The sequence below is a fragment of the Dromaius novaehollandiae genome, chromosome 1 (assembly GCF_036370855.1).
Source record: "Dromaius novaehollandiae isolate bDroNov1 chromosome 1, bDroNov1.hap1, whole genome shotgun sequence".
Taxonomy (NCBI): domain Eukaryota; kingdom Metazoa; phylum Chordata; class Aves; order Casuariiformes; family Dromaiidae; genus Dromaius; species Dromaius novaehollandiae.
In genome coordinates, this window is record NC_088098.1 from 174228414 (window position 1) to 174372592 (window position 144179).

At 40.3% G+C, this 144179-nt stretch overlaps 1 protein-coding gene across 1 annotated transcript; it reads left to right on the forward strand.

The window, feature by feature from the left end:
• The first annotated feature begins 1388 nt into the window (after positions 1-1388).
• On the forward strand, positions 1389-112066 carry TBC1D4 (TBC1 domain family member 4). The gene is made up of 19 exons (XM_026120848.2): positions 1389-2051; positions 64193-64795; positions 66180-66269; positions 69913-70017; positions 72298-72430; positions 74317-74408; positions 75282-75392; positions 75981-76100; positions 79703-79777; positions 80789-81015; positions 92711-92871; positions 93741-93950; positions 97426-97584; positions 99160-99318; positions 99618-99862; positions 102765-102924; positions 105143-105312; positions 107912-108088; positions 109774-112066. Exons 1-19 carry the CDS (start codon positions 1593-1595, stop codon positions 109990-109992), a joined length of 3675 nt encoding a protein of 1224 aa, XP_025976633.2. The 5' UTR covers positions 1389-1592; the 3' UTR covers positions 109993-112066.
• Positions 112067-144179: the final 32113 nt, after the last annotated feature.

Sequence of the window (144179 nt, forward strand, 5' to 3'; positions counted from 1 at the left end):
AGGCTGCTCCTTTCTTGCACTGGTGCACGAAAATGAATTAGAGCATTGCTGTGGTTCCCAGTCTGTCTACCCTGGAGTTGTTTCATGGAATCATGTGATCTCAATTAGTGTTCTCAACTAAAGGGTTAATGTTAAGTGTGTGGACTGATGGACAAGATATTTTTAGGACTGATAGGCCTGTGATCCAGAAATTCTGGGAATTATTATTCTAACTAGCCCAGTTATAAAATCTACTATACAACAATGCAGTTCAGGTGGTCACGTACGAGGAAACAGTCAACTTAGGAAAGCAATTCCATTCTTGCTTGCTTGAACTTTCACCGTTTTAGCACACGTTAAGGCTAAAGCCGTGTCTACCAAGGACTTTTTCCATTAGCTGCCCTGTTACAAAAACTCATTTTAGGAGGGCTATGGGAAGAGATATGTTTGAGGTCTTTCCTGAGTTATAGGTCAGAATGTTCAAAGTGAAAAATGCAACCGATTATCCCTAAAACAAAATGGATTTACTAAATAAATAGTGGCAAAGTGACAAAACAGCGCAAACTATTTTGTTCTAGCAATTGGGCTAATTGTACTGCTACTAAAATACTCCTAGCACAACTTTTGTGTTGCTTCTGATTGTTCGGGTTATGTGACCTGCTGCGTTACCTGACCTTGCTCTGCCCAAATAATTTAGTGTGCAGCCTCTGAATGGCAAAGGAGCTCTTCAGCTTGGGCACCAGATTTGCTTCTAGAGGAGCCAGGCAGGGTTAAAATGGTTGTTGTAATACCATGCTACTGGGAATCATCACTGCTGCTACTACTAGCAACACAGTGACAGGCACTAAATTTTAAAATTACAAAACAGATGTGGATGCTGTAAGACTGGAAAAGCTTCGTGGCGACTTTTTCAGTTAAAGGAGGCCAGTTACTAACATTTACAGTAGGTGGCAGATTCTACATTACCAGACGAGATGATATCGCGATAGCGAGAAAAAAAAAACAAAACAAAAACAAACAAACCCTAAAAGCGCCAGCAGGAAAGAGAAACCTGGGGGAAAAAATATTGCAGAATTTAAGACTATTAACATCTGGCTCGGCAGGGACTCGATGGTGAGGCTCTGCTGAATGTAACCCCCAAGCGCCTAGCCGACGTTCTGCAGCTTCTTCTTTCTTTCTTTCTTCTTTCTTCTCTTGCTTCCTCGCTGCGGGAAGGCAAACGGCTCCCTGCGGCAGCGCGGAGCCGAAACAACACCCAGCTTGGAGGAGGCCGCGGCGGCGGGCGCGAGGCGGCGCGGCGCAGCTGGGACTTCCGCGGGGCTGCGCGGCGGGGGCGGCCCCTGCGCCCCTCCCCGGGGCGTTGCGGAGGCGGCGGCCGCCCCTTCCCCGTCCCGCCTCCCTGCGGGCCGGCCCCGCGCGGGCGGACTGGGGGAGGGAGGCGGCGGCTACCGCGGGCGGCCTCGGCGGAGCGGCGGCGGGGCGGGGCGGGGCTGGGCGGTGCGCGGCGCGATGCGCGCGTAGGGCGGCGGCGGCGGCGGCGGCGGCTGGGCAGCGCGGCCCCGGGGCCGGTCTGGGGGCAGCGGCGCTGCGGCAGCCGGTGCCGGGGCAGCGCCATGGAGCCGCGGGCGCGGGAGCAGCCGCTCTCGCACCCCTTGGAGCCGGCGCCGCCGCCGCCGGCGGAGAAGCGGTTCCGGCTGTGGTACGTGGGCTCGTCGTGCCTGGACCGGCGCACCACGCTGCCCATGCTGCCCTGGCTCATGGCCGAGATCCGCCGGCGCAGCCAGCGGCCAGAGCCCGGCGGCGCCCTGGGCAGCGCCGCGGCGGCCCGCGAGGTGCTGCTGCTGCTGGGCTCGCCCACGCTGCGCTGCGTGCCCGCCGGCCCCGCCAGCCCCGGCCGCCCCGCCAGTCCCGGGCCCGCCGTCTTCATCTTCGAGCACAAGGCGCAGCACATCGCCCGCTTCATCCACAACAGCCACGACCTCACCTACTTCGCCTACCTGATCAAGGCGCAGCCCGACAACCCCGACTCCCAGATGGCCTGCCATGTCTTCCGCGCCACCGACCCCAACCAGGCAAGCGGCCCCCTCGCCCTGACGGGCGCAGCACCCGCCAGCCGCTCGGGAAGGGTCTCGGCTGGGGGGAAGCAGCGCTGGTGCTGTGTGGCCCCCTGTCTCCGGTGGTCGTGGGGTGCCTGGGAGGCCATGGGATGCTCAGCAGCCCCCTGGCCCAGCTGGCCGTGGGGCCGCGAGTGGGTGATGGGGTGCTGTGTGGCTCCCTTGCGCTGGGTGGTCACGGTTTGCTGTGCAGCCCCTGTCCTGGTCGGCTATGGGGTGCCCAGGTGGCTGTCGGATGCTATGTGGCCCCCCGTCCCTGGTGGTTATGGGGTGCCTGGGAGGCTGTGGGATGCTCGGCAGCCCCCTGGCCCGTCTGGCCATGGGGCAGCGGGTGGCCGATGGGGTGCTGTGTGGCTCCCTTGCCCTGGGTGGTCATGGTTCACTGTACAGCCCCTGTCCCGGGGGCTATGGGGTGCCCAGGCGGCTCTGGGGCGCTGTGCAGCCCTCTTATCCCGGGTGGCCGTGAGGTGCTGTGCAGCCCTGCTGCCGCGGCTGCAGGGCGCACGTGCCTGCCAGGCCAGGTGTCCCAGCCCTTGTGCGTGTGGGGAGCCGCAGCCCCTTCCCTTGCCTCTGCTGTGGATCACTTCTCATCCCGCAACAGCTCAGTGGAAAGCTCACGATTTGCTTTGTGAACAAAATCCAGAATTTGTGTTAAACAGTCCTTACTGTGACAGTGACTCTTGGGAAGGAATCGAGTAGCCAGGATTATGCTTTCCATCGGGGCTCTGCAAACCACTGGTGGGGCAGGAGCCATTACTTGCAGCCGCTGGGCCATGTTTTGCTCACAGGTCATGCTAAGGACACCAGGCTGTGCTCTGGCACACTCGGTAGTGTTACAAACAACCATAGGTTTGGGTGGAGACATTGTTGATTAGGTGCCAACTGGAAAAAAAGACCTAGCAGTAAGGCTGTATTTTTCTGATTCCTCAACAGGCTTTGGCTTGTGCATCAAATGTATAGCAGGCTTCTCTCTCCTCCCTCTTTAGGCCAGGAGAGATGGAGGTTTTATACAAGTAGGTTTGAGCATTGGTTTAGTGTGCTTACAGCAAGGAAGAGGGCTTTCAAAAGGATTGCTTCAGTGGAGTGAGCTGAGACACCTTCCCTTAAGTTTTAGTGGACACATAAAGAGGGAGAATACATGTAATTAGAAACACTGGAGTGTATTGAAGACGCTTAGCTGACTTACTAAATTCACTGAATAGTGGGGTTTTGGTGGTGGTGGCTGTTTCTTTTTTTTCTGTGAAGGGGCTAGGAAGTATTAAACCCCAGAAGAGTATTTAGTGTATTAATTTGTATTTGAGCAAATATACTGCCAGAGGTTAACAGGCTGGCTTGAGCCAGCATTAAAAATAGAACAAGAGGTACCCCAAATGGAGGTAACTACATTTAACTCATTGGCAAGTGCTGCCACTGTTGTGCTCTGCCAGGAAAAGGGAATTGAGGGTCAGGAGACAGCATGCAGAAAGAGCTTGAAATGGAGGGGATTGTGTCTGGCAAGGGAGGAGCCAAAATGTCCTTTTATGAGTCTGACCATATGGCCTGAAGGGAACTGTTGGCAGTAGATGTTAAGTCAAATGTATTTCTTTGTTAGGTCTGGTCTGGTACCATCACTTGAAAGACAACTTCATGCTGTGAAATAGTGGATCCATAGTACTGGTGTCTGTAGTGCGTATAGTGTTTCTCACATTCACATTTATGTTTGGGATGCTGTTTCTGACTAAACCTTTTTTGCATGTGTCGTCCCCTCTTTCCCCACGGAGGAAAATGTCATTATATGGAGTTAAATCAAATGGATGCTATAGTTAAAGGTTTCTTATCGAAGGAAGTTATTAGTATGAACAAGTTCTCTGCTATAAACTTCTAACCTGTTCTGACAATGTAGTGTAAATTTTATCTGGAAAGATTTTTTAAACCATATTAATATATAATAATATATAAAATAGAAAATAGAAATATAATTAATAATTTAATTAATAAAGAATAAAAGGGCTTGGCATGAAGGTTACTTAGCGTAGGATCTTAAGATAAAGAACCAAATTAAGGATAGTAGATGCCCAGCCAGCCATATGATTCACAAGTATCTGACTATGGGTGATGGTTTTAAAGGATCAGAAAGAAAAGAAGGCAGATTTTTTTTTTCCTCCTACTAAGTTTTGTTGCCAATTGGAGAAGCTTGGTTGGCTAAGTCTGTGCTGGTCTCTGGCTATTGATCTATGTTCAACCCTAGTTCTGAGTGGATGAAATCGAGCCACAGGTTGCTAGCTCTGAAAGTCTTCTTTTGAAGCTCTTAATTGTTTGTTATACAACACATGCTGTTCTTGCACTCTTTCAAGACCTCCAAGTGCATGGTGCTGATTCATACTGGTTATGTGAGCTTCATGGTGCATGTTAACTTAGAAAGTTATTTCCCGCAGTTGTTATTTTAAGACGACCTCATTTTCGATCTTGGGGTGTAGTTGCTTCCAGCCAACAGAAGCTGGCAAGGCTACTGAGCGAAGCAAACCTGTCCTCTTCCAGCCTCAGCCCCTCGTTCCTTCTTGCCTGCCTCATCCATGTGTCAGCACAACCACATTTGCCTGGCAAACAGGATCACGGAACTGACTGGAGTTAAAAACTCACTTTTGCCCTCCTTTTGCCAGATTGGTTCCAATCCAGTTCACTTCCCTGATGAGCTTTACTATGAAGCCCTAATATTGCTTCTGTCGGCGCAAGGCAGGAATGAGTGGCCAAGAAGGGGAAGAGTGGGGTCGGCCTTTTCAGTGGTTGTACTGGCTTCGGACCGGCATAAGGTGACTGACCACGTATCCATGGTGTTATCAGTATTGGTATTATTACGTTCAACAGCACGGTAAGTCGCTCTGGAGTGGAAGAAGGATATTCAAGCTGTAGTGAAGCTTCGAGTTATAAGACAGCTAGCCATAATTTTAATGGTGGATAGAAATTAGGAAAGTAAGATGGTAATAATTGACTTCCAAGAGATTAGTGCAAGTGCAGTAATTGAAGAAACAGCATAGTTGAGAACTAAAATTTTTGGCTTCAAGCCTGTTGCTTTGCCCACTCGACACATTGCATGGTGTCTCGGATGCACGTGCTCTCACCATTACCCTGAAATGGGCTGTTATTCACAGAAGAAAGAAGAAAATCTGTGAGAATTGGCAAGATGTTTTGCTATGGCACGTAATGGATAGAAAGACAATGCAATACGCATTCTAATAACATCAGTAGGAAGATAACATTTTTAATGTTAATTTATCATGACTGAAGAAAAACATGAGATTGAGGTGATAGAAAACATTTTTTGGGTTTCATTTGAAAACCTAGAAGTTTTCGATGGAGCTGAAAAATAGGAGTCAGTGGATCGACTCATGTTCTCGACCAGTGCTTTGGCACGGTGTCAAACCCAGAGCTCAGCTGTCAGTATGGAGGTGGAAGCGAAGATGCTTTTTTGGGAGGGGTGTCTCTTTCCTTTGCTCTTTGATTTCCAGGAGAGAGAGAACTTTTGGAACTCTGTGACTGACAGAGGTGGGAAGACAGGCTTTTGACTCTTCCCTCCTCGGAAGTACCGCTGCGTTTGCTGCCTCTCCTGCCTTTGCAAAGCACAGCCGGCTGCAGTGGACATGGGTGGTTGCCTGCTTTAGCGCTGGCTAGCAGCTTCTGAAGAGCAGCCAGAGATTTGTTAGTTTTGTATTGCTGTCACTAGAGAATTTTGTAGGATACACAGAGTCTGTCTGTAGACATGAGATGACAGCATTGTCTCATTTTATATTTGGCAGACTTTCTTCACAACCACAGGAACAGATCTATATCTATATATATTTATTTTTAAGCTGAAAGTTAGAGATTATAGCTATAGCTGGCATACCCTCCTCCCAGCCACCAAGAAAAGCCCTTTTGAGTAATATTTTCAAGCTCAACTTCAACTCATTTTTATCATGAAATACTGAATTTATTCTACAAACCAGATGAATACTGTTTGACGATTGCATTGAATTACCTTTTCTCTGGGGAAGGGGGTTAAGGTCTGATCTGCTTTTTTCACTTTCTTATTATGCTGACCTAGACTGTTCATTTTCTTGAAAAATGAGCAAGTCTCTCTTTTGTTTCTTTTTTTTTTTTTTTACCTGAACTAGCATCCTAAGTCTAATTGTACTCTAATTGATTCATATTAGTGAAGATAGTTGTGTAATCATAGGCTCCTCCAGTAAAGCAAGAACTTCCTCAATGCATTTTGTATTTCTTTTAGAAACCTTGTAAGAAGTGATCCAAGTCTGTGGTTACGGGGTTTCAAAGCTAGTCTGAATTATCTGGGAAAGTAAAAGGCTCCAAGGCGCAGACCTCAGTATGGTTTAGCTCTTGTGTGTGTAATCTGCAGCTGTGGATCCTGCTGTAACCCTGAGTTAGTGGGAACTAGACTGGCCCAGAGCAAAGCAGAAATAATGGAGCATTTTGCAGATAAAGTGAAGCTGTGATACGAGCTATGAGAGGTAGAGAGGCAGAGGCCAAAGCCGGAGGCAGCCTGCTGGTAACCCAGGTCCTTGCTCTGTAATCACTGTGTGGGCCAAAAGTCAGAAATGTTTGTCTATTCCAGATGTGTGATAACTGTCTGTTAGATAAATACATTGTAGTAAAACAAGGCCATAAGACAGCTTGTTCTGAAAGGTGGAGCAGCAGAACGAAATATTTAGCTATCTGAAGGAGGCTTTTATGCTATGATAGTGTAAATAGAATAACATTCCATAAAGCTGCTTATTGTAGAATGTAAGTTAGAAATACTTGTAGCAAAATATCAGTGAACTTTACATTCAAATTTCTTTTGTTTTCTTTTTGTGCTTAGATTTTTACATAGCACAGGAGCATGGGCTAAATCATAGCAAATTCTTGGCATATTAAGTACATATGTACAGCATTGTCTCAGTTCATATTAAAATTTGCACAGATTGAGTTGTCCTGTCAGCTGTATTTTGACTAGGTATAACAAACATGATAGAAAGATGGGCTCTGGCTTTTGAAGGGTTCTGCAGGAGATGAGATGCACAGTTTGGCTGTTAGGTAGACTGGAGTGCGCTGTGATTGCAGAGGGAAGAGGTGACACTGTTTTCCATGAGAAGGATATGTTTGCCCAGTTTTGTCAAGAAAATGAGTCTTGGCGAGACCAAAATAATGTTTTCTCAGGTTCCTGTGGGTCAGAATTTCATTTATGGCATGAGAAACTGAAAAGCAATGACTCAAAACATAGCGTGGATGCTAACGGCTTACAATAAATACATGATTGTTCTGTGAGCAGCCTCATTATCTCTGGTCTACATGGACTGTAGAGACTCAGATGAAAAGTCTACAATTGCTTTTTCTTTTTTGCTTGTTTAAACAGCATCTGAATTAAGCTTTTTGTAATTGGAACTGAAAGTTGAGGTCTTAAGGCTTCATTTTTGTGTTTTTTTTCAATTACAGACTTAGCATTTTTTTTGAAAATGAGAGCTTCTCATTTTAGGATTGTGCAGCTATCTTTAAATTCCAATTTTGAAAATCTAGTCCATGATAACTTTTCACTGAGTCTCAAATAGAAGAAATAATAAAAACATTAAAATTCTTCCCTAATGGCTGCTATGTAGCCTTTTCTCTACTGTAGTCATAGAAGGAATTCATTAATTTTTCCTTTTGCAGTTCCTGAAAACCACCTCATTATTTTGGGAATAGAAGGCACCTCACTGAAGATGGTATTTTCAGAAGGGCAAAATAAAGTACGAAATGATAAATAAATGAGATGATACATGCTCCTTTAAGAGGGGTTGTAGGTGATACAAGACCAGAAAATAAGGCTATCTGATCTAAAGAGAAGAGCTTGAATATTTTAAACTGTGCACACAAAATCAAGCCTCCTCTTCTGCGAATGAGGATTTGTTTGTACATTTTTCTTTCCTATTTTTCAAATGAGGAGGCAGTTCTTTTAAAAAAAGTAAACTAATCTTCCAAAAAGTTTGGCTAGTTTATGCATGTCTTAGTGCTGAGGAGAGTCTGATTTTTAGTGTTGATAAAAATCTCAGGCTAAAATGCCTGAAGTTAGTGTTCATAAAAGTGAATACTAAAAAAAAATTAATTTCTAAACAACCCTTGCTGCATAGTAGCGTGACTGACTGACTGACACCTATTTCTACCCTTTACTAGGGGTTGGTATAGCATTTGAGATATACAGATCACCCTTTGCATTTTTTCCATTCATTTTCCCAATTTGCCTGGAACTCCCTGGTCATCTTTGGTTTCTCTGAGGTAACGTGGTGAATTCTGCAATGAATTTTGGAGGTTGATCGCTGAGGTTGCTGTTTAGCCTGTAGGTCCTGCAGAATTTGCAGCACGTTGGCACAGTGCCCCCGTGGCACCAGCTCTGCTCTGCCACCTGCCTTTGTGTTCTTTGTGGTTTCAGCTAGTCTTTCAAGTTAGAGACAGGGGAAAAAAGAGAAGAATTTGTGTGATGGCTTTTTTCATTTGTCCCACGTGTAAATTGTGGCATCTGTCTTCGCTTTCTGTATTGTTCTGATGTGTCTTTAGAGACCATAAAGAAAACAGTGGATAAAAGAGCCAGACCTACAGGAAGTCTTTTATGGGTCATAAATAATGTAGTGTTTGAGGGCAGCCTGTCAACTAACTTACAGTAGGCAAAATGAGGCAAGTAACGTAATTCTTAAACAGGATCTATGCTTTTCTGTTCTGTATAGATACGACATTGCAGTCTATCACATTATGTGCTGACACAAATAGGTACATCAAGAGCATGTGCAATAACATGGGTTCCAGAATAAACTGGAATACCACTAATCCAAAAAAAAAAAAGCACATGCAAACACCCCCAAGGGACTTTGTAGCCCAAATTAGAGTATAATGTTGGGTCTTAACTCTTGTATCTTTGCATGTTTTCAGGGCTTGAAAAAACCAGCCAGGCTTCATTCCAAACAGACTCCTGCTTTCCCACCACAAAATTTATCAGCGTCCGAAGCTGTGCTCCCTCACCTGTACTTCTCTGCAGCTCAGATACTGCTTGAAAAGAAGCTTTATGTCCTGCTGTTTGAAGTGAAGCCTACTTAAAGCCATCCCACTCATAAGCAAAGTCAACTTCTTATTCCTCTCCCTCCCTTACAGCAGTAAGCTGATTACTGGGTACTTCTCTGGAGCACATGGTGCTGCTGCGGTTTCCTCTGCTCTCTGGCCAGTGTCTGTCCTGAGCAGGAGAAGAAAACTGTGGCAAATGGGGTCTATAGGTCTCCTTTCACCTACCTAAAGTGGAATGCTATACTTTGACTTTAGTTGCAGTATGTAAACGTAGTTTTTGTATACATGGCTTTAGTAACTAAAAACAGGTAGAAGAACAGAAAATCTAAGACGTGTGCTTCAAAACCCGTCGTACCCTGCAGGCTCTTCAGATGGGGTAGGTGACATATAGTAAGTGCATTTAAAACAGGTTTTAAATTTCTAGTTTTCTGTTCAGAGTTTCTGAAAGATGTCACAAATTAGGGAGCAATTACCTGGATACATTACAATTCTCTTCAATTTGAAGAGGTAAAATATTTCAGTTGAACCACTGCAAAAAGAGCAATGATTTTTTTTTTAATGGGCCGTTGGCCTCTTTATTCAATTTTGAAATTCTGAGTAGTGCTTTGGAGGAATTTTATATATTAAACAACGTTTCCTGACTATATAAGTTACTCATAATAGTGAGTTGTCTTCATTTCAGTCAAATCTGGTTGCTTTCTCACAGAATCAATAATTTCTTCTAAAAAGAAAAAGGGAGGAGGGCTTTTCATTTTATCTCATCTCAATTAGATAAACTTCTAAAATGATCTGGTTTTGGAAATTTGGAAGGGTAATACAGTAAGGTTTTTCTTGTTCTGCCTCTCCGAAACCATTGAGGATAAGTGAGATTCTACAGTACAAGGCATTTGGCACTTTTCTGAAGGATTAAATTAATTTGAAGTGCAAACATGAGAGAAGATCCTTGTTCTAAGGCCATGTAAAAAGACTTGTAGAGGCTATTAGATAAGATAAAACCAATACCAAACAAAAGTGTGCCTTTTCTCCTACTCCTCCATCCCTGACAGTGTGGTTTTTCCTCCCTCCCATTAAATAAAGTGTATTTCAGTCATGCAGTTAGTTTTTGCATGTTGATAAACCTTAACAAGCAGCTTGTTCGGTTAAAATGCCTAGGAGTATATTTTATTTCATTATTCTTCTTGGCAAGAATGTGTAGAGCTGCACAGTGCTGTTTAGAGATCTGTGATGCATTTCAAACATGTTGCGGGAAGTAGGAATATTATCCTCTGGGGCATAGCAGCGACTGCCTTTCAGATTGTTCACAACTTTGTTTTCCCTCGCAAGGCTAATAAATATTTATTTTATTTTTTAGAATGCTGATGTTAAATTTATTTCTTGTACTCTGTGACGCTGACATGGGTTTCCTGTTATGTTCAGTAAAAAAAGAAGTGCCCCAGGAACTTTGGGAATAGTTAGTGGTCTGTGGGTTCTTGACTATTTCTAAACTAGAATAAATATGCAGTAACAGAGCAGTAAAAGGCTAGATATGTAATGCTAAGTCATTGAAACATATTTTTAACATCTTCTCGTAGCTCACTTCTTGCTTTGGTTTGATTATGCTTACAACTTGCTCCCAAGTTATGGTAGAATTGCTAAATAAAAAACAAAGTCACAGTAGTACATATTTAACAGCTGCATTTGCTAGAGAGGAAACCACTTGCTTCCTTGAGGGCTGCTCTGTTGGAAGTGTAGAAACAAAACAGCACATACATTCAAGTTATACATCAACTTTCAGCATGGAGTAAGACCAACATGCAGGTGGATGGCTCAGACCTTGCAGTGGATCTGCAGGACAGATTGTGGTACACATAAAGCCCTGTACCGCCTGCCTGCCTTAGCTCTGTCACGGCATGCAGAGTTAGGGCTTCAGTAGCCTAAGGGGAAAAATTCATTACTACTAGTGTGAAGATTAGAAAGAAAAGGTAGTGTGTACATGGAGTGCTACCACTTGTGGCAATAGAAATAAATATCAAACTGCAGTCAGTGTCATGGTACTTCGGTGGCAGTCTGAGCAGTTTAGGATACAGATTCCCACACAAGGAAGTGAACCTGTGCTTGAAAAAACAAAACAGAAAACAGTAATTTAAGATAATGACATCTTGCTCTAAGGTGCAAATCCTGTGGGATCTTGCAGGAGAGCATTTGGGTGGAAAATACTGCCCTTTCTGTAAGATCTAAAACATTATCTTTTAATGCATAAGATTTGGTTCCCTGGTTTAGCTGTATGTACAATACTGTTTTCTAAAGGAGAAAGATTTTAAACAAGTCTGCCTTTTGCAGAAGATACTTTTGGCTTGACTTTGTGGTTATGCTCAATGAGAGTCACTTAGTTTTTTGTGCAGCAAGGCTGTAAGCTTGAGTACTACAAAATAGTTTGTAAAGAAGATCCACTTTTTATGTAAGCCAACTGCATTATAAATAGAGGCAAGAGCTTGGCTACTCTTCAGTAGCACTTCTTCGGGCGAAGCTTGCCAAAATATAAAATCAAGTGGGCCTTTCAGTAGGGGCAGCACATCATACTTTATCTGAATTATTCATGAAGAAGCACACCCAAATTATCCATGGTATATGTATGCAAATATTCAGATTTAGCTTTGAGGAAATTCGCTGACCTAAACATGACAGAGTGGGAGTAAGGCAAAGCGATTAAAGCCAGCTCAGAAGGAGTGGGTTTGCATCCTGGCACAAAGCCTCCCTGTGCCTCAGATTCCCTGTCTGTATAGTGCGAGGAAGAACTAAAAATAAGGTCTGCAGTTTGGAGGGGTGAGATTTACAGAATAAATGTGTTTCCTCTAAAGTGACCTTCTCTCTGCAAAACCACCACAGAATAACGAGATGTAGCAAATTATGAAGAACTTGTCAATAGAAGTGTATGAATATTAACTATTTTTTGCTTTGCTTAGTCTCCAGGTTGTTCTTAAAATATACAGCATCACAGTTGGGAGTGTGACAAATGTGGAGACCGGCCCTGAATGCTACATTAAGGAGCCTGGTATTTCTTTATATAACCATGTATTTTGTTTACATGTATTCAGCCACTGTTCTGCATTTCAACTCTTTTACTTAGTACCATACCCTTGCTGTTTTTTGCTGTTGTTATATTGGCATTTGAAAGGTACATAAGCATACCCCAGTGTAAGTTTTTGGAGGAAATTAGCGCATTAATATTAAAGTCCTTCAAAAGGTAATTATGGATTAAAACTTCAGTTCTTTTTAAGGATTTCTGGATTGGTATTTTTTCTATTTAACTTATTTTTTAATTACTGAATAGAAGTTTAGCCTTAGTGGCACATTATTTCTTATCCAAGTCTAAATTTTTCAGATGTGAGTAGTTATTTGATGTGCTGCTGTTTTGAGTTCTTACCTGACCACTGTAAAGAGGTCAGTCTTTGAGAAGATGATTAGTACTTGATTTCTGGAAGAGAAAGACTCTTTATGGTACAACAGAGTGGTTACTTCAGCTGAATTCTGTTACTTCTAGAAGCACCATGCCCACGCAAGCCAGAGATTTATAGGCTGATGTTAACTACATACCAGGCACCTGATGATGCATCTTGAAGAATCTCATTATAAAACTGGTAGAGCATAAACTTTTTCATCATGCTGAGTCTGAAGTTGAAGAAAAGTATCAGAGTAAAACATGGCAGTGCTGATGCTTTGTTTGCCACTGCACTGCAATCTGTAATATTTAAGGGTTTTTAGATACTTAGTATCTAAAATTTAATCCTGTTATGCTTTGCAGTTGTGTTACTAGATTTTATAGGCATAGTACATGATCACCTGAAAACCCACCTCTGAGGTCCACAGGCTTTGATACTCATTTTGCTGACTTTGATGTTCTTTCTGTAGCTCTGTGGGAAGCTCGGAATAACCTGCCGAATCTCGCAGATGGCTACCCTCCGTGTACAAGCACAGCACCCAGCTCACACATGCCTACGCAGCCATGTACTTATTAGTTTACACCTAATAATACAAAAACACATTGGCAAAAGTGCTTAGCTTTGCCACATATTTTAGCCTTCTAAGCAAGGATTTGAAGCACGCTCATGTCTATTTAATGCCTTTGAATTGGATTAGATAACTGACTGAAGTAATACCACATAAAGTAAGGTTTAAACTCAGGACCATCAAAGCTTCTTTACAGAACGTTCAGATTTTATTTTTGCCTGATCTTCTTCTTTCCATCATTTATAAAGTCAAGTCTGTTGCCTGTGTAATATATGGATGATATTTCCTTTCTACCCTACACTGGGCCAGTTTTATGGGAATAATGGTATCCTATTACAGAAGAAACTTAATTCACTGGAGCGTACTGTGGCCCCGTGGCCTCTCCAGCCATGTCATGGAGAACAGCATGCATAAATTGTAATGGATCATTGCCCCTGGAAAGGCTGGTGTTATGTACCCACACGAGCTCTGCATGAAGCTATGCAGGATACGCTTCATGCTTTCAGCCTGGGCTTAGCTGGTTTGTGTTTCTTTCAGAGCACTGTTTAGTCAACAGCTTAAGACCTTGGTCTAGAGAGTCCTGGTCTTGCATAAGAAACCATTTCTGGTTGTCATTCAGGCAAAATTGCAAAATGTTTTCTATTAGGGTCACCAGTTACTAGAAGTATGGGATCATAACTGTGTTTTATTGGTCTGGAACACCTTTCAGTTTTTATCCTGCTCTAAGTATTATCCTACCATCATGTGTAGTAAGCATTCTCTTACTATTGTTTTTTATAAAATGGATAGTCTGGAAGTTTCTTGTTTCTACTAGTGCTATTCCTATTAAAGTGTTGAAATATGAGCTCGATTTAATAAGCAGGTACATACTAAGGATGTGGGAGACTTCTAATTCAGATTTGGTACATGATGCTACTGTCATTAGGAGTCTTGCAGAGAGGTAAGAAAACATAACAGTTTTTGGTGGCATGTAGATTTGCTGGCCTTGTTTGCTGTATGCGCCAGGAGTGTACATCGAGGGAACACATTTGTTAATGGGATGCTTTCTGTAGTTGGTGCCTATAGATGAACACTGTGACATCAAGATTAGGAATGGTGACATAAAAATAATGAGGAATCTGGTACAGAAATTAGAACAACCCACAGAACAGTGAAAGCTAGGTTTGTGGTTGTATCTTCTAGAAGCTATCAGGATTATAAAAATTTTGGATTATTGCTTTTCTTATACTAGCTTCTTCTCTCTCTCTCTCTCTCTCTCTCTCTCTCTCCCCCCCCCGTCTCTCCCCCCCCCCCTTTTTTTTAAGTAGTAACCTACTTTTTATTCTATATTCTAATAACAGCTGTTTATGGAATAATAGTTTGAACAGTCAATTTTGTCTAAAAATGAAACAGGCATTCTTGAGGATTTTGTTTATAATAGAGCTGTTCTAATGTTCATACTTGCTCAAAGTTCCTTCGTCTTACACTGTCAGTACTGGGTGAAAGTTAGCTCCCTTCAAGCTCAGGCCAGCGGTATCGTGCTTCCAGGGGAAGGTATAGGTAATAACAAACCTTGCTATGGAGGAAAGGGATGTGGTGCCGCATGATAAAAGGCTCTACTGTTAGCAAAGTCCCTCCTGGAGCGTTACATGAGCAGCTGAGTCATTTATAGTTGCTCCCGAGACAAACTGCTGCTGAAGGATGCTTGTTACTGCACGGCTGCAACTACAGCTGGTAGATTGCCTGGGTAAGAGCAAAGTAAACTTGAGCCCAGTGAGAACTGCTGTGGAAAAAGTAAACTCCAGATAAGCGTATGTTAATCTTTAAAACATGTAATTGGTTCAGCAACATTCTCTAATGGCACAACCTTTTAAATGTGCAAACATATTCATGACATTGAGCTAATCAGCGGTTTCTAATTTAATCTTCCATATGAATCCGCCAAAAGTAGTACCAGAGGACGCTTTCTTTTTATTGTTAATTCAGTTATGGTTCATACATCAAACTATGAACATAACATCTATTCTTGAAAGTGTCTTGACTAGTATTTCTATGCATCTTAATGTAGTACAAAGCTATTATTGTAGGTCACTGTGCTGATCTTTTATGCATCTAATGAGGTTTAAATATGCTTAATATGGGCCTCAGAGTATGCTACCCCTACAACTATGTACGATTAATCCCTTCAAAAATTTATATAATTCAGTTTGTGGTCTTTGAACATCATCTCTATTAGAAGAAGCTTTTCATAGATTAGTTAAAGAACAGGTTTTAAAGCATATTTAACTCCTAATGATAGGCATTCTGGTAACTATCAATTCAATATTTTCATATTTAAGATGCTGTTTGAAGTCCGATTTGAAGAAGACTTGTACCTTCCTTGGTAATATCTGTGCATCCCAGCTCCCGAATGTATTTTCCAAGCCAGCAGACCCAAAACTCAGCATGAAGAATATCTCACAAGTTTCTACCCCAGTGCATTGCAGAAAAAGGTGACTGGGTAGAGTTTTTAATGAGCCCTCTCTTCTTTCACTGTTCTTAAAGAAATAGGCAAGTTCATAGGCAGCTGGAAGTGTGTGTCACAAAATTTTGGGGTGTCCCACTGCATTTTGGAGGTGGGTACAGCGATGTAGGTGAAGTTCAAGGCAGAGGGATGGAGCAAGTCCGCTGCTCTCCTCTCTCCCTCCCCATTAGGGAATGGCAGCAGTTACGTGGGAGTCCTTGTTCTCTGCTGGATGAACATTGGGCTGCAGCTTGGATGACGAGGAAGTTTCCAGCGTGTGCTGCACGGATGATCAAACTCCTGAGTAATTAGCCATTGACAATGACAAATATATTCCTTCCACTTCTTGAATCACAGTATTTCTAAAAGCAAACAGGGTCAGGTTGCTAGTTTGCTCACAGATGTAGCATGGCAACTTTACAAACTAAGTAACTACCTAAATACCTTCTTGGGCATTGTGCCTCATTAGCCTTGTAACCTCTTGTCTCTTACCCTTTTGTGCTAATTTTCCCCTATCACAGACAGTAGTTGACCAAAAGGGTTCCATGTCATGGTTATTCATTTGTTTTTCTACTTTACTGAAACATACGAATTTTGAACATAGTAACATGTAAATTAAAAAAAAAAAAAAGCTTAAGAGGCATAGTAATAGCTTATTCAATTAAGCTACTTCTAGATCCTCGCAGATTCAAGTACGATAGAGGTCCAGACCTTTGCCCACATTCAGTCTTTTGACTGGTGAGCTCAGAGTGCTACATGAATTCTTCACTCTTCCTACCTTTCAGCTAATAATCTCTTTCTGTCAAGCCAGCAACATGTCCATATGCAATCATTGAGTGTATGAGCATGTACATCAGTGCATACTTTTTATTCCAACCCGGGTAGTATAAGTTAAGAAATGGCATCAGTTGAGGAAAGAGAAGATAATAATTACATCCAAAAATCACATATTTTCTAAGGGTACCATTGCGTAAAAATATATTTGAATTCCTCAAGGATGGAAATTCTATTCATAGAAGTAATATTTCACTGTGCCATTGTGGTTTTCTGTATTTTTGGAAATAACTTTATCTAATTAGATGTAATCTTTTAGCGATGAGTACATTTAGAAACAAGGTCATGATCGTATGGGTAGGTTTTTGCCTTTATTTGCAGAATGCTTATTTGGAATAGAAAAAAGATTAGATATCTGGAGGAATAGGTTGAGTCATTAGTAATGTTTAAAAGTCCTGGTTAACAAAAATGCCTCTTCAGAATCTTTGGGAAGATTTAGTACTTTTATATTTCTCTAGCTTTTCTGTGAAAGATGGTATCATCTCAGTAAGATTTCTCTGCAGCTCCTACCATTCTTAAATTTTCTTAGGTATAAGTGACTTCTACTTTCCTCTTTCAAGTTCTGAATATCTAACTTTTATGTAAGAATTACACCCTGCCCTATCCGCACCCCAAGTCTTCCCCAACACAATATGGTAAAACAGAAACTTCCACACCTTGCAAAAACAAATACATTGGAACATCTAGACCTTGTAAAGCAATTTAAGTGTTATCAAGCATAACTTCACGTACAGGATTTTTCTGGCGTGTTCTGTAGCTTCATATGAATCTGCAAATGTGACACTGATGACTACTTAAAACAAAATGAGTCCCCTTTCGACAAACATAGTCGCACTGTTTGTGGGACAGATCTTCTTAAAATGTCTAGTTCTATATTATAAAAATAGTTTCTATCCTATAACCTAGCAATCTAAAATCTCTTGCAAAAAACATGCAGCAGTGATCATATGTGCCCTTTCAGGTATTTTACTTCATTTCACCCAACATTTAAGACTTGGTCAAAATTCAAGTTTGATATTTGATAGATGATCACTACAGCTCTTCCAAACTTGTTCCTACTGGAAATTGTAGCATAATGGTTTCCATCAAATGCAGCTGTGTTGTAGAATGGTTAGTGTGTACTAGGTAGCAAACAGGACCATTCACCTTACATTCTGCTGAGAAGCCAGATCCTTAGACTGTTCAAATATGTAGGTGAACAGTAAAGATATTACTGTTTGAGGCTGTAAGAGATTTAAATTTAAAAGCATAAAACTTGTATATCTAAAACTCCTATTACTATGTTTTATTGAACATAATATCAAAGAGAATTTCTGACTCTTGTCTCTTCAGCTTATACCTAACTATAATGCAATATAAAATGTCTATTAAATCACATGTGAAATAATCTTATTTTTGCCCTGACTGAATGCACTGGATGAGAACTTCAATTTGCATCTTAGGAATAACCTTCCTCTGTGACCTTGCCGTCATGCAGTCTGTTCTGAGCTTCAGTTTCTGATTTAATGTGGGACAAAGTCACCGTGTTACAGCTGTGCTGACACTAAAGATGCCAGTTATTGTGCAGAACTCTGTTATTTTGGTAATATTTATATGCTTATATACTTAGAAGTGACAGCTTTTTCAAAATTAATTTCTGAAGGCCCAGTCTCTCAAATGTTCTTGCATAAGTCTAGTTGACTTCGGTGAATTTGCTCATGTACATAAATTTTTCCAGAAATCAGCTGTAAGCCCAGAATTTGATTCAGAGGGTTAATCTGAAGAACCCTGTATTGAGGTCTCATTTCCATGTGAAAGCTAATAGACTTTTTAAGTGTTATCATCTATTTTAACTTTTACAGAGACTTTTAAAGTTGTTTTACTTATTTGTTAGCTGTTTTAGAACTTGCTTTAATAGGAATATATCTAGAATGTCACCTATGCTCTCCCTGCAGATGTTTTTCACTTCACTTAGCATCGACTAAAGTATCGACTTTAATTACAAAACTATTCAAAGAAAGAAATGCTGTTACTTGATTTACCAAAGACTTGGGTACTGAAGAGCCTAATGTTGTTCTTTTCACCTAAATCCTTTCTTCAGTAGATTACCATTTTCTTGGCATTTTAATAGCTTTGGGGGTCTGTTGAAAAAGTAGTTTTACTAGAGGTATGCCACTGACATTGATGGTGAGGGTAGCACTCTTTTACAAAGTCCTTTTTTTGATTGCAGGAGCCCCTGTGGATGACAGAAGACATAATGTGTAGAAATAACCTGGACACAGTTTCTTGTATGCTTATTATTTTTACCGAGTGTTGCAAACATATTACGCATTGATTTACTTTTCTTCAGAGGGTGTTTCAAGGTACATATCACCACAGCATCTGAATGTTTTATAAAGCATTATTAAATTTATTTTCACAGTTGCGAGAGAAGGGATGAGGTATTTTAATTTTACAGTGGGGAATTTTCAACAGGATAAAAATAGAAAATATCTATTGCTTCAATGCTTGATTGCAGGCATTTTGGAACCTGTTGAAATAATTTATATACCGAGAGCTTATACTGACTCCTGTTCCAGCTGTAATACCCAGTCTTCCAGCTAATCAAACCTCAGGATGTTAAATCAGACACTTGAAATCTGAGAAGCACACAAGTGTTGGACACTTAAGAAAAGTTTGATTTAAGTGTTTTTGTCTAGCACTGCAGAAGACCACTGTGATAGAGTGAGAATCTCATTTACCACAACTTATCTCCTGTAACTACAAAGTCATTTTCTGTTTCTGCTTTCCAGTCTTCAGGCCATTTACTACAAACATTGTCTGCTCCTGCAATTTCAGTTCATTCTCAGATCTTGCCTATCCTCTGATGTGAATGAGCCAGGAGTCTTGTGGAGAAAAAGTATCAGTTTTTAACTACTATCACAATCATAATACTTTTACACAAAGTCCAGTACAATTGCAGAAGCAGTGTACTGTCTTGAATACTGACTTCAGGAGCTAGATAGTTTTCTTTTTATACATATCTTTTTGTATACATCACTAATCCTTTGGAAACAGCAAACTAGGAAAAAAAAGAGGTACCAGAGTTTCATGAAAGAAGCAGCTGATACCTACACAAATTGTCAATGTTACCATATCCACCGCAAACCTCTATTCCTTTTGAGTTACTTGGCTAACTGATGGCAGTAGAAGACTCATCTTCCAGTGCCAATGAAAAAAGATGTTTTGATAATTTTTCCCAGATGTTTGCTGAAAGCATTTCAGATGCTGGAGGAAGAATTGTAGTGGTACAAAATTCTGCTCCTTCTCACATAACACCTTCTGCTTCCAGCTTATCTTTGCCTAATACTATTCCTTTGCCATCGCAACACCTTCCCAGTCTGCGGGCTTCTGCTGCTTGCGTTTCCTATGCTCATTTGCACTCAATATGACTCACTTCTTGGATCTTTTTCTGATCTCTCTGTTTTTGTCAGTCTTTTTGTACTGGCAGTCCCTGGTCCTCATCAATCTCTATTCCTTGCTTTTACCTCATCCCCTCTGTGGTGTGTTTGTCCACAGTCCCCATTCCTTCCTCAGCTCTCCCTGTGCTTCTCTTCCTTCGTGGTCCTCTCTGGTCTTGGTCTTTTCTTCCCTCCTCCCCTGTCCTTGGTCTTTTGCTTCCCATTCCTGAACTTGTGGACTTTCAGCCTCACTGTATAACTAATTTCAGTCTCTTTTTGTCTTTCCATCCCTGTCTCACACATCCCACATCTTTCCATTTCTTCCTCCTTGCTCACACCTCCTTTCTACCCTCTCTCTCTCTCTCTCTGCCTTTTTGGTTCAGATCTTGTCCCTGCAGCGCTCAAATCAGACACTTTCTCATAGACCCAACTGGAAAGTCACTCTTGGGACAGTAAGAGTATTTTCAGAGTCTGGTTAGCATCCAAGGAATCCAACAACTTAGATATATTTATTACTGAACACCTGTTAGCCAAGATTTTGCAGAGACATAATTTGGATAGATTTTGATAGAGACAAGAATTATGAACTGTACAGAAAAGCCAAATTGAAGAGTTTGAGTATTCAAATGCCTTGGAGGAGTCAGTTGCAGTGAGTTTCATCAGGAGCCAAAAAACAAAGGAAAGTACTTTTTTTTTTTTTCTTACCAATGACTGAACTATTTTGAAGATATCAGCCCAGGAAGCCTGACAAAGTAGTGATTGAAAACCAGAGCCTTATAGCATGAACTATTGGCTAACCTGAGCATCCTTTTATTTTTGTAAATGTAGGTAGTCTTTATTTTAAAACTGTTGATTGGGAAAAACAATCCAAGGTGATGCTCTTCTACAGAGGAGTATACACTACATTGACACAAAAAATAGATTAGGAATTCTCATAAGAGCCAAGTTGAAGAAAAGGTTCTCTTCCTCCCTGGAGTTCATTGGATTTACCTGCTTGAGTAAAGCTCACCAGGTGTGAAGTAGTTTGTTTGGGCAATATTGAGAACAATTTGCAGTGCACTTAAAGTACTTTAAATTATCAAGTGTGTTATCTAGTTCTTGGGGAACTAGATGGGAATGTGTTGTCTAGTTCTTGGGGGGAAAAGAAAGCCTTTTTCTGTAAAACATTTTCAGTTCAGAAGTGATGAGACTTTTCTCAAAAACATGAAAAAAGGAATGAAGCCAAATTTGTTATGAATTAATTTAGACTTAGACATGGCTATATGAAAATGAGCCTTTATGTATGTTAAAAACAATCAGATTTAACATAGTGAATGTTTTCATTTTGTGCTTGAGGTTATAATGGAAGAGACAGCATTTTGAAAGGGTTTAGAAATTAAAGTCCTGATATTTCCTGGTATTACTTGGAGTATTAGACAAAGATTTCCATCTCCAATTCCAATCCTAAGCAAATACTCATTAATAAGAGATCTCATCTTTCCCTTCTAGATGACTGGTGCTTACAAGTCTGTAATACAGAATGATAAATCAATATTTGAAATGCTGCTGATAAGGAAAAGTCATTCAAAGGCTATATTCTTTCATAGAGGGATGACCACCCTACGGACCCAGGTTAAATAGACAAGGATATAGTTTCAGCTCATTTAAAATATGAATGCTAAATGAAAGGGAGACCTACAGAAAGAGAGTTGGGTAAATTAGAAAACAGGTAACTTAACTTTTTAGCCTCTTATCAGAGCCCAGATTTTTGAAGCTGTTTTTCAGAGAGAGAGAGTAGACTGGCAGTTTACTGTGATCCAAGGCAAGAAGATTAAGCATACGTTCTCAGCTATGGGAAAGAGGCATATGCTCCCATTTCACTGACTGTCATCAGATATGGCAGGGTAGTGCCCAAATGTGAAAACAAGAAAGGCAAAAAAACACCGTTTTTTCGCTTAAAAGACAGTTTTTTAATACTGAAACCCATAGGTGCCTTTTGTATTTTGGAACTAACAAAGGGAAAACATACAAGTTATTTTTAAATGTAGGGGAGAGAGGCCATTTTCCCCTCATCTCACCAGGGCATGGCACCTTCATAACCTAACAGCACAGATTTGATGGACAAGTTATGTTTTGTTGCTTGGGTGTTAGTGCCTGACTTCTCAAACATTCAGCTTCCTGCAAGCAATGAAGTTCCAGTACTGCTCAAATTTGTCTCTTTAGAAGCATCATTTCCATTCATTTTTTAGGGCAAGAATTTTGTGATTTCTGACATTCTGAGCAACAACTGTATGCCTTGGTGTTTTAAGCACAGGAGCCTCATAGTCTCACGCCAAATGGCCTGAGAGACCAGCCAGAAGACTTAGGGAGCAACCCTTACCTTTGGAGGTAGGAGAGGCTCTAAAAATGGAGGTTTCTGTGTAAGCACATCTTCAAGAAGGACAGACGATGGTGGTGAAGTAGGTGATCCCTTCACACAGTGTCCCTGATCTTATTTTTGAACAAACAGCAGGTGACAAAACATCTTCTTGTCATAGCAGTGCTGAGGCTGCATTACAAAATAAGAGAGTCCTCATGAAGAGCTGTTTTTCAGGCCAGAGTTAAACTAGGAAGTAATTACATTTATTGGCTTAGCCATAAGCATCTGGATTCAGGAATGTAATATAAATTTCCCTGATGTCATGGAAAGGATAGTACTTTATAGTTCCAACTGAATTACATTTAAAATAATTAAAAACCTAGCCTAAATAGATGAAAACAAATGAAAAGTTTGGAAATAAGCTGAAACAACTCTCTCACAGAGATAGAATGAGTCTGACTTTTTTGACATAATGCTGTGAAGAGTGAGCACTATGAAAATGTGATAGAGGTGTGATGGAGGATGGTTCTTCAAATTTCTTCACTTTTTGAAAAATGTCAGAATTGTGCTATGGAATGCATACCGTTATGGCAAGATAGTGCGGCACGTTGTCTTGCATCCTGCCGGCATCCTACATTGCAAAAAACCCACATCCTCACCCGCTCAGCAAGAATCTTTCCATCAGCTGTGGACAAAATTGTCACAAGCCTCATTTGTGTCTTAGCCTAAGTATATATATATTTGGGTGTGTGTTTATATATGTGTGCCTGAACCATGGGATATGAAGATATGAAACATATTTAATCCATTAAGACTCCTACAGTGCTGATCAGGTTTAGAAACCTTTGGAATAGACAATATGATTGGAACAGTTGAGTGATCAGTAGTGATTTATCAGCACATCATTTGAATTAGGATTTCGGCAGGAGGAGAGCTATACCAGTAGACACCAGCGTCTGAAAGATTAGCTAGATTTGGACTTCAAAGGTCCTGTGAAATGAACCCACCTCACAGATTTGACTTAGCCACTATCATCTTGTTGCGTGTTTAAGGAAAAGAGTCAGGATCTGTCTTTGGAAACCAGGCATACCAAAATAAATCCGTTTTCCTCAGAAATTAGAACTGTTTTCTTATCAGAAGATTTTTTTTCTACTTTCTGCCTGTTTTTGAAAGCAGATGTTTGGCAACCAGCCACTCCCTGATTCCCAGCATGGAAAGATCCAAGCTAATTCCCAGATCTTTTAGTCAGCTGGAGCTGACGCTGGTCCCCCAAGCATTAGTCCTGTCTCAGGGCAGTGAGTCAGAATGAGAGAATTCATGACATGTATTTCCTTAGGCCATCATTTATATGTTGCAGTTGGTTACAAGAAAGTTATGTGTATTATCACTTTACTCAGTTGCATCTCCTCTGAAATACATCCAGCTGTCATCATCTTAGGTGCAGTGGTTCAAGGCTGACTGTATAGCACCTTCATTTTTAGGGTTCCTCTGTGAATACAGTACTTTAAGTATTATTTAAGAACATCACAACACTTTTATAGAACATAAGCTCCAGGCACCATGGACAAGTATTGTGCTATGCGAGAACTATTTCTAATTAATTAACGATTAACATCTTTCTACAAAGTTAATCAGGAATAAACATCCTGTATTGATAAGTCGCTTTTCCATTTTTGTACTTGGTGAGCACAGGTAATCATTCTGGCTGATGAAAATATTTATTAATCTAGAAAAAATTAATTAAACTTGAAAATATTTTTTTTAAATAAGTCATAAATTTGTCCCAGAGCTACTTCTAAGAAAATGTTTTTAGTAATACTTTTAGTTTTGAAGTTGATGCTTTAAGGCACAAGCTATGCACTCCTGATTTTCATTGCATTTAGCATACTTGATTTTAGACTAAATGTTCATTTCAGGCTAAGGCACAGTTTTAGATAATGAGGTTCAACACAGACACAGGTAACTCACTATGAAGTAGTAACTGTAGTATTAATGATTTAAGAATAAAAACCATAAGATTACACACATAGAATAGTTTGTTCTACCAGTGAGTTATCAAAAAATATGACATTGCTGTTTAGACTATGAAAATTTCAAAAAAATTATTTACAAAAATTAAAAAGAATAAACAAGAAAAAAATTGGACTAGGGAAAAAGCCTACTGTATTCATACAAGTGAATTCAGGCATCCAGTTGTTAGGAAAAAAAAGAACCCCAAATCCAAGGAAATGTTCATTCTGATGACTTTCTTTGATATCTGTGGCAAGCGTATAGACTGAGAAACAAAATCATTTTTCATTTTAAAACATTAATTTGCATTTTGAAGTTCCCATGAAGTAGGGTTCCAAAGTTAAGCTTACATTTGACATAAAATACAATGAATTAATGTCAATTAGGAAAGAAAAGTTAAGAGGGTGAACAAGAATGCCAGGAGCACCTTCTGAAGAGTTTTCTCTAAATGCAATTCAGAAGTATGATCATAAGATTTCCAGATGCGCGTTTAAAGTATTTTTGCAAGTGTCAAAGTTCTGAGATGCCACACAGGTCTTTAAAAAAAATTAATAAAAAGATTAAACATAATTAGAGAAAGCATGGTGCAAAAAGAGTTAAGGCTGCTGAACCTTTCTTTGGCTGGTTCAAACGCCTGACATTACAGAAGTCATAGGTATGCTTATTTATTTGCTCAAGTTGTCGATATCTTTGCTTATGATTAGCTATTACTGATAACCAGTTCTTTCATAGTCAAAATGAGTGTGAGACTCTCAGAAGTGGAATAGAAACTTGCCAGTTATTACCCCAGAGGTTTCTTTGAAGTGATTAACTGCAACTCTGCTCATCAACATACGTGAAAGCAGCCCAGAACAGAGAGGCTTGCTTTTTCTCACATTCAGCCTGCGTTAAAAGCCAGAAAATTGAGATCTTTCACTTTTTTGTTTACCTTCCTTCACAAATGATCCAGGTACTTCCAATGCCACCTTGTTCCCTACCATTTAGATTTAAACCAGTACAACAGCACTTTGTTTGCAGAAACACCTAAGTACTGTGCACTTAGAGGCAGTGGTTCCTTGGGATGTTTTTCCCATCCAATAACAGCAGTAGCGACTTAGGGGGAACTGTGGCAAGCATCTATTACGTTGCTTAGTATTTCTGCCTGTATTTGAATCTTTTCCTATCACAATGTACAAGCTACTCCTCCTTTGGAGGAGTTAGAAATATCCATAAGGATTTTACAAAAAAAATATCTTTGGAGAGGCATCACCTCTTTACCTTGGAAAGGAGGGAAACAAAAAAATCAAGTGTCATTGTGCTCTCTTCCCTTTGAACTCTCTTCCAGTGAAAATGCAGTCTGAAAGGCTATCCCTTTATTTTAAAGTACCTAATATTTCTAATTGTCAGTAGGCTGTTGGTTGGGCTGTTTCAATTTGTGTATAATTTAAGCTATCATATCTTGACTGAAGGGGAAGGATCCAATTATTTAAGCTTTTCTCCAAAGTTTTATCAGAGATTAAATCTGCTTTAACACTAATGTTAGTTGCACTAATACAACCTTGAGATCTAGGCCTTAAATAGCTAGTTTAGATATATTTCTCCAGCTGTTGCTCTCAGTTGCTCAACTTCATTTTATTTGTTTAAGGACAATCAGAAAGATTCTCAAGCAGGCTGAAGGCATCGCATCAGCTAAATACATTGAATGGTGGCTTGAAATTTTTAAAACTAAAGCTGTATAAAATAAAGATAATCCATGAAGATGTTTCTGCTACAGTCATTCAGTTGAAATTATTTATGCCCCGTCTGTTTCTATATTTAGTTATATTGCAATTTAAGTTCTAGTTGGAACACAACTGCAAGATGACACACGATGCTTTTAAGCAACAACATAGTGCTGTTATTTCCTGGAAAAGGTAGCGTATCAGGTAAATTATGCCACAGTTGATGGTTAGGCAGGATTAATTTTGACAGTAAGTATTAAAGCAGTGTGGTTAGAGAAAATGTTAGCAGATATGCAAATTTGTTGAAGAATCTGGATTTGCAGATTATTACATGTGGTATGAATTGCAAATTAAGACTTCTTGAAAGCTTCTCCACTTTCTATGACTGCAGATGTGTTCTTAGTCTCTGTGATCTAAAAAACGTTTATCAAAGCATTTCTCCTGCTAGATTAAAAAAGCTAAAACAGTAACTCTCAGATTAGCTAGCTAGTTTGTTTTATAATACAGTTTGATAGCCTTAACTGAATAATGGCAAAACTACAAAAGTATGCATTTTGCTAGTTACCACACAAAAAAAAACCCAGAAAAAGCAAGACAACGTTTCTGTGAGAAATGGAGAAAAATGCAAGACAAAAACAATCAGGAAATAGTATTATTCATTTCAGCTTTTGTTTTATGTCTATTATAATGCTTTTAAAATAATCTTTAGTGTTGCTCAGAGAGAGACTGAACTGTAGGGAGAGAAAGCGTGTGCTACAGAACAGCTAGAATAGCAGCAGCAAACACAAAAAACAGCTCTGGAACACGTAAAAAGGGGAGAACAGTGTAAGGGCTGGTCACGCCTCAGTTTAGGTATCCATTGACCTACGAGCTGAGCCTCTCCACAAGAAAGCAACAGATTAATAGAAATCCAGACATTTATCTATGAAAGATGGTGATGTTTCTTAACTTTAAATGAGCCAGAAGCTTTTATGGTGGCTTATAGTTTGCTGTATTTTACCGAATTACTTTACTGGAGTTCTCACATGTCTGTAAGATACTTACTGTCTGCAGTTTGCTTTAAAACCACTGAATGGGTAAGTGCCTTCTGTCCAAGTTTATTTTTCTGAAGAGTACATCATTTTAACATGTGCCTGTAGCCTTTCTGTTTTTGATGAAGAGTATGATTTTCTTACATCCTGGCCATTAGACACAGCTGCTGCAGTAGAACATTGCTAGGATCTGGGCTCAGATACTCTATTTTGTGCCCTAACTACAGCAGAGCTTCATCTCACCTTAAATTGAAGAGATCACAGCAGCTGCAAAACAAAAATAATCAGTTTGGTTCACCTTAACTAAGGGCTTCAACGCACAATTGATAAATATTGGAAAAGGCCGACTAGCAATTGGAGAGAACGGCAACTTTGGCATGGGTGTTTGCTTGGGAGACAGTGGCCGAGGAAATGACGCCTTCATCAGCTGATGTGTTCCTCGTGCACGGTCAAAGCTCTTGTATGTTTTGTCATTCACTAAGCATATTCACATATTTCTAATTTAGTTATCTGTGCATAGCCAGCAGGCCTCAGATCTGCTCTGCCTCACAGATCAGCAAGATTAAGTATATCCAACCTGCAGGTTCTGCCCTCAGTGGCTCTGATGAAACTCCAGGTAGAACTGGCAAATATAGGGCAATACTGTGCAGCTGAAGGCAGAAGTTTGTTGTTAGAATTTTCCTTTCCAGTAAAAAAGTAAATCCACAAAAACATATGCAGCTTGATTTTTAAATCTTAGATTGAGTTAACAGAACCACCAAGGGAGCTTGTTGTTGAAGTAACAGAAAGAAAACTCTCTCTGCTATTTTTACACTGCCATTATGTGGACTATATGGGTGTTTTTTTATTGCCAACAGCATGCAGTTTAAGGAAAATCACCTGACACTTGAGGTATACAGTCTGGCCTTGCAGACACTTATGTGAAAATGGTACAGTTTGAGAGACTGTTGCATTCAGATCTTGCATATAGTTGCTGCAGCGGCTGAAAAGCAATGAAATCCTTGAAAAGTAAAAATCTATAAGCTGAATATTCACAGTTGATCATCAAAAATCCAGAGCTTATTTAGAATAGCTTTTAAGGGCGCTGTTCTAAACAAGACCTCTTGTGAGAGCAAAGGGGGTGTTTATTTTATTTTTTAGGCTGGAGTTGCTTAGACTCAATAAAACAATATCTAGAAGGAGATGCAGAACTCATTGCAAGGTTGGGGCCTGAAATGTGAGATGTTTTGCAGTCAAGTACTTCTGGATATGGCGGAACAGTCAAACAGCAGTCCCTTCCTCCCCTACTCCCAATTGCAGGAGAGACAAATTTGAGGCTAACAGTAAAAGAAGCAAGCTAATAAACAAATTGCAGTATTTTTAAATTAAATGTCCGTATCAGTTTTCTTTCTTTAAAAAAAAAGATGATGATAGAATGAGAACTATTTTTGTTAAACATTAATATAAGATAAGGACATTTGAATTAGTATCAGAGCTGAGTTTGACCTTCTGTCACTTCAGTATCCAAAGTTATTTTTTCAATGTAAATTTCCTTTCCTCCAACTTTCCCAGTTGGTTTCTACTAATTCATCTTCAATTTTAAGTCTTTCTAGGCAAAGCTCTGTATATCAAGACTTTGATCATCTGTAGTCTCTTGCATAACAGCATTAGAATTAGTTTAAGAAAACAGTGTTTACTTTTGTAGGCTTGCATTTTTTTCTGTTATAACCTGTAAATTTGTCATTGTTGATAACTTTCAGAAGTTGACGCCAGTTTTTGTTTTTTACAGAAACAGCTCTTATCAAGTCATCATTTGTTGACCCATCATCTAAAAAATAAAAATATGCTAGTCATGTTTTAAAATTATTTATCTTTTCCAAGCTAGAGTTTTCTGTGCAGTGTTATCTGTGAATTCATAGTCAAATATATGGTTGTTCAGCCTGACATGCTTCTTCAGGTTTTGTATCTAAATTGAGACACCATAGCAGTACAGATCAGTGATCACGAAGTCCCAAAACAGCATGGGACAAGATTGCATACTACTTAGTGGGAAAAGATTAAGCAGCCATTTAAGTGATTATTAAAGTCTGATATTGTGGAGTAAAGAGAGAAGTTAAACAAGTTTTCCTAACAAGCACAGCACAACAATTTTTGTGAGTAATTAACCAGAAATATTCTAACTTGATAGGCAGATTTTTAGAAGGCATTGAGATTTCATCATTATGATTCACTGGTCTTTGTAGCACATTAACTTGGTGTTGTAGCACATGCATCAAACTGTGCAATAGAAATAGTAGGATTTTTTTTTACGCTAATGAACACTAAGGGTAACTCTGGGAGGAAAGCCTTCAGATTTGTGTCAGATACAAGTAAAAATTCATATCTTACTGCATAGAATCTCTTAGCTGCTCAGAAGACCAACTGAAGTAAAGCAGAGCTTAGTAAAACACAAATACAGAGTTTAACATTCTAGGTATTTTTCAGGAAGAATTAAAAAGCTAGTCAAGGTATCAGGTAGCATAAGAAGATGAGTCAAGCAAACTCATCAATCTGGAAAAAAAAATGAGGTCTGTTAGCATCACTCTAAACAACTGAGGCACAATAGGTCTTTCATAGCCAGATGCAGTTTACAGCTAGTACAGAGTAAGTCAGGAAGACCTGTGGGACCATAGCATAAAAATCAGCCTTTAAAAACATGCAAAGTGTTATTCAGATATAAACTTCCATTCTTAAAACTAGAAAGTAGTAGTATATATAATTTCATGATGACTTGAACCAGATTTTGGTTACTAATGTAAAGTTACTCCTGGCTCTATTTGGGGATGTAACAGTAGGTCCTATGTCAATACATTTTCACACATATTTAAGGAACATCACCTTTTGGCTATCTAATAACCACTAAACATTGAAAGGAATTTCACTTACAAAGACAAATAGTTATATTTTTTTTACAAAATTAAAACTGATCCATGAGTTTCTAGATCAGAGAACTGAAATATCACATGTTTTTGGAATGAATTCTGGTACCTAAAAAGAAACAAAAAGCCCCCATTCAAGGGGGGAAAAAAACAATGAAATAACCTCAAGTGTATCTGTTAAACAAGTATCACCTGTAGTAAATATTTTATACAAGCCTTTGAATGTGGTATCAGGTGTTTTCTGTGTAAGAACTTGACTCCACCTCCTTAATGCTCTTCTCAACTACTGGCATTTCTGAGGAGAACTAGGTTATGTGTTAGGCTTGTATAGTAATATACTTCTAAGAGCAGGAGTTTATTTGTGTTTATTTTCTAGGTATGTTTCAAATGGAAATTTATGGTGTCTTTCAGTGTATTAATAGGTACGAAAAAGCACCTTTTCTGAAAGTAAGTTTTTTGTACTTTTTTTTTTCTATCTTGTAGTTAAGTGCAGACTTTATAAAGCTGTGAAAAATAATGAAGAAAATCAAAGAAATTCTGTGGGTTTAGTAGCTATTTTTTAATTAAGTAGGTGTCCTATGTTAAAGATTTTACTAGTTAGCTAGAATGTTTCTGAAGTTGACTTGCAAGGTGTCTTACTTCTTTCTCTTCCCCACCTTTCCCAAAAGTTCTTTTGTTAATGATAATGCTTTAGTGTGGTATGTCTCTTACTCCCATCTGTGTAGTGTTTGTCTTTATACAAACTAACATTTTTTTCCATGTGAATAAGTAGCTAAACCCTGACTCTTTTTGTCAATTGTAAAAGCTCTTAGTGAAGAATAAATCCAAAAATATTAATGCTTAGGATTTTCTAGCTAAATCATTATTGGTCCAAAGGGGGACTGAAGCTGCAAAAAAAACTGTCCTAGAGTCATGGAAACTGCTTGTATCAGTTTGTTGTTTTAGAGCTCTAATGCAAAATCTGTACTCTGCCATAAAGCTATTATTTCTTGGGTTTTTTTGTAGTTGCCTATGTTTTTCTTCTAGTGCTATTACTAAACTTCTGTGGCATTGCTTTCCCAGTAAAACTGTTCAGGATCATAATGGTAGAATAGACTCTTCAGAACAGCTTGCTGTGTGGGTTGTACTTGCAAAATATTGTGGAGTAGCCCCTCTGGAGAGCAATTCTTAAGTACGCTATTCTTTTTTTAGGAAGCGTTGGCCAGAATAGCTATGTTGATGGGGCTCTACATTTACAACAACAAAGGAAAATTATTTTTTTGTTGAATTTTCTGTTGAGTAAAAGCATGGGTGGGGATAACTAAGAAAAAACAAAGCTGGATGCAGAAGTCAAGCAAACCTGTGTCTGTGTAGGTAAAGATTTGTGGGCTGCCTAAATCAGGAGTGGCTACGTGCCTTGTGCAGAAAGTAGTGTTGAGCTACCTGGAGCTGAGACACCCATACAGTGGAACTAGTACTTCAGAGAGCTATGAAGATAGAGGACATGGAGAAAAGGAGGACTGCAGTTCCCAAAATTTCCCAAACGTGTTTGGTCTAAGGAGAAGTGTAAAGAAGTTTAAACACGTTTAAAGACTGCCCACACTATAAAGTGAAATCTTGTAAATAGAGATCCGTCTCTCAATTCAGAAGTCCATGAAATGTTGACCCCTTGTCTAAAAGGCTTACTACTGCAATAACTGTTGGTACTGTAATGCTCTGGAAATATGATGGAGTTGTTAAGTATTATTGACCACCAACCTAAGGTCAGCAGGAAGGGAAAGGAGGGGGCTGGGAAATGGAAATTAAAGGAACATGGTTCTGTGTTCTTCTAATACTGGCAGATGACATAAGCTGACGCTAGAAAATACTCCACTGTACTTCAGAGATGTAGGTTTCAGTGGACCAAGTTACTGATCAGTTTGTTGCTGTCTTGGATCCAGAGAGCATCCACCTGGTATCCTTATGATAGCTGGTATTTTGGATTGAGGCGTGTGTGGGAGATTAACTGTGAAAATCATTCTACTGTGCATTGTAATTCACAAAGCACTACCTTTATGAAATGACACCTCAATCAATGGTAGAGGGTGCATCAGTTCATCAAAACAACATTTCAGTGTTCAGATAGCAGCAGAGCTTAGATCTCTTATGTACTCATTCCTATTAAATTCAGTGTGCTGCTTGTTGAGTCCGCCATTCTTTTGTTCTCATTCTTCAAGAACAGAAATGCCTAAACACTTCTGGAAATGGTGAGTGTTAAATGTATTGATATTGAGAAGCATATGAAGGCATCACTAGTATAACATTCTTAGAGAGTACACTTAAGGTTTCTCTTGCACAGCAAAACAGCTAGAGTCAGTGCTGCATTGCAGTGGGTTCTGTGCAAGCATAAATGCGTGATATTGTCCTTGAAGAGTTTCCAGTATGAACTGACATGCATACTGCTAAAGGCATCTGCTTTGGGATGTGGTTCTTGACTGAACCACCGAGCAGGCTACAGTCCTGTGTTCAAACTTGTCATGCTAGCTGCCTCCAGAGGGTACTGGCTGTGTCCTTGTTGCATGGTGTTTGTTAGAGGTTTGCTCCAGGTTTCTTGTGGAGCGTATGCCTATCTCCAAAGATAGGTGCTTTGTGCAGTTCAGAGTGCTTCAGACATAAGGTTGGGGTTGCCAGCCATGAGAGTGTCGTGATGGCATGGCGCTGAGGTGGTCGTAATGTCCTGAGACTTGGTAAAGGGACGGTAAGGGGTGATCAAAGGTGCAAAACCACAATTGATGGTTGCTATTGGAGATTTTAGGGGAGAAAGCATCAATTCTGATGCAGTCTTGCTGTTGTTCCTTACCATAAAGGGGCCATGCGGCAGATTATGCTTTGCTTAATCCCTCATGTTGTAGCAAGCCAACCAGCATTGCTTAGCACCAAGGAGGGGCTTGGAAATGAGTTTGTATGTACAACGTGGGTGAGCAAGGATGAGACTTTGGGCTAAAATTGGAAGCAAGTGACAAACTGAAAAGCATCAAACTGTTTTAAAGGGATTTTACTTTGATGGCCTTAAGAGCATGAAGAAATACCTCTCCTACTACTTACCACATTGGACGAAAGAAAGATGTTAAATGATGTGAAGGATGAGAAGAAGCAAACTACTGAAGGCATTCTTTAAGTACTTGCAAGAAGCTAGAAGGAGACTCTTTTGATTAACTGCTAAAGGAAATGAGAGACTGAATACTCTCGGAAGTGGGCAGCGTATGTGATGCACAGCAGGAGGGTCCTACTTCAGAGTCTTCTAACTGCCTTCAGTGTCTTTCATGGTTGACAAAATGCATTTTACCAAATCAAATTCACTGAGAGCCCATTCAGGGAGGGAGATGGTGAGGCTGACAGTCAAGAAACATGCACCCAGAGGGTGCTTTGGAGTAGTTGGTATCTGTGCTATATATGGAGGAGATTATTATAGAAAGATAATGAACACTTTCCAAAAAAATAATAACTGTTTCATTTTTTTTTATTATTATTAACTCTGTATTGTATCAACCCTATTTTTAGGTTTTGTGTTTGGACAACACTCCAGTTGTCTTGACTTTGGTAGCTTTTCCTCAGACTGAAACTGTAGTGATGTAAAATATCTTCTCTAAAGGTAGAATTTGTAGAAATAAAGAGTTTCCTTTGGAGAGAGAAGGCTAAAACCCATTATTTACTACTAAATGCGTAGTCTTTTCTAAGTCCTGTTTGATTAAAAATAACACTGATTCAGGCGGAGTTACTGCAGCATACAGTTTGCTCTGCCTCAAGGGCATCTAGATGTCATTACGTGCCACATTCTTCTAGCAGGTTTATGCCTTATTTCATAGATAGTCCTCTGATGAAGAAGTTCCTTGAAAGGTTGTTTCAGTTTCAGAGGCTCTGGTCAAATGAGTGAGTGAGTTTCTCGAGTGGAACTTGGAGGCAGCTGTAGCCATTTGGACTGACAGTGTGAGGAGCAAACAAGTGAATTAATCACGGCAAAGTTTCTAAGTGCTTAGGGAGAGCTCCAGATAAAGTTAGCTGTTGGGAAATGAGAGCTGGTCGCATCTAACAGCAGCAGAGTCTACATATGCATTTAAATGAAATGAGCAGTCTTACTGATGAAGAGGCAGTTTCCTCCTACATAAAGAGGGAGCTCCTGCAAGGGACAAATGGATGGTGTTGGACCATCTTCCCCAGTCTGTGATGAATGTGGGAGTTTCAGCATACACCTTTATGGCTTATTTCAGTTTATGCACAAAGTAGGACATTAAGAAATTGTTGGCATTATTGATGCAAAATAGAACATTTGTGAATCAATGTTTATACTTGGCAGAACACAGCTTTAGGACTATTCAGTCCATTTTACATAAAGAAAATGTATGTGTCCATTTATATTGCTCTCCTAGTTCATCCAGCATCTGACTTACAAATTTTCTTGGCATTTCTTAATAGTGTCTGCAGTCTTGATTACTTGGAACAGATTCTTAGGGCAAAAAAAGAGTTTTTCTATAAATTTATACCCTGCCATGGTATAAAGGGGAGACTTATACATGAAAATAATATGTCTGCCTCTTGGGGGCTATGCCATCTTTCTAGTACACATCTGAAGTGCCATGTCCAGTCTGTGCTCCCAACTACAAGAAAGAAATGGACATACTGGACAGAGTATGGCAAAGGGCCACGAAGATGATTAAAGGATGGGAGCATTTGTCATATGAGGAAAGGCTGAGAGAGCTGGGATTGTTAAGCTGGGATTGGAGAAGAGAAGGCTCAGGGGGATCTTACGTGTTTATAAACACCTGATTGGGGAGTGGAGGGGAGAGAAGGGGTGCAAAGATGATGGAGCTAGATTCTTTGCAGTGGTGCCTGGTCACAGGATGAGAGGCAGTGGGCGCAAACTGAAATACAAGAAATTCCATTTAAACATAAGAAAAAACTTTTTTACTGCAATGGTAATTGAACACTAGAACAGGCTGCCCAGAGAGGTTGTGGAGTCTGCATCCTTGGAGGTGCTCGAAACCTGTGTGGACATGGTCCTGGGCAACCTGCTGTAGGTGACCCTGCTTGAGCAGGGGTTTTGGACTAGGTGGTCACCAGAGGTGCCTTCCAACCTCAACTGTTCAGTGGTTCTGTGACTGACACCCAACAGTGAATAAGCTGGAGAGTTCTGTGATTATAGTATCCCCTTTGCAGGTAGAGGAGGAGTCAGGTGTTCCTTAAAGAGGCCTTGCTGGAGTCACTGAGCCTAGTGTTAAAACTCAGAAATGTCTCTGAGTCTTGTGGTGAAATGCAGAGTTCAGAAAGGGTGACAGTTTTGCCTGCTGCAAAGTATGACTAAAGATTATTCTGTAGCTAATACTTTTATGAAAGCTGTAGAGAAGCAAATCCCAGAACCCTGTGGTTATGAAAGCTTTTCTTTAATTCTTATAGGAGGTGGAATGAGTAAGACTTCATCTAATACTCCCGAGAAGGTAAACTTGCAGGATATAGCTCTCTGAGCAGCACTTCCAGTGTTCTCATGCAATTTTCATGCACCCAAATGCAATTTTCCTTTGTGCTGGAAAAACTGTCTGTAAGAGTTACTTAGCATTCTGCAGGTTCTTTTAGTTGATTCATGCAAGTAGATACTAATTTATGAGACTAATCATGTGAAATATGATGGCATTCTGTTACAGAAATGCTTCTTAATCTCTACCTAAAGTATAAGCAGACTATCTGTAGTTATTTGGTTTCAGTATTATGCAGGAGTCTGACAAATTACGTGCTTTATATTACTTGTGTTATCCTTTGTGTCAAATAAGGAGTTTGCCAGTGCTTCTCTTATTCAGGATTGAACACTTGTGCGAGACTCAACTACACTGCCTTTGTAATTAATTGATGAGGAAAACAAGAGTATTTTGTTTGTAGCATCAGGAAATTTTTCTGCAACAGGGCTATCAAATTTCCTCCTGATTAAGAGTGTCAAGATGAAAATGTGGTAATATTTTCTTCTGGGATGTATTACATCTCACATTGCAGTTTAATATTGCTAATGAAATCACTTGTATGCCAGACCAAAAAAAGTTTTAAACTATGGAATCGCAACCTGTCCTTGGTTAGGATTGTGGGATTTGATTGCTGACAGTGCTGACGTTCAGCTATAGGATGAGTACGTAGTAAAGCTTTTTAACTGTTAGTCTCTTTGATGTGAGGAAAGGTCGTTGTCCATCTGCAGCAAACGTACCATATGTGTGTGCTGCAGTTGTGCCAGGCGCTTGGCTTCTGGGTTCTCCGCTGCGGGTTTCTCACAGCCCGCAGGAGGCAATGCCTGCATTGCTGACAGTGAAATTGCAGCAACTGCAAAGTATTGGTATGAGATTTGTGGATCTTCAGAAGTAAAATGGTCTCTGATTAATTGTGGCACCTTATTATGCTTAGGATGTTTTCAAGGGGTTTTCTGATATGGTGTGTTGGTACTATGACTTTACTGGTTTATGAAAAATATAGGTGAGGCTCAGTGTGCTGAGTGAGTAACTTCAACATTAGTGGCCAGGTGTTGAATCCAAACTCTGGCTTAAGAGTCTCTTAGCAAATAGTGATGTAAACTGAGTTATGAGCTACCTGCATGGATTAGAAAAGTGGAGCAGTAATGGGGACTGGAGGGAAGAGTCTGAGGAAAACTTGCACAATCTCTTAAAACCCGTGCAAGAAAGATCCCCCTTTTTTTTTTGGTCTCTTTTTCTCTGTTATACAGCCATAAATGGCATGACTTGTCCCATTGATTATTTTTCTACTCAGTCGTACTGAGCAGCAGAGGTGGCTCATGTCACTCAGGTACTTAAGAGTTCACAGAATATTTGCACAAACTTCCTGGACACATGCTTCTGCTATCTGTAATCTGGTACACCAAAAATACAATGACCAGCTTTCTAAGGAGCAGATATCTTAACTTAAGCTGTGTTTGTTCTGTTGACTGCAATGATGGACTCCTTCCACTCTCTTCCTGCAAATCCCTTTTAAAGAAATGTAAATAGAAACTGTGAAGTGTTTCATTCACAGGCCTAAGGTTTAAAAGGTCCAGTAGCAAAACCTGTGATAAGGTGGTGGTACTACATGCACAAGAACAATACTGGAGAAGAGATTTGTTATTGCAGGAAGAGTTGAAAAGGTCTGAAAAAAATCTTGTATGCCTCTGCATCAGTGCATCTAAAGGATAATATTTGCATTCTTGCATATCATTCCTACAATCTTGAAGCTGTATTATAAAACTTCACTTAAAAAACAAGTCTTATTGCCCCCTGTCTTATAATCCTAGCAAGTTGATTAAAAAAAGAACACAATGAATTGACTCAGGATTATATCTCAAGTAAGGCAGGAAATGATTTTTTTTTTTTTTTAATATTTTCACTTGAAACAATTTTCTGTCTGTTTGTAAGATTCAGAGTGCCTTCAGCAATGTGCTTAAGAAATGGATACCAAAACTTTCATGTATTCCCTTTTTTAGTGCTAAAGTTTAAGTAACACTGAAATAGTGAGCATTCATATACAACTACTTTAGATGTAACTTGACTTCCTGTAACCTAAACTAACGCTGCTTTTGAATGTTGAAAATGACTCAAACTGAAGGGTTTCAACCTCCAGATATGCTAGAACAGTTAGTATTTCATTCATCAGAAATGATAAACTCCTAGTTACCTTAGCTGAAGTGTATCCTGTTCTTGTGCACCTCATGCTCTGTATCTGTTTTTGAGAAGTGGCTTGTATTTAGTATTTCACTGCTCAAGTGATATGTGCCTATACAACTGCTTACCACGTTAATGTTAAATGCAAATACTTCTATAGCCTGCATGTTTCTTCTCTCCTGCCTTCTCCCTCTCCCACCTTACTACTGATCATCCTTGTCCTGGTAAAGCAGTGGGGCAGTCCTGTGTCCTCTCCCACTGCCGTGTCCCAGCGCTGCTACCCTGTCCGGCCAGGGTGCCGAGGTGCTTCCCACGCTGGGTCAGAGGAGCCCGGAGCCGCCGCTTGCAGCTGCAGCTGGGTATCTGCCTGTGTAGCTGCTTTTAGAAAGCAATGCTTTGAAGTGCTTCAAATAACACGCTGGTATGTGCGCCTTTTGATATCAAGGATGTTCAGTACAAATGGGAGAATATACTGAAATATTAAGATAAGCAAATTTTGCGGTTACGAACAATGATTCCCAGGGGAGAGCTGATGGTGACCGGAGCTTACCTAAGGAAGACCGTATTCTCACCCAATTCATAATGGCTGGATAAACAAACAGCCTTGATTAAAAAGCAAGTCGACTAAAGCACACTAGTGACCGTTAGTATTACTGCCCCATACTAGCAGAGGCAAGTTCATGTGTAAAGCTCAAGTCTTCGTACTACTAAATTTTTCTAAACTTTAGACAAATGTGCAGGGGTTTACTTGTATAAGCGTTACTGTCAGTACCTAACAAATAATGGGGACTAGCTTAATCTTTTAAATGGATAACCTTCCTAACATAATGTCTTTTTTTTTTTTTTTTTTTTTTCCCCTAGAAAACGAGGTTAGGGTTTTGGCAGGGAGGAGCTGTCTATAATGTAGCAGAACTTAGTTCATCTCATGCCAAACACCAGCGCTTGATATCACAAATCTTAGACTCAAATATTGCTCTTGGGCACATTTATTATTCCCATTGTTCCACAACACAGTAGGAAAAACAGTCTTTAGCAATTGTCAGCAGAGAAAATCCGCAAACAGCGGGAGCTGAAACGCTTCTTGCAGTTGTATAACAAAAAAGAAAAATGCTGGCAGTGTTCGGGACCTAGAAGGGAATTTTTGTTGGTGAATGTTAGCAGTGGTTACCCGTCTGCTGTGCGTCACTCTTTGCGCACTAATCATCAAAGGAGGAGTGTGATGTGGTGATTCTCATCACCCCCCTCGCAAAATGGAGAAACTTATGGGGACCATGTGGCTAGTAACTTGTGACACTGTGGATGTGGATTTCCCTGTTGAATGACTGACACTCCGAACTTGGGTGATATACTTGCACTCTGTAATCAGATGGAGCTTGTGTAGTGTTCAGTGGGACTAGTCTCTGGTGTGGAGCAGGTGTCGGTTTTTAAGGGAGAAGAAAGATACAGGATATTTCCCTTCAGTTCCTTTCTGGAATATTTTCTTTCTTCCTGTTTTCTTTCCTCCCTTCCTCCCTCTTCCCATTGTTTGAATACCTACCATGCTTAGAAACAGCAAAATAACTTTTTAAGAAGAACGATTTTAATTAAACTTCAGCTGTAGATCCTTCTGATCTTAGAGGAAGAAGATAAGTTGAGAAGCTAAGGTATTTCTTGGGAAAGAACAGGGTGACGTCTCCTCTGCTCTCAGTTAGAGCAGCCTGTTTCTTTATATTTGGGAAGGTGAATTGAAGCTCTCTTGTGTTTAGCTACACTGTCATTGTCTTGACATTAAATGAAAGATGGTGCGACACCTCCTTCTCTTCTTTCCCCCTTTATGCTTGTTTCTGCTACCCAGTTTTCCACAAAAGAAGCTTGGCCAAGTGGCAGCTGTATTCCTAGTGTGGATGCCAGGCAGTGGGTGCCTAGGATCCTCAGAGCTAGTAAATGAGTCCTTTGGATATGTCTCTGTTAAACCTGAGCTCTCTTGCATTGAATAATGGCACCAGCATGGGAAGCCTTCAAGCGCACCCAGGGTCTCTCCCAGGTGCAGGCTGGAGCACGGGGCACGTTCCAACTTGTGTTCAGACCTGTCCGCTTGGCAGCAAAGGTGCCGAGAAAAGTACTGAAGTACTGACAGCTCTACAGAAACTTCACTATAGCAGGTTTTTACTCAAAGTAGCAATACAGAAGGCATACACTCCTTATCCCCATCGGCTAGCATAGGGTAGCTGTGTCAGCACACACAGCCATGGGCTTTGCTGCAGGCATGCACATGGTGCAGAAACACCGTGCAAGACCACTGTGTGGCTCTGCTTGGGTAGATTAATACGGCTGTTCATCTGTATCATCAAAGATGACAGTTGCCTGATAACAGTACAGTGAGAATGTATACTCTGACTTCTGTTTGATCTTTGAGCTACTTAAAAATTTTTAAGTCCCACTTCTGTTAAGATTTTTGAGCCTCTTTGGTAATACTCTTTGATTCAAAGGGGCAGGGGAAAGGACTAGAGAAGGATTTCTTTATTAGGACTTGATACGTAGCAAACCTTCTTGCCCCATAGGTGGTCAAGCTTTCTAATGTGATCTCCTGATTGGCTCAGGCATTTATTCTGAGTTAGTCATTTATTCCAAAAACTCCTTCCCTTCCTCTAGAGTGGCTGCATGTTTCCTTTCAGATACTTAGATCCATGTGTGGGTCATCTCAAAGGATTTTAAAAGGATCTACTGATTGGGTCATATTGGGTCAGAGCATACTGCTCTGACTTTATTGTTCCAAATGTTACAATTTAAGCAAGTTGTTGGACTCAGTCTTATGCCTGAGAATAAATGTTCCACCCACAGCAGTAAACTTGTCTTGCCTCAGTCTGTCTGAAAACACTTTTGTTTTGGGTACTTTAATCTAGTTTGTATTTTGTAATCAGAGCCAGGGTGTTTAATACCTTTATCATTCTTGCTGCCTTGCACAAGACCTCTTTGGTTTATGTTGATGGTTTTGGAAAGACTGCCAGTCTGAATCACTGATGTAGTAATAATATTTTATAATACAACAACATTGTTTTTTCCCTGGACTCATTATTGTTTTCAAGAACAAAGTCCAGGTAGGTAATTTTGTGCTGCCAGGTAGTGTCATTGCTGCAGCTGTTTCAGAAGTAGCAAAACTGTTCACATAGCAGAACAGTTGGTTTGTGACAGATCACAACTCCTTTTGGGAGACTTACTGCCTTTCAGTGATAACTGGCTACTGTGACTACAATAAAGGGATTTGCTGTTGTAGGAGGTGTAGGTGACTGGGTATATTCTTAGTCTGACTCTGTTTTATTGTGCCTTTAAATAAGAGTTGCAAAGAGCAATTTCTGCCCGCTTAGCATCAGAATGGGAGCTCCTGGAGAGCTGGTCTCCTTGCCATTCTTCCTCCACTGACAACCAGATCCCTTACTAAACTTTGCAGTACTTTGCAACAGCATCTTTTGACTCCTGCCCTAAGATTTACTGAAAGGCTGTCTTGTGAAAGGTCTGTATAACATGTATAAAGAATGCTTTTGGAGTTAAAACTGAGGGTAGTTGTTCATGGTTATGCCACTGGTTTCTCTTTGCAACAGAGCTGTAATAGGAAAATATCTTTTAGTTACGTTGATGGAGGACGGGGCAGGGGGGGAAGGGGCAAAAAGTCTATTAAAGTTACTACAGGTGGTGTTATACTTACTGACATACTTTGATAATGACACTTTGAGGCAGAGAGTCAACTGGTGTATTGTAGCTCTATCACCTAGGACCTTAACAATGTCTTGTTTCCCGGGTGATGGCACTGGAGGGTGTTTGGGTGGACTGCGTAATGTCACGTCACTTCCAGTAAAGGCGCTCTGTTCTGTCCTACAGGTTACTTTATGGTCATCACAGTAGATACCCCTCTCTGACCTCATTTGTATTATTTTTCCCTCTACCCCTATAATTTGTTCCGTTGTCAGTAGTGAAATTACTAAACACAATCTTTTTTACAAGTAACAAAAACTAAGTTGCTCTGACAACTTGAACCTATAGGATTTTTTTTCCTCTTTGGATCAAAATCTTTCCTTACCCTAACTGAAAAATAACTGCTGAATGAGTTGAGAGAGAGAGAGGTACCCGCATTTGGCAAGGTTTATCTTCTGCAGAACTCTTGAGTCTGAGTGTTTGGGTCTTACTTTCCTGGTCTGGTACACCCCACTGTGTCTAAAATAAAAAATGCAGAAGTGCTGAAAGAATAGATTTGAGATTCTTTGTATGTCTTCCTAAAGCAGAGGTGATGACTTGAAGAAATTAACTTTGGTGTACAAAAATGGCTTCTTCGTAGGCATAACTTTATTGTAGTTTTAAATTGAATCATAAAGTTGACTCATCCAAATTCATAGGATGGTAGGAGTAAGCTAGAAGGAAAGAGTTCTCTATACAACTGACAGTTGCGTACAGATGACTTTTTTCCTGTTTTGAACTTGCAAGATAATTAGTTGTGTAATAGACTATATCGTTTTTGTTAGATACTTAGTACTGTAAAATGAAAGGCAGAAATGAAGCTGTTTGAATTATTTGTATTCAAAGGGACTCTTGCCTAGGTCAGGATACTTGCTCAGTACTGATGCGGTTGGTATATGCAGAGATGATAAAAAGTTGAGCTCAGTGTTAGTGAATTCTCACTCTATTGCTTGAGTTTACTCACCCTCAGATACTTAGATCTGTGCTTAACAGATGCTCAAGTTACCATTACATTCAATGGCAATCTAGTAAACTCAGTCTGTGGAGTCTGGAGTGCTCCATGTCTGACTGAGTGTAGGCATCTACTTCAAGGTGAGGTGAACGGCACTCTGTGGCCTAACTGCATTTCCACTGTCTGTAGTGGGAGTTCAGATTCTTTCGATGTAGAAAGCTTTGTTTCAGAGGAGAGAAATGGAAAGCTCTTTGTGGGATGTGTGTGGTGGGAGGGAGCAGGGCAGGATTCAGTAAAGTTCTGTGTCCTGCATCAGATGATTACTATACCTGATTCACATGTTGTAATAAAACTCCTCTCCATCTTTTATTCACTACCCACTGAAATATTAATCCAGTCTCTGTTTACCTATGATAGTCTCATTGAAGGCATGAGAAGTCTCATTTAGACTGAGACACCCAGAAACATTGCATGCATGCATGAACTGTCCTAACTGGCTTCATCAAAAATAATCAATATGAGATCTTGACTAACTTATCTAAACATTAGAGCTCTCTAGAATTTGAAGACCACTGACTAAACAACCATGACTGTGAGTCCATCAGTGTCTTATGCGCTATTTGGAATAGTCCATCTTTCTGTGGAAAACAAATAAGCCAATAAGTCAACTTTTTTTTTTAATGTTGAACTTGATTGTAGCTTAAGTAGCTATGATGCTCTTTTTTTGTACAAGATACCTGTGGTCTCTGCCAAAGTTTAGGAATTGTTTGAATTCATGGGCGCTGTGTAACACTCCTTAAACTCAAATGCATATCAGTTGCTTAAAGACACACAGTAGATATTCCATCTTAGTAGTCTAATGCTTATTATCCTTGAAAGTACTCTGTGGAAGGAGGTGAGGGATAATTCTTGCATGGTCTGAAAGTGTGGAGTGTTTAAGCCTAGAAGCTCGCACACACAGCACAAGCCAAGCTAGCAGAGGTGTGTTGGGCTCACTGCTGTCCTTCTGTGGAAATGCTTCCATCTGGTTGCTCTTCAGAGTAAGCCTTTATTGGAAGGACCAACTGTAGCTGTTCAGACTGATCCGGCTTCAGCAGCAGTATCTGAGCTGGGGAAACGTGGTCAGATGACTTTAGTATTCTTAAGTAGTGGATGGTGTTGAATGACACACTATTAAGTGTAAGTAGGAACAGGTCAAGCTAAATACACTAAATTAGTGTGGTATTAGTGATGATGAATGTTTTGTAATTAATAGATAGCCAGTTGGGGAGCTGTGAAGAGTCCAAACATGGAAGAGTTGCTTCACTCAAGCTTCATGGTTTCTGAGCTCACTAGGGCACTGTGCAAGGTGTAGTATGCTTCCTCCTTGCTGGCCTGAGAACTGACTTCAGCTCGATATTTAGTTCCTCTAGGGTTTGGTAAGTCTGTCTGGAGAGATTTGAATTTTCTGTATGGCATTCACTCTCACATGTCTACAAGTGTTAGATTTGGGGACAGTGTTAGTTCCTTTTGTGCTTTTAGCTGGAAGCGACTTGTGTTTTACCATGAAAGCTACCTAGTAAATAGTGTATGAGAGAGGGGGAAAGAGAATACTTAGAATAGAAGAGCACTGCTATTTCTGTCACTTCGTTATCTTTCAGTTAACTCTACAGGGACTTGCTAAACCAGCTAACTCTACACAGTAATAGGTATCATAGTTGTGCAAAACTGAGGGAATCAAAAGCAAACAAATGGGTTCTTGCAAACAAGGCTTGTGTGTGCATGTTTTCTTTTTTTTTAATGGATCCAAATGGAACAGTTTAATTGTAATATTTGTGTGCTGGTCTTTCCAGTTGAATCATTTGGGTTACACTGCAGAGAGCTGTGAATGTAATCAGTTGAATATTATTATCTGTATAGGTCTGAAAGGGAGTAGGAAAGAGGTATTGAACTTGTGAAGCTAAGTGATCTTTGTCATGCCTGAAATGACTAATGCTGTGCTAGTGTTCACATGACATTGTAGTAAAAACAACTTCCCATTGAATAATGGGGAAGGTTTACAATTATATTGTTATCTGCTGGATAGCTCAGCAGAGACTACTGGCCGTTCAGCATTTCCTAGAAGGGAATGTAAAATCATCTAGTGAGATGAAGTAGAAATAAGAGGGAGGGGGAAAAGACACGAATAAAACATACAATAAGCCCTTCTTTCATATAAAGCATTGTAGAATAAAGTATTTTTTTCTGCTATTGTTTTTAAGTCTTCTAGTCTTTTAAGTTTTCTGTGTCCTCAGTTACTTTGCTGGGCAAGAAACAGTGCATTTCAGCTGGAGCTGGTGCTTGTTTTGCATTTATGTGCGTGTATTGGCCAGCTGAAGAGGACAGATGCTTTGGGTAAATGCTTGACTTATGCTGTGGGTAAATGCTCGACAGCTCTCTTTGATGTGGGTGTCTCTGCCTCACCCAGCTACTTTTTCTTCCCCCCTCTCAACGAAAGAACTAAAGGACACTCTTCAGACTGCTGCCTCACTGCCAAAGTTGGTGCGAGATTTGGGCCCTGGATGCTTATGGAGAAGGCATGATAATGCAGTTTCATAAATCTTGTTTATAGGAAATGAGGTTTAAGAGCTGCCTGCAAATGATTCTTGAAGTTTCACATGGAACCAGAAGGACTAATTGCAGGTCCCATGACTTAGGTATGTAACTCTCCAGTGTGAGGAACCAGCCAACACAATATGATCCCTGACAAAGGCAAGTGGGGCACTGCCGAAGTAGGTCGGGAGTTCCCAGTAAACTCTTTAGCTCTCTTCTAAATGAACAGGCATTTCCTTCCAAAAATTCTGTCCTCTTGCTTTGTGGGAACTGAGGAGCTCTAGGTTCCTCTGAGAGGATCAAATATGTGAAATGAGGAAGGAAGTTTAAGCACTATATCTCAGTACTTTCTAGCAAAAGAAGGCCACTGAATGTGTTTTTCTCTATCTGTGTTTGTGTGTGTCATTTCTCAATATTGTCCCTCATGATATTGGGGATGGGACAGAACTGCTTGTGTGCAAGGAACATTTTGTAAATTCCTAGCTGTCCTAAAGGGATCCCAGCAAATTACTTCAGACACTACCTGTTAGTAATAACTGAGACAAACACCTCTACGCGTGTAGTGCCAAGGGGTAGAGGTTGTCTAAAAGCAGGCAGTACTGGATTTGAGTCTTGGCTTTTGTAAGTCTTTGCTCTGTTTTCAAACACGAGTTTTATGAACAAAGGAAAAATGAGCATTGTTGTGTTCTGTTACACTGCACCTTTATTTCAATAGTTTCGCTCTATGAAACGGCAAATGAAAAATGAGAAGGCAGTATAAACACAAATCAGCCTTGCCTCTGCCTTGGAATTTAATAGGAACCTAAGGATATATTAAGAATGAATGTGTGAAGTCCTGGCTTACACTACAAGCATTTATTTCCTGGAATATGTGCAGTATGAACACCATTGTGAATGGTTAAATTGGCTATGCTTTCATCCAAAGTTAAGATGTGCAAATGCCAGCCCTCTGTTGAATCTCTTCCCAGGCTTATTGAGTTTAGTCTCTTCTTCTGTTGGACTGAAGAGTCGTAATTAGGCAAATAACTTTCTTCCTAACAGATGAGGACTACTTTTCTTTTTTTAACTTTCTTTTTTTCTTTTTGCTTTTCCTAAACAGAAGCCATGTAGAATTTATCTTGGCTCTGTAAACGCATTGGAGGGAGGCTTTGTTTTGGCTTTTTGTGAGACGAGATGAACAGACTTTCCTGGCATTCTACTCTGTATTACGAGAGACTGTTCCATTAAGTAGTAGCTTATATAAATGGGCTGATGTCCTGTTTATCACTCATCGACCGCTACAGATCAGATTGCGCTCTACATGCTACTTATCTGCTATGTAATATAAATCAACTTTAGCAGGGAATAGAGTATCTGAAATCTCATTTTTTAAAGTACAAAGAAACAGAACTTGAAGCCTAAAAATAAGCTTGGGTATAAATTGAGTCTGACTTCAGAAAACCAGCACTTTTAAATTATTTTTATGTGAGCATATATTCTCACCAAATCCTTGAAAGTGCTTGCCAGTCCTTTTGGGTGTTTCCAGGCAGAATTCACTGCAAAGCAATGGTGAATCTTATCTTTCCAAGTTCATCTTGAAGTTGCACAGTTGCAGTGTTTTCAGTTGCTTGGTGTATAAAGACTCAATTTGTTACTTAAAAAAGATGTGTTTGATGGTGTCCTTTCCATATTGCTGAAATCTGAGGGGTCTGATAACCCATATCAGACTTCTTGAAAAGGCAGGGAAATGACGCTAGCATAAGTCTAGACTTCAGAACTACCAGTGATACCATGTGGGAAGTCCTTGCTCACCTTGCCTGAGCTATTGTATTTTGGCTAGAACCTGGCTTCTGCAGGAAACATCACCATGCGGTTGAACATGTGAATAAAATAGGTGAAATGGAGGGAAAGCTTAGTCTTCCTCTTGGGAAAGGTGGACTTTGTTCTTTGGCTCAAGTTCTGGGAGGAGAGTGGAGGAACAGAAGGGAAAATGTGCAGGTTTAACTTAGTCATCATAGGCTACAAGACATAGTAGAGAGCAAATAAAGACTTAGGTTGCATTTTTTTTGTTTGTTTTTTAAACAAAAGTCAGATGGATGTAGCTAGAAAACTACAGTTTCGGAGATAGCAAACTCAAATACTTGCACTTCATTTGTCTGCCATATTGTAGCAAAGAATTTTTATTTAAATAATAAATTGCTAGAAGAGGGAGTTCAGCATTTGGGCAAACTGGTTTCTGCTTGCTCCTCCTTTCCACCTCTGCCATGTAAAATGTAAAGCATCTCCTCTCCAGTTTTGTAGTCAAACAGGTATGACAGAAGGACAGAAAAACTTACCTTTCTAAAGAACAAACAAGTTCCTTCAGCTGTCAGGGATTTGGTGAGAGAAAGTGACTTTTATTAAAAAAAATTCCAGTAGCTAAGCTGCTTTTGGTTTAAACATGATCTTGAACTACAACTTTACCTCCTTTATTATATTCTCAAGAAGAACATTCTTCAATCTTGTGACTCTTCCTTGCCTACTATGAAATTACTGCTATGATCTGGGAATATTCATAGTAGAAATATTTAAAGTAAATGCCTTGGAAGAAATAACATTCTGATACAGGCAGAGCTTTAACATTGGTAGTACTAACTAGTGCTGAAGGCATCTTTTTATTTATTTATTTATTTACTTATTTATTCCAACTGCATAGCCTTTGCAATTACTATATAGAAATCTTACTGCACATGTCACATCAGTTCAGATGAATTTATGTTGGCAGTTGCAATTGAATTTGAGAGGATGACCCTCTTGTTTCATAAAGACCTGTTGATTAGGAATGATTGGATTAGTCCCTCTGGATCTGGCCCTGAATCAGGATAGCTTAGAGCCTGCATCTTTACAGTGATGCAGAAACACTGCTGCAGGTCAGCAGGAGTTTGCTGCCAGAAAGGGCAGAGGTTTCCATTTCTCAGCTCCTTCTTCAGTGTCTCAGAAAAGCAAGTTATTCTTTTCCCCTACACAGCTAGACTCTAATGCGTTCAATATTGTAACCTTAACCTTTTATTGGCAAACCTCTTTGAGAGAACTGCCAAAGAAGTGAGCTTACACTTGTGAATATAATAAATACTGTCGTAAACAAGTTCCTTTTTTTGCTCTTCAGAATAAAATGAGGAATACTTTCTTAGTTTCTGCTCTTAAAATTAAAAGCACATGTAGAGGGTCCTTGCTGAACCCTCCGAATAGAGCAAAGCAGCAGCAATGAAGAGAGGCATTGCAGCCTCTCCATCATATGGCTGCTCCTTTTTGAAGCTTTCTGAAGCCCACCGTGCATGCTGCAAGGTTTATTTACTGCATCTTTGCATGTGTTTTGGGGGGGGTGTTTCTTGTTTAAAGAAATAAATGCTCTTGTTCCTTAAGCTGAAGATAAAATTGGAGAATGTATTTGACAGCATATGGATAGTAATGAAAATCATTATGTAACTCTGGTTGTTGGCTGTCTGGTTTTTAATTATCTGAAGAGGGCTTTCAGGCTACTAAAATGCCAGTGCGGCTTTTGGGGAGGGAAGACTAGCTACAAGCATCTCCTTTGAAAGGTAGACTTTCTTGACTTGACTCCTTTCCTTATATGTGGAATGTGGGGTTTCTTTCATTCCTGTATATTAATTTTGTAGGTCCTCTAATAACTACAGCTTACTGCAGCAGGCACTGGTCGCAGTAGTAAAATATGAAAGCTGAGGAATTGTAACCCTTTAGGGTTAAAACATCAAAGTTTTCATTCAGTCTGCAATTTTCATTCAAAAGAAAAAAGAAAAAAAGAAAAAGGAGAATTAAAAGACAACCAAGAATTGGATCCCTCATTTCTTTCAGGACTGTCTCTGTTATCCTCGTGTCTGTTTTGTCACTCCATATTGTCTTAGGCTATCAAAGTAATTGCATGTTTTAAGCACACTGTTTGCTTAACTCGGCATTAATACACCACACACAGCAGTATCCTTCTAAAATGTTCTGGCTCCTCAGATGGAGGTTCCTCCTTCAGATTGTAGGTGTGCAAAAGCTTTATTAGCTGGCTGATTAAATCCAAGCTGAGTGCATAAACTTAAAAACAATCAAATGTTTAATGCTGTCTGTGCTACCTACAGTGCTTGTAATAGGGTTCAGTAAATGTGTTCAAGTCCTGCTAGAAATGCAGGATTGCGTTAGTGCAGGGTGTATTATCACAAAAAAGCAGTATGTGTTTTGCTAGATAATGTAGGGTGGGGTTCAGATAAGCTATTGAATAATATAAATACAGCTCTGTTCTTAAAGAGACCTCCTCTGTTACAAAGAGCAGCTCCTTCCCTTATTCAGTCTATTAAATTAGCTAGGGGCCTCAGACCTGTGAAACCCTGTTTAAGCCAGTTCTTGCACAGTAGCTGCTACATAGAGTCTTATAGCTGCAGTTCTTAGTTTGTTTTCAGTGGAAGCCTGAATGAAGGCATGAAGCCTCTAAATGTTCTGGGTAAAGTTGGCATTGCAAAACTTACCGTTCATGTAAATGAGGATGTGGAATTCCTTACCTTGTATGGACACAAGCATCTAATTAAACTTTGTAAAAACATAGCAATGGCTGCAATCACATTTGTATACAGCTATAAAGATAAACTTATAGATGAACATTTTTGGTGGGATATCATGAGGAATTAATAATAGGGGTGTGGGGAAGGAAGCTCTTCTGTATCTCAACTTCCAGGTGAATCCCTTCCTTCCTGGCTGCACCTAAGGACCTTTTTAAGGACTAGTTCTTTAAGGGTGATGCCCTTCTGGCAGGGATTTTGCCTCTCCTCTTGCAACAACTCATGTAATTCTAATAAACTTGAGGCTTTTCAGTCTTGTTGCATGTAATCATGGCACAAAACGCTTACGCTATCTTGTCTGCTGCAGTTTTCATAGATGCCTGGAAGCTTCAGGCTTGACAGCAAGTGCAAATGCACTTTTAAGTGGCTGGAGTTGCTTGCTGCAGCCAGGCTGATAGGGGATCTTACTCCAAAGGGAAAAATGCTTGATTTGGGTTGGAAGGACCCTACTGTGTTAGTAATTATGTGCTTTTCCTGCTTATGCCAATATTGCCAAGCTGTTAGCTGCATGAACCATGAGTTTAGCTTCCAGTTAGGTGCCTTCTGAGAATTCGAATCCCAAGTGCTGTATGTGTCCACATGTTAACACAGGTGATTTGTATGGGTTTAACTAGAGTATGTGGTATTCTTATCAAAACATCAAGTCTCAGGATTGATACCTCCTATGGATGCTGGTCTTTTTCCCCCACGCCTTGCAAAGCATGGTAAATCAAAACCCTGACCAAAAAAACCCTCAAAATAAAATGGATAAAAACCAATGAGGTACTTGCTTCCTCCATCAGATATCTTTGTCTTTTGTCCAAATTCTTTTTTTCCATGTAAAGAATCCTGTAAGTTCTGAAGCTGACACATCATGACTAAAAAGAAAATAAAGGTGGCCTTTTTAAATCCTTGTATAGTGCATAACTACTGTTCCAAATGTCTATGTGACTTTTTTCCCCAGAATGAAACAGCAGAGTATTCTGTAAACTGGATTAAAGTATACAAAGCCCACCTTCTGCTTTTTTTTATTCTTGGTAGAATAAGTGACAGTTCTTTTAGTGTAAGTTTCTGTTTTATGAAATAAGGCATAACTTAAAGTTTGGGGAGGGGAATCCTTACTTCTGCATAGCAAATGTGCAGCTCTTAGGGTTTTTGGAGGTGAGGCTACTCAGGGAGCTTGTGCATTATGAGCAATTCTTAACTAATTGTGAATCTGCAGCAAGGAATTGCTGTAGCAATATATTAACAGGATTCTTGGAAAAAGTTGCCTGTGAGAGGACTCTGTTTTGCTTATTTCCACTAAAATATTTATCACAGTCAATGTGTCATCATAAAGTTTATATTGCAATAGCGTGACCTCAGTTTGGTCTCCATTCCCTAACTGTATTGATAGGTTCAGAAAAGCCAAATAATGTCCTGGCCTTGCCTACTGTTTGCCAGTATCTGAAATCTTACCAGGGTTCAGATATTTGCCATCAGAAATAAGTCTTGTATCTTTTTACATCCTGTATTTCACCTTCGTGTCAGTGTATAAGAACTCTCAGTATAATACCAGGATGTCATTACGTGGCACATATACGTTTATCTGTCATTACCTAATGTATCTCTTTGAGTTGTTCTTTATGCTATTTATTCACTTATCTCAGGTGTTAAGCACTCAACTCTGAAGCTTGGAGAGGTGTTTTTTAATTTTATTTTATTACTCGGAAGACTATCGTTCCTTGTCTGCTGCTGTACCTGAAAATTTCAGGTCTGTCGACCCAGCAATTTAGAACAAGTGTTTATTCTGTGTTCCTTTGGATGAATTTGAAGGTAACTCTTTTTCATAACCCCTTATTTCAGTGTGTCCTTAACATGGATTAATTTCTTGAGGCTGCCTGAAGTGTTTCCCACTTGTTCTCGTAATACAAAAAGAGGACAGAAGTTTTAAATTTGCTGGTCAAAAGCATTCTTTAATTGCATGTATGAAAAATGTTACCGAGCCTCTCTGAGTTTCCTTGCAGCGACTCTACTTCACATATTCTCCCAGCATCGCTGTCCACTATTGTCGGCCTCAGAGCAGGCATCATCTAAACAAAGTACGCTAGCAATAATTATGAAACTGCCACTGATGGAAAGCAGTTCAGTTTTTCAGATGTTACGTGGTGGTGTCCTTAACTGTTTAATTCCAAGACTGCTGATTATCTGTGATGTATTTTTCAAGCAGTGGAACAGGCTTGACAAGGATCATGGTAAACATAAGCATCTTGGCGTAAAATCAGCCCTCTTATGGTTGGGGGAAGGAAGCATGGTAGAAGCTCAGATTGCAGATCAGACGCAGAAAAATGGAAATCTCTGCTGTGAACTGCGTGAAACACAGGTTTGCTGTCTAACGTAGTAGAGTGGGTAGAAGCTCCTTTTACAATCGCCATGTAAATTTTTCAAAAGAGCTGTGGTAGTTTTAGTATGATTTAAAGTTGAACATCCAAATCTGAGCTAGTCGTTCTTAGTGTTCCTATAAAGGGAAATAGGATGTGAGAAATCCCTTTAAAGGGACTGGAGTCCAAGTGTGTATATAGAGCAGATTCAGGTAGGCAGGTTGCAGCTCTGCAGAAGGCTACTGTTGTATGCTGCTTTGAAATGATTTACGTGCCAGATACTGTATTTCCCAAAACAAACATGGCTGTTTTCTTATTTTCTGCTATTGCTGATAGTTTTGTCAGTGTTTGGTCAAATGTATCATAATCCTTTTACAGATCACTGTCTCTCCAGTAAAAAAAAAAAAAAAAAAAAATTGGGTAACTAATAAAAATGATCAACTTGATTTCTCTTCATGCAAAAAGTATGGAGGTGTTAACGTTTTGAGCTTTACTCATTTCCGTTTTGTTCATGTAACAACTGCAAATCCTTAAGAACTACATTCCATCTTGGTCTATGAATTTAATCGAGCTTCTTGAATCTTTTTTTTTTTTTTTTTTTTTTTTTTTTTTTTTTTTTTGCTGCTGCTCCTGAACTGCCTATATGCATTTCTAAATTAATAGTTCTAATAAAACTCTTTTGATACAATGCTATTAATTTGTACCTCTGCTTCATTGTATCCTGTCTGTGTTTTAAGTGAACTAGTATATGTAAATTTATATCTTCTTTTTCTGAGTGTGAAAATGCAGAAATATGCTTAGGGACTTGTATGCTAGGTTAGTTTCAGCTCTCTGAGAATTCATAAATAAGCAGATACTAGAGCCCCCATGACTATGCCAAATATGATAAAAGACTAGAGAATAATAAATAACTAAAGGGCTGCATGTTTCTGTCATGTTTGGGATAACCTTTGAAGCTGAGGTTTCTGTTGTTCCTCTCTAAAGGGCATCAGTATCCAATGTACAGAAATGGCAGGAATTGTTTTGAAAGTCCTTGCAAGAGTTGCAGTTAAAACTGGAAATCCCACCGCACAAAAGACCTAGGCTTGGAAGACGTATCTTGCCTTCCTAGATAGGTCTCTGGGAAGCACAAAACATGTATTATGAAATTTGCTCACTCTCTTTGAGTGAACCAACCTGTCTCCTCACTGGCTTTACAAAACAAGTTTCAGCCTTGACTTTGGTGAGAACAGGACATCCAGACGTGACCAAGAATAAAATCCTAATGTAGATAACTCCCAGCTTTTCTATGTGTCCGTATGTTAAGCTCCCTCCTTAGGAGCTTATAGTTTCATGTTTACTGCAGCTATCGCAGCAAAATGACTTTTGATTGCAGAAAGAAATATTTCATAATCTGGACTATTTTAAGTAAGTAAAAATTAGCTGCAGCTGTAGAATGATGAAACTGGATAAACTGCAGAGAAAACTCTTATGTTATTTTATAAGAGAACAGCTCACCTATTTCTGAAGCTTTGAGTTACTCGAAGCAATCTCTTGCTTTGATTACAGCTGAACATGAGAAATACTTTATTGCCAGGACATGATAAAGCCAGTGCCGCTAGTCTTGCTATTAATGTGGTTAGCAATGTTAGCACAACCTACCTCTTCTTTTTATCTGTGTAGGCACAAGCTGATTGCAAAAGCTGGTCCCCTGCATCTTTTATTTACCCCACAGCTACCAGATTGCCTGTATCATAGTGTTTGCAGTCAATCAACACTGTGCAACTATTGGCTCAGTAATAACTATCATGTATCACACGTAATAAATTGGAAAAATATTGATTAGCTAGAAGTATTGAAGCAAGTAGTATCTACCAGTAGCAATTAGTGAAGCGCTGCAAAAGCTATTTCCCCTGAGGTATATAAAAATATTCACTTAGGAAAAAAACAAAAAGAACCTCCATATATCTTTAGAAACAACTCCTTCCTTTACTTCATTGACTTATTTGTGTCAAAGCTCCCTGGGGAAGTGTTTCCTTTCCTATTACCCTGCGGTCTTGTGAGTTGGTCTTTTTTTTCCTTATTAACAGTAACACCGTAGCTATTTTGGAGTTTCTCAGCATGAGAAGGCAAAACAACCATGCGCTTAAACACTTTTGGCTATTAAATTTGAAATATTCACCTATTCGACCCTGTCTCTGTGGCCTTAATTTTGAACACCTTAACTATCTTAACTACTTAATTTTTTTTTTCCACAGTTCACTTAAGCAGCTGATGACATCTTCATATTTTAACAGTTGATGATTGACGTGGTTAGACTGTCATGCCTTCCAGGGAGACCAGTGCTTGCAGTCTGTTAGCTGTACCTTCAGGCACTGTATTTGTTATTCTTCTGCCTCCATCAGAGTGATTCAAGACTTACGTGCTGGGTGAGGTCTGATTAGGCTGAAAACTGCCTGCTCTGCCAAACCAGTCTCTCAGCTGTTGGGAACCGGGTACCTGGATCAATAGGGCTTCTTAATCCTCTTGCTGTGTTTATACTAGGGCTGTTGGCTGGTTATTGTTTGGGAAAAGTCAATTGTACTGCCCCTTGCTTAGGCATTTGTGATTGGAGGGAGATGATGCAGTTGCTCATGTGAACTGCAAGATTGCCAGGCAAGCTGGAATTTACCCAGGTGTGTGTTTCTGAAGTTGGCAGGGGCAGAGAAACTGTTGAAGGGTTATTAGGTTGCAGTCCCTTTTTTCTGCTCCATAAACACAGTTGGCTGACAAATAGCGTGTATCTGTATTCTGAGAGTTGCTTACTGGATGCCCTTTTTCCTAAAGGCCTCTTGAACCCAGTAGTATCTCTTTTTGTCTCTGTCACAGTGTCACCTTCTGCTTGACACTGTTTTAGATGTCCGCATTTCCTGGTGGACAGCAGAGCCTTTCCTGAGGAAGGCTTGGAGTCTGAAACCCCTCAGTAGACCTTCTCAGTCTAGACTTTCTGGGAATACATCAAGTGGAAAAAGACCTAATTCCTTGTTTTCATGTCATTAAGGAATTTCTAGGGTTTGAAAAATTGAGGGTTTTAGTTGCTGCTTCTGCAGTACCTGACTGGGTCCTGGACTAAGTGTCTATAGCCCTGCTAGATCCCTTAGGCTGAAGGGAGTCTCTGATTACTCTCTCGTCTCTTAGAGTCGGTCTTGAATTACCAGACACCTGCTAACTTCTCCCTCAGTGATAGTAAGGTTATTGCAGCAAACAACTTGTAAAGGTGTTGGCATTTGTGGAAATCAGACCCAGGTCTCCTTCAGCCTGATGTGAGTTGACAGTCACTTTAGGAGTTGTCATGGTCTGCCATGCAGGAGTCCTGAAACTTTAATCTCTTGACTAAGGAAAAAAAGACTTATCAGGGTATGTTTGTTGCATAGTGAAAAAACATGTTAGATCATCATCTTAAGTTAAAATCTCGAAAGTCCCTGTCTAAAATTACTGAATTAAAAAACCCTGTTCTTAAAGGTTGGTAGATAGAGCACTCATTTCAGTTAGTACTTATACCTTAAATCTGCTAAAAGGAAACTCACTCTTCTGATGTACGTTTGAGGAGTGGATAGTGGCCATAAATGGGCAAAATGCTTCAATGAGCTCTCCAACTGTAGCTTTTTTCTTTTTTTTTTTCCCAAAAGGAAATGAACGCAGAGAATGCATTAATTCTTTGGGAGGTCCACGTGACAGTCTTATCTTTTCAGGCAAGCCCTTTTAAAAATAGGGTATGTGTTGTTTTTTAGAGCTCTGTCATTTTTAACATGTACTTTATTAAATTTCTTGCTGAAAATTGAAGTACAAAATTCAGTTCAAAATGCCAAGTTTTCAGGAGTAGCTTCATAGTTGATATGTGAATTTGTGGTTTCATAGTTTTTAAAAAAAATGCATAAAACAGCTTGAAAGAGAACATGAATTGGCAATATGAGCAAGCTGTACTTTGCTAAATCTTTCACTGGGAACCATGTCCTGAACTTGGAAACAAACCTGAGAATACTTGCATGTGCTCAAAATATGTAACTGATAGGTGAATTGAGACGTACTATGCTACATATTCAAAGAACATAAGGATCTTCATGACAGCTGTGCCTTTCTGTACTGACGCTTCCATGGGCTGAAAAATTTTCGAGCAGCATGTGAGAGCTGCGTCTGAAAAGTAGAAAGACGTAAGTCTGACTGACCTAAACATAGGATCAAAATTACTGAATGCAAGAACCTTCCTGTGCGTATTATGCTCTGTTCTCTATTAAGTTCTTTGATATGCCACTGTAGAGTGCTGGTATAAAAAGTAAGTATAAAAAAAGGCATCTGTTGCCTGCTCAGGCATCCAAACAATCTTGTAACTCTTACACATTCTTTCCTGTTAAGCAACTTGATCTACCTTATATCATTATGCTGCTTATTTAAATTTGGATACTTGGCAAAGTAGGCTGTCTTGTGTGCCTGCGTAGTACACATGATGCGTTAGGTGATCCAGAAGTTTCCAAAAGAAAATTAGGTAACATCGTAGGTTCTCGAATTGTAAGCTGTGCAACTGCTGCAGACATTTCTGTCCAGCGATTGTATTGCAACTAAACTGCACAAATAATTCCTGAATTAATCTCAAGAAAGAATTATCTTGAGAGTTGAAATTTTTTATCTTACTTATCTAAAAATCCTTTTCACTTTAGGCTGGTCTAGTGGTGGTCTTCAGCTTTGCCTTCAACAAGAATACATGTTATCTCCAAACTGTGGCCTGAGGTTGAATATCAGAGTAAAATACATGCATTGCTCTGTAGCAGTTCCTCAGAAGCAAATCCAATTAGGTCTTAAACAGTCACCTGGAAAAAAATATAGACTGGGCAAATAAGAGTCAGACTATCTTCTGGAAGCCAAACTTAGCTATATACAATCCTTTCATGGGTTTTGGGTGTGTTCTTCATGAGCTTTCTGTTTTCGTAAGCTTCAGCTATACTCGTGACCTGTAAAGAACAGCTGAAACATGAAAGCTCTGGCTGCCAAGGGCGACTGTCAGCTTGAAGCTCCCAAAGCCTCTTTCACCACGTCTGCCTTGGCCAGCCCCAATGTGCCAGCTTACTTGCCACCGGGCTTGTTTTGCGTTAGTCCAGACTTGCAGCGCAGTGAATCAGGGTCAATGGCGGATGCTTATATGCTGCCTGCTAGGAACCTGACTTTGAGTTTTTAAAGTGTATTTTTAGAAGTATGCTGAGTGCAGGTGGGATATTTAAAAAAAAAAAAAAAATCCCTAAGTAATTCAGTTGTTCTTTTCCTTTGTGTTAGCGTTTCACTGGGCTACAAATCCTGCTCCTTTCAGCAAAGCGGAGGTGGTCAGTATTCCTTCAGCACCAAGTCAGCTGATGGAGACAGATTCTTCTTCTCTTCCGGTTTCTTCATATCTCTAGCATAAACAAAGTCAACAAATTGATGCATGGCTGCATAAATATAGTCACTCTGAGTAGGTCTCTTTATCAGCAAGGGTGCATTTTTAATAGTGAAAACTGATATGTGGAGTACTGTCGCCAGTCTGTGGAACAGCAGTCCACCATAGATTAAGAAGTCCGAAAGGTCTGGATAATCAGTACTGCAGTAACTGTGTGGCAGTAAAAACATTTATATCAGTGCTGCTAGCAGTTAACAGAAAGCGGGGGGGAGGGAGGGGTTCTCCTCCCACCTCTCTTTCTGGTTGAGAATAGTTATTGATATATGGACCTTAACTGGCATTTGGATGTGCTTTTATTCCAGATAAGAGTGTTGCCTCAAACTGTTTGAATGCCTGATATGTAGCACAATACTGTGTGCGGCATATTTTGTCTCTGTTAATGTTTCACTACTGTGGCTGGGTCCTCCCAGCTTGAGGATAATGCGGTTTAGCACTGACTCGAAAGGAGAGGCATAGTACAAAAGCTCCTAATTCTTTTTCTTACACTACGCTGGTTTCTAATCAATAGATGCCAATATTTTAAAATAATGAGCAGAACATGGAGTACTGAGTTCTGGATAGCATCTTGTTCCTCTCATTTTTTTCTTCTTTGTGTGTGTGTGTGTGTGTGTGTGTGTGTGTGTGTATGTGTACATATATATATATGTGTATATATATGGGTGTGTATATATGTAGTTTGGTCATTACTGGGATTGTAGTTATTCAAATCCTAGGCAGCACATGTGCTTCCAGTTCTAGGTCAGGAAATGCTTGGCTTTTGAAGCATAACGGTTGCTGTGCAGAGCGCAGCCTTATAACTGGCTGTGGTGTGATACTGTGCACAGAGTATGAGGAAATGCTGTGAAATCAGTGCCAGCCCTTTGTAAGGGGGATCTTTCTGCACTCGCTTATCGAAGATAAGAAATCTGTTCCTGAGTACTCGTGCTTGTTGCACCATAAGTCAAGTGACAGAGTTTTGCTTTAACATGCCTCTGCTTTTGAACTGGAACCCACGCCAGAAGGTATTGCTCTTGATGTGTGTGTGTGATGTCGATTCATCTCGTTTCTTTTTGTATGTCGAAAGGGATCTGGTCGTGCAGCTAGTGTGGTGATCGCGTGTGGGGAGCTGAGCTTCTTCCTTGCTTGAAAATAAACATCTTATGAGAACTGCTGTCATTAAGCAGCAGTTATTAGACATTTGTCAGGTTAGTACTTTGCAATCATGCTAATGGTTATAAGCCTTATGCAAAGGTCTTCTGCTTTATTGATAAATTCCAGACTGAAATTTGCCATGTAGAAGTGCAGAAACAAACTAAAAAGAGCTGCAGTTTCTCTGTCACATCCTCAGCTAGACAGAATTTCATTTCAACAATATGCAGCAAGTGAGTTTTGTTTTTATTGCAATATATAAAGCACTAAAGTTTTAACTTGTGGTTAAAATTGAAACCTCTGCTGGGCAATTATTGCTGGTTATGTTTGATTGTAATCCCTCCAGCAAAAAAGGGAGCCCCACCTGTGCTCAGTGAAGGCCATTGTAAATTGGGAGTATATATCGTTAATGCTTTGACTGCTGTTACTGCTATTCAAGAAAACATGCAGTATCACCTTGGAGATACTCTGCCCACTCTAGAGTTGTAACAAAGAAAAAGCACAGAAGAAAGCTGCTAAATACTGCAGTATGCCTGACTTTGAAAGCTTGATAGCCACTCTAATTTCGACTTTACCAACCCTGCCTTAAAAACAAAAAGGAACTTCAGTTTTAGGTGTTTATCAACAATATCTTGATGTTTCAAAACAATTTTTTACCAAATGTAATTGCATGACATAGTAGGACTTGCTAAGAAAGTTTTAACTTGGTGTTAAATTATTTTCCTGTGGTCTTCTTTTACTATCTTTGGTTTTAATCAAGTGGGACGAAAGAGCTCACATCAGTTAAGCTGGTTTAACTGATGCCTCTAACATGAAAATACAACTGTGCAGAACACGGTTGCACTTTGGGATATATAATAGAATGGTTCTTGGCAGTTTGGCATTTACGCACACTGGGTACAGTGTACTATTTATGCACAAGACAGGTGCTTGCTCTCTGTTATGTATTGACCCTGTTGTAAGTCTAGTCACAAGGGACAGAAATGGACTGAGCCCAAGAACTGTGGAGCTGGAATTAGCAGATCTAGAATATTAACTTACCTATTTTCTACCCAAGCTTAAGCACTGCAGCCCTAAACTGGCTGACCAAATGGATGATGCACTGCAGGGCTCCCCAGGTCCCTAACTAAGGACGAGATGGGAGAGACTGGAGTACCATTTGCCTCTTCCCAAAATTGATGCTGACGTTAGATTCAGCTTACCAAAACTCTACTGTCTATAGTTAACAGAGAGTTAGTGAGAGTTTAACACCTGGTACACATTAGTTCCTACCTTATATGTTTACAGCTGAATCTTACTGTAGGGGATGCAAAATCTGAGCAGTGACATCGATTCTGGATGGAGTGAAGCTAACGGTCCTTACTGAGTCACCATGTACTCAACCAGATCTAGCTGGGTGAAGAGTGGTCATAAAATGTTTTTAAGCTACTCAAATAAGCACAATAACCAATGTAATTTGAGTTCCCAAGTGTTGATTTCTTCCATCAGATTTATCAGATCTATCATGATTCGCTAGAATGAAATATGGCCATGTTAAGGTCTTTGTGTAACTCTTCATACTTGCCTCTTACCTTATAGTCATTCTTTTTTTATACATATATATTATTTTTGCTGAACCAAGCTTTTGTGCCCTCACTGAGGAGCACACACTTCAAGTGGGCATCATCAGAGCCCCTGTTTCAGTAGCTCATCCTCTGAACCTGTTAAGTGGGAAAGTTAATAGACTTTCATGATGCTCTGATCAATAAATACAAAATGTTGGATAAGTAGTGTTTAGAATGTCACTTTAAAGTGCTTATAACCTTAGTTTGTATAGACCAAGAATACTTCTAGCTTGAACAAACTTGTATTGCCTTACCACTCTATTTGTGTACCTTTTTTGTAGCTGCTTTTTTCCGCTTAATGTTACAGTCCCCTACTCCTCCATAATTTAGGCAAACTTCATGAGTAGTGATAATAGCATGGCCTGCATTACGCTTTTGACTTCTCTTTCTGGTTTGAGAACTGCTGTCCCGGTGCAGCTCCACCAGGGCCATTGGCTCCTACTTTTGTGCCTAGAAGTCCTCTGCATCTTCCTCAGGGAAGTAGTCTTCCTCTCCTCCTCTGCCCAGCAATAGTTGGAGAAATAAGATAGGGCCCTAGACTGTATGACATGAGCGAGAGGCAAAGCATGGAAAACTTAACTTTTTCTTACGCTGCTCCAGTACTAGCACCACTGGATTTGATAGGGATGAGATATGCCTCTTTTACCCCACAAATGCACTGCCTATCCCCCTCTACCCCAGTCTCCTGGTTTGAAATAACTATCTTCAAGGCTTGATAACTGAAATTATAATTAAATAGATTATTTAAATAGTTTAAATTTGTTTACAGTGTATATAGGTGAAGGGTGAGAAGCTATTTATGTGAAAACATAGTTAAACTATTGACAGCTATAGGAAATTAATAAAAAAAAGTTATGTCCAGGAGGATCTGCAATGGCTCTATGAAATTAAGGAATAATAATCCCATTTTTTCCCCTTTGACTGCTTAATTTCATGAGGCTGCTGCAGGGAAACATGGAAACTTGGAACTTTGTTAATAAAAGTTTTGAGTGTTTCGGGAGTCTGAATTCTTATATTAGCAAACTGACTTCTAAAAATAGTTTAAAAGTTATCCTGTTAATTCACTATTTTTTAAAATCTTCATTCTGCTTACTATGTTATCGAGCTTTGCCTGTAATTTTGACATTAATAGCTAATGAGCTAATATCTAATACAACAAGTTACACAACTTCAATGGTGAAACTCTTATGACTGGGGCTTCTTGATGCACAGAGAAGCAAAATGTCAAAAAAAAATGATATATGCTAAAGAAATGTGTAAAAAGCCACATTGGGGTGGTTGTTATGCTTGATAGTTGTGAAAGTTTTCCTGTATCTTGCACTTCAGTAAAATATAGATGCAAACTCTTGCTAAGACCCCGCTTGATCCCAGTTACGCTTTTTTCCCAAAACAACTCCAAACACTAAATGAAAATCTGTTAATCTGATCAGGTAGAAATCTTGGCAAATGGTGGTGGCATGAGGTTCTTCATGAGCAGCGATGAGGGTCACAGCTAATAAATCAAACCATTTTCGATCATTGGTTGCATCTTTATCAGTATACACCTATTCCTGTGCATTAAAGACGTGTAAAATCCATGTGTATGACTAAGTGCCTACCAATGTTAGTATCTGTCTTGCATCTTATGCTTTAAGTATGGTGCTTTCCACACCATACTATATAGAGAATCCATGAGACTATCAACAGGCATCTGAAACTGGTTCTGGCCCAGCTGATAGATTTATCTTATCCATTGTGGGATCCCTATATCTTCTTCTGTATGTAAGAAAGCTATCCCTAACTACAGAGACTGAACAGGCCTTGCCCCTTCAGCCTTGATTTCTCACTTTAAATCTGTGGATAGGAGGAAAAAATAGAAAAAAAAGTGACTATTAATGGAGGTGCCCTCTTCAAAAATAACATTGCTTATTAAACAGCTATCTAAACAAAGTAGGGAATAAGGAATGGTCAGGCAGCATCAGCTGAAACCTCTACCTAGTGCTAGGATTATGTATGCTGAAATGAAAGTAGTGTAGCTGTTGATGTGGTAGGTAGAAACAGAAGCTATAGAGGTAGGAGGCATTGTGAAATAGTAATTGTGACTCAAGTACCAGTAATTGAATAGTATGTATGATCTAAAAACATGAAAACTAAACCAAGCAGTAAATAGCAAGGTGGTAGGGTGGCATTTTGGGTTTCTTTTAATAGGATTGTAATTACATAAAACTCTGTCTGTGTGTGGGAAATGTGGGAAATCTCTGAGAGGGGATGGGGTTTAAAGTCTCTTGTAATCCCCAATGTATCTGGTCATTCACTGGCAGGTGACGAGGGATAGGATGTGTTAGGAGACTATTATGAATTCTTTGACAGACTTAAGAATTTCTCTGTATCTCAGAAATTATTGGCAAGTCACAGGACCCAGTTATTGCAGACGTGGTTGTCAGTACGTTTTTTAAAAATCCAAATTGCTGTATCAACTGCTGACGTGGTTTAAGCTAGTGATCGCATTGTAGAATTGAAGTGTCTTGAAGAGAATTCTCATTTGGCACTATGTATATAAAAATAAGTGAAATTGTCCTGTAACAGGTTCTGGATTTGGAAAGGAGAAATTTAATTAAAAGACAGGTAGCTAATGAAAGTTGCTCAAGTAGAGAGCTAAGGGATTTAAACTCTAGAGCTTCTTTAAGCACAGCCTATGGAGAAAATGAGAGGACCAGTGATCAGTGAAGAAAGCTCTGTCTTGAAAGATGAAACAGCATGGGGAAAGGGAGAATTGTCCGTGTCCAGCTGAGCTGGCCTGGTTGTGGAGTGGTGCCCCCTGGGCTGCGTAGGGCAGCCTGTTAGTGAGAATGAGTGAGGATTAAATACAGTCATTTAAAACTGAAACGATGATGTCTCTAAGGGACAAAAGCTAAATGGTTAGTAGATTTTAGGGTAATTGAACTTCATCTTGCAGCCAGTGAGGTGGAAGCACAGATGAGCTGAATGCCTGCCTGGGAAGGAGTGTGTAACGGGGGAGGGGAGTTAGACAAGGTAATTTTGCACCGTTACTTGCAAAATTATTGGTATACAAGATCATTACTGAATTAGCAAGTTTCAGATGATACCTGATGTGACTGGAAAAAAGATACTGCAGGGAGCATGGATTATATACTAGGCTGTGACTTCAGAGTTACATTTTTTAGAAAAAAATTTTTGGAACAAATTACCAGATATTATAGATGTGGTGGGAAGCTGTATAGAATACAGCGTGTGCTATTCAGCAATACATTGGATTAGCTTGACAGAGAGAACTAATTTCTTTAGTGACGAAGGTAGGCTAAGTAACCTCTCTTGATCTCACTGTAACTAGTAAGTTCCCAAATGCATGGAAACAATGTCATTCTCATCTTACCAGAGGTGATGAGGACTGGAGTGAGAAAGACTGAGCTGAGCAGAAGTGGGTAGTGCAGAAAGAGGAACTAGAATCACTCTGATCTGCAGCTAGTAGAGCTGGGTGAATTTTGATTTTTTCTTTAGTGAAGACAGGATGACAGAGAAGCTTGCTTATTAAATACACTGAAACTGAAGGCAGACATCCTCCAAGGTGATTGGGATATAACGGAGGAAGAACCAGGTGGCCTTGAAGGGCTGGGTGATACAGGGCTGAATTTGGCAGTTGCAACTATAGAGATGTGCAATTTGGCCTTGCAGGGTATGGTAGGGAACTGTGGGTAAGAATGATGAAGAAGAGAGATTTGGGTGTGCTTCTCAGATGTCGGATGGCTGAGACAGCACGGAAGCGCGACCTGAGAGTAAGCTATGTCTTAAGATGGACTGGGTAAGGTTTTTGTAGTAGTTAATAGAGGAGAGCTAATGCAATTGTGCATGTTACTTCTGTAACGTTTCCATTCCCCTCGCTGCCTGTATTCAAAAACTGTTGGTTGAAATTAACAGGAATTATTTGACTCTTTTCATTCTTAGAAGTCTGTTTCCACAACAGTCCTAAGAGTGGAATATCTGGCTCTGCAAAATAGAAGCGGGGGGGGAAAAAAAAAGACCAAGATGGCCCCGTACACAATACATCAGAGAGAAACACTGATGTGGGAAGAGGGTTGCAGAAAAGTATGTTAGTACAAGAACTAACAAGTGTGAACATTTGTCAGTAGACTTTCAGCTGATCACTCTAGTCATTTAAAACCTTATGTTCTGAAACATGTTCCAGTAAAAAATATTAGAAACAGTTTTCTTTGCTTACATTTCAGAAACTGTCTATACAGAATTTAGAAATTACTAGTCTTACATTGTCAGCCAAAAAGCTGGTAGCACTCTACTGAATAAGTAACTTGTGTAAATATGTATATTGCAAAGGTTTGACATATTACTGTCTACAATATTTTGTTTGTGGCTGCTAAAGAGACTTTTTAAACTGTCTTTTAGGTTCCTGATGTCATCAGCAGCATACGACAAGTCTCCAAAGTGGCACTGAAAGAAGATGCCAAGCCAAGTAAGGATAGTGAAGATGCCTTCTATAACTCTCAAAAATTTGAGGTCTTGTACTGTGGAAAGGTGACAGTGGCTCACAAGAAGGCTCCCTCCACACTCATCGACGATTGTATCGAGAAATTCAGCCTTCATGAGCGCCAGCGCCTGAAACTATTAAGCGAGCAGCGCAATACGGAGTCGAGTTTGGACTCACCCTTGTGCGAAGGAGATGCGCAAGCTTCTCCATCAGATAGCCCCTTTGAGGAGCCCGATGGCCCAAATACCACCATGGCGCAGGCTGGGTTGTTTACAGTTGGCAGCCAGACCAACTTGACCAACCTGGCCAGTGCTCGCAGCTCCTTTCCAGAGCGAATCTTAGAGGACTCTGGCTTTGACGAGCAGCAGGAATTTCGTTCCCGGTGCAGCAGCGTCACTGCGGTTATGCAAAGAAGGGTTCATGACACAAACCTGAAAATACAGCCGCGCAGAAGACACGCCAGTGCGCCTAGTCACGTTCAGCCCTCAGATTCGGAGAAGAACAGGACAATGTTGTTTCAGGTGTGTGCTAGGACTGGCAAGGTCATGAATGTGAGCAGAACTTGTCTCCATTTCAAAATGCACAGGGGAAGATACGGCACAAAAACAAGTTTTGTAAGATAAGTAGTAGGATTCAGTATGGTTTCATGCCCTGTTGTGAACATTGATGCATCTGTTCATAAATGATTGGAGCACAAGTAGCTGGACTTGCTTAAGGAAGTCAGCTCAAATCATGAGCTTAGGTGAACTTAAAAGAATTACACTTTGAGAACAGAAGCAGAATTTCTAGGGAAAGAATTGGGTATTTTGTATGTGAATGTGGTGTGTCTCTATTTGTGAGATGCAGGAGCTAGCTGAAAATGGTGGATATCTTTTTAGGCAGGTGATCCTGTGAGGCTTTTCGTGTGAACAAATCTTCCTTTCTGTGCATTTAGAAATAAGTTACTAGTCTCACAGCCTTATGTTTGAGCCAGCCCTTTTATAATTTGTACTGATGTTAAGCTTGCCTTTCCCAAGTGAGTAATCTGTCTGCAAAATCTCAAATGTTTCTACTTGCTGTGAAGGCTTCTGCCATCAGACCTCACAGTTCTTCCTTCCCTCTTCTCAACTGCATTGATGTCTTCAGAGCTAATACTGAGAAAAGAAAAAGGCACTTAAAGGAGGTGACCCACGAAAGGAAAGATCTTCGGACCTTAAAATAACAGGGAGCTAAATGCTTGGGTTTTGTCTTCCCATTTGCTTTAAAGATCAGTCTTGCGTTTTATTCTTTTGGGGAAATGCTGGACTGAAGTGGGGAAGTGCATTCTCCTTTAGAAAGCCACAGCTATCATAGTAACTAGTAAAAAGGATTTAGCTGAAAAACTCCTCAAGCTCCATGAAGTAAGTTCACACACTTGAGAAGCAGCTTGGAAAAGCTAATAGATAACTCACTGCATGACATACTCTTTTTCGGTCAGAATTGTTAAGAAAACTAAAGGTATCACCTTAAGATCAACTCTTAGTTAATCTGTGGTATAGTTTAAAAAAAGAGAAAACTATCCATGAATTCTGTAATTTCACTGTGTTTTACTGTAGCTTGTAATTTACCCACACTGTTTCTTCACTAAGGTTTTAAGTAGTATCTGTTAAATGTGGGATCTTTGGATCAAAATAACTTAAAAGGGGGGTGGGGGGAAGTCCTCATTTAAAATCTCCTTCCCAGTGAACTGTGAATGTTGTTCTTGCTGAAATATCTTTAACTCAACGCAAGCTAAATTATGGCACCCTTATTCCTGCTGAGTAAGTTGTTATGCTGAAGGTATTCCAGTGTGAACAAGAAAAGGCTAGATTTTGATGGGTTTTTTTGTTGCCATTAGCACTGTGACAATCACAAACTAGATTTTCCTATTTTTCATTTCTTTTCAAGGTTGGAAGGTTTGAAGTTAACCTCATCAGTCCAGACACCAAATCTGTCGTGCTTGAAAAGAATTTTAAAGATATCTCCTCATGTTCTCAGGTAAGCATTAATAAGAAGCAATATGTAGATCATCAGACAAAAAGGGATCAACTTGTTCTTCAGCTGGGCTGCCTTGCTAGCCTATAGGCAGCAGAAGAAAACAAATTTAGAGTTCTTTTTCAGTATTCTGTGCTGTTTTCCTTTTTTTGGTTTCCAAGGCCATTTTTTAAACAGTTTATCCTCTCTGGCTAAATTTGCATAAATGAAAATAGTCTGCTCCTTTACCCCATTTGCTACTTAATTTAAAAAGGGTGATCTTGAGTGTTTGTGATAAATGTGTGTATACACATCCACCGTGAAGTCTGACGCAAAAATATCACTGTGACTTCTTTGGGGACTACAGCTGAGTAAATTGTATGTTAAAGTGCAGTTGATTCACGAGCAGTTACAGCAGACTTGAAGTAGTGGTTTGCTTTTAAAATACTGAGAGGCTGTCGTTCAGATCAGGGATTTTTGTGTCACTTGTCTGGTAGCACTTGCAAGTAGATTCTGCACAAATAACATGATGTCATTCCCACAGAGTTTAAATGCAGAAAGGATGGGCACAAAATAATAAGCCAGAGTTGCAGTAGTGGCAGCTTTGATCATTGGTCAGAAAGGAAAGTGTAAGCTGTTCTGCTTTGGGAGAGCATTGGATTTAATTTTGGAAGTAATCCCCATTTAGGATGCTCTGAGAGCACTATCTCTGAGGGGCCTCTGGACTGTTGAGAGCATCCCATCAGGCCTCCAGACAGCAGTTCACCTGCATCATTTCTTCTGGAAAATACAGCAATTGATGAACCAACCTCTCTTCTAGCAGTAGATAAATATATCTTATAAAGTGAAATGTCTAGGCTGAGGAATACTGCTTTCTATCTTGCAGCTGTTCTTTACTTCTGGCACTTTCTGTTCTGAGGTCTTGTTTCATTTCCCTCTTCCATTCCCTGTTCACATGCATCTCTTCAGGCCACCTTAAACATTATTTTTCTAGTTTAAAGTATACTTCCTGGCATGCTCTAAACCAGGATTCCACCCTTAAGTGCTTTCATTTTTAATACTAATAACAAATCTCTTCTTGCATGACTGCTAATACAGATTAAGAACTGGTCAGTCCTTGTAACTCAAGTGGAGCCTGGAGCGACCCACTGTAGGTCCAGGCACTTCAGTAAAGTGTACTGCTAAACTATAATTCTTATTGCTGCTGATGGCGGGGGTGGGGGGAAAGGCATGTGCCTTTTAGAATGGGACAGTATAATCAAACAATGATGTATTAACAGCATTGTAATAAATAAAGATCAAAGTTTGGCAAAGATCTTAAAGCAATGGTATGAAAAGCTAAATTCGCAGATGGCTTGGATCTTCTCCCCTGTTGTGCATTTATTGAGCCGAATAAAAGTGACACGTAAGCTTTACATATTGGGCTTCTGAGTTCTGTAAAGATACTGGTAATAGTCAAGCAAAACAGTCCTAAGGTGGGACAACCTTTGTTCTGCTACTGGTAATGAATTTAAAGACCAATACAAGACCACTGCAGTCCTTTGAGGCCTGGCTTTCCTTCAGGAAAATAATTACACGCAGTAAATAGTATCAGGTAATGCTGAATGTTGGGCTTTGTCCTCTTCTTCACCTCTTCAGTCTCATTTGGAGCAAAATTTGTTATTTTACATGCTTGAATGACTTGAACGGACACTAACAATACTGGGTTTTTTTGTTTTTTGTTAATGCAACAGATACTTCAGAAAAGTCGGGGGGGGGTTCCTATGTTCAATACAAATGAAACTCTAATTTGTTCAAGACTAAGGATTTGGTTGCATAAGGCTCATCAGTATTTCTTTTAAAGAACTCAATGCTAGCCACAGGGCTTCTTTGTGGATTTATAGAGAAGTGATTTACTGCGTGTTGTGAGACTGTAGCTTAGTAATGTTTGGTCTTCTGAGCTTTAAAAGTGATGAAAAAGAGATGGTCTCGAGCTTGTGTTCTGGATTCTTTTAGTCTGGTGTAATAAAGGTATTTCTATTCTATAGCTTGAGTATGATTGATCTGCTGCAGTCAATTCATTATCTGTCCTCCACATAATTGACTAAACAGCAAGTGTAAGTGGTGATGAACTTATGTGCGTGCTGTCTAAGCTCAGGCGACAGGCAGCTGTAGCAGTTTTCTTGTTCCAGCCTTGCTGACCTTCACGTAGCTCAGGACAACAGTTGCATGTTCTTTTGTTGTGACAGGTCAAGCCACCTTGTTAAAGAAAACTGATGGAGGTACTGTTAATGGAAAAACGCTCTGTGCTATTTACGGCTTCAGTGGCATGAGTGTCATTTCCACCTCTGCCACGCATGCTCTCCTATGCAGAAATGAGAAACCAGACAGCAATAGACTTGTTCAGGCACTGTCAGCAGTGAGGGAACTGGCGTCTTACTGATCCACATTGAGGAAATACACTTTAATCACAAAATAGAGGGCAACACTTCACTGTTATATAAATCAACATGCGTATATATCACTTTTTTCCATTTTATGCTTTTGGAGACTTCAGGTATCACAGGAAAATGCTTTCATTTAAGTCAGTATTGGTGTGGACTATGGTAAAATAGTGGCATTTGTGCCATCTTAGATGGTCTCTGTTTGCACTTACATTAAGTTTTGCTCTTCCAGTAGCACAAATGTAACTTTTGAAATTCAATTTTTAGTTTTAAAAACTGCTGGCAGTAAAGACAGTATGTTCAGTCTGTCACGTAGTGTGTTACTAGTTTTGTCTAGAGTGTTTTCTGAAGGCACAAGTAAGTTGATTCATCTCCTCCCATCTTTTTATGATATAGGTGTTTTTTTTGGAGGTGGATCCAAGCAACTGAGTTCTGCTTTCTGTTGTATTTGAACTTGAGGGTTCAGGCTTTCTTTGGGAGAGAATCTGCTATTACCATATTTAGATGATAAAAACATTGGCAAAAGCTCTAACAATAGTGAGTCATGTTCCATGAATTGAAACTAGGAATATAGTGCTTCTTTGGAAGCAGGCCTCTTTGATCTTCTCATTGCCGATTTTAGCAAGGCAACATTCCTTGTCAAGCAGTTAAGACTAGGATCTTGAAATAAAATATCAGTAGTAACATGTAGCAAGTCTTGAAACCTCTGATATGTAATTCAATGTCAGTGCCATAATCAAGAATTTATTTAAGGATTCAGTTTTGATGTCCTCCCCTACATGTCCCTACTCATCCCCTGCTCTTTTTTGTGTAGTTCAAACTTGTATTATAGGAAAGAGAAGATGTGTCACTGCTTTGATGCTATCTCAGTCCCATGTTTTAGTGTGGGCTGATGGCATCAATGCTTTCACTACAGAGAGGCAATTCCGAATACAGTCTAGGACTGTTTTGTTGGCTTCCCTGGAAATCCAGTTATTCTAGTGGAAGAAACTCAGGCCCAGATATATTGCAATATAATTCTTTGTTTTGATTGTGTAAAGAGTTCTGTATAACTTTTTAATATAAAAAGCAATTTAAAGGATAAACTTGGGGTTGGATAAGAGATCATTAGGAAGATATGTTTATAGTATCTCAGATTTTTCTGTTGGCAAGTGTTGAGAGTCTGGTAACTATTTCTAGGACCAAGATGGAAACTCGACATGTTTAGAAAATAATCTATTAATGTTCTTTTAAAACTCTTTCAGGGTATAAAACATGTTGATCATTTTGGCTTCATTTGTCGGGAATCTGTTGACCCTGGGTTAAGCCAGTATGTTTGCTATGTGTTCCAGTGCGCAAGTGAATCTCTGGTAAGTAATTACAAATTATCATAACCTTTCCACTGGAGGATGATAAAGCATTTCCTAAATCCTAAAAATCTGCATTATTCAGTGCTAATAGCTGCTAACTCTTTCATCTAAACTTAGAAATCATTTCTCTAGCTGGCTGCAAACATTTGTTAATTCAGTAGCCAACTCAAGAACGGTTAGATTTCTGTCAATAAAACTTGAAGCAGTTAATAGCCCTAGGTGTCCTACGCTAGCTGAGGATCTGCACTTGCACCAAAATGAGGAGAAAATGGGAGCTTGTTAAGAGATCAATTGAATCTTTGTACTAACAGAAAATGTTACAGCTTACCTATTGATAAATCTGGCCACAGATAATGTAATTCAAAAACACTTAAAATGTGGTGTATTTACAAACCAAATATTTATGTATTCTAATACTGATATGTGGATATGTGCACATTGCAATAGGAAATGAGTGTTCCTGAGCTAATTTTGTATGCAATTACTTGGATGCTACTGGCAGTTCAATTGTAGCAGGGCAGAGCTGTAAGACCTAACGCTTTCTGGGTTCTGTGCTGCCAGCTGGGCTGTCTTAATAGTCCTGTGTATATTTGCATTGAACCTAGCTACAGTCCGTACTACAGTTCTCATGATTTCAGTGTAGTCAGTATCCATGTACCTAGCAGTGTTTCGTGTATCTTCTGTTTGAGAAACATCTGCGCTAACTTACTCTAAAAAAACGTGTACATGCAACAGGGATATTTGTAGTTCAATGGCTTGTCCTATTGCTAAGAGGAGAGAACACCAAGGAACTTCTAGCTTAAAGTGTTTATTTAAAAATAAACAAACAAACTGTAAAATATCAAGATACAAACTGATTCAGATTTCCACATTCAGGTGCCTTTTTCTTGTTACTGACAGACCTTCAGAATAATCTGTATATTTTGAATCTTAGACTGCATGTTTTTAGTCTTAAATATTTCAACTTTCTTCAGCCTGCTCATAAGAAAGCAAAAACCTGCTTCTCAAGAACAGTATTCCTTTCTGTTCAAAAACTGCCTTTAAGCTCTTTCCTTCTTTCCAGGGTAATACAAAGACATGGGCAAACAGCTTGTAAGAAGCATTGTATTCCCTTAAAATACAGATGGGGAAACTCCAAGTACTTTGTGTATAAAGCTGGGGAGTATATTTGAATAAGTGAGGAGAAACCCCATCACCTGACCTTTCTTGCACAAAAGCTGAGCTTTTCCAGTGGTGATGAGTGGGAACGTAGCAGCGTTGTATTTGCGGTAGCGGCAGAAAAAGGCTCAGGGCAGCCAGAAAGGCAGGCAGGCTAATGCTTCCAGATGTGGTGTTGGTTACAGTGAAGCCAGTAGCCAGTCTGCGAGATTTTTGATCCCAACAAAAGTGATCTGCTCCATGAAGCTCCTGTCTGCAGCAGGATGAACCTCTGATGTTTTGTGCTAAAACAATACAATGGTGGAAGGAAAATAGTTGACAGGGATTACATGCAGTTTACAAGAAAAACTTGAAGAAGTGAATGTTCTTTATTTAGCCAGCTTATATCCAAGCTAAAATGCTTGCTTGCAGCTACTGAAAAAGGTGACTGCCTTGCCCAGTAAGCTTGAGTAGCTGCAGTTAGATATTCAAAATTGCACTCTCTGGCTGGACTTAAAGACTGTGAGCATCCACACAACTCTTACTTCAGCAGAGACTGCAGAAATGCAGCATCTCAGAAAACTTTCTTTTAGGCCAAAGATGTGTTTGCAGTTTAGCACTTGAAACTTGGCTGCATAGTCTGAGATCCTGGCACAAAGGGTAAATGATAAATCATTTGATGATCATTTTACTAGTAGCAGAAACTTAGTATAAAGCTATAGAGCTCTTTCCAAGTGTACTGACAGATAAGTTTCTAGAAGTATTTAGATGCCTAAGCATCCAGATGCAACAGGAGCTAGATATCTAGGCCCTTCTGAATACTAACATTTCTCTTCCATTCTCATGTTTCCATTTACCCTTCTACCCATGGCTAGAACCTCTGTAAACATTTGGAGTTGGACGTTTCAGAAAACACCAATGCTTAAGTCCTGTTAACATACCACTGCCTTTGTCTTCAGGGAATTGGCAGAAAGCTGGGAATAGATCCAGACCTCTTTACCAGCAGACAATTGCATCTTCTTGCAGACAACAACAGGCTTCTTGATTATAAAGCACTTGGCTATGATGTGATTTGTAAATCTGATTTGATGCACATGGCATGCATTTCTGTTTATATACTGTCTTTTCTCTGTTCCCCGTTAGGTTGATGAGGTAATGCTTACCCTGAAACAGGCCTTTAGCACTGCTGCAGCTCTGCAGAATGCCAAGACGCAGGTCAAACTGTGCGAGGCCTGCCCTATGCATTCATTGCATAAACTGTGTGAAAGAATTGAAGGTAACAGCTGAGTCTATTTTCTAAATGAGTTTGTTGGTTTATTCTAGAAGAATCTCGTTGTGCCTGTTAATTTTAATTATGCCTTCCATATGCTTTTGGTTAATGAGATGTAAGAACAGAGGGAAAAGTGGCCCAATAAAGAATTGTTATCAACTCTTTCTAATCACTGCAGTCAAGTGGAGGTGATTGCAGTAATGATATTGTAACTAAATATAATACAGCTTGTATCGTAAATACTTATTATTTTATCATCATGCCTCTCAAGTGTTAAACAACAAAAAAACCAAATGCTTTTCTTCTTGTTTTTCTGAAAATTCATTATTTCAAAATGGGTCATAAAAAGACACTAGTGATTAGAAAGGGTCTTGCTTTCTCATGTGTTCATTCTTTCCTGTGTTGGGTTTTTTTCTTTCTTTGTGTTCATTTTTGTATGCGCTTCAAAATCTAGATCTGTTACAGGAAATAAATAATTAAGATAGAAGATTAATATCTAATAAAGAAAGTCAAGGCAACTCCCTGACTTGGAATATGTGCACACACAATTATTTTTGGTTTCTGTGGAAGTGCAGTATGCCAGAACACATGCAAAATGTCTTACTAGTTTGTTTTTAATCCTGCCTTGTATCAGGATCCTATTTTTACAGTCATTCTGATTTGCATCTTTGCAAAGTATTGTATGCAAAGAAGCAAATATGTTACCATGCTCTTGTCTCTTCTGGCCTGGTGGTTAAATCGCCTGATTTCCCACTGATTAAAAGTCATTATTGCTACTTACCTCCCTCTGGTGGAAGAAAAACAAAGTAAAAATTCTTGGTGGAGTAAAATTCCGTTAGGTAGTGAGAGGTGTATTCTGGGTTTAGCAACAGATATTCAGAAATCATAAACCTTAACCTGAAATTCTTCTCTCAGTGGAATACTATAGACGTTGCTGTATGTGACAGTGTAAGTATTTTGAATAAGGGTACTTGCAAGCCTGGTATAAGTATCCAGTATCAAAAGATCTCTTCTAATATGACAAGCTGAGTATGAAAATGGTAACTTCTTAAACTTTGTACTTAGAGGCATTACAGTAAGTATTTCAGTCATTTATTTATTTATTTTTATCATTCCGCTTTGTTTAGCGTCTACAAGATTCCTATAATTAAATCCAAGGCTTTATGACTTCTGACAGTCTTCATCTGTTCTGGTTGCAAAATTCTATGAATGATACCTAGCTTGGCTGCAAAAATGTTTTTTCACCTGACTTGGAGGGGTTTTAGTTTTCCCCCAGGGTTTTTTTAGCTTGTTAGAACAATGTTTGCAAGCAAATGTGGGGCTTAGCAAAGAGCAAAAATTCTTTCCTCTGTTTCTATGGCATTTGTGCCCCTCTTGCTTTTGAAGAGGGTCCGTTCAGTTCTGCAGTATGACCTGTACCCTGTCCTTTCCTTGTGTGAAAATGTGTCTAACTGTTTCAATTAAAAGCCTCCAAAAACTTTTGAGCACCTTGTGCATTGATTATCTTTCCAACTGTTTCCCTGCTGCACTCCCCTCTTCCTCCCCTCCCAGCATTGATGTCAGGCTTCCATCTTGTAGTGGTCTTTCGGTGCTCCGATGGCAAACATCAGTGGGGTAGAGAGCACAGCCTTTTACACAAGAGCCTGCAGCTTAGCTGTGGCTTGTTCTATTTTTACTGCCCATAAAATGAGACAAAACTGCATGGTTTAGCAAAATCTCAAGTATATTGTATCATGTATATCACATCCCTGGATATATAGCTGCCAGATGTTAGAGTATATGAACTCAAATACAAGTTTATATCTTTTAATATCTTTTTATCGGGAGTGTATCTTTTGTATCGGGAGATTGTTTGGGACACGAGAGGCTTTAATGTTCCCTTTTCTTCTCAGGACTCTACCCACCAAGAGCCAAACTTGTAATTCAGAGACACCTGTCATCACTAACTGATAATGAGCAAGCAGACATTTTTGAACGTGTTCAGGTAATAAGTTAGAAACTGTTGCCTCAGATTTGAAATAGAGCATATTTAAAATGAATTAAACATTTCTCCATTTGACCACTTTGCTGTGGTGCCATATAGTTTGTCTAGAATTTACTATAGTTCTACCAAGCATCATCATACTAAAATAGTATGCTCCAGCCTAATGTGATCTGTGGTATGCTGGTATCAGAAAAGTTTTGGTTCCCGACTCTGTTGGAACTTTTGTGCCTGTATGAAAAGTTTTTTTTTTTTTGTTTTTTTTTTCCTGAGCTTGGTTCTTCATCTGTAAATATACTTCCCTGTGTAAAAGTGATATTGGGAGGATGAGTTGAGAGCAGGTGAGACACGCAGGGCAGCAGGAGGTGGTTGGCATTTGCAGCAGGTCTGTTTCAGCTTGTACTGCAGGGCAAGATTCTTAGCGAACTTAAGTGTACTTAAGTGGATAAAGCATATAGTGTAAAAGTATGCTCATGATTATCTAGGTTGCTTAAAGGAAACATGAACTAGTTTAGGCTTCCAAAGGCTACGTTCCTCTCCATCTGCCTGGAAAAGCAAATGCCTGTGTGTTTTTGTGCACTCTTTATTCCACTTGTAAGACTAGAGAAGGGCAGATAACCTTTGAAACGAAAATATGCGGTCATAACGTTCCCTATCTTCATGGCCTGCAACGTTCCCCAAATGGACAGGTCTGGTGTATTTTGCCCAAGAATATGAAGACATACAAATGATAGTGTAATTGAATTTACTAATAGGGCACTGTGGCACCTGGAATATCAATACATTAACTTGAAAGCATATGTGGAAGTGAAACTAAGCAAATCGTGACCCAGAAGACAACTTTTTTTTTTTCCTTTTCTTTGCTGCTACTAACAGAAAATGAAGCCTGAAAATGACCAGGAAGAAAATGAACTTGTGATCTTACATCTCCGCCAGCTCTGTGAGGCTAAGCAGAAAACACATGTCCACATTGGTGAAGGACAATCGGTAAAGCTGAGTTTTGTATTATGCCTCTCCCTCCTCCCCCACGCTATTCAAACGCGACCTTGAATAGGAGCAGGGCCAACGCCGGGGTTCAGCGGGGTGGGGGGAGCTGAAGCTGGGTATTGTTATGAGTGAGGACTGAAAGAGAAGTGATTTGGTTTGATTTACTGCGGCGTGCTCAATTCTTTAAGTTTGGGTGGGAAGGGAGGAGGGAAAAAAGCCAACAAATTATTTTGATTTTGAGGTCGAGATTTCCTTACAGTGTGAGGAATACCTCTTCTATCCTTTCCCTCCCTCCCTCCCTAACAGTCTTTCTGTGGAGAATAGGGGCCAAGAGGGCACCGCTTAGGTTTAAACCACAAATTTATGTAGCGAATGGAACAGATAAGAGTGTTGTTTAATTGATGTTTTTTTCCCAAGATAGTCCTTAGGGGTGGAATGTTCTTTTAACTTTTTTTCTTTTTGTTTTCTTTAAATAAAGGCCAAGGGTACGTTGTTTATTATGTAACGTGGTTCAGTTTAGTCTTTGGAGGTCTGCAGTTGCGAAAAGCATTGCCAAAGCTGAATTGTGTCCTTGCCTTATTTCAACAGACCACTTCTAACAGTGCCATCCCAGAAAGCACAACCAGTGGTGGCAGGTTTAAACTTGACATTCTGAAAAACAAGGCCAAGAAATCCTTGACTAGCTCTCTGGAAAATATCTTCTCAAGGGTAAGATTAACAGCTCATTGTCAGCAGCTCTCCCAGATAGCCCTGACAGCAAAGTCCTGTCAGATTTTTTTTAGGCCTCAGTCTAATAAATACTTAATCAAGTTAAAGCCCTGTTTTGAAATCTGAGGGTTATGGCTGGGTTGACTGTGACTTAGCTATGGTGGAAAGTTTATGATAAGCCACATATACAGAGGAAAAAAGCAACTTTCTGAAAAATAAGCATTCACTGTTGGTGGCAAGCAAATTAGCTGAGCGTTATCAGATGTGTTGCTTTCAAATAATTTTTTTAATCAGAACTGCTGTATGAGCTCCCAAAGGGATACATTATCTTGTTTTGAAAGCTTGAATGAATGTCCCTGCATAAATTATGCTGGAGATTTTCTGTTCTGAGAAGTAACACCTTACCTTACATCTCATAGCTAAAAAGCTCATGTTGTCCACTAAGAAATTTTGGGAAGTAGTAGCAAAATGATCCTTATAGATAGATTTTTCTGTACATGTATTTTTAAAATGAATTTTTCCTCAGTTCAGTGCTGCTAGTCTGGTGCAACATGAAATTGCAGATAATTCCCTGGAGAATGTTTCGGAACTCTCTATATTTACTATCCTTTTAAAAAGAAGCCTGAAGTGCAGGTTTTGCTTGGGGTCTCCTGTTCAGTAAGTAGGGAAAGTCCTGAGAGCGGGGAAGAGGCATATAAAGGAGTAACTGAAGAACGCTGAGTGCCTGGGATCCGGTATATAGATAAACTGCCATGAGCTGTAATACTGGATGACACAGTCTAAATATAGTTTGGAGCAATGAAGTTAAGTTCCTTCTGCTAGTAATCTTAATTCATGTACCTTGCTGAATGAAAGCCCAAGTTTGTCCACTTGCCTGTAGCTTAAATGGGCATGTCATAAAGTAACCTGCAAACTTGAGATGCCACAGATGCTCCTTCTAAAGGAGGCAAAACATTATTTGCCAGGGAGAATCCGTAAAACTGCTTGCACTGGAAGTTAAGCATGGGCTTGACCTAGCACTGAAGCTAGCATTAAAACTTGCCTGTTCAAATCTGGCCTGTGCTATACAATAGCAAGTTTTATACTCTGAGAACTTTGTCAGAGTATGGGGAGAGCGTATAAAGGGAGTGATGATGCGCTAAGATCTGGATAGTTTCAGCAGTCTAAAATATTAAATGGTGACAGCTACAGTCATGTCTGCGCTGAGTCTGATTTATTTTCCATGTCTAAAGGACATGTGACTGGAACGTGATCTTGCACTGACTGTGGGGCACTAACCCTGCAGTGGCTGTGGCACAGACATGCATCACTGGGAATAACCCAGTAAAGCAGCATGCTATATACAGACATACTAGCACTTGGGTCATATAAAGGAAAAAATCATTTAAACAAATGCAGTGCTTAAATTGAAGCCTCTCGGAAGGGGGTATCACTTATCTATTGTTGGTTTTGATATAGCATGTTCCTTCTCAGCAGGACTGCTGTGATGTGCTGCGTGTTGTAGTACAAGAGCTGCTTACAGCCTGTGATTTAGGTTTAGCAGGAGTTGGCACCTGAGTCTGCGCTGGGGCCACTTGGAGTTTGCCTATGGACCAAGTGGACTTCCTCTTGTGATGAAGGTTTACTCCTCTTTTGCTTGTAACTGCAAGAGGTCAGGAACAGTAATATGTTGCAAGGAATCATGGTGCACATAGGGTTTCATCCTTGCAAATCCATTTGAAGGCTATGTAATACAAGAAATAATAATTTACAGTACAGATCAATCTCTATTTATTTAGAGTTGAAGCTGGTATATACAATGACTTTCTATACAGTGTCTGTGTGCCTACTGTATGTATGATGTGTGCATACACATGTTACACAGCAAAAGGTTCAGTAGTTCTTATTCTGCATCAGATTACTATTATAACAAACCCCTGGACCATCGTTAATTTGTAAAGGTATTTAGGCACCAAATTCCTATGGGTATGGGGTTGTTTTCCCGTAAACCAGCTGCAAGTCTCATGGTATTAATGTAATGGAATGCTAACTGTCCATGATTTATCATATTTATTTTAAGATATAGTTAGCAATAAAGAGACCAGGAAAGAAAATCTTTTTTTTTTTTTTTTTTTTTTTAAACTGTCATTCAGAATCGTATTGTAGATGCGAAGATTTAAGTAAAAAGAAAAAGTAAAAATCAGTCGATGTTGTGGGGAGACCTATGCAACCTTGATCTTAGCAAAATTAGAAATAAGTATGCAGTAACTGATTATCTAGGGACACTTTAAGTGGATGGCTTCTTAGCTGGATAAATGGTATCAAGTCCCATTTTAAGCTACCTGAGTGAGTTACTGTAGGTAAACCTTGGGTTGAGTTCTGTGCTCTGACTTTATTTAGAGCAACTCACAAAGGAATGTCACTTTTTCACTTGTTTGTTTTGCTAGAATGATCTTATTTTTGCTAGGTTTGAACTGAAAACAGGCTGTGGCTTCCTAGCTGTGTACCTCAGAAAAATAAATATAACCTCTCTTTGACCTCATGAACAGATTTATCCCAGCCTATGCCATACTAACCTTTTTGTTGTTTGATTTCTGAAACAAAAAGCCCTTCTTAGGATGTCAAAAGTATAACACTGAGTGTTTTTAAATCTAGTGAGAAACTTCCAAGTTATCCTTTGCTCTTGTTTTATTGTGAGGGTCAGTGAAGAGATGCTTCAGGCGGAGTATTCCTGGGTAGAAAGCTTAAATGGGGTAATGCACAGAAGGGGCATTCAAAACCTTGGAAATGAAAATAAACCCTACCAGGAAAAAGCAGGCTAAATAAATATTGCTGGTGTTGACAAAACTTCCCCTGTAGCTGCAAGCATACCAAGAAGAGCTGCCGTGCTCTCGATCTATCTATGGTTTTCCTAAAACCTGGATTTTTTTTCTCCTGTTTAAGTGCTGGAAGTAACTTACCCTAGAGGTTGGAAGTGTCCAACAGCACAGATAGTCACCCGTGTTTCATGGAAGTAAAAGTTAGAGGTAGAAGATAGTAGGTAGAAGATAGATAATTGCTGCTGTGTCTCCTCTGCCGGGGAAGCCAGGTGTTGTCACTGATTTCTAGCAATTCTGCCTTGGCACTTTTTGCTGTTACAGTTAAAGAGGCTTACTTGTGTCTAACCTTAGTTGGCTGCATTTGCAGCTGGAGAGCACTGGTCCCAGTTTTAGTGCTTTCGCTACCCTTGCCCAGATGGCCTTTATTTATCTGAAATATCTAGATATGGGGGTGAAGTATGTCGAGTGCATCCATTAGTTGCCCTGCATGCACAGGACTGAAGTCTGGAGCTTTTGGAATTGGCCCCTTAAGCCAACTGAGCTACTTTGCATCAAATAGATTAAGGTGTAGTCAGTTGCTTCAGAAAACAGAACTGCAGGGTTAAAACCCTTGGGGGAGAGGAGGAAAGCAATAACGTCTTTAGCTGGTGGAACCGTATATGAAGCAGTGCTTGGCTCATTATCTGTGGTCTAGCGCGTCACGTGTCCGAGCCATCCTCTGTTCACCTGCACAGCTGCTGCCGTCTCTGCTTAACCTTCAGACGGGGAAGAAGCCCGGATTAACTTATTCGCTTTTTCTTGCAGGGAGCCAACAGAATGCGAGGCCGCCTGGGAAGCGTGGACAGCTTCGAGCGCTGCAACAGCCTGGCCTCTGACAAAGTACGTGAGGAACTTGCTCACAGTCGGCACGTTTTGATGCGCTGCTGTTAATGAAGCATAAACGTGGCACTTTGCTTCAATTTGAAGGAAGTAGCGCAAAGCACATCAATTTACAAAACTCAAATAAGAGTTTCCACTGGGGGGCGGAGAGTGTAGGAAAGCTGAAATGTATGTTGACTTGGAGCTTCAGCTTTAATCTATTGTTTGATTACCAGTCTGTTTTTTTCTACGCTTCCCTTGCTTTTGTAAGAGCAGGCAATTTGTGGTCAGCTTCTGCCTTGCTGCTCTGCAGTAATTAAAAATGAGCATATCCCAACCAAATGAAATGCTCTGAAGGTGAAGAATCCTTATTTTGTAAGTAACAGTGGCTTTAGGGAAGTCAGAGTTTTGACCTAAAACTCACTGCTGGGGATGCTTTACTGGGGGGGGGGGGTGCAGATGGCATTCTGTTCACTTTCTTTTTGTTTCCTGTTTTTAATGGGTTTTTTTTCCCTCCTACCTCACGTGCGGGTTGGTCGCTGCCTTTTGCCCGGAGATGAAGATTCGGTTATGATTTTCCTGCTGCAGTTACTCATACGCTGTCTGTGCAATAACGGTCTCTCTTCCAGGATATCGCTTTGACGGCACAGGAAGTGTGCTTATGATATGTCGAGGAAACTAGCAAAGAGCAGTTTCCCTAATCTTTTTTGATTCCTTATTTTTCCGGAGAGAACCAGAAACCTGGTAGCTGGAATGCTGATCGCAGCGAGAGGATGCTTAGAGTAATTAGTATGTTGTTTGAATTGTATATAAACTTTTTTCCTCCCCCTGCTTTTTATTTAAAAGGACACTACTGTTTTAGAGTCGATTATCAAAGGTTTTGGTGGCCCAGCTGATAATTAGCATACAATAGGCCATGACCAAGACGGGGGGAGAGGCTCTGGTGGCCCGATGAGCAGTACCGCGGCGGGCTCCGTTAGCCACTGGCCGGCGCGGGGCGGCCGGCCTCATTGCTCTCGCACTTCCTTCCAGGACGCTTCGCCGGGGGATTCTCCTCCAGCTACTCCGCCAGCTTCCCCCGTGTCCTCGGCCTGGCAGCCATTTCCCGAGGAGGACTCGGACTCGCCGCAGTTCAGGAGGCGGGCGCACACCTTCAGCCACCCACCGTCCAGCGCCAAGCGGCGGATAACCTTCCAGAACGGCAGGTCCCAGAGCGTCAAGGCCCCCCTGCTGCGCCAGAGCTGCGTAGAGCCTGGGAGGTGAGTCAGCCCGGCACGAAACGCGTTCCCTGTCCATGTAGTAACGGCGCTGAAGTAAGCGTTATCAGCCGTTTTTGGTGCACGAGCCTCACCTGTGTTCCCTCTGTAAGCGGTTTGCACGGTGGCCTGGGTTTTCCCACGTTGGAGTGGTTTGGTGCTTTGCAGTAGCCCACTAAACCCCGAATCCTTGATTCGGAGATGGCAGCATCCAGTAAGTTGATCATCAGTCTGGATGTCGCTTCCACTCTTTCTATTTATTTTGCAACCTCTGAAAAATCGCTTAAGACTTTTTGGCTGTGGCAGACACTTGGGAAAGAAGATTCCCACTACTTTGAATGGCACAGATGGGAGCCTGGCAGTTTCTGCCAGGATGAAAAAGGCACTGACAGTTTCAAGTGTCTGCCACCATGTTAGCTGAGCTCCCTGAGACTGTGTCCAGAGTTAAAACTACTCAGGAGTCTCACAAAGCAGCTGCTGAAGGGTTAAGCACCTCCTCTGAACTATGAGACGTACCCGTTGCCCTGTTTGCCTTTCTTGGGAGCTTCCCTCTAAAACTTCTTTCCCCTTTCCCGTTTGGAGACTCTCCAACTAATTCGTGTGGGACGTTGCTTCTTTGGGAACCAAGCATAGTTCCTATGGTTGGTCAGAAGAGGTCCTCACAGATCGTTTTGGACCTTCTTGGAGGTAGCGCTTTCTCTGCGTCCCTACTAAGTGATCATGCAAATGTCAAAAATTCTCCAGGATTCAGGCCCACATGAGCTGATTCTTTTGTTCTGAAGAAGCACCTTCTCCAAACTACTCAGCTGTTGCAATGCATGGCTTGCAACTTACACTTCTTGCAGGCCCTTTCCAAAAATGGCATTGCATAATACTTTCTCACCCTTTTGGTGTCTGAATTAAACTGGCAATGTGAATGCCACACCAGCTTGCAGAGAAAGGCAAACAAGTTTGTTTTGTTTAAGCGAATGGAAGTGGATGAAGGGTAAGAAATAAGCCTTCAAATAGCCTTGCTATTTTATGTTTGTGAAGAGATAAATAATGTGTTTTTTACTGAGATAAACTGGTTATTTTTTTTCCACTGACCATGTCATATGCAAACAGGAAACCCTGACAGTTCGAACTGAAGGACTTGCTGACTTCACTTCTTTGTAATAACTTTCAAGAAGTCACTGATTAAGTTGCATGATCAGCAAATTTTCAGTCAAAACAGCTTTATAACAACTTGATTCTTTTCTTTTCTCCCTTCCTATTGAGGATTAGCCAGAAATGTTATGTGGGAGAAACTGAACTGGTTCTGATGTCCCTCCTAACATGTTTTACTGTTGTTAAGTAATGTTTAACTGTGCAGTAGGAGTATCCTTTTTAATTTAAATACTTAACAAAAATTTCAAAAAATTACCCCAAAGTTTGCATTTAAATAATCTGTATTTTATAACATGTTCTAGCAATGCACTTAAGTTATTTATAAAAATGAGACAACTGAAGGGAAAAAAACAAGGTGGCTTATGTTACGGGAAGCAAGTTTGAAAGGATATTTTCTGACATTTCAGAGCATTTTTTTTTTTCTGGATTGTTTTGAAAATAAATAACACCAAAGAAATAAGATCTTCTGCCTGCTCTTCAGTGTCATTTTAATGTTTCTTAAAAGAAATCAAGTATAACAGTAGAGTCAATGTTATCAGGGAAACTGCGCAGAAATGCACTTGGTACAATTTGTCTTCTGGAAAACAAAGTTACTGTAAGCCAAAATGAGGTACTTGACCAATATCTTTAATATGGGTATTTCGTTTCTGTATCCAGTCCCATTCTGATACATCTGCTGTGTTCTCTTCTTGCCTGCACAGTCCTGTTTTCGGGGTTCGGCGCGCTCGCAATGAGGGTGAATCTGCGCCGCCCGGTCTCCCTTCCTCTCTCTCTACCCCATCTTTCCTGAAAAGCTTTTACCCAGGCTCGGGAAAGTTGCTCCAGCTCTCAGAAAATGACCTTTCCAAGAGGTGAGAGCGGCATCTGCCACCTGGTTCTGCGGTGCCGCTGCCTTGTGACTCGGGATCCCTGGTGCAGCGCGGCACACGTGATCTCTCCCACACTGCCTTGCGCTGCTGCCTTTCTAACAGACTTCACGTACATGATGCAAATGAGCAAGCAGGCTTTTGGCCAAAAAAAAAAAAAGCCTGTTAAAAATAGCGGCATGTCTGCTGACACCTAATAGCTGTGTCCTTTTGCTGTTGCAGTGTTGCAAAACTGCTGCATAGTTTTGTCACTTAAAATGCTTTTTGAGTGTTACACAAATTTAACACTTTCTGTGCTGAATGTAAACCAGCATGTGTTGCTGTGATCACTGGTGTGTGAAAGTGAGAAAACTGCAATGTGAAGCGAGTACAGTGCTAACATGGGATGTCTGTGCATGGGGAAGGGGAAACACCCACTTAGCAGGCTGACACTAACAGTCAGTTGTGTAGAATCACCAAATAACTTAATTAAAAGGGGAGTGGGGAAGAAGCGAAGGTGCAAGAAGGGTTTTCCAGCATCAGTATGAAAGGCTCCAAGTATTTGGATGGAAGTCACACTTCTTTTTAATATAAGCATAGGCCCTACCTCAGATACTGAGCTTATAGGGGTTTTTGTGGTTTTTTTTTTTTTTTTTTTTGCTTTTTTCCCCTGAAGTAGGCCTATAATGAATAAGGTGTGTCCATACTTTTGAACTTTGATTTTTTTTTTTTTTTTTTTTTTTGCCAGTTGCCAGCCTTTTTATATCTCTTCTTTCAATGACAGCTCCTTTTCCCATCTCCAGTCTGTCTTTGTGGGCTGAATTGTTCTCTGGTTTCTAGTGCTCTTCATCTCTGAATGTGGCTCTCCCCAAATCATTCTCAAGAAGATGCCAGGGAGTGCTTTTGTGACTGCTTCTCCTATCCTTCCCTGAAAAAGTAACAATAGATTGCGTTCTTAACACATACAAATGTTGATGAAATGTGGGTTTTGGACCTGTCAGGACTGTAATACCTGGGGATTTCTGTTGTATGAGGTGGGTGTGGAAGTTATTCTAGGAGTGCCTTAAGAAATGTTTCCACCTGGTGGAATGCAGTTTAATTAAACATGCTCAGATTAGCTTGTAATCTCCATTTTAGGATAGACTGTAAAGAAATACGTAAATACATAAACTAATATGAGAGGCAGCTGAGCTAAAGGTGGTGTTAATATAGTTTGGGTTAGTCATATCTAATAATATATAATTAGAACAAGATATGAAGTATGTATCATCTCTAAGTATCCTATCTTGATTTCATTGACATTTTAAATGTCTCTAGCCTCTAATCTGTAAATGATGTACAGCATGCAGCAAAAACTGTAATGAAGAGACAACTATAAAATTGCTAGCCGGAAGGACTCTACAGTTCAAGTTCTTCTAGCAGAATAAATTTGTGTGTATGTGGAATAAGCTAACTCACTTATAGGAGGTTGACTGCATAGCCTTACTGGCAGGACCCCTTAACCTCACAGGTTTTTAAAAGTAGTTGGCCAATTGTCTAGTTTCCCATCCTGGTAGAGGGATAATGTAACCCAATCATTATTTGCTTAATTTTAGGAGGTCTTTCCAAAACCACTCTTAGAAATGATTAACAATTTTGAAGATGGAGTCATTTTCTGGCTTGCCCTACTTTTGTACTCAAACACAGGGGAATAGGCAATAAGCAGTGTTTGCATTTGCAATCTGAGAAGAGAGATTGACATCTCATTCAGTGTGGAAGTAAGCTTTTAATATCACCTCTTCTAAAGCTTCTGTCTGATGATAGTCACTATATAAGGGCAGCGATGCCTGGATTTGTTAGCCCATGCTAGATTGCAATAACACTAGAGTAAGGAGCAGGCAAGTGGCTTCTTATTAGAGTGGAAATTTCAGAAATTGCTGACTGGATTTAGGGGTGTGCAGAGAAATGGGGAAAAATAGCCTGTCTCTTGCAAACTACCTCTTATGTGGGTTTCACTACAACTTTGTGTTCCCTTCAGTTAGCAGATGGCAAGTTGAACCAACTCCCAGGTCAGTTTGTACAAGAAACTGGATTCTATTAAACTTTCTGGAACTGGGAGTGTAGGTGCTGAGCGTTGTACTAAAACTGTGCTGTAACGCCAGCTAATTCCACACTGAAATGTCTGAGGTGTTACTCTTCTTGGTTGCGTGCACTACTCAAGGGTTTCATTATAATGGTGTTTTGAACTGTAGGGTGGGAAAAATCTGCAAATTAGGAGCAATTCCCAGAAGGAAAAACATATTGCTTTTTAGATTCCATAGTATGCGGGTTTCTGATGCTATTTAATCTTGAATTTGTGAAAAACATTTTGTTTCTCTTTTTTCAATTGCTTTTCTTTTTTATATAGAGAGTGTATTTGTGAAAATGGGGTCTCATTAGTTATGAATTTTACTGGGAACTACTGAGCCTAAACTGTCACGATGGGTGAATTCTAGTAGCCAAGGGTGAAGTGTTGGCAACTAGTTGGGTTCAAATTAGCTAAGTGAATATAGCACGTGTGGTCAGAAAGAAGTGATAAATGAATAATGTTGATATGCTGGCAAGAGTCACTCAGGTGATCCAACTGGCATTTGAACTAGCTAATGAGGAAGAAAGTATATTGCCTGACTGATGGTTGTTTCGTAAGTTGAACTCTTTAAAACTTCCCCTGACTGAGCTCGCAAATGTGTCAATGAAAGTACCTTGTCATGCCATCAGGTTTAGGAATAGGAGGAAGTTCAAATCTTTTGTGGTGGTGTTTTTCTTTGTCTCCTCTTCCCTGAGAGGACCCTGTTCTACCCCGGTAGGCTTGATGTGAGGTGTCCTTAGTATTCTTGTGTAAGTGTCAAGTAAGTTGAAATTGAGTGCAGTATGGCAGTCTGTTGAAAGATGAATGACTGTAAACTGTGTAACTGTTAGGGCGTGTTAACTTAATTAAAACTTAGTTAAAATTAAATGTTAACTCAAATAAAACTTCAGTGCATTTTCCTCTTTGAGAAGAATCATAGTGCCTATGCCTCCATGAAGTGTCCTCTAGCTTGCAACATTACCCACATCATGCTGAGGTGAAGTTCTTGGTGGTCTGACTTCCCATATCCCATAGCTTTGAGACTACATATTTTAAAAAAAGGCAACTTTTCTTGGAGTTCTGGTGATGTGCAGGAGCAGAGCCAGTTTCAGTCAGAATTTGTTTTAGAAAGATGTTTTATTTGTAGCAGTTGGGTGGGCTTATGCGAATACCATCATCTCAGGGTCAGGTTGGGGAGTAGTGCATTAAAAAGCAGCTCTGCTTATTACAAATTTGTCTTTCCGTATTAACCTCTCTATATATGATAACTCAATACTGCATTTGCATCAAACTTACCATACAGTCACAAACTCAGAAATGGCTCGTAGGGAGTTTTCGGGTGCAATGGCTCTTACCTGGTCACAGAGGTCTTCATCTCACCCAGTTAATGGAGAAAAGTAGGCATTTCTAGGGTACAGTTGCTCTCATCTTAAGGTGAGTCTCTTTTATTGCTCTGACATTTACAGAGCTGGTCCTGCCTGTTCATCTGCCTTTTTCGTGAATGCTAATATAGCCTGTTGTGCCAGTCAGTGGGAACATCTCCATTTAGAAAGGACGAATCACACCTTAAAAGTCTCTTGACCTTCATTAAACAAGGAGCTTCGTTTGACTAGCTAGGATTTAAATGTTCGTCACAGATATCTAAAGACAGGAGAAAAAATTACTCTCCAGATAACTTCACTATGGGAAAGACATATCTTTCTTTTTCCTAATGTGTGTGGGGAGGCTGGGTTTGTTTGTTTTTCAAGCACTTTAGCAGTGATAATTAGAATTATCTGGAAGAGGGAAAAGGTTGATGTGTTTTCTGATCTAAGGAGTGAACAGTATAGCAAAACCGACTATCAACATGCTATTAACAGATGCCTTCAGAACCTGCCTGGAGGAAGTTTTACTGCAGTGATAATTCATTGGTCTAAAGAAGACTCTAGAGTGGAAAAGGTGCATGTGATCTGATTTTTGACAAGTGTCATATGAAATTTTCAATACTGAATACAAACACTCAGAAGGATTAGAAAAAAAAATTGCCAACGTTGAAGTAAACGATCGGGAACTGGAAAGCTGATTTTTAAACTTGATTTGTTAGCTGAAGGAATTACTGGCTTTTGTTCTGCAGTTGCTCTTGAAAGCTAGGCCATTGGAAGAGTCTCATTTTATTTAAAAATAACTACATCACTTTTAAAAATGGTGTTACCTGCAGGATAGGTTTGACCAGCTGTCTCTGTTCATTGCATCATTATGCACTGATAGTTTAAGTTATCAGCACTTAAATTTGAGCAGGTAACCTTTTCAAAACAGTTCCCTTTCTCATGCAGAAGATAGAATAGTTGAGAAAAGTCTTTAAGCAAAATAGCAGAAAGTAGTCATTCAGAATAAAGATAAATGGCAGGAGTGAGAACCAATGGGAAATGTAAACTGATAAGAACTACATTTTCTTCCTCCCTGAGGGGAGGAATACTTCATGTGTTAGGCTTACATATTTAGGCTTCTGCCAGCTGAAGTCCTGGGAACTGAAATACTAGCTGTCTTTCTGTACTGGTATCTGGGAGACTTTGTACCATCTTAGCCTCCAAATTACAAAATAGGTTGAGTTGTTTAAACTGCTGCTTAGAGCCATCAAAAGAAGAAGCTGAAATGAAAGCAAACTGAAAAGAAGTGCAAATCTTGGCATGAGCAGCGACGTTTATTCTTGGGTCAGTTTGCTTGCATGGATTCAAGTGCAGAATAATTCAGATAAGTGTTGTGTAATGAGTTCATGTGTAACCTGGTCCCTTTGTATTTCTTGGAATAGCAGTCTTTGGGGAGCATTTTGAAGGATAGGTTTGGAAAGAAATTTAGGTAAATGAAATGAAGCAATAAGCATGTCTGTAATATGAAGAAGTTTAACTAGCTGTCTCGTCTTCGTCTTCATAGTATGCGTTATCCAATAGAATAACAAATGTGGTGATGTTTTGGTGACTTGAATTGTAGTTATCTGAGATAAAAAGTTTGAACGATCAGTACTCCATACTCCTTAGTATTTGGGTTATTGGTCATAACTGCTTAAGGTTGAAAATGCAAACTGAAATGTTTGAGGCAGCATGTCGAATTTCTAGGTTTTCATTTTGTATTGCTTGCAAGCTGATTGAAGCATTCTGGTTTCTTTATTTGGTCAGGAGTGTACGCTAGGTAGCTTTATGGAGAAACACTGTTCTTCAAAACTGAACTGGAATGCGTTTGTTTTAAATGGAGAGTACTACACTTACTATTTTCCAGAGCTGCATGGGAGATATGTGAAGTGATTAAAACAGGGACAATATGTTAGCAAAAGATAAATGATAAAAGATAAATTCTTTAACTTTGGAGGCAGAAATACTTTACTTTCAGGAATTCCTCTCCTGAACTACTTGTTTATACCCTTTCATATTCTTGCAATAATGTCCTAGTTTGCAGATCAGTTCTTTAATCTCTTCTGTACTTCTTTAAGACTTTACATATTATCATCTCTTTACATATTATCATCTCTTTATTTGTAGTGCTTTGACTATGGTGCATTTAATCTTGCTCCATTACTGGTAGATTGCAGTAGGACAATAACTTGTAGTATAGTTGCTTTTTTTTTTTTTTTTTTTTTTTGTTATTGATGCTTATGTCACTGTATAACCAAAGAAATACTCATTCTCTGCCTTGCCTGGTATCTAGGTTGTATAATCCATAGATTATAGGTCAGTTTTATAATCTCTTGAATTTGAGATAGCAACTTTTTCATGAAGAGAAAAATGCCATTACAAACTAGAATTAAAGCTTGGACTACTTCTATTAGTTGACCTTGCAAAGCTTTTCCCATGTAGAAATTTAGGCCTGCGTGTTGTCAGAACAGGGCCTTTGTGGACTCTTCTTAAGAATTTTCCCCTTGAATATTTGAGGTTTGGTATCAGTTTCCTGAGAGGAAAGTTGTGAAAGTCCCCCTGTTTCCCCAGTTTGGGGGGCAGTGAAAACTCTGTTCTGCTTTCCAGTGGCAATGAATGAACTCCGCGTAATTTTTTGTTGTCATTTTGGAGCAGCTCTTGTAGTCTCCCTGCTTACGTTAATAAACTTCATCCTTTTGGGGGACAGCTGGGAACTAATGCTCAGATGTAAATCCTTTCTCTCCTGCCCCTCCAGAGGAACTGTCTGAGGTGTCACTGGCCTGTTAGTCTGAGAAAAGTGCCTGCCTAGGCCAGGTGTTAACATCCATGGCTAGCTTAAAACCTGAAGTAATCTGATTTCTTGCAAGTATAATCAAGACCAGAAGCCAGACAGTTAAGCTTAGGTACGAGAAATAGTTAGGTCTACTTAGGAATATGCAATTGAGTTAGCTCATATTTTTGCACCAAGCTTCTGAACCCATTGCATCATAGGATAGGCAACACTAGAATTTTACTGCTTTCTTCCTGCTCTTACTCTGTAGTGCATTTTTGTACCTTCAGATCTGATTTTAAGCTAGGGCTCTTTTTTATAAATTGGAATTAGAATGGGAGCAAAGCAAGTTTCCTATCGTACCTTTCCTGAATCTGTTTTCACAGTTGCCCTTGTCTTCTATTGAGTATGGCAAGCTGTGTGCGTAAGGCTTAGAAGAAGTTTATTCACTCATCAGTCAGCTCTTTGAAAGAGGAAGTGATTAATGGTGGTTGCTCAAAAGGCTGGGGAATTTTGGTAGGGAAGGTGTAACAGCAGAAATAGAGGCCCGCAGAATTGTGTGCTTTATATGCTTCACAAAGTAGCACATATGACTAACCCATCCCACTGTAAATTCTGGGACTTGAATGACCTAAACAGCTTAGTTCCGTAGCCTAAAATAACCATCTTACTCTGATTTTCCTGCAAGTTTTATTACTGTAAATTGAACACTCTTCCTAGGATTGTCTGCCTGTTTTAAGGGTACACTAGCTGAATGTGGGGTTTTGTACAAAGCAATAGAAACAAAGCTTTCATTCCCTTGTTATGTAGCTTCTATTTTTTTAAGCCCTAGAATGATTTAGTTTTTTTGTGCTAACATGTGATGTGTAAGACTTGAAATATATTGAGTAGTAGCTTCATTACAGTTGTTTATAGAAACATGAATTATGATTAACATATCCAAACTCAATACCTTATTCCTAAAAGTTGTTGTACTAAAAACCTTTAGAAAAGAGCAGTTCTAGATTCAAAATTAGTTTTGCAGTCTATATTTACCTAGCACAAGCAATGATTTTTGGTTCTGTTTTTCTTCTCCCACAGAATGCGTAAGAGTTAGCCAAAGAAGATCAGCACAGGGTTTGCTGTCACTATTTTGGCCAGTGAAACATGGGGCTCTATTCAGGCCACCTACTAATAGTATCAAGGGGTAGTGAAACACTGCAGAAACTAAATCAAGAGTAGTGAAAAGTTCAGATTATCTGTTATGCAGGACTCGCAGCCCATAGTCCTATTCCTGGAGGAAAGCAGGTGAGGTGCTCACCTGCTTCTGGGGAGGTGAACTTGGGGGCATGGTAATTCCTCTGCCTGGATGTGGAAGCGGGGTCTGATACCTGTGTGTAACAGCTGGCACAGTTTGCTCACTGGGCTTACAGATATTAGGAGCTATTGTAGATCGTTAGAATATTGACAACTTTGGTCACTGAAAAGGTCAGTTCTAGCTTTCCAAGGGGGTAATCACTCAGTGCACCAGTATTGGATGTGAAAGGTGCTGCTTGGGACAAGGTGGCTGGTAAAGTGGTGTGGCTGAAACTTCACTAGGATGTAGTCCAGCTCCCTTGCAGGTCTGTCCTTTTGTGTGAGCTGAGTGCGGGGAGCATGAGTGCAGCTGGCAGACTGTGATTCTCTGTGTCAGCTTTGCCACTAAAAGCATAGGGAACACTTGGCATTCTGGGCTTTCCTTTCGTCTGACTCTCTGCAGAGATGTTGTTCTGTACCATGGAAGTTCTTCACAGTATGAAGTTTTGAGTGTAGTTGCTGCTGTGTTGATACAGTAGTTCTGCATGTGGTGAAAATGAAGCTGCGGACACAGTTCCCCATATTTGATGCTGTCTTCCGAGGAAGCCCTTAGTTGTGTGTAATAGTGATAGGTTCCTTGCTGGCTTTGCATATCTTAAAGTGCACTCCTTTAATCCTCAACTTGCTGCAGTCTGGGAGAAAACATTGCAAAAAGGCTGCAGGCTTCCCAAGTGTGTCGAATCACAGTTATAGATTAAAAAAAAATCTTCAGGGAAGGATGTTGAATTTTGCTGAGATATTATTGTAGTACTTTAATGAAGCATCTAGTCTGCTAGACTTTGCTTCAGTTTGAGTACTGCAAATGACAGTGATACCTTGGGCCTCCCTTCTCAAAGGCCTTCCCTATCAAATAGACACACCTTCAGGTGTGCCTGTGGTGGAATATATTTGCACATAACATGTATATTCTTCTTTTGTCACTTCCTGAAGTCTGTCCTAGCTGAGTAATTGCACTTCTGAGGTGAAAGCTTGTCCGGGTCTTGTTGGGGGTGAAGTGGTCTCTAGCTGTCTCAGGCTGCTGCTGCCACAGGCAATGTCTGGGTTTCTTTTGTCTGACTGCTTGATCAAAAAAGCAGCTTGTAACTGTTTTGGACAACTTGAAATTACCCGAGTGTGTCATGCTGTGGATGTTGCAGGGGGGGAATTTGTGGCAGATAATGAAGGTAGCCATTGCTATACTGGATTGGTGCACTACTTCTCTGCTACAAATACAGAATACAGAAATGTCTTTGAAAGTAGTGCAATTACTTATGAAAGATGAGTGTCCTTACACCGGCAATAGGCAGTAGAGAGGTGTGCTTGAGGTGACCTCTTAAAGTGACTTTTTAGCCAAGCTTCCCTGTGACTTCCTATCAAAGCTTCTCTGTAACGTCTCTTTGCTTTTTCCAACAATGTAAGTTACTACTACAGTTACTGTGTAAACTTACTTCTACTTGGCAACTGGAGATGAGATGAGTTTCTTGCAGCTTGTTGTGGTAGGGACCGGGCCTCCATTCGTTTGCAAAGGCTTTGTTCCTTCATCTGGAAATGCTGCTGGAACTTGAGGACATTTGGTCCCATTTGCACAAGGGAAGTGCCAGCTTCTTGAAGCATAGCAAAGAGGCTGCACGAGAAGGTGAGAACACTGTCTCCAATGAAATATTCACCTGTGAGCTCATCATGCCATTTAAAATGCCACTAAATTGAATGTTGTGCTCCGATCAAGCAACATCTGTGCTTTTAGAGGTATTACCTCAGATCACCCCTGTAAGACTGACATATAGCAAAGCAAAGCCCATTGCTGTCTATTTTAGAGACTAAACAATAGCTTGTTTTTCTGTGCTTGAACATCTCTTAGCTTTTTAAAAAAGCTTAGCTTTTATTCTGAGCTTCCAGCTGAGCACTGTATGAATGCTTTAATTCTTCCCAATAGCATATAGTGCAAACTTCATAGCACTGTATTATGTGAAAATAGTTAGGCACTTCTGTATTCAAGGTGAAGCTCGCACACAGCACTCTTTGCCTTCTAAAGCTTTCCAGCAAATGCTCCTGCAAGTTTTATTGTACAGTAGACAGGTTTAATAAAGATCTCTTTTTTTCCTCCGAAGGAGGACTTGTATTGATCACCCCGTCTGCTTTTTATTTCCTTCAGTGATGGGGAGGGAAAGAAAAGAACATCAACTGTCTGCAGCAGTGAGTCTCTAAATGCTGTGGGGGCCACGCTCACACCACGCCGCATCTCCTGGCGGCAGAGAATATTCCTGCGGGTAGCTTCACCTATGAATAAATCTCCTTCCAAGATGCAGCATCCAGGTCTGTGTGTGCTTTTAAAGAAAATAAACAAGCAGATGTTATTGAATAGTTATTGCTGAAATGAACTGTTACATGTAAAAATATGGAAGGAAAAAGGGGGTCAGATATATATAATGTTCTTGCTAAAACCTCGCTGTAGGTATATTCTGGTCAGTTGGCTTTAGGTCTTTGTTGCTTTGAACAGATAATTCAGTCATCAAAATCAAATAAATTGCACTCTGCTGTGGCCACACTGATAGCAAAGAAACTGAAAACTGCCTTTTGCTAACAAAAATATCCTCGTTACCAGATAACAAATTTTTGCTCTAGCTGCTTATGTACTAGCAGTGTTTGCAGCAAACAGGGTCATTTCTCTGCCTTGTCCTTGCACTGTACGTAGTGCCTCTTGAATGGGTTGTTAATTCTTACAGCTTTAGGTCACATAAGCTGGAAACCTCTAAATATCTGAAATTATGATATAGTGAATATAGTGCCGTTAGTAGAACTGACAACCCTAGATTGATGGCAAACTCTATATTTAGTGACCATAAAGTGCTCTATCCCTATCCTGCAGCTTAGCAGATGGAGAAAGTTGCTTTTTGTATACAGCCTGTGGTAAATCACAACAATAAACAAGCTCAACTGTAGAGGAGACTATGGATAAATGCCTGTTTGTAATTAAGAAGTTAGCAGGGGAAAGTGTCAAAATATTGGGTGACCCTAACACTTTAATAAAAAAAATTCTCCACTGTTGAACTTTGTTTTTTGGCTTTGAACTGAGTGCCTCACTGCTGAATGTGAAAGACAGCTATTTCCATTCTGCCGTGACACAGATATTTGTGATATGTCAAACGGTCTGTTTCCTGTAATAGTTCTTTGATTCTTTGCAGATGGTCATGAGGGAAGAGAGTTGTTACCATTATCACCTCTTGCTCCACCGTTGGAGGAGGACCCTCTTGTTTTAGTATTGCAAAACGAGGATGCCCCAGATAAAGCTGGAGAGAAGAAGAACTCGGAAGAACTACAAAGTCTATGGAGAAAAGCCATCCATCAACAAATTCTGTTGCTTCGAATGGAAAAAGAAAACCAGAAGTTGGAAGGTTAGCTATTTAAAAAATTCCCCTGAAAACCATTACAAATTCTGCTGTCAGACACTGAAAATCGTACTGATGTTAGGCACCTCAAAGAATGGTTCTATAACTTCCTGGTTAATGCTGCTAGAAAATATTACCAAATATTCTTTTTTTTCTTTTTCTTCCCTGCATAGACCTACCTTAGTTTATTATATTCCCCTTCCACATGCTAGCTTGTTAAAAGTAATCTTAGTTAAAGGAGAAAATGTTGTTAGGCGTAAGTCACTACAGTATGCGTATATGTTCTAGCTGACTAAATCCAGGAATTCTAATACGAAGTGGAGTGAGGGGAATGGGTTCTGTGTGAACGTTTAAGAATAGTGGACCTTACCTTCTGTGTTTCTTTGCAGTCCTTTACTGTCCAGCCACAATCAAATATCACACATTGTAAAAGCACATGGCAATTCTAACCAGGCTTCTTCTTTTGTCCCTCATCAACCACATCACAATCATAAGTTACAAATAATTCAATCCAAGTAAGATTTTTGGGTTACTGACTATAGGTATGTTGAAAAAGTCCCCTTTTTTCCAGATGAGCACTGTACACTGAAAACAGAGTCCATGTTACAGAGACATGCTAATCTGTCAGCTATCAGAACTTTTGGCTAAGCCATTTTATTACGGCTAGTCAAGGCTCATACAAATGAAAGATTAGATGTAGCATCTGTCAGTATGTAAAAGTTTTTGAGTACAGTAGACTAATTGCTTTCAATGCAAGTTAAAATTGTAAATGTCTTTTTTGCAAATGCTACCCTCATCTTCTCCTGTATGGTGTATAACCACATTATATGGTAATCTGATTCTTCAAACAAAATATCATGGGCTTGTAGAGGTCAGTCAACTCTTTCTCCTTTTTTACTGGTACTTACCGAGAAGGCAGAGGGAGGAAGGAAAAATAGCATAACATGTCTTTTCATGTGCCTGCAAGCGTACATCCTTGAATGTATTTCCTGCATATGTAGCGTGTTGCTCTGTCCACTTTTTCCGCAGTGTCTCCCTGTTAAGACATACTTCCTTGGAAACCCCTGAGAATCATTGAGAACATATACAGAAAAGCCTTTTGCTTCAGCCAAAATCTTGGGTTTTTTTTTTTTAGCAAATGGTAGTCTGTATTGTGGGGTGGGGAGGCTGGACTTCTGCTGTAGTGACTAATCTCTTTAATAGTATGAGCTGTTGAGGGACAAACTCTTTTCCATACCTTCCCCACGTGGCTGGAGGTACTGAAAGCTAAAGTCATTCTCGTTCCTCAGCTGGAAGTTTTTTACTTCTGTAACTGATTTGAAGGAAAGAAGTTCAGCGTGCTTGGTCACTTGTGACGAAAACGAGTGTGTCAGCAGTGCAGGCTCAGAACTGCCAGCCATGGTTTTCATCTACTAGCCCACATCTTCATTTGTGCTCCCAGAAGCACATCTGCATTCTTGCACACTTAAGCACTGCTAGTAAAACTGGTGCTCTCTTAATCTGCTCTTGCTGCCCAGAATTCATCATCTTATTTTCTAAGGGTGAGAAATAAACCTTCTTAACACCTGTCTCTAGGCTTCCTCCCTGAGGGCTGTTGTAATGCTGACATGGGTCTTTGTATGGACAGCACATCTTCAGAGTTGATGTGCACTGAGCAAGTCCTTGGATTCAGGCAGTGACTGGTGTCCTAACCTGCAGTTAAACACAGACCTCAGGAATGGCCACTGTAATAACAGAAATGGCTGAAGTCGCAGCTTGAAGCCTCATTCCTAGCTGTGTATTTATTCAGGTATATATGACGGATTTAAGACTAGAATTGCTGTGGAATGGTTTTCAATGGTTTTAGGTAAATGTTTTGTTGGTTTTATTTATAAAATATTAATAGAACCTCTTTTCCTGTTCCTTTTGCTGTCGAGGAGACTTGAATACTATTAGTTCTTTGTTTTACAGAAGGTAAGTTTTGTGACTCACATACACCTTGCTTAATCCTTTCCGAGCAGCTAAAACCTACTTTTTACAGAAGATCACCTAGAACTGTAATCGCTATAAAGCATTTCAGGCCACTTAGAAGTGGCTAGGCGAAGCATTAACAGGGATGGCTGCAAGCAACTGAAGTTGGCATAGTAGTAGTAGGAAAAGCATGCTCAACAGGGCTTTTATGGAAGTGTACAGCACCTTGCATAATACTTGCATCTGGAAAACAAGGCCTCCTGTAGCCTTCAATAAGTAGTGTCTCGCTGGTGTAACATAACTGGTGTAGTGTCTTGGAAGTACTTTATCACCTATATTTTTGCAACAGGTTAGGCAATGAGCTTACTGATTCATTCAGTATTGGCTATATCCAAAGTAAGATGATTAGGTGAGGAGCTGATTGTCTGTTCTCGCAGGTTGTGTAATAATATGAGTGTGCATGAGTGAGAGGGAGAATTAGCTTTAATCCAGAGGTGTTAGGGGGTGTGCTCTTGTACAAAGAGGAGGAAGTTTTCTTCAAGGACTGAGTGACTCTCACAGATCATGGCAAATGGGAGATGAACTCAATGCAGCTTTCAGAGATCATACTGTGAAATACACAGTTCAGTCCAATGATTATTAGACCTTTCTCTGACAATTAATACGCATTCATGTCTTGATTTGAGTTTTTATACACCAGTAGTACAAGGAAGTGAAGTGTTTTACTATGTGCATATCATGTATAATAAAATAACTACGACAGCTCATTTCTCAGTAATAGAAATGAAAGCTGCTCCTCCATGAAATTTTAAAGTAACCCCTTGGTTCTGCTTCAGAAATAATGAGTCCTCTGGAATAAATTACTTGCCTCAGGTAGTTTTATACAGCAGACCTCTAAAGTGCACAGCAACATGTGTTCTGTGCTAAGCACAGATGTACCTTTTTGCATGTGGTTCATGTTGGCTATTTCATTCTGTATTGCTAGTCTGCCTGATGATGCCAAGCACTTGTGCCAACAGTTCTTACAAACTCTTAAGGGGCATCCAAAATGAAGCCTGTCACACAGGCCATCATTTTTACAAGACTTGCCTAGATTACTTGCCTAAATGTCTAATGTAAACATTCATATGTTTGAGACTTTCCATACTAAAGCCGTTGTAATGTTCAGTATAAACAAGAGAAAAATTATCAAAGGTGTGTTTTTGCAGTTGAAGGAAGCAGCAGATGTCATGAAGTTGGCTGTGTAGAGTGTTTCTCTTCTTGCCTCAAACCTTAAAAAAATGTTCTCATGTACTTCATGAATTCCTAATGTTCATAGCTCAGCAATACAGGTCAGATTGCTCCCTGCAGCATCTTACAACAGAAGACTAGCCCCATCTCAGTTATCAAGTGATGAATTGTAGGTGTATTTATGCCTAGTCAGCTTATGAGATGGATGTATCTAACATGAGTGGTTTTTGCATGCCTGATGTCTCTTGTAATTTTCTGTTTTAGTTTCCCATGTACTCTTCCCTTATTTTCTGTGCCCTAGCAAGCAGAGATGAACTCCAATCAAGAAAAGTCAAACTGGACTATGATGAAGTTGGTACATGTCAGAAAGACGCCATCAATGTTTGGGATAAGAAATTACTAAACTGCAGAGCCAAAATCCGATGTGACATGGAAGATATTCATGCCACTTTGAAAGACGGTATTTATGTAGGATGACTTAACTAGGAAATCTGAAGATTTTATGCTGCCCATTGATACCGAGGGAAATCAACCAGCAGTATTTTTTTTTCCAATAGCACAAAATCACTAAAAAATTGCCTTTTTGTGTGTGCATCTATCTCCTAGTGCCAAATAGCAATTAGATTCTACTGTATCTAGAACTTGCAGTCTATGATGTAGAAGCATAACTAGAGGTTGACTCCTGAAAGTAACATCTTATCCCAATGTCTATTACACTGAGGACTGAACTAGTAGGTTCTGCAGCTAAAACTGTGATTTTTCTGGTCTCTGCTCTGTGGAGATCCCTTTTACTGTGAATTTGAGGTCCTCTGTCTTACTGGTTCGCTGAAAAGGCAGGGCCATGTTATCTAACACAGACTGTATACAAATACTTGGAGGAGTCTCAACCATGCTTTAAAGAATCAGAAGTGCCACAACTTGCTGAGTCCAGGCTGTGATCTTTAACTATTTTGTGTCCATGGGTGAAAGACCAGGACCTTTTGGCTGGAAGTAGATCTTCCTGTGGTCTAGCCCTAAGAAGGGGAGCCAAAGGGCTCGGTTAGCATGACATGGATGTATATTCTGCTTGCCCCACTGTGCCCTCCTCTCTAGAATCTCCTGTCCATATTACAGGTGCTGAAAAATGATAATGTATCAGTGTAATTTGGCTATGGCACAGTAGAGAAGTTTAAAACATTACCAAAAAAAGAAATAGGTGATTCCCCTCAGTGACCTGTAGGAGAGTACCAGTGAGCTACTTACCTTGCTGTTGTATCTTCTGCCAGACTGCCATTTGGCATTGGGAGCAAGGAGATGCTTTTCCTAACTTGTGCTTTTGTTGCTTTCTAGTTGCAAATTATTATTTATTAGTAGAGTCAACAATTTCTTTTGTATTTTGAAAATCAGTTTAGAGAATCAGATATTGAAGGGAGGATGTATGTGAAAGTTCAAAAAATGTATTTTAATCTAGGTGATACTTTCACAAGTGCTTGCATGACTAGAGAAATGCTTGGTTTCAGTATGAATGGTTCTGTGTCCTTCCTTTGGTACAGAGCCTTAATGCTTTGAATTGAGCATTTTTATTCTGTACCTCTCTCTCCAAGTGTAAACACTCCTATTGGTAGCCCTTCAGGAAGGGGAAGAGGAGGTGGCCCTCCCTATATTTTTACACTTGTGAATTTAGTTTGGCCGTTCTGTGCTCTGCCTATAATCATGTGTCGTTTGTTGCTGGAAGCTAACAGTTCAGAGGTGGCAAAACAAATAGTGTCTGTACCTCAGCTGCACAGTGTATTGCTTAGTTTAATTATGTTAAATTTTAGTTAATACTTAGTTCTGAGCTGGGTTCAGTTCTAATGTTTAGACTGAACTGTGGCTGCTTAATGAACACGCTGCGACGTGATCAGCATCTGAAGCTGACTATCTGTAAGGGATCTGCCAGGCTGGTTATGCCAAATTGTGACAGGCTTGTAAGGGACTTCACAAAGCAAGTTCTTGTGTGTTAGAGTTGTAAAAATATACCCCTGCTTAGGCCTCTTGTTTTCTGCCTGTCCTGCAGGTGTACCAAAAAGTCGTCGGGGAGAAATTTGGCAATTTTTGGCTGTGCAGCATCGAGTCAGACACAGGCTGCCAAACAAACAACAGCCTCCTGACCTCTCTTACAAAGAGCTGCTGAAACAACTGACGGCTCAACAGCATGCCATCCTCGTGGATCTAGGTACGTGTGTCTGTGGCTGAGAGGTTTTTCTAACATGTTTCACGTGTCTCTGGGTGGAAACATCGCTATCTAAATTGAATCTGCTGCTGGAGACGAATGCTGCTGTATCAACAGCAGTTTCTATACTGTGAGCATATGTTCTGCCTATGCCACGTAGTGTCCTCTGAACAGATGATTGGTCTGACTAACGTCAACCTGCATGTGAAAGGTCTGTGGGAAGAGAGAAAATCTGGTTGTCTGGTGAGGTAATTTCCTCCTCTGAGGAGACCTAGATATCAACTACTCTCTCTTTACACCAGGACGGACATTCCCTACCCATCCTTACTTTTCTACCCAACTGGGAGCAGGGCAGCTCTCACTCTTCAATCTCCTGAAAGCGTATTCTTTGCTGGACAAGGAAGTGGGTTATTGCCAAGGTATCAGCTTCGTAGCTGGAGTGCTGCTTCTACATATGAGTGAAGAACAAGCCTTTGAAATGCTGAAATTCCTCATGTATGACCTTGGCTTCCGTAAGCAGTACAGGCCAGACATGATGTCGCTACAGGTAAGTCAGTCTTGCAAAGCAATCCAAAATTTTAAGTTGAGATTTAAGCTCTTGGTGATCACTCATGTTCCTCAGGGGCTTATGAAGCTTCTTGTGCTATTTCGGAGGTTGTGACATATGCTCAAGCTTTTTTGCAAGTTCAGAGTCAGAGAGGGGTTTGACAAGCAAATTAAAGAAGTTTAGAAGTTGCAGACTTTCCTGTCACACGTCCCCATGATATTCAGTTTGGAAACTCTGCTTTCTCTGCTGTTTTGCTCTTCCTTTTCTCTTCCTTGCTACTCCCTCTTCCTTATTCCACAAAACCCTGTCTGCTTGCATCTATATAGGCAGCGTTTAAAAATAAATTTGTTTTTGTTTTTCTTCAGTCCATAAACACTTGGATGTAGAAGATTTTTAAATCGTTTGTCCTGTAACTCCAGGTCAAATCAATAGTGCCACCCAGTGGCCAGTCAATAAACTCCACAGGTCATTTCTGGTTATGCCTCTGCCTTAAATGATCAATATTAGCCTGTGGATAGCTAGCTCTACATACTCAAGGCCTCTTAGAAGAGAGACAGAAACTCTTTCAAGTCTGTGTAAACTGTGGGGTTTCAAGTTTGAGGAATCTTGCACCTTGAGCTGCAACTGTCTACTGAGTTACAGAACTGTATGCTCTAAGCCTCTAATGTTTTTGAAGGGATGTACCATTGCTGAATTGAGGCTTGTAATTCACAGTGGAGAAAGAGGATATTAAGAGGTAGATACAAAAGTCTCAATTTTTGTCGTGCTGCCTACATAGCAAACACTTATAATTAGGTAAAAAAATTGTGAGGAGAGTGTTCAATTCACTTTGCTGGATAATCATCAATACTTTGACCAGTAATTTAGGTACTTATTTGGCAAATGTCCAGCATAGTAGAATAGAATTTAGGTAAAGAAATTGTACGTAGTGCTCTTCAAAATGATTAAGAGGAGTATTTCACCAAGCACTAGGTATTTAGTCATGCCATGACTGCTTTGTTGTGATGAATTAAAGATGAAAAGCCATAAAGAGCGTTGTTCCATCTCTTTCCTGTGTCCTTGCCCCACAAACTACACTCTGAACCAGTGGGGGTCCAAATGTACTAAATGCACAGGTGTGTGGTTTTTCCCCCAAGGAACTGCCCATTTGTATGTTATACTGCAGTTGTAGACTCAGTAATTCATGATGCTTCGAGGGCATTCAGATATTCAGGATTTCCCCCTTGTGACTTAAACGAGTCTGAAACATTCCTTATCAGATGCTCTTAGGAAGAAAGTGGGTTTTTTAATGTTTGTGAAGGTTTAAAACTTGTAACACTGTTTTTGCTTTAAATGAGGTGACCCCTCTTCCCCCATGTTTGGCTCCTAGGCAGTTACCGTGTTCTAGACAACAGTACAGATTTTGTCTGCTAAGGACAAGCTAGACTATTTATGATGACTTAGCCAGAGGATCTAGTTTAAAAACAAATCCTTTGTTTTGTTTTGTTTTTTGACAGGATTAGAGCACTTGTAAATTCTTTGCACTTACAGCACGAAAACATGAGCAAACCCATACACAGAATTAACTTCTGTCCCACAGAAGAACAGTGTGAATATTTATTTAGGATTAAGACAACTTCTTACCTTTTTAAATTCTTACCTTTTTAAATGCCAAGTTGTCTGGAGAAAAAAAAATAGTAATCTAGATCCTTAGTTCATAATGAACTTGCCTAATAACTGGTTTGACGAACCCATCCAATAACTGGTTTACTGCCTCCATGGTGGTATTCTAGTTTCCCATGTAAATGTGGGTCATAGCAATACTGTCCAAACTGTGCTTAACTGGTAGTTTTGCCAGTTAAACCAAGGACTCAAATGCATGTGCAAATTTATCTAACTTGCTTGAAAGAGAAGTGATCAGTCTGTTTGTGGATGCTCAGTCTGATAGATGAACAGTTTCAAGTACTGTCAACCTGCGGTAGGGAAAAATCATGACCACTAAAAGTAGGAAGGTAACGAAATCCTGTAAGTCATTTTATCATTGAGAAATGAATTCATGTTAAGCAGAAGGCACTATTGGCAGCAAAATTGGGCCTGGCAGGTAATCAATATATTCCTGCTTCTCAGTTTCTGCTTTCTGAGAGAAACGTCACTCTGTGCTACAAGTGACTTACTGTGGAGTGTAAACCATCAAAATTACAAGGGAATAATTTGCCACAGAATGGTATTTTTAGCCATGAATATCAACTTGTCACCACTTTGTTTTGCAGCCTTTGACAGGCTGTGTAGCAGTGTACTTACTGCATCAGTATCTTAAATTCCCCTGGCCTGCTGGCATGTGGGAGGTGTTCTGGGAAATGCATATGTGGTACATGACCCACTGCATCTAATGCATGATGTGTGTGCAGCAGTAGTCTAAAGTGATGATTGCAGCAGAGGAGTCATAAATATGGCAGAAATATGGCCAGCACTCAAAGGGTGAAAGCTGAAGTGTGTAAACTTAGCTGAGAAATAGTTCAGCTCTAACTGAGAATTTTGGCATCTTGAAGATGTATGTTAGTTGGAAAGAGTGCTTTTACTTTCACTGCTGCAAGACTAAGGTCTGGTTTGTCAGCCAGGTTAGATCAACATATTCCCTTCTTGTCTTAAGCTCATGAATCTGAACTTAAAGAATACTTCATTAATTAATGATCAGGTTCAAACTGTTCTTTATTATTCACTAGTGTGTTGGTTTTAATTCATTAGAGGTGGGATGTTTATATGTGGATAGATACTGCCCAAGGCCCTAGGCAGCAATTAAGCTTCATTTTACAGTGCCATCTGTACTGAAGTTAATTTCCCTGGAGTAAAATGTGAATGGTTTGGAAAACTGAGTAAAGCTGAACTTTTCTTTCTCCTCTCACCTTTCCCCAATGTATTGTAGATTCAGATGTATCAGCTGTCAAGGCTTCTTCATGATTATCACAGAGACCTCTATAATCATCTTGAAGAGAATGAAATCAGTCCCAGTCTTTATGCTGCACCATGGTTTCTTACACTGTTTGCATCTCAGTTTCCGTTAGGATTTGTAGCCAGAGTATTTGGTAAGAAAGACTACTTTATGGCGGTAATAAGCAGAACAATGTCTTCTGTTGTATTTTCAAACTCTAAGGGAATAGTTTTCCACATCCTAATGCCATTTGGGGGACTGTTGTGGGTGGCAGGTAGAACCACTCCTTATGGTGGGATGTCAACTCCTTTTCAGAGAGGAAGGCAGGAAGACGGTGAAATATATTCCTTGAAACGTTGAATTTGAGCAATTAAGTATGTCTGTTGTTAGCCAAGATTTGACTTCTGAAGTGTGAACAGCAAGAACTTTGTCACAAATGTATTTAACATCTCAAGCATTCAGTCTATGCCTATAGACAATTTCATCTTGCTGAACTTGCGAACTGAACTTTAACATAGTGGGGAAAAAACTAGAATGTGCTGGTTTTCAAGAAACTGTAATAATAATTTTATTTTTTTCCTAACAAAAATTCAAGTAAACTTGGACTTACAGGCTGTTTCAGGTATTCGTGTATATTGAATGGTTTCCTAGTCTTAGCATGCTACATGTTCCATTTAAATAATTTTCTTTACTATTCTGCTCTTCACATAACATCTAGTACAGAAGTTTAAATATGGTGAAGAGGTTTAAATAGTACAAGCCACTACTGTGCCTTGTAGTGTTTGCAGTATCATGATGACAGCTACTTGGTTTTGTATTCTTTATTGGGAATAAGAACTGCAAACTTAATCAAATCACTGTAAATGCAGCACTTGCTTGTTGGGGGAAATTTAAAACTCACTACATTCAGACATGCATCTAGGAGGTAGGAGCATATATCATGTACTTCCTCTTAAATCAGTTTTTTTTTCCACTTTTTTTTGTTTTTGTAAAGCACTTGCATTTTTGTAAGAAATTCAGCCTGACATTTATTGTATGTTTTATTACAGAAGGGATGTTTTGTTTTGATTCCCCCCCCCCCCACTTAGAGATTTTTCCATTCCAGAGTTTTTTGTTTTACATAAAACATTTTCTGATTGTTTTTGGATGAACAAATGATTTCTGTGTCTGTTTCTCAGCGGGATTATTGAATTCTGAACCCATTTGGGGTTTTATTCTTTGTGTCCCTCCTCTCCCTTTCCTCCCCTCCTCCCCCCGCCCCGCAAGGCTAAAGTACTTTTCTTACCTTTTTGGCTTTGTTTCTTGCTTCAGTGAACTTTGAATTTGGAATATTCATTTTTGAGGGTGGGGAGGGTCAATGTTCACTTCTCTGTAAATGACCAGAGTAAGGTGTATTTTCATTTTAAAACTGCAATATTAACAGGTTGTCTTAGAGCGTAATGCTTTGGAGTCCTGTATCTTCAGTGTCTTGTGAGCAGCTCGCGTACCAGTAAGAGGTGGCTAACATCTACCAATCTCAAAATATATATTTAAAATATACATTTTACATATATACATGTATTTGTGTGCACACAAAATATGTATATTTGTGTTGCTCAAAAGTGCATCGTATAGTTGAGAAGGGATGACCGAGCCAACAGCAGAGGAGCCGTGATGACTTGCTCACATGCTGCCTTCATCTCAGTAGCTGCAAGGCCATCACCACTGCCGCGACTAATTTTCCAGTTCCTGTGACCAAATTTCCACTTTTCGTGCAGCCGTGTGGACTGACTTCAGCAAGGCCTGGACTTTAACCTCATGTGGATGTAATTGTACTTCCAAGTATAGGTTTGGGACTTAAATTTTAGCCAATATGATCACTATTATGGATTGCAAAAAGAATATGATTGGTATTGGAAGTTACCAATGATTGGAAGCTGGAAGTTGGCAATGGAAGTTAAATGATCATTTCTACAGGCAGAAGTCAGTCCTTTAAAAAAAAAAAACAACAAACAACAACAAAAAACTCAGTGAAATGACGGTATGTTGGGCTGTGATCCACTTCTCAACAGTCATAGATGAATTTAAAAACAGTTGGCAGTTAGTCTATAATCTACAGTAGACAGTAATGAAATGCTTATTGCAGATAACTGTTACAGGCATAATGGTACTTTCAGCATACAGTACTTTCTTGTGATGCACTCCTACATCTATAAGATGACAGAAAATGTTTTCTTTGCTTTAATCTCATGCTATAATAAGATCTATTGCACTTCTGAATTGAATGAATCTGCAGTATGTTTGCTTAAAAAGAAAAACATCCCAGCAAATGTATATTTATTGAATTACTTTAGCTCTTATTTTCAAGGTATTTTAATGTTTTTCTTTTTTAGACATTATTTTTCTTCAAGGAACGGAAGTCATATTTAAAGTAGCATTGAGCCTACTTAGCAGTCAAGAAACAGCTATAATGGGATGCGAGAGTTTTGAGAATATTGTTGATTTTCTTAAAAGCACTATTCCAGACATGACTCAGCCTCAGATGGAAAAAATTGTTACCCAGGTGAGGTTGTTTTTTCTCCTTTTCTTTGTTTTTCATTTAGTTTGTTTTTAAGAGATTGTGCGTAAGGTAAATATAAAAGGTCCTTCCAGTATGTTCCTTTCTCAGTTGCTGAGGTGTGAAGTACAGAGGAGTCATCTTCCCAGTAACTTGCATAAAAATAGGGTATGCTTCAATTTCAATGGTTTTTGAACTGTGGTTCTATCAGGAATATAGTTGCTACTTCAGTGTTAGTAGAGAAGATCTTTTTAAGGTTATTCTCTGCCTGGCTGTTGGAAAATCATGACTTTGCTTATAAATTTCATATCATCAGCAGCAGGGTAAAAGTAGCCTGTCTTACAATCCTAAACCCTGCTCAAGCTCCTTGTTAGTGAGTAGGGAACAAAACCCATCACGATGGGACAAGCCAGCATTATAGCAATGTCTCCTTTTGATACCTAGGCTCCTGGCTGCCCAGGGCCAGTTGCCCCATGCTAACTTTTTTTTAACTCCTCCAGCTTAAAATCCCACGAGTTAGGATTGTGAGGCCCAGTTTTCATGATTTGTATTCATACTGAAAGTCAAGGTCAAGCAGACCTCACTGTTCTGTCACATGCATGCCTCTGTCCTCCTGGAGATCACCTTAGGGTGCCCTGATCCAACTTCCCTTTCTCACCCCAAGACTGTCCATGGAGCGGGTCGTGTTTGGCAGGTGCTCGGTGGTGTCAGAAATAAGTTCCTTGCGAGTGACCTTGCCTTCCTTGGATAAGGGATGGGAGGGCTGGAGTAGTAATACTTCATCAGTGTCATTGCAACTTCGTGGCAAAGGACAAGAATGAAAGAGAAACAAAGATGCTGATACTGATGTAGGAAAAGTGTCTGTTAAAGCTTGCTGTATAACATCTTTCAAAGTACTGTCAGTGCCTTGGATCTTCTTTTCCATGCCTCCCCTTCCTCTGCATTCATGTTGCAAATTATGCATGAGTCTCAATCTTAACTTCAGTCTTAACCTTAACTGTGAGCTTGTGGGCTGTTTATCCCCTTCGAGCAGCAACTCGGAGTTAACAGAAGATCTCTAGAGAACAATCTCTATATGCAGGAGCTCAGTTAATACTGCTGCGCTCCTAGGTCCCAGTTAACCTCTGAATGTTTGAAGGGCTGTCGTTTAACAGTCCTTTTGCAGGAAGCTGCCATGAGCACCTTCCTGTATTATCAATTTTAAATTCCTCACTGCATTGATTGTGATAGCCATGCTAAAGCTGTGCCTCTTTAGAGGCACTTTAAATATGCATCTTCACAACTCACGGACTCCGACAATGACAGAGATGGTAGCTCAATATTTTAGAGGCTGTTAGAAATTAAATCTCTGTCATATGGTCTGTGTGAGTTGCAGATCAATCATGCTGTGACAAACATGATAGAACCAGCTCTGTGTAGAGTCAGATCTGTTTGAGTAAAAGGTGGGTTTTGTCACCGGAGCAAAGGTGGATGTGGCTGTGTTGGGCAGCTCAGCTCTGAGAGGAGGACAGCCCACTTGGCTGTGGTGTGGTCCCACACTGAACAGCCTGGGTCTGCAGGAGCATGCAGACCGCCTGTGTCCTGTTACTGCTACCTGGGTTGGCTGTAGGTGGAGTCATCTGGGTAAATCAGTGCTATAGTTCCCAGGACCTTCATTATGCCAGATAATGAAAGAAAAACAGAGATATTATGCAGGACTATAACACTCAGAAAAGAACTGATGGGGTAGTTGCATCAGAAGAAAATGGCACATTGTATGCCTGGCTGGAACACCGTACATAACTTAGCTGTGAAATATAAATTTAAATTATCTGAAGAATGGTGAATGTAAAGCAGAACTTGTTATGTGTGTGTCTTTTGTTGTTGATTTTTATAATAAGAAACAGAATTAACATCACTGTAGACATCCTTCCCTTAGTTCTCTAAACTATTTGGTAACTTTTTGGAAGCTGACAGGCTGCGGCTAGATCTATGTACAGATAAGGGTCATATGGTTTCATCACTGTAGGACTGAGCACATTGTAGTCTTTATTCAAGATGTTTAGGGGTTTATCAGTAGGAAAGTCATGTATTATCATGCCAGAGATGGAGCACAGAGAAGCTGTGTAACCATGTACAGTGTTTCATAAAAATTTATAAATGGAGACTTGGAGTCAAGAGATGCAGGTAGTGGTCTGATTCCTGGTTTATTTTTCCTCATTGCGAGACTCTGCTGCCATCAGAGGCTTTCTTCTTGAACTTATTTATATTCCTGAGTAATATAATAAGACTTGGCCTGATTATTAAATTCTTGGATGAAATAAGACTTCTGCTATGTCATTATCATGATTTCTGTTAGAGGTATCAATATCTATTATTATCATTAGAGGCAGTATTTGGCAATTGTAAAAGTGGTGATCCAGTTTACTCAAAAATCTGTAACTTCTTATGGCTACAATTAAGAACTCTGTATGCTAAAATGCTCTTACTGCAGGCTTGCACATAAAATGCTTTATTAAAAGGAACGGGAAATGAAGTTCATCGAGCAGAGTTGTCTTTTAACTGAGCTTTCATATGGAATAAATGCTCCCTATGCACGTAAAAAATAATCTTTATGTTTTGGCAGGTGTTTGAGATGGATATATCAAAACAGCTTCACGCCTATGAAGTAGAGTATCATGTGCTGCAGGATGAACTGCAGGAAAACGTGAATCCCTGTGATGAAGGTGAATCTCTGGAGAAGCTGGAGAGGGTGAACAGCCACCTAAAGAGACAAAACATGGATTTGTTAGAGAAGCTACAGGTAAATGACTAAAGATCACTAACTCATGGAGAGGTTATTTCTATGATGTAGCCAGTAGGAATGTGCATGAGAGGTCTCCTGACTGCAACATTTTATGCAGCTGAACAGTTCTCTCTATTACAATAATTTGTTTCTATGTCAGGCATATTTTTAAACCTTGTGTCATTCCTTGTACTATTCCTTCTTGCTTTAGATATTTATTTTCTCAAAAGATCTCTAGGTTTATCTCCCATAACATAGTCTGTTGGATAAATTTTTGTGTATCTGGCCTAAAAATCAATCTTCTGACCCTTTATCATTTTGTTTCACTGTTGGAAATTTCTAAGAAATAAGCTATAGTGATCTTGCTTTCTCCATACATGTGTAGGCAGCGTCTTTCTGTTCCTTTCTGTGGAAGCTCATAATCATACTTTGTTTTCAAAGGTGGTCTCTCCTAGCAGTCTTGAATACAGCCGAGTTTCCATCACATCTTGTCTGATTTGGTCACACTTAAATAAATAAATAAGTAAAGCCTTTTCTTCCTCCTTCACTATTTACCCTTTCTCTCACAGCCAGGCCAGGACTTGTTTCAGGTTTCCCTATATGTATTGTCTTGCATTTTCCTGAAAGACCAGTTTGTGTCACCAAGCTGTTTCTATATTTACTTGTTCATTTTAACCACCATTGAGAAGATCCTAGAGAGCACCTTCAGCTTCTGAAACCTGAAAATGGAAGCAAAAAAAAATTAAGGATTGTATCATGTCCTTGTTATTTTGATGTTTATGGGCTACAGGTGCTGTGCTGTGCTCTTGTGATGTTATGGAGAATGGGAATTACTTGGGTATTATTATTATTGGTTACTAGCTGGGTTTTTATCTCTGTTCTGAAACTGTATGAAGGGAATAAAAAAATTATGATTCGAAAGTCTCCATGAAGCTCTTCTGTTCTTCCAGACTGCTGTATTCTAATACATCTTCCTCAGTTATATCTTAACTGCTTTATCTTTTTGTTTGTATGGACTTCTTTCCCTTTTCTAATAACACTTGATCAGAGTTTCTCCACTTCCTGCAGAGAGAGATTTGCTGCTGCTGAGGTCCAAGGTTTCTGTTTACTGGTCAGGCTCCTTTCTGGAGGAGGCTGTAGGTTTTTTGTTGGAGAGTGGGGAGCACTGTTTCCAGACTGAACTATTTAGGTTTGTTTTCCCCCTCTCTATCCTGCTACTTTACTTTTTTCCATAGGTTTTCCATTGTTTTGTCACTGTTGGGCAAGTCATCTCTTCCCGTGCTGCTTCAGCTGCTGTGATTTCCCCCCCCCCCCCCCCCCCCCCCGTGGAAGAGTCTTTTGCAACTCCAGTCCTGCGTTACTGCCAGCTGTTTTTCACTCTCTGCAACTTGCACGTCTTATTCCCTCTGTAACACTTTCAGAAATCCTTCAGATTAATCTGGCCACTATATAAAAAAGAAAGTCGAGAAGTAAAGAGCTCATCTCAGAGAGGATTTCCTATTTTCCAAGTAGCCCTGCATGTAAGGAGATTGTGTGATGCACAGTAGGTGCTCATTGCATCATCTGCCTACACAGATGTCTTTTAGAAGTATCTGTGTAGCTATATTGTGTCCTTACCAAATAGTATACCATAATAATAATAACAAAAAAACCCTAAATCAGAATATCTCAATGTAATATAAAGATAATGTTATTGTTTACAGGTTGCTCATGCTAAAATTCAGAGTCTGGAATCCAGCCTGGAGACTATTTTGACTCGAGAGAACAAAATGAAGACTGTAATTCAGTCCCTGGAACAGGAGAAGATAACGTATCACAAGACCCTTGAGCAGATAATGAAGTATTTGCCAACAGAAGCATTGTCTGACTGTGAAATGCTCCTGAAGGAAGTAAACTATAATCCAAATAATAAAACAAAATAAGGAAATAAGCCATAAATCAGGGTTTTCTAAGCAGCAGAACTTCAAATATTAAGGGAAAGAATAGATGAGTGTGCTGCTTTCAGTGAACTTAGAAAGCAATAGGCAATGGTATTATCCAAAACTAGTGCTGGGACACTCATAGCTACAGATGGGCCTTCAAATCTCAGTATGCAAATTCAGACTATTAATTTTTTTATGGTTGTGTAAATAAATCACAAGGGGGAAGTAAAGGATTCTCACATGTAATTATGATGAGTAGATGTATATTTAGAGTTGACCTAACGGAAAAGATGATAAAATATCAGTAGTCAAAGCCAAGATAATGATGAACTACAATTTCACTCTGGATGTGCTTGTCTTGAAGTGAAATGAGGATAATGTGTCTTTTTTTTATATATATGCTGAATAATATTTGGAAAAAGAAAAAAAAAAAAAAGTAATTTTCCCGCCAAAGAGCAGCACGTGTCACATCTTCTATGGAAAATCTATGTGAACTCATGCGTGCCTGTCGTTTAACTCTACTGACATTGTGTACATAGACCAGTATCTGCAGAATCACAGAATGAAGTATCACTCCTGGCTCGTACCAGGAGAGTTTAGTGCCATACACTGGCTGGGCTGTACCAGTCAGCAACGTAACTCCACATGCATGTTGGAACTGAAAAAAAGCATCATGTCACAGCTAAGCCTAAGTAACTTGGACTTAAATACATATCTATACACATGCACTCAGAACTTGTAAATGCAGGAGGTAATCGTAACTTACTTTCTTCCCGTCCTGTTTGCTTCCACCCGTCCTGCGGTTTGTCAGGGATGGTAGGTGGAAGGAAGTAAGGCTGTGGAGTGGTATTTATTCTGGTGTTAACTACCTTTAGGAGACTTGCTGTGATAATAGTTAGGCGTGGAAGAGGTTCTCATTTAACCAAAGAAATCTTGCAAGAAGCCTTGTCTTACCATGGTGGGAGCCAGAGAACTGGGTTTGGTTTTCATCTGACGAGGGAATCAAGGCAGGTTGCAGGAAGTACAGCAAAAGTGCGTTGGGAGAGGACCAAGCAAGTTTCAAGTATTACATACCTTTCAGTTTCCACACATCTAGTGGCTATACATTTCAAAGAGGATTCTGAAGTACAGGAGCAGTTTCATGCTTTTCAGGTTATTCCTGTTTTAATACTGCTTTGTGTTGGTATTTTTAAAACAAAACAAAAATAAATCATGAATGTGTGTGTTCTGGGGAGTGGGAAAGGTAAGCTCTGGTCATTTCAAGACAGAAAATAGGTTTATAAAGGTGTGATAAGATGAATATAGATTTGAAAATGTTTTCAAGTGGAAATTTTAAAGAGGCTTGGATGAATATGTAATAGATACGTATTTTGGGATGCATGTCTGAACTGTTAAATTGAGTGTCACAGTGGCTCATGTTATCTCTTACTGTTTATACTGTATTTCAAGAAACACTTATTCTTTTTAGTAAGAAAAACAATTAAGCAAAGTGCCAAATCCAGCAGTGTCTTTATGCATAAGATTGTCCAATTTAGAAAGCAAGTGCTTTATAAGTGTCATGCTTTATGTTGACATAAAACTGAGGAACAACCATGCTGACTTACTGCACGCTGCTGCGGAACTGAGGGGCTGGGGGTGTCTTGATTTCTGTTGTTGTTTACTTCTGTAGTGGGTTTTTTTGATTAAAAATATTGATTTACTTAACAATCTTTCTTATTACAGTTGGGGTGCAAGGTCTTAACACTGTGTATAAAAACTGTGTGGACTCCGTCTAGATATTTCAGTAATATTGTATTGTACCAGGTGGAAAAATGCCAAGTGAAAAGGCAGTTCTTTTCAGTTTTGTTCAAAGTAAGTTTTATCTGATATGTACATACAAAACCAATCCTGGGGAACTGCAGTAGAGTGTATTACAAAGAATAAAGGTTATCCAGATATATATCATCATCTTTTTTTCTTTCTTTTTTTTTTTTTTTTTTTTAAGATGCACGGGATGTGCTTTATTCTGTTTCACTTATCAAATTTTTCATGTAATGCCTGGAGAAATTCCAATAAATGTCATTGTTGCATTTCCCATGGCCTCTGGCTAGTTATATTTTTCTACACTTTGAACACCAGTCTTATTCTTAAAAATACTGTTTTCCTGGAAGATTAAAAAAAATCTCTTTATAGTTTTTAGTTGTGGAAAAAAAAGGATTTGTAGAAAGACACAGGTATGATAGAAATTCTTATTGGTGAAAATAGTTTTGCATGTTCAAGGTATTTTTCTTCTGTAGCTGTTTGTTCAGTATGTAAGTGTGTTGAGAATAGTAATTAGATGAGCTCCTAAGGATGCTGTGCATCTACTTTGGAAGGCAGAGGAGGACACTCTGTTAACAAATAGAAATAAACAATAGAAGTAAAACTACAATGAGACAAGTGCCTCATGACACTGAGGACTTTTATCATAGAATTTGTTTTTGAACACGTGTGGCTTGTAACCAGGGTATTTCTAGGGCATCTAGCTTGAAATCTACGCTGAAGTAGATAGGCTGCAGACCTTCTTCAGGTCAAAAAGCAAAATTATTTGCTGCTTTCAGCAAATATATACTTGAAGGTGATGGACAGGATATTTGTGTCCATCTGTCTTTCTCTCCCTCTACATCTTGCAGTTTTACAGGAGCAGTGTCTGTTTGGGTTTTGATTATGCTACTGTGAAAAGGGAAGTCTAAGGTGCAATGAGCCAGGGATCGAGTGGCAAGGATATTTGCTTGGGAGAAGGGATGATTCTTGGGTTTGGTCAAATTGCCCTGTTTTTCCTGTATCTTGCTTTTATCTGATGTTGGAGAAAAAGTTTTCGGAAAAAAACTAGTGTTCTGCCTGACCTAAACATAATAACTCTCACAGCTATTTCATGCTAATGAGGAAAAAGTATCTGCCGTGTCCAGGAGCAGCTAACTTAGACTAGTTTCTGCTGGCAGGGGGCTTTCTTGAAAGGTCTGGGAAGAAATTCGTAATTTTAGCTAGCAAACAAGCTTGTAACTGAGAAGTACTGCTTGCCAGGAATACAGCTGAAATAGGTCAGGCTGCTAGGAAGGGCTAACATAAGGAACTCTGTTTATGGTATTCACGTCTCTTACGAATGGCAAATTTGGTCAGAAAGGTCGGGGTTTTTTCCCTCTTTTTCTCCTCCTTCCCATCTTCTAAAAGAGGAATATTTATTTAATGTGTCTTTAGGTTTGTATTTTGTTCACTTTTCCATGAAAGTCCATTAGATTTTACTGGAAATGATTCTACTAATAAAAGACATGTTCCAGCTGAAGCCCCAAATTGAAAACACAGACTGATCTATTATGTCTGGGTAATCTTAAGTGAGTTGATTATCCCTTCTTCAATGTGACGCTGCTTTGCTTAATATCATCACTGTAAGAAGACAGTGATTTGCAGTAAAGGAAGGAGTTTGCGCAAGCAATGCCAGTGGTTTGTGCAAGAATTTGATGTGATTCTCACAGTCCAGAGGCTCTGACCTTTGGATACTTAATCTAAAATTGAAACTAGATAGGTGTTAGTTTGAATACCCTATTGTGCATTGAGGCAACTAATGCCAGGCAGTGTTAATATCTGTGAATATCTACTCTATGTAGTCATCACAGATGGCTGTAACATTTTAAACTTTATCCCAGGCTTTGCCGTCAGTTCGAAGGATTGTAATTGATTCTGTATTTCCTTTGTTTAGCTTTTATTGTAAATGTTAGCTATTAAATGCATTCAGTGTAGGCTTCACCTTCTCCAAACCTTCTTTCTAGTGACTAGAAAGAACAAGATTTAACTTTCTTTTCCAAAGAGGAATATCGAATGCTTAGCTATGTCCCTCCTTCAGATATTTGGTGTGCAAGGGATAGAGTTTACATGCTTGAAGTTTAATATATTAGCTCACTCTGACTGAAAGCATATTAAACTGAGGAGCAACAGTCAAAAGTTGGGGAGTAAAGTAGCGATTACTGTGCGCTTTGAACAGCATGTGTGCCAGCTGGCTTGCAACAAAGTGGAATCCAGCCGGATTGGTGCTTGGTGTGTTGTTTGACTGCAATATTAAATTTAATTCTGGACCAAGCTGGAAACTACAACAAAATGTGTTTCTCTTGAGTTGAGAAGGTTTTCCACTCATTAATACTGTTCTCTTCAAAACCCTTGTTCAGCATCTACTTTTTCTATAAGAAAATTGGAAATTGTTGGTGTTCTTGGTCTTATTAGGAAAACTTTTCTCTGAATGTATCCAAGCTATTTCTGTATACAAATTGCAACTTAATCAAATCTTCACTATGATAAAAGAAAGTTAGATGTTTTAAATGTATTGGTTCTAATACCTAGTTCCTTACTAGAGGGTATGGTGTGCATGCTGAGGGTTGCCATACATGGGTGGTTTAATGCTCTGCCGGAACGAAGGTTGGAAGAAATCCTGAGTGAGCTTGTGTTTGTAAGATGCTGTACTGTAACATACTGAAAGAGATGCTGCTTCTTAGTGGGGGAAATAGTCTATGGAAACTTAGAGACCTAATTGCACTGATTGTGTGCTTTTGTCTCTCTGAACAATTACTTTAACCACCTGTGTGAGCTTAGTATTTGGAGTTGCAAATGTCTAGATGTGTGCAGCTGTTTTTATCTAAAAGGTTTAAACTGCTTGTATGATCCAATCCTGAGGTTTAAAAAAAAAAAACAAAAAAACAAGCATTCTGTATAGTATAACCTTTCCCTTCCCTTCTAGAGTAGCCATCTGGCTGAAAACCTTGTTTCAGAGCAGAAGAAACAGTGTGGAAAGGCTTACCTGAAATAATGGCAGTCTGGGAAAATATAGCTACTAAGGGGTACAGTGTGAAGTGAGGAGTAGATCTGGGCTAGGTGGAGCCTAGAAGCAGCTGCAATGACGCCATGTGAAGCCTGGACTAGTAAATATTCAGAAGCAGAGCTGGCCCTTTGCACAGCTCGGGGAGGGCTGAGGTCCGCCATCCCCGTGGTACTGCATCTCACAGCTTTTTTACATCAGATTAGGCCAAGTCTGGTCCTGTGGGCTGAGCACCTGTTTGCCCCCCGTGGTCTGCATGCTTCTGGAAGATGTCTTCCAGGTTAATTTTATGAGCTGAGACGGTGCCGTGGTTCAAACCAAATTGGTAAGTGGGGATGAGTGGGAGACTGCATTGAGAAGGGTATACCTGATGCTAACTAAAACCCCGCTGTAGGGCCATGGCATGCAACTGCACTCATAGTCCTGTGCTACGCTCCCAGGCAAAGCCAGCAAGCATCTGCTCAGCGCTCCTCTGGTAGGAAGCAAGGCTAATTTAGTGTGAAGCTGCTGGGCTGTATGCACTGTGTTCTCCAGTGCCCAGCGAAGGGCAGTTTTCCAGTGTGACAAACAGGTTTGCCTTAATTTTTCAGTGATTGCACAGTCTACTGACTTTGACACTTCTGATGAAATAACTTCATTATTAAATTTGTATGTTGTCCGCGAGGTGTCGCTGTTGCTTTTATATGTGCAGCTCTTACGTGTCTGGAGGTTTTACGGTTCCCCTCTTTCTGTGCGATGTGAAGAGAACACTCTGGCTCTTGTTTTAGAGAAGAAAATCAATTTATTCTCCTGCCTGATGAAGCATGTTGTTCTATTTGCACACTATTTGTAACAAAAAGTGATGGTCATGGTCAAAGAATTACTGTAATAAGAGGACTTAATAAATGACGGATATGGCCTTCTTGGAAACGGATGCCTCACTTGCAGTGTTTAGCCTCTTCTCTTGTGCGAGAGGACTATGGCACCACTTTTACACACTACAATAAACATATTGTACCCCAGCAATCTGATGCTGCGTGTCTCCTTTTGTACTGTTCTTGCTGAGCAGTATTTATTTTTGTCTCTTGCAACCAGCATGGAGCTGATCCAACCGCACTATGATTCTCCACTTTTTTTTTTAATAACTTCTTGCAATGACCTTCCAGTGTCCCTTAAATCTCAAAGAACTGGTCTTTCTTCTCACATCTTATTTTAATTAATCTTACAGTGGTTTCAGTGATCAGAGCAAAAAATGAAGAATTTGCTCTTATTACTTTTTCCTGGCAGTACAGAGAAAACATTATTTACTACTTTCACTTTACAGTTAATGTTTTTCCTTCCAACAGCATTGCTCTTGAATGTCATGCTTGTTTTAAAATGCAGAGGACACATTCAAGATAATATGCTGTTCCAACCACTGTAAGAATAAAGACACAGCTGTTACCAAGTGTCTGGATGACATGTGTGAGGCATGTTTACCTACCAACCAGAGCCTAATGTTCAAACCATACTCAGGTAATTATGGCATCAGCGTTTCCCTGGGGAGTCTGGGCATAAACAAAGAGACCACATCTCTTCTACAATGTGTTTGCATTTCTAAAAGCACCAAATTATAGATAGGCCTAATGGGCTGAAGGTGCTTAAAACAGGGCCAGTTCACTTCACGTGCAATATACCATCATTTGAAAAGCTATCACATTGTGGAAACATCATTCAGGTGCTAATTTAAATAATGCTAACATCTAAAATGAAGGCATGTTCTGACGTTTATAGGTTTAATGTCTATTTCTGCACTCTACCAAAATAGATTGGCTGTGGGTGGATCTATGATTATTGCTGTGCATTAGCGAGATAAAAATTGCGTAGGCAGCTGGTATTATGTCTGGGTAAATATAGATGAGGGAGAATCTACAGTATAATTTTTTGATGTCACATGTTTATTTAAGAAACAATTAGAACCAGTATGTTAACTTAATGCACTAGACAAGTGGTGCCTAGGGCTTTAGAGAAGGGGAGAGGATCTTAACAAGTTTGGTGGCCAGATGCATGTATGTCCTGCAAGGATGTGGTCCCAGAGCCAGCAATGGAGTTGCGTGGCCCAGGGAGCAGGTGATTCCCCACGGGCAGTTGCCTGCTTGAATGATCACCGCTGTTGTGGCTGGATGTATCGCCAAGGGCATCATTCTGACTACAACTTGTGATGTTTTGGGTCCTCCACCTTTGTGAAAACTTGTAAGAGGGCTTTGTTGGGCTGAAGTGGATATTCTTAGCCTGCTCCTGGTCTTGCATATTGTGAAAAGAGCAATGGTAGCAGTCTCTTTGCAGTGTTGGAAGAGTGCCAATTTACCACTTTATGGCTAAACCAGTTAAAAGGTATGTAGTCCTTCCTACTCCAAATGGACAGGTAAAGGGAAGTGAGTACCATAGCTCAGAGCAGCATGACTGCTTTAATGGTGGCTTTTGCTTATGTATAACTGTATGAATAAGTCAACCGGGGGAGTCGCTTACAGTTTTCTAATGGAGACCAACAGGTAATGTCCATGACTTCTAAGAATAATAATGAATCTCTCACTTCTTCCTCTCCTTTTGGCTGAAAAAATAAACTAAATATGATGACCTGCATGCTGGTGAGACCCTATGTTCAAAACCTTGAATGTAAATGTGCAAAACTTGACAATATTCTTGAATGGCAAAAAAAACATTCCTGTTCCTGTCTCTACAAGGAGTTAAGCAGGGCAGCTGCAGGAGAACAACCTCTGCCTTGGGCAGTTGTCTCTGTCTTCCTTTCTCCTGACTTTGAACTAATCCACTCCACAAAGATTTTTGGCTCCTCTTTCTCTGTAAGAATAAACTTGATATGGTGCTGCAATCAACTTCTACGCTTTGCGTGTGAATAGGTTGTGTGATTTGGTTATGTCATTGGGCGGAGAGAAATGTAATGATGCAGTGGATGATAGCCCAACTGAGATGCTTGGTATCGACTCTTTTAGAGCCTGATGTATGCTACAGATCCCCAATGACTTACTCCTCAGAAAAAAATGTGCACACTAGTATTAAGCTTTTTTTCCCTCTAGTATCCCCTATTCTCCCACCTTTTTGTCTTGTACATTTCTTTCTTTTAAAATTATTGCTTTATTAATATTTTTCTTCTTGATAATCAATTGCCCATCACCACATCTTTTTACTGAATGGTCTATTCCCAAATGTCCATGCCTTTTTCCATGTTGCTTTGTGTATTTTCCCTAATGTCTTGCATCCCAGCCAACCCCCAGTCTCTTGAATGTTTGCTCTTAAGTGCTCTCCTGTCTCTGCTGCCTGTGCATGCAGATGGGATGCTGTTGAGTACCTTTTTTCCTTTCAGGACAGCTGTTCCCCATGTGTGTAGCCTTTCCTCTCCTGCTCACATTTTTTTAGAAAGGACGAGAAAAAGACAGCTTTGGAATAACTGAGCTACTTCAGCTGTTTCCTTGGTTTGTGTGGGAGGAGGTGGTTTTTTGATTTTATTTGTTTGTTTTTTAACACAGAATCACAGAACAGTTAAGGTTGGAAGGCATCTCTGGAGATCATCTGGTCCAACTCCCCTGCTCAAGCAGGGTCACCTACAGCAGGTTGCGCAGGACCATGTCCAATCAGGTTTTGAATATCTCCATGGATGGAGATGCCACAACCCCTCTGGGCAACCTGCTCCAGTGTTCAACCGTCCTCACAGTAAAGAAGTGTTTTCTTACGTTCAGATGGAACTTCCTGTGTTTCAGTTTGTGCCTGTTGCCACTTGTCCTGCCACTGGGCAACACTGAGAAGAGTCTGGCCACGTCCTCTTTACACCCTCCCATCAGATATTTATACGCATTGATAAGATCCCCCCTAAGTCTTCTCCAGGCTAAACAGGCCCAGCTCTCTCAGCCTTTCCTCATAGGAGAGATGCTCCAGTCTTCTAATCATTTTAGTAGCCCTCCATTGGACTTGTATTGGAGAAACCAGAACAGGATCCAGCACTCCAGGTCTGGCCTCACCTGTGCTGACTAAGGAGTCCAGGATGGTGTTGACCTTCTTTGCCACAAGGGCACATTGCCAGTTCACATTCAGCTTGGTGTCCACCAGGACATCTGAAAAGCTGCTCTCCAGCTGGTCAGCCCCCAGCCTATACTGGTGCATGGGGTTATTCCTCCCCAGGTGCAGGACTTGGCATTCCCCTCTGTCAAGCTTCATGAAGTTCCTCTCTGTCCACTTCTCCAGCCTGTTGAGGTCCCTCTGACTAGTAGCACAGCCCTCTGATGTATCAGCCACTCCTTCCAGTTTTGTGTCATCTGCAGACCCAAGTTGTTAATGAAGACGTTAAACAGCACTGGCCCCAGGATCAAGCCCTGAGGGACACCACTAGTTACTGGTCTCCACCTATAATCAAGGCAGCTTAAAAAAAGATACAAAAAGAACCAAAGCATTACAATGATCCTAAGTTGCTAAGTGGTGAACCTGCATTTTGGAAGCACAATTTATTATTTTGTAGTATGACAGGACCCAGAGAGATGCTGCAAAGTGGATGTAGTAAGAGAGCAAAAGACATAGTGTCCCAAGAAATTTACCATTAAATCAGAGAAGTGAGAAGGAGGATGAGGGCAAGCTGGTAAGAAGAGCAGTATCAGCCCAAGGCAGTTATGATTAATTTAGGCACAGATACAGATATGTTAGAGATGCTTCGTTTCAGGAGTGGGAAGGATTGATCTAGTCTTCCTCAAGCTTGGCTCACCACTGACTTCATGGAGACAGTAACGGCTAGCAAAGCTAGTTGATCTAATTTTAATATCTACCTCTCTGTGGTGTGTACTAAGATGTTTGCCAGTTTCCTCCTCCCAACCCCAAATACCAGCAATGAGAGCAGAGGTGTGGTACCTTGTATCTCTCCCTCTACATAGCAGCTTAATGGTTAGAACAATTGTTAAGTGAAAGACCTGGTTTCTGGTGGGAAAGGCATCCTGGAAAAGTGCAAGTAAAGTGGAGTTATGTAATGCTGACAGCTTCCACTGCTTTTTTATTTATTCTTGGAGCATCAAATAATGAGTGTGATGAGACCCTCAAAGTATCTCAATTACTGACTATCCCTGTTTATGGCACGCTTTGAGGGAAATTATAATGAACATGCTATTAAACAAAACATGAACCCTCAGGCTATCTGGGCTGCAGAGATCCCCTCTCTGCTCCTTGGAGCATGCTTACATCTCTCTCCCTGCTCCCTGCCATGAACCAGCTTCCCAGTGAGCCTCTGGCCCTTCCTTGCTCCTGGCTACCGGTAAGGAGATCTCTACTGGCCACAGAAAGCTGGGCACGAAGGGGAGAGGAGGGGAGAGTGATGCTCTCTGTGTTCCTCCATGTATACCAGGGCCCAAATAGCTGTTGTTCTCCAGCTGCAGTGTCATGCAAGCTAGTTTCTTTCTTTTTTTTTTCTTTCTCCTCTTCTCATGGGAGTTGGAGTCTGAAGAGAGCCTCAGCATAAGTCTCTGAAAACAGAAAAAAACTACAGTCCATCCTGTGTGTGATAGGAAAATGAACAGCAAAGCAGCTTTGCTTGGAGCTGCAGGCAGTGGGGGAGGAGAGGATGGGGGAGGAGAAAGATTAGCTGCTGCAGGTGACCTGAGTAGATAGAAAATATATTGGAATATGTGGCCTGGTTCAATATAGCTATCATAAAATAAATGTGCGCTCTACCAGCATTCGTAATGTGTGCGCAGCAGCAAGCCACTCCAGACAGCTAAAAGCATAATGATCCAAAGAATGGGAAGGTAGAGGGGAAGCAGAAAGAAAGAAACGACTATGTATTGCAGGAAAGAACAAGGACTGGGGTAGCACTGGACATGCAGGGAGAAATGGGTGCCAGTTTTCTTTTACATGCCAAAGGTCCCTGTTGCCATGAGCTCTAGAGACACAAATCAGGTCAGTGATACCTCTCTGGGGCTCTGCCAGCAAGTCTAAGCTGTAAACATTTCAAGATATAACCATTGCTCCCCCTTTTACTATAACAAGACACAGAGGGGAAGCACCTACAGCCACCTCCTTGGTGGCCACAGAAACGTCCTGACTGCCAACACAGCCACAGCTTCCCACAAACGGTGTTCATTTTTGTGTGTGAGACAAGCCATATGCTAGGTTTTACTGTGAAAAGAAAGACACTTCAGCACTGAAGTGAGCAAAGCTTTGCCCCTTTCCAAAATAACAAGTTCAGCAGAATTTAAATTTCTGAAATCCAGGAATGGAAGAGGTGAGCTACAACCACCCATCATCTTCTTGGCCTTTCTTTGAGCTAAGGTCCAGTGCACTAACAATCCCCATCTATTTTCTTGGCCTCTGAACTGCAGGTGAAGAAGTATCCTTTTCAGAAAAAAACAAACACCAAGCCATGCCATTAAAAAACACGGCCTCCTTGTAGTGCATTTATGGGTTTTTGCAGGACCGACAAATCTTGAGCACTGGGAGTGGCTTCCTTTGTGCATCTTTTCACAGAAGCTTCTAATACTTCCCTCCACATGAAAAGCCACACAAAGTCATGGCTATTATACTATGTAGTATTAACTTAATGTACAGCACTGAGCTTGCAAAGGTTTTTGTTGTTGAGCTTTCTGCAGAGTCTGCCACCTAAGTATTTAAGCACTCTTCTTATTTGCATAATTAATTGTTACCTTTGTTAATAGTTCTTTCTTCTAAATCCTACATCTAATCTCCACTAGGCAAATTTTATCAGAGCCATTAAATAGAAATGCATTAGACATAGACTGAGAGAAAAGGCAAAAAGATGCTCACCAGTTTCTTGCAGAGCTTGCAAATCTTTAACCACTGTGCAGAGCTGATTTGGTTGCTGATTCCACCTCCTGATTCAGTTTTGTCCCTAATAGCTGTTGAAACAAAGAAGTGTCAGTAAAAGTGACTGTTACACTGAGCTTGCTCCTTTCTGACCACAGTCTGCACTAGAAGCTTCATTATTTGCTCTCTGCTGTTTTGTGTGCCGGAGGGAAAGGAAGGAGAAAGAAAAGTATCTTGAGCAGGGGAAGGAACGATGACGACTTAGTGGTGAGGGATGGAGCAGCAGAGCACCAAGCTGGGATAGTGATGACCTAGGTGGTTGAGAGGTGGTTCAGTCTTCAGAGAAAACAGGACCACCCCACTGGCACTCGGTCCCCTCCTTGACTGTCTCCTGCCCCTGATCCTTACGTTTCAGCCTGGAAATGTAAAATAGGAGGCAGGCTTAGGTGGTGGAGCAACTCAGAGGGAGCAAAGAGAGCCCCACGGAGGAGTCCTGGCAGCAAAGGGTGAGGGGGCCTCCTTTGTGGCTGAGAAACAGCCCCAGCTTTTCCTGGCTCTCTTGCCAGCCTTTTGACAACCCTGATAAGGGCTGAGATAGGGCTGGGAAACAGGAGCAGGATATGCTAAGTAGAAAGAGCATATGGACCATGAGAGCTGATGGAGGGCAAAAGGGAAGAGAAGACTTGGGGAGATCAGTTGTCATCACTGCAAGACATAGGCAGAGCATCAAGCTGTGAGAAAGGCACAGAACAACATTTGTTTAAGGAAATGGATGATGGAGGCAGAAAACAGAGCTAGTGAAGTGCGTGTGTGGGCAGCGCCTTCTCCTTCAAACAGGACAACACAGGGCTTCCCAGAAAAAGGTGGTACATTGGCCTAATTGGAGAGTGATGTTCAGCACTAATAAATAAAAAAATGCAGTCTTGGAAACCTCTAAGTGAACATGCAAGTTATTAACCCAGCAGATGGTGATAGCTGATAGCTATTAGTGGTGTCAGGTTATGAATAGGAGTACTTGAAGGTACAGATATCTTCTGCTCTTTTTTGCAAAAACCTCAACTGTGAGGGAAGTCAGTGAAAAAATAGTATGAACTGTTAGTCATTTTCTATTTCGTTTCTATCACCCAAACGCATAAATAGCACCAACACCTCAATCCACAGAATATAGCTGCTGTTGTCTTTAGTATTTAATTGTTATCATCTTGGTTTCAAGAGAAGTTCTTTCCAAAGACTCCCACTGTATTGAGATATTCAGGCACGTCTGGCTCTGCCATACGTAGTCAAGAGCTGCCACCTTAGTAGTGCCACCTGGGATGTTCTGTAGAAAATGATGAAAGGGAGCTAATGTTGATGAGGTTTATTTTAGAATATCGAGTCCCGACTCATAGCTTTCTTAGATTGAAAGGAGACTAGGTATATGTGAAAAGTGATTGCTGTTGGAAGCACTATTCAGAAGGGAAGTTTTACTATAATTGTATTAAATATATTTAAAGTACATACCAGAAGAGAATAGTCTCACCCGGGATGGTTAGGCAGAGCTAGAAACCTTGGCTGTGTCTTGGGTGTCCTTCAAGTCACTGCAAAAGAGAAAGTCTCCTCTCAAAGCTAACAAAATATGATAAGTTGGAGAGGAGTTATTGTCCAAATTTATTCCACAACGTGAAGCACTTATTTGAGTGTTTCTATGCCCTCTGTGCAGGAGGAAGGAAAGAGAGATCTCCAGAAGACAATCCAGATGTTGTTATGTTATCTTGAGAGTAATTCAGCCTATCTAAGATCAGGATTGCTCTCTAGACATGACATTCTTGCTTCAGTGATTATTGAGGAAGCCTTAAGTTAACTGTGTGCCTAATTTAATTGCACCAATCTAGTCCTAAATGATGGGACCTGCCTTTTGTTGAAATGATAATCTCATTTAAAGCTGTGTCCTGGCTGGTGAACCATCTAGTGTCACATAGTTCCCAAAGGATTAAGTGTCTGCTTATAACCCACCTTCCATGGACTTGCCAGTAGAGCACAAGCATGCAGCAGAGGCATGAGGCCGGGGACCCCCTGCTCTTTATCGCGGGCCCTGAGCAATAACCCCTTGATTGCTCCAGGGACTGCCACTCACATGGCCAGATGGCAGCGGGTTGGTGATGGCCAGCCCAGCACTGGTGTTACAGGTTGCTTCAGTATGAAATCCTACTGCAGACATGAAGATCTTCCCCCAGCCAGGTGTGACACTGGTAAGGCAGCTGCATTTGGAAATGGTGATGTAAAACACCTAACCTATGCATGTGTCTGTGGCAGGTGGCAGCAGTAGAAGTCTGAGCTACTGTAACTAGTCAGTGGTGGTTGTGTTGATGTAGATTTTGGGAATGTATGGATGCCATTGGGCCAGATGTGGTGAAAATTTTACCAGTCCATTTCACAATGCTGGTTGTGCCTGATGCCCCTGTAATAAAAGCCCTCTGGAGTTCTTGACTCTTTTCGTTTTCCCTTGGTGATGGCAGGTTTTGATTTTGAGTTGTTTTTCTCCAGGGGAAATTAACAATTTTCACCAAACTTCTCTTTAGGTTTCTAGTGAGAGGATATGAATGACAGGTGGAATAAGTATTAGCAAAACCCCATTCATCAGAATTAAATCTCTGTTTCTATTGCAGAATTACTGTTCTACTGCATGGTTCTAAATAGCAGTACTTACCTGTACCGTCCAACTGAAGTGGAGGTGGCAGAGTAAATATTGCAATAAGATGAACACCAATATGTTACACATGCATTTTTAAAGGCATTTGCTGTATTACCATAGGTTGTTTAAACATGATTTTCTTGTTCCAGAGCCTGAAAACAGCATAGCAAAATGCTAATGTGATATTACTGGGTTTTTTTCTTTTTTTCTTTTCTTTTTTTTTTCTTTTTTTTTTGAAACTTTAATCATCTTTCTGTATTTCAGGGCTGGAATGTAATCATAAAAGTTAACATGGCTCTTCAGATTGTTCTTCTTTCTGTAAGCATGGCTTCATAATGGAGATTTAGTGGGCTGTAAACAGGATGTCGTATGGTGCTCCCTGTCAAAAATTAATGATGGCAATGAAGATTAAATTATTCTTCCGTGAAAATACAGCATATATACAGGGAGATGTTTGCAAGCAGGCTTAAAATAGGCCATTCCCTCGGGACAGCCTGCAGAGTTTACTGTCTGCCCCCTATTTCTGGTGAAATCTCAGTCTGCCACAAAGGGGAGCTGTGTTTAATTCCCGCAAAAACATGTAATACAAAAGGAGGCTTTTGTTTCCCTCCCTTCCAGGTGGGAGCTATGCATATCCCTCATAGGTTGTGATACCTGTATAATCCAATATTTAGCTACCTGCAGTGTACTCCCATTGCTCTGGTTTGCACTGCTGGCCTACTTTAACTGCCCTTCGCTGCCAGAGCTCAGAGCATTTCAGTCTGTAGGGATTTATTGTGAATTCAACTGTGCGCGTTTGGGGGGGGGGGGGGGGAGGGAAAGGGAGAAGGGCTTTTCCACAGACGGAAACCAAAAACCTTCAGCGTAGCTCTATGTAAAAGGCTTCCACTTCATCATCTGCTTCTGATTTTTTTTCCCCTAGATGCAGCACGAACATGTCAGTGGGAGAAAAAAATATTGTGTTTTCTGAGACAGGTTTGTTCTGATGCTGGCTAGTATGGATTGCCTGGTGTGCCAAGCAAAGCTGTTTCATGTAAGGCATGGTTTTCTGTAATGCAGCTCTCAGGAAGTCTGTGTGGCTGCTTCTAGTTCGTTTTTTTGGCAGTAGGTGGCTGTCTGCCTCTGCAGAGGCTCAGCTCAGGGCAGAGTATTCCCCAAGCTGCTTGCTTCTGCATTCCCCAAATCTGTTTTCCATATTACTGCTTGGTAGAGATGTAAATATTAAGCAGAAGATTTCACGTCTTCCGCAAGGGCATGGCTTTCTGTGTGAATCCATTCTTGGTATCGGAGGGAAAATTAAGAAACTACGTCTTGTAGGGAAGACGTCATCATGAACTTTTATCACCTTATAATAAACTAATACCAAAATTCCAGCTCAATCATCTTTGTTTTCTCCCAGCTTTAGCAGTTACTGGTTAGGATGCTGAAAAGCATCATGTTTGGAGATTTTTGTTTAATTTTTGAACCCCCTCTTTGTTCATAGTCTAGTGAGCAGACCTGATTTTTTTTTATCATCATATCCTATGTTTCCTCTAATGTGGATCCTCTTGTGGATAGATCTTTGTAGCTGTATAATCCTTTGAGGGGTCTAGATCTGGAAAAAACACATCTCCCCTTGTTTTTGAAGCCTGATGTCTGAGAAGTTAGAGCGTTTGTGTACAGTTAGAATATATGCGCTCCTAGAAACTAAAGCAGAAAAGAGGTGACTATGGTACTGCCTCCATCCCTTGCAAGTGGCTTACAGACCTTTGATAGAGACAGTAGCTCGTTTCAAACAGGTAGTGCACTGGATCTTTGACACATGTGGATGTATAAAGTCAGGACACCTAAAGTTTTAACTTTTGCTGGGAAAGTTTGAAGCTCCATCACTATAGTGAAGCTACAATGTATCCCTTAAGTAAAAATTGAGAATTCTCGTCTCTTTACAAAGATCTCTGCTCCTTCAATTACTTGTTTCTTTCACGGGGAATTCCTTCCTTGATACATTTACTTTTTCAGTGAGCTGTAAATATTGTTGCTATTGCTCATCTCAGAAATTAACCGAGTAACATGTATTATTCCAACCAGTACTGTGTGCAAGCATGTCTTTCTGTTTTGACTTGTCAGGTGGGCATTGCCAGCACTGGCTCCTGTGTTGGGGCAGAGATGAGCTCTGCTGTCCTGGGCTAGGGAACCTCTCAGGGCTCCCCAGTTTTGTGTTTCAAATGTGCATTCCAACTCTATATCCAGACAGGCACCAATCTGACCTCAGTCCTGGTTTCCCCAGGGAGAAAACCCCAGTTGGCTGGGATAGGCACCAAACTTCATGGAGCCCAGGACCCTGGTGGGCTGCAGCAAACAAACCTAGGTGAGACTGTGACTCTCAACCTCCAGAGCATTAGCTATGCTGTTGCTACAAAAAATACTAGTGTTTTTCTTCTAAGCATAGTCATGATTTTGTCCCCTGCTTGTTTCCTTTCCCTGTGGGCATAGACAAATGATCAACACAGAAATTACTTTGCAGTGTTGTTGGGCCTCTCTTGTCTGTTGCTGAGTTTGCTCTGGTAGTGGCAAATCTCTCCTAGCCTCATGCTGGACATGGCATTTTTGAAGTTGTTGTCCTTGACATGAGGAAAGGTGTCTTTAATGAAATTTTTTTCTGAAAGATAGTTGGTTTTATTTTAAATACTAAGTAATGATCCCTGGTCTTCCAGTTGTCTTGGGGAGAAGTAACTGGGAATTAGCCACTAGCATGGATTTACTAGAGGATAGAGTGAAGGCAAAATAGCATCCCCCTTTCCCCGGTACCTCTGTGAGCATCGTCTGATACACTGTGTGTTCCTCTACTACATGATGGGGATCTGCCTGCACAGACCTGCCTCCTCCACCACATTCACACACACTCACATTTCCCAATGCTAGCCGCCATGTTGTGATCTTGAACATTGCTTCAAAATATGTATTTTGCTTCTTTGGATTCAGTGCAGCAGGTCTGATTAAGTTCTGTAACTTTGAGTTACAGTAACTCATTCATCTTTGAGGATGAATGCAGCTGGGGTGTAAAACACCTTCACGGTGGAGGCGTCTCAGCCTGGCCCAGACGGAGGATCTGTTCTGTGTGTCCAAGAGATCCGCAGCTGCTGTCACAGCCCAGGGATGAGTATCTGTGGGAGTGGGACAGAGACCAGACTGGTGGGTGGCCTGTGGAGACACGAGAACAACATGCTCCAAACGGCAGAGTGAGTTGGAGAAGTCTGCCATGGGCTTCCCCAACGCTGCCTCCATATTTTGCTGTCATCTGGTGTGGGGAGAGGAAAAGAGGTGAAGAATGGCGTCATCTGTGGATCATACCTCCTATCCACACCTCCTGTTTCCAGCCTTGCTACATCCCATTTCAAAAAAAAGACTTCTGTACGTGGATGCTTGTGGGGGTCTGGGAGATTCTTTTGGTAGAGATCCAACCGCAGGTAAGTCCCTCTCCAAGCATACTGTTACCTCAACTATCTACTTTTGAATAAAAGTGCCAACTTGATTGCACCGTTTGAGTAATGTCTGGGCACTTCTTGTAATATGTCACTCGTATTCGGTGCAGATAGTGACAGCAACAGATAGGGAATACTTGCATTTTTCAGACCACTTCGTCTGTATTTGTTCACCCATTTGCTGAATTAAATTGAGTTAAGGATTCTTGCCACTTGTATCCCCCAAAATGGCCCTTAAGTCTCAAAGAATACGACCACCTGAGCTTTCATAAATACTTCTTAGTTTTCATACACCTGCAAACTGTTTAAGATGCACAAATCAAGTGGTAGTTTAACCATTGCACACAAAGGCCTCAGGATGTGGGTATTTTCATTTCCTCCTGCATTTTCCAGATCATCAATGGAGAAGTCAGTTCTGAAACATTATTAAATCAAATAACGTTTTATTTAATAAGCCATCCTCCTTCTGGGATAAGTCAATTAAATGGTCATGTCCAGACTTGCAATAAAATCCCTCCGGAATTCGGCCAAGGAAGGGTATTAGCCATACTGAAAGGCAAAGACTTTGCATGTAAGCAATGTGTAATTCAGCTGAATATGCAAAAAGAGTTGTAGACTCCTTAACTGAAAAGGCAAAGGTATTATTTTCAAATAAACCATGTTCATTCTTTGAACATGGCCATCAGCAAAACAGAACCCTAACTACTGCTTCAAACTGGACCTACCCTGAAGGGAGAGTAGTAGAAAATATGAAATTAGTTGCAAGTAACTTTACAATTTGGTTTTCAACAGAGGCAGCTCTAGAGAGACTGCTATCATTCACCTACCATGTGGTAAACCAGAGGTGAACATTTCTTAAAAAAAAAAGGGGAGGAATCTGTAATTGTAACAATGAGCATAAATAAAGAATAAGGACTACTCACTATACAGAGTCTGGCCAGACATGAGCGAACTCTGTGATCTGAAGTGACAGGGCAAGAATGAGTCTTGAAATTATTAGGCTTTTTTTGTATATATTTCAGATATATTTCAGATATTTTTGTATATATTTCAGATAAGGCAGAAAAAATGTGGATAGTATCTGAATAAAAATCCAACGTTGATCTTCTATCCATCACTAATATTTGATTTTTCTAGCCATGTCACACCGAGCTTCAGGTAAGCTAGTCAACATCAGAGGCTGTCTCAGACCTGGGAGAAAGGAGAGGTTATGGTAGCTGAGAGGAAATATTCTGTCTCTACTGATGAAGAAAAAGACCATGAATAGTTTTTCAAGCTTCTAATGCACTGGTCTGCAAAGACTTGTATGATGGAAAACACCTTGTTACTACTCAGTATTTTCAAAGATTTTTTTTAAGTTCTTAATCAAATAGAAAACCATAATCTCTGTTGACTTAATCCAACCTCTTTCCTAAATTCAGTGAAGGAATCTTTTTCTGGGTTCCTAGTTTCAGTAATGTAAACCTAGTGAATAAATTCAGCTCTCTGTATTCAGCTGCACTACTGAGAAGCTAGTACAGCTGGGACATCACTCTTAATAACCTCTACTATATTTGTATTTGTGGTGGTCTTAGAGAAGTACAAAGGGAGATAAATATATCCCTTCTCACCAGTACAGGCTATATTTGGAAGGTCTCATGTGATGTAAATTTCCATTGTCAAATCACTAGAGAAAAAAAAAAAAAACAAAAGCAAAACCCCCAAATCTCCCAACCCCTGCAATACTGAGGGAAAATCACCATGTCCCACAGTAGTCTGTGGGTCAGTGTGTCCTTCAGAAAACTACAAGTCGCTTTGAGCAGCATTTCCAACGCTACTTTGAAACTAAACAAGGATTCTCCTTTGCATCTGAGTTGCTCTTGAACCTCAGTGAACCTGACACAAGCGGGTCTATATGTGGCAGCACAGACTGTGGAGCGAACTAGCAAATGTGTGCTGTGTTAGTGGAAAGTGTGTAGCAGAAAGTGCCAAAAGGAAATGGGAACATAAGGAAGGATGCCTCACACATAACAAGCCAGTCTTGCTTGATTCAGATCTCAGATGCCACTGCAAATATGAAAGCTGTGAGCTTTTTTTTAGTAAAGCTTGGTCTTAAAAGAGGCATCTCCTTGCAATGGAGACTCTCTAAAATCTCCTTCTCTTTATTCTGGAGCTGACAGGCAACACGGCTGGTGTGTTTGTGTCTTTGTTCTTTCTTTTAATGCTGCAGTTTCATTCACCCTCCCTTCCTCTGGAAAAACCTAGATAAAGTGTGATTGATTGCCTGCTTGGTCTACTGCAAATTATCTCATTTAAAATGTTAATTTGGACCCATTCATGCTCAGGTGAGAGAGTACAATTTAAAAGGCTATTTGTTTGGAATGGGACATCGCAGAGCCTCCCTCTGCTCCTACGTTCACTATGACCACGAGGGTCTTCATTCAACTTGAGTTTGTTTTTTTCGTCAAGCCTCATGTTCTCCCACTTTGCTGGGTCCATAAGACCCACCATGAGTGGCTGCGACAAGGAGATCCTTTTGAAAGAAATGTAAGGCCCCATGTGAACATGGCTCACTGCAGACTTGATGCAAAGTCCACAGAACTCATTGTCACGACTAGTCTTGAATTTGAATTTTTGTTCAGCTTGGAGAAGGGGAGTAAAGCTGCACAAAAACCTCACTGGAGAACAAAGACATCATCATATATAGCTATATGGCTGGTCTTGCTTTGTTTAGGGGTCACAAGTAAGACTTCTATTTATTACTAAGTCATTACACAGAAAATAAACCTGGACAGGCTGGCTCCATTCCATATTTCTTTCAGGACTCTAACTGTACTTCATACCCAGACCACATTTATGTTTAGTGATTGGATCAAGCCCCATATTCAAAAAAATAAAAAAAAAAAAAAAGAGAGAGCTCTAACTTCTAATAAAATGTAAAACAACAAAGGTGGAGGTGACTCATGGGGGAAAGGGGGGCAGTGAAGAGAGAGGGACTGGGAGCTCTCTGGAACAGCTGTCAGTGTCTTTTAAGTCTAAAAGCTTAGGCTAAACCTTAAATAGTGGCATCCTACTGGAACCAATGGAACTGAATCAGACCCACTGCAGCAGGAGTTGAACTGCCCTCCAGAGGTGCCCATCCTCCCTTATTGACTATAAAAAGGATCTTGGGGTTGGTACGGAAGAGTTAAAAATGTTTTAGACATCTGAATTTGAACAAATTAATCCCACCCTAGTGATGTGATTGCCAATCATTATAATAATATCCAGATTTCTGTGGACTGGGAAGCTCTTTATAGACGAGGGCAGTATTGTTAGCCCTTTTTAAGCTGAGGAAACTGGGGTAAAGCAAAGTAACTGGCCCAGCATCACTCAGCCACTGACAGAAGCGCCAGGAACAGAGTCCAGATCTCCTTATTCCCAATCCAGTGAACTTCACAGAGGGGACTAAATGTCATTATCTTCATTTTGTGATAGGCAAAACCTGAACCCTAAGCAAAGTGGAAAGGCATGGAACCAGTCCTACATTGTTTCCCCAATAGCTGGGGGAAATCCCACACCTGGGGCATCACCACGCCAGCTCAGGGACTCTGGGGACTCCTCCATTCCTTGTATTGTTATTTCTCCTGATTTCTACATTTTTTGTTCTGTCATTAGTGGAAAAAAGAAAAAGGCAACACTGGGTTTTCTACTCTGAATTCCAACCAGACCATTATGCTGAGCCAAGCATTTCAGGATCGAAGCAAATCCCACTGCAGTGGTCTTGCCATAGGAACACCCTAATTAACAGCAAAAAATTCCACATGTTCCACCCTTCATGCAGACATGACTCTTCCGTGACCTAAATGCTCTGATTTGTCTCATGTAGGAGAATTTTCACACTGGGGATGACTGGCTTGTGTCATTGCATACATCCGCTTACCTTTGAGGTGTTTTATCTTCTTTTTTCTACAAGCCTCTGTGGCTAATTTTCAAAGGCATTTGTTTGCTTCACCAAGTATTTTTAACCCAACAGCCTGTTTTCTCTTTCTTCATCCCATAGTAAAGTTTTAATGCTGAATTTATGACATTGCAATTATTTTCACGGCAACAGACTGTGGCATCATAAAAACAGAATTATGATGACTTCACTGCAAGATCAGGCAAAAGAAGCAGACAGGTTTTGGGAAAGGAACGTTCTTTTTTAAGAAAACATAAATACCTTCAAAAACAATAGGAGGCAAAGTCAAATAAAGTCAAATTGCTGGTTGCATAAACAGGCTTTGTTATCTTTCCTCCAGAGCAAAACCTTCCAGTGATGCTAGGTAAATCTTTGAGAAACTCTCAAATCTTGGAAACTCTTTTAGTGTTTATTTGTAGCTTATTTAGATGTATTTGGATTCTTTTTTTTTTTTTTTTTTTTTTTTTTTTAATGGGGAAGGAAGAGTTTTGATGTCTCCAAAGAACAAGCTTTCACAAGAGATTTCCATTGCTGCTATTACAACTATTAGTATTCTATTATTTATATGGAACAAGAGGTGTTCATGGTACTTTACAGATAAATAAAATGACAAGTCTTTGCCTCCAGCTGCTCTGAACCTACTAAACAAAGGAGAGAATGAAGCTTGGGTTAGACTGGAAATAAACTCTCCTGTGGTAGCTAAGTACTTTGAACTTCTACATATGAGCAGTCAATGATTTTTACAATTTTCTCTGTGTTTTTAATCAGGTTCCCAAAACATTCACGCTCTTTTTTTAAGGCTTGTCAAATTTCAGGCAACTCACGATGTAAATTCTACCCTTACCAAATTGATCATTTCATCTTTTCTGCATTTCTTTCCCTTGGAAGTGATCTCAAGGCAGCTGTTACGGCTTCATCAGGGCAATCATTGTGCTGAGATGGGTTGAGCCTGGTGCTCTAGAGCGCTGGAGCTAGGACAGCAGCAAGCAGTGAACCCAGGCAGGCAGCAGGAGCCAGGTCAGGGCTGAAGCAGAGGTATGAAGATAATTTTTTTTTAATATCAAAATCAATCAAAACTGATTCAGTAGGAACCTTTTCTTGAGCTGAGCACCTCATGCCTCATTGTAGTACAGGAGCAGGCTGGGCAAGTGTGGCAAGAGCCTAGCAGGGTTCCTCCTTCCCTTTATTATCATGAAGGAATTGTGCAGTAGGGTAGCCTCTGAGGTGCCCCAACTTTCAGTGAGATGTGACAGATAGAGCATCAAAAAGAAATAACCCACAAGAAAGAATAAAGGCCCATAATGCTGGTTTTTGTGAACACACTAACATACAGTGAGCACTACCAGAATACAAATCACAGGAAAGTGGAGGATTCCTGTAACTGTACTTCTAGTGCAGAAATTTATCACTTCTATAGCTCTTGTATTCCTGACCAATAATGGCTGTTCCTATGTAGGAGAAAACTGCTATGATATCTCTATCTATCTCTATCTCCCCCACCAATTTCTAGTGGTAGGTGCATTTTGTGTACTTTATTCTACTTGAGGAGAGTATTAGCATTTCCTGACACTGCACTGGAACTTTCTGGAGTCAATTGGAAATGCTGTGGACATCCACGCCAGACAGCTCTTTTTTAATGATGGTATTTATTCTCTGCAAAAGGACCTACCTTAGCTGGTCCTGTGGAACGCATAATGCAAGCCATCAGGGTTTAATGCGGTGTTTCACAGGACTCGTGCTAGCCCTCTGCACAGGGCAGGGTTTCACCCTGATTCTATTTTTCTTAAACCCTATGCAAATACCGCATTGAACATTTTCCTCCTTCAGGCTCTGTACCACCTATCTTTATTTCTCGCTAACTCCCCAAAGCCCTAATTTGCAGTGCTAGTATGAAAAATCTGACAGGAACATATGACAGCTCTGGCCAATCTCTCCCCTTAGATATAAATAAGACAGTTAATAACCTTTTTAGAAGGATGAGGCAGAAAGCCTGTATATATCATCTCTCTGTATTAATAGGCTACATATGTGACCCATCAACCACATCTGTCAGGGGAAAGTACAGGTTTCTGATTTGGCTGTTTCACAACACAACTGAAGAAGGGGTCGGTACTATCCTAGCTGGTTACGTCCATCAGTTACCGGAAGCACCTCTGTGGCCCACCTCATTCAGCCATCCCAGCTAACAGTAATTCACCGAGTAAATTCTTTGGAATTTAGATTTAAAACAAGGGATATAAAGATGTTCTTAATTTACGTGTATTTGGAACCCCCCCCACACAATATTTAAAATAGTTAGAAATAGTTTTTTAACAAAAATTACAGTTACCACGGATGTTTCATAGGTATATTCTAGTGTATTTTAATGGTCTATGTATTCAGTGGCTAATACTGAGAAGTCTTTGCAGGAATGCATAGCTGTACAGCACTTTGTGCAACCCTGCCAAAGCAAAGGCAGGTTCACAGGCATTTAAACCCAGAGGCATTTGGCACTGGTCTCTCCCTGGAAAAAATAAGGTAAGATGTCTGACTTGCAGCCTCCCTTTAGGGTGATACAGCAGCCAGAGGTAACCTGGGCACAGCACAGAGGTTTGCTATCAGCCTCTCGCTGCTGCAGCCTCAGTGAGGCAGGACTATTTGCCGGTGCTGTATTCCCGTTATGCTCTGCTTTCTTTTCTCTGTCCAAAGAGCTGGCAAGAAGTGCTACAGAGCGAAACAAAAAGCATTTCATTCGACGAATACAAATCCAGAAGGCAACTCGGATTTATCTGGATCCCCCAAAATGTTAGCTAACAAACAAGGATGGAAACGCTTCCTGAACGGGGTTCAAAATTCCTTGGCAGCCCTGCTCGCTCCGGGGCGGCTGCTATCACGAATGAACCGAGATCAGCGTGAAAGCCTGTCTCTGCGCGTGCTTTTGGTCTATGGACCAAATGGTCTGCGGCTGACAGGTTTGCTGCAAATCCGCTGGGGTCTCAGCTGCTCTTCCACAGGGCCAGGGTGTGCAAATGAGCTGTGCAGGCTACCCTGGCAAGCAGAGAGGAAGCAATGTGCAAGCTGTTATCCTGCCTAAATATCTGTGGCATAAACAATCACTTTATAATGATTACCGTTATTTGATCCCGCAATTTAATTGTGTTACAAAAAAAAATCTATTTATTATGCGGCTGCCTGGTTTCCGAGAGCGGCACAACAAAAGCCTTGGCACGGCCAGCACCTGCGTGTTCGTCAGTAATTTGCCAGGCTCGCCTACCCAAGGGCTAATTCTGCAAGCGCGCGAGCGGCCCGTTGGCAGAAGGTAGCTTTGCTACGGGTGAGTTGGTCCAGCCGAACGAGCGGGGCGAGGGCTTTTCGAGGCGCGCGTCCCGGTGAGGAGCTCGCCAGCCTCCGCCGAGCGCCGCGCAAGCCCGAACAGAGGAAACAAAGGAAGCGACAGGAGCGAACGTCCTACTGTGGTGGAGCCAAGGAAGCCACTCAGTGCCAATTTGCCGCGCCGGAGAGGCGGTGGCGGCCGTGCGGAGCCTTGCAACTGGGCTGCTTTCCCCGGGGGCTGGAGCCCGGTTGCCATGGATATCCCCGATTCCCGCAGCTCACAGGAGGGTGCAGGGAGCCGGGGCCTGCCAGGGGCCAGAGTTGAAGCAGAGGCCCCTGGGTGGGAAGGGCTGGCGCTGGGGACCGGCAGGGCCCTTTCCAGCCGCCGAGGAGCCTAACCGGGCTGCTAGGCTGCTGCCACAGCGCTGAATATGGGGCTGGCTCTACTGCGCGCCGGGAGCTCAGGGGGCTATTTTTTTGGCCATACCTTCGCTGCTGCTTAGCAGGCGTGTGCATGCAATTTGGGCTGCGCTTGGTTTTAAAGCCTCCGACGCCGCTCTCCAGACATGAGGCAGCTGCAGAGGCAGCGTTTGCAATAAAACTTGCGTGCGCGCGTGTGCGCGCGCGTGTGTGTGTGCAGTGCCACGCTGCAGATTTTGGTATGTGTGGGGTTTTTTTTCCCCCTCTGTCTCAGACAAAGAACCTGGTCCTACAACTTTATTCAGCGGAGTGTATTTGGGTCTATATAAAGATTACTCATACGAGTAAAAATGTCACGACTACACGTACCTGTGTATTTCTTGCTCTGCTTCTCATGCACTGCAGTCCCAAGCCTCTTCCATTTTACTTTTTTCCTCTGAAACAGTAAATGCTTACATGAAGAATAAAAAACTGCGGTTATTCGGTTTTGCTGAATTAGCAAGAATGAGCTCTATGTATGCTCTTCCACAACGACGTTTAATAAAGAAATGTGACTAATGTTTTTTACAGCCTTGACCCTCTCAAGTCCCATATTTGTTGGATTGTAGTAGTAGCTAAAGATCCCCTCCTGCTTTCACCTCCGTCCCAATATGGTCTTATAAAAATATGAAATGAACTGAACCCACTGATTGATTTCAGGACTTGAGATACTTTAAAATATATAGACTTGAATCTGTAATAACGTCAGCCTTTAAGTAAGCTGCTATAGCTTGCTGACTAACTCCTGACTAGCTCCTATAAAACATGGTGTTTCCTGTGTGTAGAACCAGCGCGGGACATGGAGATGAGATCTGAGGGTGCAGGACTGGCCTTAGCTGACTTGTGACTCATTTGGCTGTGTTGTACTGCTGATAAACTGGTCTCACTGAGGACACAGGATGGATTTATTATCATTAAAAGAAAAAAATATATACATCATTGACTCTTTATTCACTATGCATGGGAGCATAGCAATGAAAACTTATTCCCAGAGGTATACTCATCTCTAGGCAATGTTCCTGCTCCAAGATGCTTATGAGCTAAGGCGTGATCTCGTGGATATGAATATGCTTAACCTTATGCCTGTGAGTAATAGCCACATTCAAGTGTCAAGGAAGTCAAGCATTTGCAGGATCAGGGCTTTAAATGGTGCGGTCTTGTAGAAACACTCCACACATACTCTTTTTGATGAATGGAAGGTAAATGGGAATATGTCATGGTTAATGGCATTTTGTGATATAAAATGCCTAATATACCTAATGTGTAAAATATCAAAGGAAGCAACAGGCCAAAGGTAAATTTTTTATGATTATTTTCTACAGAGGGGATTACTGGTTCTGGTGGATTTTCACCGAAAGACTTTAAGATAAACACAGACATGATTGTCAGATTGCATTAGTGCGTACCCACATATACTCTTAATATGTGTAACATGTGTCCTGAATGTTACAAGCCAAATTAATCCCTGACGTAATGCTGTTGATTGATTGACAGGGTTTTGTGAACAATCAGTCCATTATGAATCACTATAAATCCATTCTATCAGTTGGACAGAATTTCTTATTTACAGGAATAAAAAGAAGTAGCAAGCATGTTCCCAATCTTCTTTCGTGTTTTGAGTAATAAAGTTAATACTGAATCCTGACTTTCTATATGTAGTAAGAAAGGGTTTTATACAAAGGCCAAGAAAAAGTGAGGTAATCCATCTAATGTGCTAATTCCCTATAACTAGAAACACCAAAACTATCATTAAAACAATTCAAATTCAAAAGTAGCAACAAACTTTCAGTTGAATGTTAAGAGTGAGAAGCTACATATTTTGGATGAGTGATGTATTTATATTCATGTAACCGAACAGAATTTAGGCTATTAACTGAACAGAATTTAGGCTATTAAATGTAATATCCCTACTGAAGAGAAAACTCTACCAAGAAGGGAATGAATGTACAGCTAGTCTAATTACTTTTAAAAAAGGAGAACAGTATGTTGCAGCTATTAGAAAATGTAGACGCAGTTTGCTTTCCTTGTGCCACCTGGGAATTGTGAGTTAAATACTTTTTAAGTGTCTTTAAAGTTAAAATGTGAATCCTCAGCAGGCACCATCCCGCCATAACACCTAAGGATGGGGAGGTGCCAGGCTCTGAGAGGAAGGAAAGGTCTATAACTAAGATCAGCTAAACATTGGAGCCCACCTAATATTTGGAGTCTCTTTTGTGCATTAATGGGCTCCCTGTCCCTGTTCGTGGAAAACTAATTATCTTTCATCGTATTTCACTAACATAAGCTTATCAGTATTTTAGAAAACGTCCTTAATCTGGTCCTTAGACCTCTGTCCTGTAGGAAATCGACATATTCCTCACAACTGTTTGTAGCAGGACTTAACTTGCCTGTAACTTATTTCCCAAACTGGTCCACAGTCTCTTGTCCTGCTGCTTTGCTCATGATAATGTCATTGTCCTGCCTATCTGTGTCATATTCTAGTTCTTCATTCTGCTCATCTACCATTTGCAGTATTATATCTTATTACCCACAGGCCAGTACACACAAAATAGTTCTGCAACAATTTAAGCTTTTTATATAATTCTTAATCTGCAAGGAAATTTAATAGGAAGTGTGGACAAAATGGAGATGAAGCCATGCTAATCTCTTCGGCATTCCTCATCAGCTGAAGTGAACATTTAACTTATAAGCAATGGTGTCCTTTCTCAACAGCAAGGACAAGCTAATGATCCAAAGAAGCAGACCATTTAGGTCTTAGTTGTAGAAGCATAGTTTAAGAAGCATAACATTGCTTGTCCAAGAGAATAGACTTATCTAATACAGAAATCAAGGAGACAGTGATAGCTGACAAGTAATCCTCCAATCTACAAAGCATACAGGACAATCAAAACACTGAAATCACATAGGTGGTCCTCTATATTTTGACCAGATAATGTTGAAAGATTGAGTCATCTCTTCTCATAGTGCTTACAGGACAGACTCTTGAACTGTTAGCTCCTACATACTGTCTCATAATATCCACAGAGCCAGGTTTGGAGTAAAAGGAGTCATTAGCCTTTTGCTGAAACCACCAAGAGTGTAACCTAGGTAATTCCTGCTATGGAGGACAGTCCACTTAGACTCAAGCTGTTATGTTGTTGCACTGGAGATTTAATTCCTCTTGAGCATAATGAGGGAGAAAGTTTTCCCTCTATCCCAGTGCCAATGTGTAGGTATAACTCTGAAGGATACATAACTGCAAACAACAATGACTGCATACTGGCCCTGGGTTGGAAGTGCACCCAAGGCCTCCTTTCACAGGTCTCTTCTTTACACTAAGGCTGGTTTTAAGAGGGTCAGTCCTGTGCTTTGCTCAGGAAATGTGGCTGCTATGGATTTTATAGAAGACAATGTCAGCTTTACATCATCAAATAGCAATATTTTCTCATTTTGTCATTGCATCCCATTTTGGCATGCTATGATGTGAATGTTGTGACACTGTGGCGTAGTTAACTGTAAAGTGATGCAGGAACTTGTCTCATAAAACAACTTCAGAGCAGTCACTGCTTTGCTAGAGACTTGCACATGAAAGGTATAGTTATGATAAAGTGAATGCTCGCATGCATAATTGAGCAGCTATATGGTGTTGTGTGTCCTACCGATTTCATGATCAAGATGAAGTGCAATTATTTTCACAAGTACTACAAGAAATTTAGATTAGCAATAATGTAACTATGTACAGTAGGAACAAGACAGAACTGACTTAAGTGTTTGCTAGAACAAGGGAATGTCTTTGTAGATCCACAAACAATATGATCTCAATAATTTCCGAACTTGGAAACAGATGTACAGTATATTCCCTCCAGCGGTAAGATTTTGATTTTCAACTCATCTGCCAGAGAAATTACAAACAATGAGAAAGGGGGCAGAAGGGGAAGGAAAAGAAGAAACCCCCATATCTCCAAAGGTCTTGCTGTGGCCAGTAGGTTTTCAGAAGTAATGTTAGCTGAGTCACCGTCAGTATTCTTCTGAGACATTCCCCATTAAAAAACAAGACAAAACAAAATGAGAATCTTTCCTTGTGTCATAACTCCTTTAATGCCACAAAGTGCATGGAATATACTAAGAAACTAAAGCAGAAGGAGGGACTGGGAACCTATTAGATGTCCAGCTTAAGGGACTTCTTTGTCAGAAGCAAATAAAACAGCCCTCTACTTGCCAAGACAAACTTGCAATTCATTATGGGATAGCTTTAAGGACTTCCTATTACTATTGAGCATTGTTAAATATCTGGCCCCAATGCTTAGACTTTATTCTCATGAAGAATAACATGCTGAGTGCGTGGCGACTGCAGCCCAGTGTGTTAATTATGTTATTGAAATGGCAGAAAAGAAGGAAAGAGAATGAGATGCTGGTAGGCTGGGCTCCTGCATCTCCTGAAACCTGAGGGTTGGAAAGCTGCAGGAAAATGGTCTGGAAATGCCTGACATACATATAAGCACAGATGGTGCATTTCAAAGGCAAAATATCCTCTTTTCAGAAAGACAGCGAGTCCCACTTGATGAGAATGGTTTACTACCATCAGGAGTGAGGGACCCTGAGGCTGGGAATTTATACTCCGCTTGTCTTTAGGCTTACTCCTCGTATCAGACAGGCATATGCCACAAAGTGTGGCTACTCACAATGAATAGGTACGGTCTATCACACATGGCAGGATCTCAGGAAAGCGAGCAGAGTGCATGTGTTGCTCTGGGCTGCAAACACTGTTCCTTTCCCGAGAGAAAAAAAACAGACGAGGCAGGAACTGTGCAGAGAATGACCATTATTTTAGTCACATGAAATAAATCCAAGGTATGGTCAGGTTAAAGAATTATGTGTCCCATCATACTACTCGGACTTACATTTCTATATGCCTCACGCTAATGGGATGATCATGTTTCCTGTTAGACCAGAGTAAACTGTGTTTATACACTGATACATAAAATGTGGATAAAGACTTGAAGACCATGCCACTGTTGGTGGCCTTGGGCCCTCCAGTAGTCTCCTAAGGTCTCTAGTTCCCTCGCAACATTAACAAATACCTTTCATATTTCCAGGAACCTGGCAAAATAGGGCCACTTCGTGAAGCTCTTGTAGCCACCTTCAGTCAGCCAGCTCTTCTGCTCTGACTTGGCCCATTTGTCTTCCCTCCCGGGAGCACTGGAGAATGGGGTAAATCAGTGCAGACCCTTGAGACAGAGAGGATGTATGTCAGGAGGAGTGTGATGGTCCCTGAAGTATTCCAGACTGTTGTCTGCTGAGCACCTGCACTGTGTCTTGCCCCTCATGAAACTGTTCTCCACACAGGCACCAAGAGAATTTTCCTTCAGGTGAGACTGGTATGGACCACAGGATGGTGTTTTTGACTGTACCATGGGGACTTGGACAACTTTTTAAGAACATTTGTGAGTTTTTTTCTTAACACATGCCTTTTTATTGTAGGGATCCAGAACACTGATGATGTTGATCTCTCCTCCTTTTTTTCTGTGGCTCATTAACATTGTAATTTTAGTCTTTTGCTATAGACTATAAAGATATCAAAGATGTGCTGTGATCTGTGGATCACAGAACTTGGGGAAAACTTTCTATGAACCCTTATGGATTCATCTGCCCTAAGTTGGACATCTAACATAACACCAAAAGCCTCATCTAATGTCCCCATAGCCACTTTAACAAAAGGTGATAGGAGTCCTCAGAGAATGATTCATCTCATGCTAAAGTAGGTGTCTAGAGAGGTTACATGAAATGCTTGTGCTCTCCACTATATATGAAATGACTTTGCGGGACCTGGTCAGATTGAGATGGCTCAAGTTAGGGACAGTGAATTCTATCCCAAATGCCTATGACTTCATTTTCTGTGCATGTGGCTGGTTCCAGCTGTATGTTCCAATTTAAAGCAGTTGCCAGGTTATCCTACATTGGAGTGGAATTTTGGCTGCAGTTGTTCTGTGCCCTCCTTTCACTATGTTTATTTCTGGTTATTTAAAAGATTTTTCTTCCTGTTTCATAGTGAATATCAATCTGTGTCTTGCAGGGCTTGCTGTTTCAGCTTCCATTTCAATGCTTTGCATTATCAGGAAGGAGAAAGGAAATGAAGTTTGCTGAGTTTGAAACACTATTTTATTTGGGTTTTCCAAGTACTGCAGGTATTGTTTCTGGCCCATAGTGCTCAGCAACAGGAATAAATGAAATGAGGAAATTTTGCCTACTGACAAATCCTGTTTTCACTTACTCAGAAGTTTGTGGGAGGAGGGCAAGCAAAAGTGTATTTTAGTTTGCAAGGAGGGAGTTCACAAAGAGCACAGGCATTCACGCTTCTGTGCTTGAAAATGCTGTTCCCCTGAGTGAGTATTTCTTGGGGTTCAAAATGGCGCTGGATTTCTGATTCTCTTCTCTGCCCACAGATGCAGCCCCAGGTGCTGACAGTGAGCTGCACTGATGCCAATATTGACTGGAGAAATACAGAAAGCTGACCAGAAGTGTTTCCACAATTTGTGCCTCCATTTTCATCATTTCTTTCTGAAGCAGTTCTGGGTCTGATTTGAAGAGGTCCATGCAACTTTGGCTATTTATTAGTGGTTATTAGCACTTTCTGAAAATAAGCCAAGACTATCAAATATACTTTTCCTGTTTAAAAAATATTTACTATGCCCTGCCAATAATAATAATTCAGCACTTGATGGGCTAGTGTAACACAACACTTCATGTTTAGCAAGCTTTTTTTCTGTCTGCCTGTTTTTTTTTCTTTTTAATATCAGTCATGGAATGGAGGCAATTGAAAAGCACTTTGAGTTTTATGATTTGGTCCAGCACTTGTCTTTAAATAACGCAGTCCTGTGTCCAAGGAATGGATAGATGTGTAGAGTCATAAAAGTGAAAAACCTGATTACTTAGTATTTATAGCCATTCTTTCTGTTATATAATAGTGCATTAAGCTTTGTTCCATTGTGTGCATTTGTCCCCCTGACAGGCACTCTGGCAAATCCTTTATTTGCCACTACTTCTTACTCTTCAGCTACTACAAAGAACATTTTCCCTCCTTCTATCACCTTGAAGGGAATTATTTGATGTGGTGCATGGCAAGAACCCTGCTGTCAATGGCAATGCCTGTGTAAAGAATTACAAAATAATTTGTCAGAGATAAAAAAAATACCTCTCACCTCACCTAGTCTGTCATACTATCTAGGTATTCTTCCAATGCATTTCCAATCTAATTTTAAGTACCAGGAACTTCAAATATGATTTAAAAAATCCCACCAATTTATCAACCAGCCCTGAATGTATGGAAATAATTCTCTATTCATTTTTAGTGGTGATCAGTGTTTGTAAAAATGGTCCCATCCTGATGACATCAAGGAAGAGAAAGTATTGCTGTCTAATCAGGAGACCCTTATCTGAGAAGAAAGGTTTCATTACAGTGTTCAGGAGAGAGACCAGCACAACAATAACTAAGCAAGGATTTTCTTCTATGAATTCCAAGCCAACAATAGGAATTGTATTCAGAGAATCATGTTATTACAATAGTAGATCATCTATGGCCAACTCCTTACTCATGAAGAAAACTTGCCGCAGCTAGGAAGTGCTCACTGGAGACCAAAGCTTCCCTGCAGCACTGTATTTTTTTAAACAAGGTATAAAAAAACTTCTTTAAGTTCTCACTCTTGGACTTTACTTTTCATAATTCTGCCACTGAGGGGTGGCTGCTGCTAAAAAATAATATCTGGTGATTCAGCTCCCAGAATACTTGCATTCTCTGCGACTGAGTGAAGATTGTAGGCAATCTTGGCCAGGCTCTGTGCATCCAAACTGTAGGTCCTGCTCTTTCAACTCCCTTTACTGGCTGTCACCTCCAACATACCCCACATTGATGCAAGGGTACAGGGGAGACAGTACAGGGTGCACTAGCTATTGCTAACATCACTTCAGAGCCTGAGCTGGATAAAAAGCAATTTTCCTGTCTGAAAGAGAATCTATGAGACTTTGAACATGTTGTCTAGCCTTACCCAGGATGAAAAGATGAAAACTTGGGGAGAAGAGCAACAACTAAAAATCAGAAAAAAAAAAAAATGGCCTGGATTGTTTGGAAATTTTTGTTCCAATATTTTTTTTATTATAGAAGACCTTAAAGAAGAGTTATTTTGGTCTCCAAAAAAGCAGATATATCTTCCATAAAAAATAAGCTTAAACTGACACATTTTAAAAAATGATAATTTCCAGTCATTGAGAACAGTCTGATACTCAACAATCTAACGCTTTCCAAGGAAAAAAAAAATCAGAGAATAATTACTTATTAGCCATACTCAGTACAGGCACACAGAGTTTTCTGAGCCATCATTTCACAAACACTTCAGCTGGTGCAACTAAAAGAGCCCCTGGGAGAAGCAGTCCCTCCCTCATCCATCCCCATCTCCTCGCCCCTGCTCTGAGTCATGCAGTGTATGAGAGCAGGAGGATGCTCCAGATTAATGTTCACCAGTTTATGTTGCTGCTGGGCGAGAGGTGCAATTGTTGATGTGGTGATGAATTAAGTTGACTGAAGCACCAGCTGCTACTCTAGGGAGAGAGCTTGATTTTTTCCCAGCTTCAAACCCTCCCGCTCCCTTGCACTGGCACTGAAAGCTTCTCTGATCTCATGGCATGCCAGTTCAGGGAGTTCATCTGGCAGCAAACTAATTACTAAAATAACAAAAGAAATAGTTCCCTGCTGGTTTAGGTCCTTGTGCTAGAGACGTGCTGGCCCAGTGGAAGAGGATG

Bases quoted from the DNA above. Each gene is read 5' to 3' on its own strand.
- TBC1D4 (XM_026120848.2), top strand. From the start codon at position 1,593: ATGGAGCCGCGGGCGCGGGAGCAGCCGCTCTCGCACCCCTTGGAGCCG. The intron at 75,393-75,980 runs GTAAAGCTGAGT...TTATTTCAACAG, and splicing joins ACATTGGTGAAGGACAATCG to ACCACTTCTAACAGTGCCAT. The intron at 79,778-80,788 runs GTACGTGAGGAA...ACTTCCTTCCAG, and splicing joins ACAGCCTGGCCTCTGACAAA to GACGCTTCGCCGGGGGATTC.